At 37.4% G+C, this 144,179-nt stretch overlaps 2 protein-coding genes across 2 annotated transcripts; one reads left to right on the top strand and one right to left on the bottom strand.

Annotated features, from left to right (window-relative positions):
- The first annotated feature begins 39,664 nt into the window (after positions 1-39,664).
- LOC139733173 (uncharacterized) lies at positions 39,665-102,728 on the top strand. Its single transcript, XM_071644015.1, has 23 exons — positions 39,665-39,855; positions 39,886-40,052; positions 45,325-45,456; positions 58,633-58,773; positions 59,519-59,759; positions 68,625-68,754; positions 69,580-69,850; positions 70,714-70,917; positions 73,296-73,502; positions 74,855-74,937; positions 77,472-77,564; positions 79,085-79,201; positions 84,197-84,235; positions 87,255-87,341; positions 88,304-88,532; positions 89,000-89,179; positions 90,099-90,206; positions 90,904-91,034; positions 91,631-91,715; positions 92,872-93,018; positions 94,136-94,215; positions 94,623-95,013; positions 98,517-102,728. The coding sequence occupies exons 1-23, from the start codon at positions 39,665-39,667 to the stop codon at positions 102,707-102,709; spliced, it is 7,647 nt and encodes a 2,548-aa protein (XP_071500116.1). The 3' UTR covers positions 102,710-102,728.
- Positions 102,729-109,748: 7,020 nt separating this feature from the next.
- Positions 109,749-125,969, bottom strand: LOC139733142 (phospholipid scramblase 2-like). Its single transcript, XM_071643983.1, has 9 exons — positions 125,943-125,969; positions 118,746-118,887; positions 117,803-117,880; positions 114,787-114,863; positions 113,417-113,547; positions 112,731-112,851; positions 111,549-111,651; positions 110,829-110,887; positions 109,749-109,868 (listed from the first exon to the last, which is right to left on the bottom strand). The coding sequence occupies exons 1-9, from the start codon at positions 125,967-125,969 to the stop codon at positions 109,824-109,826; spliced, it is 783 nt and encodes a 260-aa protein (XP_071500084.1). The 3' UTR covers positions 109,749-109,823.
- Between the last annotated feature and the right edge of the window lie 18,210 nt (positions 125,970-144,179).

Below are 144,179 nucleotides of genomic sequence, written 5' to 3'. Positions count from 1 at the left end.
GTGTCGCGACGGGGACCCGTAGGAGAGATTTTCATGCACATGGCTGTTGTGCGGTTTTGTGCGTGCACCCATTCGGCCCCATTCGGTAGGTATTCGGGCGTCCATGTTGAAATTACAGTGGACGGCTCGCACGGCTCTCGTGCCCCATCTGGTTTTCGCTGGTGCGCTGCGTAGCGTCGTGTTCGGCATTCGGTACGTACGGGGGTACAATAACGGGAGGAGCAGCTTGTCGTGCTTTTCTACTGAGCTGCGAATCGCCTGCGACGACCGATTGCCTTTAACTCTTAACGTGCCATGGTCGCCGAACGGCGACCTTAGTCCTGACGTGCCATGGTCGCCGATCGGCGACTAAGAAGAGCGCAAAAAACATTGGTCATTTAAGTTCTTGTGGTACCAAAATGCGTTACAACAAGAAACTGCCACTTATATGTACTGGTAGCTGATTAGCATATCCATCGTTTCCACTGAAAATATGAGTATGCTTACATTGGAAAATGTTGAGTAAATGCGTGATTTTTCAGCTAGATGTATCTTTTTCGCGTCGGGAAAATCCGTAGAGAGCGCACCCTCTGCGAGATGTGTATAGATCAAATTTCTCATCGATAAACCACGCGTGTGTGTGCTACTTAATCTGCGTGTGTTGTCTATGCGTTTCCACTCGCATTGTTTTGCTTGGGCGCTCTCCCGCGGGAGCGGCTTTCATTTTGTCCCTCAAAGAGAGTCAAGCTTTTGTTCATCGGTCAAGTCTTTCATCCTCTTGTCTTGGACAGTCAACTTCACTAATCGTCCCCACGCTAGCATATACAAAAGAAGAGCACGTTTTTGTTCTTGTCTATGCACATGTACAGTTGACACAAACTCCTCGCGGACAAAGGCCTGCCGATTTCAATAGAGTACGCCCGGCCGTAGTAGAGACAAAAGAAGGATTAGTAGGTGCTTCCTTCTCAAGTGGACAAAAGACACTCTTCCAGGACTCGACCCGGGATTTACTTGAGTTTAAATACAGGATCTGGGACTAAAGGACACATATTTGGGAATGAATTACCGAGGTAGAAAATGAAATTGAAAAGACAATTTGAACTGCCAATATCTTTGGAATTATTCAACTCTTGAAGACAAATTTGTTATCATTTGAAAGAGGAAATGTAGCTCTAAAACTTTCTCACAGAGTCAAGGGAGCGTTCTATTGAAGAAAAAGCACGACTGACTCTTTCTTTCCATAATACACAAAAATTTATAATAATTTTTTAATGATATTGATTATTTCTGCAATATTTCAGGTTCAGATAGATATTACAGCAAAGTGACTACATGACACGAAAGAACAATAATTTCTTGATATTTGTTGTGAAGAACGCAATTCAAAACAGTCAATAGTTTCAAAGATATGGCAGTTTTAAATTACATTGTCAATCCAGTTCGCAAACTTTCTGGCGTTGGGTAAAAACGTCTGGCACGTTAGGGGTTTTGGGTCTGGCACATTAAGAGTTAACATTAAATATACTGATTCAAATTTTTACATTGGTTTTTTCTATCACTCACTCACCTTTTAGAACTATTTTGAAGCATTAAAGCTTGGTGTTTGTTTTATCTGCAAATGGTAAACTATGCCTTAAAAAATGTTAATGTTCTAGCATGGAGTCAATGTGAGATTGGCTCAATATGTTTCTTCTTCTTCTTCTCTCTCTCTCACAATATGAATCTTTTGTCTGTCCTCCCTCTCTCTCTCTCATTATGTTTCTGCTCAATCTTCGTACTCTTTCTCTCTCTTTTTCTTGATTTGTTTCTTCTGTCTCCTTCTCTCCCTCACTCTTGCTCAATATGTGTCTCTCAATATATTTCTTCTCTGTCTCTTCTCTCATTATGTTTCTCTCTTCTGTTTTCTCTGTCAATATGTTTCCTCTCTCTCTTCTTTCTCTCTCTGTATATATATGTATATATATATATATGTATATATATATGTATATATATATATATATATATGTACACACATATATGATTCTTCTGTCTCTTCCCTCATTATGTTTCTCTCTTCTACATTCTCTGTCAATAGATTTCTTCTCTCTCTCTTCTTTCTCTCTCTGTATTATATGTACACACATATATGATTCTTCTGTCTCTTCTCTCATTATGTTTCTCTCTTCTACATTCTCTGTCAATAGATTTCTTCTCTATCTCTTCTTTCTCTCTCTCTGTATTATATGTACACACATATATGATTCTTCTGTCTCTTCCCTCATTATGTTTCTCTCTTCTACATTCTCTGTCAATAGGTTTCTTCTCTCTCTTCTTTCTCTCTCTGCATATATGTACACACATATATGATTCTTCTGCTCTTCCCTCATTATGTTTCTCCTCTCTCTTATTATTCTCCCTCCTTCTCTCGCAATATGTTTCTTTTGTCTGTTTCTCTCTTTCTTTCTCCTTCTCTCTTGCTCAATATATTTCTGCTGTCTCTTTCTCTTCCCCTCTCTCTCGATATGTTTCTTCTCTCTTTCACTTGCTCATATTTATTCAGTTCCTCTGTATCTAATTATCTAATTATTCATCTATCCATCAATCTCTGTCTCTCTGTCTTTTGCTTTTTCTCTTCCCTTGACTCATTTGCTACAACAGTGATTGAATGAGAAATAATGACGGCACGTGCAAATCAATCATGATTTGACTGTAAGATAAATGCTTTCTATCTCACCAAGGAGTTGTTTTTTTGTGGGGGGGGGGGGGGAGGAGAGAGAATTAGGAAAGAGAGCCATGTTTGTTTCTCTACTCAGCTTTCTCCAAGAGGATGTGTGGACTAAAGCCATTTTTTCCTCCATAATTTGACGTCATTATGGATATAGATGTTATCTTGTGAATACATCCATACTGCCATACATTGTACTTGACACAGCACGCTTTACTCACTTTAGTCATTGTCGTGTATAGGAAACAACTGATAAAGCAAAGGATGGCATGGTGTTGATGTATGATACTCATTTATATACACCATCACAGTGTATTATCATGTACTGTAATCTTTGATCAAGTGCACATAGGAGTTTTCAGTATGCTTAGCGTTAAAATACAATTATGTGATGTAAGTCATTACATCACCTGGAAATGGCCTATCAAAATGAAAACTAAGAACAAGAACCTTTTGGTTAGTCAGGAAAGTTTGTCCTCTGATGCTAAATGAAGCTTTCATGCCTGCACACTCAGCTTGCTGTTGCAGCTGGCATTAATGAACTTTACTGATACAAGGCATATTTTGATCATTGTCTTCAATATACATAGTGAGAGAAAGTCAATGCCACGAAATAAGATGAGGGGTGAGTGATTTTGCCTGTCGGCGAATGACTCTGTGATTAGACACTGCATAGCTTATTTATCGACCATCCTTGCTATGTGGGGCATGCGTCAGCCGTGGGTGGGATGGACAGATACGTGGCATAGCTCTGGAGTGACCGTTCCTTGACTGACCATGCCAGGGATGAGATATGGTGCGGGTCTTGACAAATTTGTGTCAGCTCTGATTGATAACAAAATATTAGCCTTGTCCACCAGCTGTTCCTGGAATAACTCTGTGCCATGCAACTGCTGATCATGCACATTAATAAACACAAGTATGAATTAGATTGCTTTGTGTAGCATATAAAACTTTTGAACCAATCTTCCTGATAAGATAATTATGTTTTTAAGAGAATTATTAGTATTTTCCACTCCTTTGTAGGTATCACATTTTTAGATATCAGATGTTTCTTGAAAGCAGACTACAGTAGGTGAACTTTTTGCACAAGAGGAGTAATCACGCAGGAATGCAGTTCATGAGAACCCAGTAAAAGTAATCTTTGAGATGGCGGTAGATTTTATATCATTGATCACTCAATAGATAAACAGTTATTTGTAAGTGGACTAAAATTTCGAGTATACTAACAGAATAATGGGTATTAATAAAAATGTATTGGTACAATGTACTTATGCCCAAAGTGCTAAAATGGATATAAATCAATTTAATCTGTGGAAAGTTCAGTGTAATGAAACTATCATAGAGAATTTGTTTTTGTTGTTGCATTTATTTTCCAACTGTACAAGATAGATGGATAGCCCATACTCAGCTGCACTAACTGGTCTCCCATGGGGTCCACTTTTATGTACATGGGTTAGACCACTTCACCAGGTAATGCAGTCTGCCCTTTGGGATTCTTTTGTGTGTGTGTGTGTGTGTGTGTGTGTGTGTGTGTGTGTGTGTGTGTGTGTGTGTGTGTGTGTGTGTGTGTGTGTGTTTTGTGTGTGCATGGGTAGTGACCCTCTCATATGGGACCTCCATTTTGTGTCCTATCTGTAGAAGGGAGTGTTTTGATCTTGAAAGGGACTTCATGATAACATACAAACATAAGACATTGCTCAGCTAGATTCACTGGATTTTGAGCCCACATCAGAACTCAAGCCAAATATTCTGCAAAGCAGTCTATATGCTGCTGACTGAGCCACCCTGCCGCCCATGTGTTTCAAATGATTCCATTTACTCAATACTGAATTATCAGACACATAGATCTTACAGTCATTCTTCACCCATACACATATGAGGCTCCAGATTTTACCTTGAGGTGGATGGCATATGTCGGATACACTGTACATGAGTGATATTGCCTGTGTCAACAAATAATATTCATCCCAATTGTGCAAGGATGTCTATAGCATTCAGATTGAAATATCCAGGAGATATGATGAGTACTAATTGCACGGAAATAAACAGATTCATAGCAGATAATGCAGAGAGCCTTGAGGAATAGTTTGCATGAAGCTATGATCCATGATATTCTCACAGGAAATGGAAGAACCAATCATCAAGGTTTCCCATCCGTTGATGGAATGAAATGCTTTCGAGCGTTTCAGGGCAACAATGATCTGCCGTCTCACTAGCAACTGCAACTGTGTGGCCTTCCGCAAAGTGGCAAGCTATTAGTGAGAGCTCCGGGCGTAAAGTTGTTGATAACACCCCCTGAAGGTTGCTCCAGTGGTGTGATGTTTGTGTGTTTGTTTGTGTGTGTGTTTGCCTGTGCATTCTATGTGTGTTGTGTGTGTGTTGTGCATGTGTTCTATGTGTGTTGTGTGTGTGTTGTGTGTATGCATATGTGTGGAGGGGGGGGTTGAGAGAGAGAGAGAGAGAGAGAGCAAGAGGAATCACTGCTTCTTTTGGAGGTTGTAAAAGATTTTCCATCTATCAAGATGATCTCGTGTCATGCTCATTTATTTATCAGTCTGCCAAATGACCCTTGTTTGAAACGGCCATATTTCCATTGTTGAATAGTGATACATATTTTGACTGCAGAATATCAAAACAAATTATGTAAGACTTGTTTTCTTTGACAAAACATTCACCAGGGAAAATTCAGCCAAGTGTGAAATGATAAAAAGTACTGTCAGAGGCCAAATGAGCAAGATTTTGGGGAAAAATGTATCAATAATACATTCTATACACCATATATTTCTTTCTAAGTAGAATATCTTGTATTAAAAACAATCTCCAAGATATGAATGGCAATTTTATTAGATCAACAGACACTACAAAATAGCATGAAAATCAGTATTCTTTTTAAAGTGAAAAGTCAGCAATTTCCTACCTTCATATACTGTAAAAGTGGATATTTTCGCGCGACTAATTTTTCGCGCTTGGCCGTGTAAGAAGAGTTTCTTGTATTTTTAATTCCGCAGAATCAAGACATCAAGTATTGGATCACATGGCACGCAAAAATATTTGTGTGCTTTTATTTTTGCGCTAGCTTCTGGTTGCGCAAAATGTGCGAAAATTTCAGCACCGCGAAAATTTCCACTTTTACAGTAGTGTTCATTGCATGCAGCAAACGGCGAACAATAGGAGACAGTTATAAAATGATGTTTCTGCCATAAAGCAGAAAGAAGGATATCCATTACATTTAAGCTTAATGAAGAAAATCATTCCACGTTGCTGTTGATTAATAGTCTGAGATATTCTTTCAATCTCAGAAACAATCGACTATTTGTATGACAACCGGGATGAACACAGTGAGTAGGCTTGATAAGTCTATCAATGAAAGGAAAGAAGGTGAAATAAAGGAAGACCAGGCATTTTTGAAAAAGTGATGCCTTGATAAAGTGGAGATAGCAGATTTTATGAAAATGGCACAATTTTATGCCACAGTCATATCCTTAGAATAATGCTTTAACCAATATATCTGACCTCTCCTAGTAAATAGAAGGAATACATTGTATCACAAATGATTCTTGAGATCTTTGTTAGATATGAAGTTGGACATAATTAGAACATGACCTTGGGTGTCACGCATTTGTATGACAGTACAGGTCCAGGCAGCTGTAGAGGTCCCACGCGTCTGGTATGATCGTGTGGTTTGTCTTCCGATGTGGCCGTGCTGCCCCTGCGTGGGATCGTAGGCTTGATTGAAGAGCTCGGTCCCTCTGGCCGGGGTGTCTGTGCACTATTTGGGTCATGATGGATCACGGACAGGAATTATCTGTGCTAGGGAGGGTTTATTTTGGTTTGGAAGTTCACGCCGTGTCCCTAGACTTGTTTCTACCTCCAATTACTGCCATGTCCTATCCATCATAGCTGGCTGCAAGCCTTGTGGTCGCACCATCAGTTGACCCCCCCCCCCCCCCCCCCAATCTCTCTTTCCATTTTTTCTATTCTCTGTTTCTGGTACGGTAAAACCATCTCATCCTTGTAATGCTGTGATGCTGTATGTACAAATTAATTATGCAGAGTTCTTTCTTAATCTACCCTTGCATGGTTTGGCATGCAGAGTTTATTTATGCTTGCATTTATTACATGAGTCTTTCACGTCAATTGTATTGTGCAATTTATATTGTTTATGCATGAGTAAGCTTAATGTTTAATCTGCACAGTTGTCTCACTTTGTTGATACTGAAAATAAGAGAAATAAGTATAGCTGTGTTGAAAAAGATATCTATCACGATTCTAAAATGGAACAAAATACTTCCCAGTGTATTATTATTATTTTTTTCTTAATAACTATGTTAACTTATGCTGAAAGTTCTCATATTTGATTTTACCTGTAGGTGCAGTCCTGTTGTAGTATTTCCTGCTGTTTAATTCATACTCTTGTGTAGTTAACTTAATTAATCAGACAACATGCTATCATTTAAATAGGTCCATCACCCAGATTTTTTTTCTGGTGTATTTCAAGTTTCTTCTAGACAGTAGTCATTTTAAAAATGTTATCTTGTGCATGGCTTGGATATGAAAGGCTTGAATGTCTACTATCATTTGAAAAAAGCGTCACTTCAAAATTTTTCTTCAGGGCAGAAATGTGGGCTTTAGCTGTTAATGAAAATTGTAATGTATTAAATATTTCTGTATATGTGTGTAGAAGCCTGTGTATGCCTGTGAGAGTTGGTAAGTCTGTGTGTGTGTGTGTATGTGTGTGCGTGTGTGTATGTCATAAAGATGCACCAGAGAGCGGGCGCAAGGGTGTGTGAAGAATTCCTTCGGTGACGGTGTCCGTGGTAGGAGAGAAAGCGACATGGGGATAATGATGCTTGTCAAAGGACGTAGCGACCGAAACATGATCGCGTAAAATGAAGCCACCACGCTAAATTAGTGAGCTGTGCCCTCGTATTGATCACTGTACCTTCTTGTGGTCAAGCTCCTCTCATATCATCTTATTTAGATGATTATTTATAAAAATGATAGGGGAGGCCCTATCATCTTATCTAACCCCTCCCTATCTTCTCATTTTGATTAGCACCTCCCAATCACCTTAAGCCTCTTCCCTATCATCTTAGTTAGCCCCACCCCCATCACCTAATGTCCCTATATCTTGTTTGTCTCTTTCCTATTTCTGGCTATATTTCTGTCTCCTCAAATCAGCCTTTCTCTTTCTACCGTCTTTTCTGTTATTCACGTAGTGATCATTGTCAATTGCTTCACCCATCGTTTGGTATCTATATCCTCCTCTAATCAGGTGCTTTTGTTACCCCTTTCTCTTCTCCTTGCCTTGTTTGAATGCATCCCAGTAATGTCCTTTGTGTTGTTGTCTATCCCTCCTATTTTTTGTGAATTTATTTTCATCTGCCTCCAATCTTTCCATCTACCTCTCTACTTTTCTTCCATCTCTATCTCTCTCTCTCTATCACCATGTCACCATCTTCCTTCACAACCCTCCCCACCTTACCCCCCCCCCCCCCCCCCCCCTTCTCCTCCTCCCTTCCCCTACACGTATTGCCACAGATGTTTGTATTTGTTTGGGGCTTGGCAGTGCCGGAGGCTGGACAGGATATCCCCACGGTCTTATTAGAAATCTGAACTTGCCAACTCACCCATCAATTTTGACATCTCTCTTCTGCATGCCTCCAAGGAGGAAAGGATACACTGTGTAATCAATTGCACAAATTGATGTAATCTCAGGCTAATCAATTCTGTCCAGTTTGCTGGACAGAGAGAAATAGACTTTATTATTTGTACATCATTGTTTAAAAAATGGGTAGCTATTGCCTAATGCCATATCAAATTTTATCAACCATATCTGTGTGTGCACACCCAATCATCTTTGCACTTGAGCAGAGTTTTTTATTTTTTTATTTTGCATTAATGTTATTTTCAGGTTGAGTTTAGTTGAACAAATACCAATAAATACGAGTAGTGCCAAGCTATGAATTTCCTTCAGAAACTGAATGTGCCAGGTACATGCATGTATATTAAGCCTATGGGGAGTAGTAGCATCTTAGAAACCTCAGTTATATCTAGAAAGAATGATAGGAATTGACTGTGCTTATTTCATATTCTCTCTAAACTGATAGGAATTGACTGTGCTTATTTCATATTCTCTCTAAACAGACAGAAATGACTATTGGAAGATGATAGATATTTCCCACTTTGGCCCCCACATGCACCACACACAAATCATTGCACTGCATAGCACATATCGCGGCACCTGTCTGGAGGATGGTGATTAACTTAGCAGCTGAATGATCTGTCACCTCCAGGAGAATGGATTCTGGTTGGTTCAGACTTGCAAAGAGAACCTGTTTGCAATCACATTTCTGAAACATACTTGTGCAAAGAGAACCTGTTTGCTGTCACATTTCTGAAACACATTTGTACATGCCTTAAGAGTTACTGTATACACTTTATGTTGTATCTATTGAGCCTAATTTTCTTTTCTCTCCCTCTTTTTTTTTTCTCCCAAATCAGAACTTCCTGACAATTTTGCGAGTGTTAAATTCCCAATCATGGAGCACAGTAAATTTGCGAATAGCACCTGACTTTCAAAATTCACAAAAATAAAATCTTGCTAAATTTGTGAAAATAAAAAATATATGACAGTGCATACAGTGTAAGTAGTGTTCAGACTCCGATAAGTCTCTATCCTCAGAAACAGCAGAGGGCAAATGACATTTCATTGCTAACTATGTCACACATCACTCCATGCATTGTTAATTGCAGATATATAACTGTTGATACACATGAAGACACGCAAGGAGTAGATACAAGCTCAAGCTGTACGTGCTCTGCCATCTCAATCATGTTTGAGAGATATCAGGCTGTACAGACTGCCATATGAGCTAGGTTCCAGATTTTGGGCAAAACTCCACTGAGAAATGCTTTTAGACTCCAGTTTTGCGACGCGTGATATGCGGAAATGTATTTTGTAAAATGATCATTGCCTCTGCCAAGGAGGATATGTTTTTGCTGGTATTGGTATGTCTGTCTGTTTCTTTGTTTGTTTGTCTGTCTGTCTTTTTGTCTTTTTGCAAAATAACTCAAGAAGTTGCAAACAGATTTGAGTGAAATTTACCAAAAAAGTTGATAATGACATAAGGAACAGATTGTCAAATTTTGTTGCTGATCTGGATTTACTATCTTGATCCAGGGAATTTTTGTTAATTCTTTTTTTGAAGGATTCTTTTAGTATCATGTATGTGAGGTATATGCACTGAGCACACACAGAAGGAAACTAAAGTAGAGATGCTAGGAAGGATTTTTCATCATTGGGAAATGGGGTCATTTTCAGCATTATATATGTGTATGTTGATGGAAATATGAGCTGCTTTGCAGAGGTCTGGGCTCTCTGAGTGCTTTTCTTGTTCATTTTTGCTCTCAGACTTGCAACATAATCTCAATTATCAGAAAACATTTCTGACAGAGCTCACAAAATAACATTTTTAGCATGTGTGAACTCCCCCCTATCCCTCTCTCTCTTTCCAACCATCCAACCCCCCCCCCCCTCCTCCCTCCCCCGTTGAATTTAACCAGTTGTCCAGCCATGTGTTTGCTTGGTATGCCACAAACACCCCTCTGTCATATCCCAGAGTCCATTAAATGCAGTGACCCCCTTCTGCTTGTTTCCCTTACCCTAGATTTAAATGATAGTACGTGGTGAGAAAGGAACCGGAACTTTTCCTGAAGATGTTAAAAGCAATCAAGCACAACAGCAGGAAAGGTAAATCCAATTGAATATCAGGATATTGACTAATATAGAGTCCTTTAAGCTTATTCATTTAGCTGACACCATCGAGTAATCTTGTTGTCGGTTGCACTTCAAATCAAATGCCTCTTAAGGTAAATATTTTTCTTAGCACTATGGACCTGCGACATATAGCCAATTCTGTAGCTCTGCAGACCATGGTTATTACATGTCAACTCATTCCTTCTCTACACATTTAGATAATCCTAGTTAAGACATGCCCTACATATTAGACACATCAAGAAGAACTCATATTGCATCTGGGCAGGAGTAGTGAGAATGGGGCAATGTCCTACCAGTAGAAAAAATTAAAAATGGGCCAGTCTGGTGCATAGAATTGGAATTCTTACAAAATCCTGATTTTTCATCAGTGTGGCTCCTGTGCAATTTCCTCTGCGGTTTTTGACATCATGAACATTTTCATTTTTTCCCTGAGCTTGTTAGATGTTTCACAAAGAGTGAGCTTCGATGTAATTTTAGAACGCTTTGCTTATTCTCAGTAAGGAGGCGGGTGCGACAGCACATTACTACCAGCAGCCGCCGAGGCACACTTCATTACTCCAACAATTGGCAACACTTGCAGTGAAAATGGAATTAAATTGACTTGAACAATGCCTGCAATATTGGCACAGACATGAGCACATCTAGTTTCATGTTTCTATCTGTTCTCTGTCTAGCTCATTCCACATTGTGTAGCCATGCTGTGCGTCTGGCAAAAGTGGTTTTATGTCAGATTCGATGTTCAGAAATCTGGTGAATAATGCATGATCCCTAATGTTCAATTTGGAAGTGTAGATAGCTCACTCTCTGACTTTTGTTTCTTTTCAGTCCACCCCCCTCTTTTTTTTGTAGAGGATGACTCTGAAGTGTTGGATCACGATCTATTATGCATTGGATATTTTGATCTATTACAGAATTTGATGGATTGGTGTTGATTGCAATGCGAAGGTGTTTTTATCTACAATTCTTTTTGCATATCCCTCCCCACTTCCCCCCCCCCCATCACTCTTTCTGCAGTATCTCCTTTTTCTTCTATAGCATTTTTATCAGTAATCATTGCTAGCTTGTCGTCTTATCACAGGAATATTATACAATTACAGCCACTGCTTCCCTTCTAATTGCCAATCTGTTTTGTCATTTCTGTGTGTTGCCATGGTAGTTACTAATCATCAGTACAGTAAAGTCATTTATATGTAATAGCTTGGCCATGGACAAGAGATTGCTGCCAATGTAGGTTAACACCTTGCCTACATTAAAGGTATTCATACATATTTCTTTCTTTTTTTGGGGGGGGGGGGAGGTGAAAAGGATAATAAATCAATAATATCACCTTTGAAAGCTCCCTGTAATATTTGATATGACAATACTGGAAGGTTATTTTTGCAGTTTGTTTTCAAAAGGTGTCACTGTTCCTCTAGACTGGACATTGATAGATATGATATTTGGAATCATATCACATGATGCCTACAAAATATATATTTTAGGGCAAAAGAACACTGATATTATGGTGTGCAGTACTGATTATGGAAATATACTCGAGTATTTGTTGTTCTTGTTTTTATGTCCTGATCTCAGCTGCCGTTCATTTGTGAAAATTGCTTCAATTTTGTGTGACAAGTTTCATAGTTTGGCATTAATAAGGGATAAGACATCCGTGCATAATGATAGTCTCCATGTCCGTAGTAGCCATAGAATCTGCAATGAGCTCTAAAATATGCATATTTTGGCTCACATTCATATTAGCTATTTGTGGCAAATGAGTGAATGCATGATTCTTCATCTATAGATCAATTACATACAGCAGACTGATTTTTAAACTGGAAGATAATACAGGAAAGAGAGAAGAAGAAATTAAAAGAAGATTAAGGAGAGGGATGAGGGAGGGATTTGCATGAAACTTCTAGCAATCTCAATGTGAGGACAAGAAGGACTTAAGTTGCACTCCAGTTCTTCTTTGTCGGGTATTTTGCAAAGATTAGGAAGGACCTTTCCACTGATTAATCTAATCAATATGATTCTGTGGGGAAGTCAGTTTTATTGCTCACAAAATTACCTCAGACACCCGAAATCTTGAGTAATGCAGACTGCATGATAGTCATATTTCCATCACATTTTCTCATCCTCATTTGAGTATATGTCTACCACAATGTACCAATGATGTTATTCTTTATTGGATTTTTGTTTTCAAGTGATATAAAATCCAATAAGTGCTTTGCTCTTTTCTTTTCTGTGATGAACTTTTGCTCAAAAGTTTAAGAATAGATTAAAATTATCATTATCACAGAGTGACTTTGTTTTTAAAGATATACAGGTTTGATATAAAGATGGCAGGTGAATGATACTGCACTGGCATAGCACAAACCTACAACTGGAGTCTTAATGTTTTTGTCCTTTTACTGCTTGGTGTTCATCTGTGGTTATCTCTCATAAGAAAAAAAAAAACATTTTAACAAGAGATCTTGTCTTCCATCTTTTTTCAATCAGTCTCCACAGCTATTGCCAAGTTTAGCCAAGCTCACAGAGTCTTTAAAAGCGAGTTAGCTGGAGTGTGAGTAAAAAGATGAATTCCTTTAGCATACACTTTTTACAATTTGTTATTCATGATAGATGTATAAGGAGGTATGATACTGTCATCATAGAAGTATGTAAAGAAGATAACTACGATATGAAGATATTTCTGTTCTTGTGATCATATTGCCATACCAATAATCTAATACACTATTGAAGGCATTAATACCTTAAAGGGATATTCTAGACAATTTATGTAATTCAACATCATGTAGTACATGCTAGTATACTGATAGTACCATGTACAGGTTTATAGAATTTATTATGGTCCCTGAGCAGATAAACCAATACTCTAAAAACCTGAAGCATAATACACTGAACAAGGATGATGACATAGAAGGCTCACATATTCCAGTAATGTAGCAATGTAGTTTCATTAGAATACCACTTGCTCAACAAGCCACCTTTGTAATATCTATGCATGTCTTCTTTTGTTCTGCTTCTTTGAGCACCCAATCATGCATTCTTATGTGAAGCTGAGATGTCAATTATTCTGGTTTAGCGGGATTTGTTATCAATTTTGAAACCATTCTTTTTCCTCATCCCAAACACCATGAATTCTGAAACTCTTTTTGTTTTCATTTTTTGAGGTAGATGTTCTGAATAATGACTGAGATAGTGTGCATATTTCAATGCATATTTTCGTTTTGTATGCAAATTGTATGTTTGCATTATCAAAACATCCAACCAAACCACCCCAAAAAATGACTGTAGAATTTGTGGCATGATGGAAAGTTGATTAGCATTGGAACTTCATGCCTCTTTGGCTTAGAACAAAAAAAAAATCCAGATCAGCAAATAACATCAATTTTGGTGTTTACCAAGTTTTACTTTCACTAATGGTAATGGAGCTGTCGTTCATAGTGGCAAAGGTTTTCATTGTCCTTGGTTGGCTGATACATGCTACTTTTCTGCTCGTTCTGCACTAGCTGTCTCCACATGACCAGCCGTGCATGTAACGATCATATTAATGGAAACGTCCTCACCTACTGTAGACGAAAATGGGACAGCATTCACGTAACTAATTTGTGAATAGGTGGGACACTTAATTAGGAGCCACAAATTGATGGCAAGATGCGTTTCTGCCACTACTGCTGTTGATGTAGCCAACCAGACAATAAGTGTGGAATTTGATTGAAAATATGCATTACTGTTCATCTGTTTGGTCTATTTTAGTTCTACTTTAGAAGAAAGTGCATTATCCTCTTTATGTATATCAATAGTATTTCTAGTGCCTTCTCTGTGCTATGCAAGCCAATTGGCATTCTCAGAGTTTTGCTACAGATTGCGAGCAGTCAATTTGTTAAATCCTCCCAGAATTTGAGAGATCGCTGCCGCCATCTAAACAATTTTGTCTTCTTATCCGAATTTACCAAAGAGAAAAGATATTTGTCTGAAATGCTTTTCTTTTCAGGATACAGAAAGAACCAAACATTTCTTGAAGATCTAAGGTTTAAAGAAAGCAAGTTTTAAGCTGCATCTTTAGTTAGATCAACATTATTCTGTCATTTCCTGTGTAGAGAAACAAAAGAAATATTGAGGGTAAAAGTTGATTGAAAAAAAAATCCTGAAAATTACTACATCAGACAAGTACATGGTTTGGAATAAATGCAAGCTTTGGTTTTTTTATACCTTCAAGGAATAAAAATATTAAAGATATCTTCTCATTTCTTAATTGTGTCAAAGAAGATAGATAGAAAGAGACTGTGCTACCACTCACTTGTAGTTTGGAGGAGTTAGCCTAGGGATGAGTTACCAGTGAGCTCCAGGGCCATGAACCCATGCATACGAGGTCTGTACATAGTTTTGGTTTGATGTGCCATAATCTTGATCTTAATCAATTTATTTGAATTACCATTTTTTTTCTGCTGTATGAATGCACAAGGCCAAACATTACAAATTCTAGTTTTAGTTCCAACTTAAACAAGAATTTGCAATGTTGTTTCTCTTTCCACATACACTATACAAAAGATTTATGATAGCAAATTGCTAAGAAGACCAAGATTTGAACACACAAATATATTTTTAGATTATTTGTATCCACATAAAACTGACTTCAGTATAAAAAATGATAGAACTTTACACCCAGAACTGTGTATTTTCTCAAAGTTTTAGCCAATTTAGAATTTCCTTGTTCTACCTGTTATACCACTGTTGAATGTAGCCTCTTTGCCCCCTGCCAATTATTATTCATGTTTTCTTTTTTCTACACTTCACAGAGATGCACCATCTTGTTTCTGTAATGCATGTTACCAATATCAGCGCTGTATGGCTTGTTGTGTTGTGCTAATATCATGTCAGTATCATGCAAAAACAAAATCAAAAACCACAAAAAAAAACCCACCCAGAGTGCAAAGCAATAGGTGGCAGCACACTCTGAAAATGATCTGAGTGAACTGAAACATTAAATAGTAGCAACTTATGATATTTTGCCGACAATTAGCCTTACAAACAAGAAATCTGATTGTACTGGAGTTTGTTCACCCCTTTCATACAATGCATATTCATTCAATCCCCGCCCTTCTCTCTTTGTAAAGCCTGAGTATAAGGTCTAATTTTCACATTGTTGCCCAGTTGGGAAATGTCCTGTCTGCTTTAAATAGAGCGCAATCCATCACGTGATCTTGATTGCGGCACATGATCCGCAAAACATCAGCTTCTGCCAGGCGAGTCGGTTTATAAGACCGAAGATGACCACCGCAGGTCCCCGGGGACCGGTGTGCATGGGTCTAGTCAAGAGAAGAATAAATAGTCTGGCAGCACTCTTCTTCACTGGAGCTGTGACAGGTACAGTCCGACCTCTCCTCTGCAGCCTCCCTTTATCCGGACCTCTCTATTATCTGGACACGATCTCACTGTGTGTTTTTCCTTTTCAATCTAAAATTTACAGGGAAAAAGGAAGATTCAAACTCAAGCAAATTCCTACAGAAACTCACATGAATTACATATTATTCCCAACATACATTCACATCTTATTTTCATCTAAATAACATGTACAAATACATGTACACGTAGTCAGTCAAACAATGGTCGACTTCGCCAAGCAGTGATGATCAAATTTTGACATTTAGTTTTGTCAACTCATCATGATTCTTTTCAAGACCTGCGTGATACATTCCTTAGTATTTGAGCAGGGAAATTTGACAACAAATTGATTTCATTTTGGTAAAAATAAAAAAACTGCTTATAATTTTGTGCCAATGACAAAGAAAGAGTTTCAGTGTATGCTATAATGATTGTAGGCAGCTGCATGATGAAACATTGAGTCTCCCATATCCAACCAAAGCCCTTATCCGGATGAGCGCTGGCCGGTCCTGACATATCCGGATGGGAGAGGTCGGACTGTACTCAGTACTTCAGGGCCCATTTTGATCTCTAGAGCCTGGCAAAGTGTGTACTTCCCTCCATCAGACTCATGTGTCATTGATTTTTTTTTTCTAATTATTTGAAGAAGAAGAAGAATCGAACATTCTACGTCGATATGGAGACCACTGTTGATGCGCATTGCCATGGCAACTGCATACATAAAGGGGCTTTGAGTATATTTGGTGTCTGTGTCTTGTTTAATCTGTGTAAGGTTGGAATATTAGGCTTGTAATTTTCTACAGCAGGTGAGAGAACTGAGTAGTGATACTTGATCAGTGTAGGACTAATACTGTTCTTTAGCTTCTCAACAGACAGTCAATCCTTTTAAAGGACAAGTTCACCTTCTTATGTTATGATTGTGGATGAAGCAATATCAGTATTACACAGACAAATTTTGAGGAAAATTGGACAATCCATTTAAAAGTTTTGTATATTTTCAGTTTCTGCCCAGTCACTGCTGGATGAGAAGACTACTACAGTTTGTGATGTCACATGCCCAGAACAATATGATAAAAACATTTATAAAAGAAATTCCACAAAATTTCATTTTTTGAAAAAAAAAGTATACATTCCCTGAACTTGTTACTGATGTATATCAAAGGTAATATTCTTCCCCCTGCACTTTGAGACTTTTCAAAGACTTAAGAAATACCATATTGATATCAGACAAATGCTAAGAAAAAAAACATTTCCTGAATATGGGATCGTGGTAAAAATATCCGGAGGGAATAAGTTTTCAGCATTTTCAGCGACACAGAAAGTAAACTGTAACGGACGTATGCAATAAGAGTTTTGTTCTTGTGCTTGTGTATCATGCAAGTTAGGAGCATGAGCAGGCCAGGACATTCTGTAGTCAAAGGTCACATGGCCAACATAAGCATTTTGAGCTTTAGTTATTTTGAAATGGTCATGTTTTTGCATGTGTGTGTGTATGTGTACGTAGCAAAAGAGAGAGAATGAGTATGAGACAGAGATACAGAGTGAAATAGACAAGAGAGAGAGAGGAAGGGTATGTTACATTCACAAGAGACATTTTTACCATAGAGTGACTTATTTTGAAACGAACTTGATATCATAAATTCTTTGATACACTAGCAGAGCTTCCAAGTCTTCCTGATTCTGCAGGAGTCTCCCTGAAAATATCAAAATCTGTTCATATCTGAATAAGAGAATATTAAAGTCTCCCCTGATTTGGGAATTATTTTTGCCCATTGAAATGCATGTAACACACAGATATCTCCCCGATTGCTGTGTGGAATCTCCCTGATTTGGATGTGGGAATGTTGGCAGACCTGCATTAGGGAAAGGAATGACATAAATATAACCCTACATGATTGTAAGAGAGACTGTCAAACACATAATTTCATATTACTAGATAAAATTGAGGATTGAGATACAAAATTTGTAATTTACAAAAGAAAGATTGCCAAAGACCTTCATCTTAAACGATTGCTTTGATTGGATCTCGATGGAGGCAGGTTTACAGGGTGTTGCTGCTTTGAATTTCTCTCCAACCAAGATGTGTGTATTAAGAGAGAAGAAGAGTGAAGCAGATCAAAAATATAAGAGGTATACAAGATATATAAAACATATATTACATCCTTTAGTGATATGCTAACCATTAAGTGACAGGGTGTTGCCAATTTGTATCTACTTATATGTTGTCGCAATGTAAATTGAGTGTGCAAGACAGTCGGTGAAAGACCAGCCACTTCTATCAGGCGTAAAGTGTTTCTCGGGGTCTTTATCTGCTTAGCAGTGTAGCTGCAGGGGCAACTACATGCTTAATTTCTTCAGTGGCTGCACTTTGCTTTAAGAGTCTAGCTTTACATTGCGTCTGACAGACTGTCGCTTGACTGTGTGAGGCGATGATTCTCGGCTTTTTCGCCAGACTTTGGTTGACCTAGGGTTGTGTTTCTCCTCCGGCTAGAGATTGTCCAGTGAGGCGTTTCTCTGGATGCCACGTCCTTGGTTCAACCTTCACACGTTAAGAACGGAAACGATGAGTCTGAAAATGTGACGCGCATTTGAAAAGCCCACACAAACTCAATTAGACTAATTAAGTATATATATAGTCAGTCTAATGGAGTAACTTTGACAGAGTGGAGTTTGAAGTGTTGTAACAGCTCTGGAATGTTCTGTTGTATTTCTTTCCTAGGTCATGAGTTTAGAGAACACTATGTGAGGAGGATTTTTATCAGAATGGCATAGTTGGATGGATAAATGTTTCCTGAATTTTGGTGTACATTACTAAACATGGACATCAAGTGATTCTTGTTTCTTGATGAATATGGATTGAAAAAGTTTTGGCTATTGATAAGCAAATTTGCTTCTTTGGCTTTGTCTCTGACCAGATTTTCTGTCTTTTTTTTTGGCATGGATTAACAAATTCTGTGTGCCTATATTTGTCCAATTAGATGCAAAAAAACTCAAGACAATTTTCTCTAAACTGAATTTATCTAGACACATGCATTCTTACAATCTTTGTGATGGTTGTATTGGACTAAGGTTGGATGAATCACAGTTAGATGGATAGCTTGTATTTTGCCAAAATGTTAGGGAAAGTCCAAACTTGGATATGTATAGGCCCTATATCAAAAGGTAAATTGTGAATTAGAATTGCATGCTATTTTATATCGCATACGAGGTTTCTCATTATCTCACAAAAGTTGGAAACCTGAAGCCTCATCTCAATAAAAACTATACCATCCCTTTAACCTGTTGAGGATGGGGTGATTTTGCTGCAACACACATTTCCCATTAGACACATGCCTGAGTATACTCGGGACTCGTCCTCATCAGATTAATCTTAAAAGAAATAATGCTAATATTGATGACATGGAGCTTGTTTTACAATGTCTAAAACATAAACATTCTGTAGGTCTGTAACGAGCTATACAAATATCTGATGCTTATGTGCTACCATGAAACAATGTAAGGGGTTGTGACTGTTTAACCCGTTTGAGGACAGGTCCCGAATATACTCGGGCAAGTCTCTACGGAAAATGCGTGTGGTAGCAAAATCAGCCTGTCCCCAATTGGGTAAGGGGCTTTTTTGACCTGTCCACATTTTACCTATTCATTTGTTTATCTGTACTTTCTTTGCAAACATCATTCTCTACTTGTAGAACAAAGGATCATCTATAGATAGTGTCTTTTAATGTGTGATTTTATATTGTATTTATATTCATATCGATAGCCAATTTCAACAAATATATATATTTACTTTTTACAATGTTGCATTTCTGTTTTAATTGTAAAATGAACAACTTCAGCTATTGAGCTGCATGTTCTTTTTTATTGTCAATAAACCTACATTGAATTGAATTGAATTGAATTGAAAAAAATTGCTCATCTGTTGTGCACCGTGCAAGAATTTCAATTGTACAGCCCAATGGAGTGTTTTAGCTAGGTGTTGTTGTTTGGTCACAAACTAAGTAAGTGTGTCCTTATGGATGTAATTAATTAATGGACAGAGAGGACGACCTTGATGCATCCTTTAGAATCAGTCTTCGCCATGGTAACAGGGAGATTGCATTGAAACTCTGCAATACCTAGACCCAAGACTGATGAAAAAAATCGTAAACAGGTGAATGAGATTGCTTTCTCCTTTAGTAACAGTTTTGTTGTTAACATGTTCCCTTGATGTTTTTCTTCTTTCTTTTTTTCAGTTTAAGAATTTGGAAATGCAGAATTGATTGTAAATCATCCATTCCATATTTAACCCGTTGAGGATGGACTGATTTTGCTACATCACACATTTCCCATGGATACCTGCCCGAGTATACTAGGGACTCATCCTTAATGGGTTAAAATATGTGTGTGTGTAGATAATTGTATTTATCAATTATGAAAATGCACAGATTCTGACTCACACAATCGTGGCCGATTTGAAAACCAATTCTCTTTCCATCTGTAAATATTCATGTGCTCCCTGAGGTATGAAATGCCGTATTCAGGACAAATTGGTATGCATATGTAGGCATACATGTACATTTCTCACTTTCACTCTTTTTATTTTCATATTTGTATAATATTTATGTTTTGGTCATGTTTCCAACATTAGTTTGGCACATTATCTGATCTTCTTTTCAATCCCATTTCTCAAAGTCATATTCTAATCATACAAGCTTGTATGTGACAAGTTATGAATTATCATTTGAAATTTGATTGGTCAGGTTTTGAAATTAAAAAAAAAGACTCACACACACAGAAATATGCCTTAGAAAAATCAAAGAACTGTTATTCTATAATTCCCAGTTTTTATTGCAGATAGGCCAAAAAAAAAGTCTTTTTGTTTTTGTTTTCTCTCTACTTTAGATCTTTCTCTCTTTTACTTCTTTTTTCCTGTGGTCAACAAGTGGTACAAGTATGCCAGCACGCACTTTGTCTGAACATAGAGTCTACAAAACTAATACTACTCTTACAGAAAATTGAGATATGTTCCTAATGTAATATCATATGTTTGGCTCCTTCCTGACATGTTATCCAGGTATTACTGCTCTGTCAGAGGGTCTGCGTGTGTTGTGTGTGTGTATATATGTATCTGTGTGTGTTGGGGGGGGGGAGACGGGGATGGGGGATGGAGAGGTTAGGGGGTAGGGGATAGGGGGAGGGGATTGACAAAGGACACCAAATAGAGCCTGATAGCCTGTGCAGATCCCTCACCTCATACAATGTGTATGTCACATCGAGTGAACCTAGTCATTTTCTGGCCTGATTCATTCAAATCGAGCCTGATGACACATGGAAAAAATGATTGCAAGCCAATGCGAGGCAGCACTTAATCATGAATTACTTACTTCTCCATCTGTGCATAATACATTTGTTCGTAAATGTCTACAAATATGAGACAGCATCCACTTTCAGGAAGAATATAACTCATGTCCCTATTATGTTTTTAACTAGTGTAATGATTAGAATTAACAAGCATTAGAGAAATCTCTCCGTGTAGAATTTGAGTTCTATATTCATTCTTCATAATTTTAACAACAACCAAGAAGATTAGGCATGATTAATACACTGTATATCCAGGACATTATGTCCCAGTTGTAATGATTAGGAGAAGTTATATGCACAATGCATGTTATAATTCACATCCAATGTGTCAATACTTGAGTGTAATTGCTGGACAAATATGCTTAACAAGCTTGACATTTAGTTGGTTCCATCGTATCTCTCTAGCATTTTTACTTTGATTCAGTATTGTTCTATATATTTTTGATGAATATATCATGCATCCAAATGTGATACCATGCATCATTATTTTGTGATATCTGACATATTTTCTATTGAGAAATATGCAAATAAATTGAAATAAAATAAAATGAAATATCCAAATTTGATAATTTTCTTTGCCTGACAGTGTTTGTTGCAAGTGATCAATCCTTGGAAAACAATATGCCAGTTAGCCCACTGAAGACAGGCTGATTTTATTACAACACGCATATCCCATAGACACTTGTTTTAGTATACTAGAGACTCGCCCAAAAAACAGGTTAAGGCAGATGTTTTCATTGGGCTGGAGCACAAAAAGTGTCCCTAACTTTAAAAAGTCCAACAAACTTAATGTGTATGGGAGTTTTAAGTGGTCTTGTTTAACAAGTCATTTGGATGACACTCTTTAACTTGCAACCTGATAGATAAGGAATGCAGAAAGTCCTACAGTGTAGCAAAGGCTGCCTCTCAGTTCAGAGCCTACAGTACTGTGCACGCGTGGCTCCAAATGGGAGACACGCATCACTATTCACGTACAAGAAACAATTTATTCTCCCACGCTGTCGCTAAATTGGACCCTGATTTCTCGGCTATTGGGTAAGAATTTCGCTCTCTTTTATTTTCCTTCCCTCCTTAATTCAAATTGTCTCATGCCTCACTTCACTCGTTTGTGCTGCTTACATTGATTGATGGACCAAGTAACATGAGCCCCACTTTTGTGATCATTGGACCAAATGATGGCACATTTACAGAGCAAGATTAACAACCTGTCTGCGAGTTCTTACTTGGTGGTGTTCCGGCCTTTATTTGCTCACTTTGCCAACCTTTCTCCAAGAAGTATTATGCTTACAATGCTCCTGGAGAAGAAAGCACGTTCTAAAGTGTCTTAACCCGTTGAGGACAAGTCCTGAGTATACTCAGGCAAATGTCCATGGGAAATACATGTTAAAGCAAAATTAAACCATCCTCAACGGGTTAACATCAAATCATAGGATGGTTTCATTCAGAAAACAAGTTTTCCAGGGGGGGGGGTCATAAAGCTGTTCTTAAAGTGACTTAAGAATGACTGGAACATGTTCTGATGTGCTATATTTATCAGAATATCAGTAATTCAGCACAAGAATTGATCACCAGTCGTTCTTATTAGTCGCTGCGTTCTTATTTCATCCAAGGTCTGAGGGTTACAGGGTTAGGGTTGTGATAGGGTTTTAGATTTAGTTTGATATGAGGATTAGGATTAGGGTTAGGGTTATGTGTGTGAGTAGAATTTATGTTTGGCTCAATAGTGTGCAGATATTTCATTGGAGCAATCGTCACAGGAGCAAACGTTGTGGAACCCCCTTCACACGTATTATTACTTGGCAGAACTATTTGACAATTCAGTTGATTTTCAGAACAGAAAATTTTCATGATGCCTTTTCTGCAGTATAGACTATCAAATCCATCCCTAGGTAATAATGCTTTAGAAATGATTGGGTTATGTTGCACTTTGATGAACAATATTAAATTATCACTTGATGTGTGATGAGTCTAAATGGTAACAAGAGAAGCACATATCAAAATTGGGGGAAATTTTGCAGTTATTGCACATTTACCTCAATGTGTTATTTTTGTCTCTAAAACTGGACGGCATTTAGTGCACAATATCTGCATTCCCATTGCCAGTCAAACCCCTGTGACTTCAAACATGCCGGCAGTCACATCAATTGCCCGCAAATTGAGCAGAGTAGTGGAAGTTGAATGCTTTGATGCGCAAGTCAAAATTCCAGTGCCGAAAAGTACATCATAATGACAATTACATCTCAACTGATGCCCCCTAAGTGGCTGTGCTGTCATTTCCAGAGGCAAGCGAACATCCCAACCGAAAACACGGAAAGACACCACCCACAAACACACACCTACACTTACCCCCTCCCTCCCCCACACACATACACACGCACAACCATGTATCCTATTCTAAGCCCCCAGGCAGAATTTAGACATGCATGACAGAGTGATATTGAGTGTGTAATAGAGACGAGCTTAGAGAGAGGTGATGGAATCTATACGTTCAAAATTGACTGAAATTGGATCAGAGCATGTTACCAATATGTGACTCCAGCCGCTCTCTCTCTCCATCTCTTTCTCCCCCTCTCTCTCTCCTTCTCTCTCTCCCCCTCTCTCCCCAATCTTCTCTCTCCTTCATTCTTTCCTTCTATCTCTCCCTCTCTTACTCTCTTTTCTTGAGTCATTTAAAAAAAAATCTGTCCATCTCTCGTCAGCATCCCTCCCCCGTCTCACTTTCCCTCTCAATCTCTGCCCCTTGACTTCCATTCTATATTTTCATGTCTTGATTTTTCTCACTGTACCTGACTCATCACTACCTCATGCCTTACTGTAAAACCAGAAATGTTTGCATGCGCTTTAGTTTTGCGAATTTCACGAGAGCCAAGATTTGCAAAAATGAAATATACACGAAAGTTCTCATCTATAATATATATGCATTGAATGCCAGTGGCAATTTGAGAAAATTTCATGCCATGAAAAAGGCATCGGCTCCTATTTTGGAAAAATTTCATGCTGCGAACATTTCTTGCATTTAAAGTGCTTTCTTCTCTTTATCTCATGCCATGGTTTTGTTCATCATTCTCACATCCTCATCTCTTCCCTGCTTGCTATCAATGTGTCTTCTTCACCTATGCTCTGAGGCATAATTTGACTGCACGTTTTTCTCTGTAGGGTTAGTCTTTGATTACTATCTGCATTCTCCTATATTCCCTTTACTTTCATTTCTATAACACTAAACTTTACTGGGTAGAGAAATTGTACTGAATGCTATAAGTCTTGTTACCTCTTGCAAGGAGGTTATTTTTTGTTGGCATTGGTTTGTTTGTTTATTTGTTTGTCTGTTTGCAAAATAACTCAAAACGTTGTGAATGGATTTGAATGAAACCTAAATGAAAAGTTAATAATGACACAAGGAACAGAGAATTACATTTTGGTAGTGATCCAGGAATTTTCATGAAGTTTGAAGAATTTTTGTAATCTTTTGGCAAATAGGGTCAACAAACTTGGGAGTTCAAGCTGCGCATAGTTGAGGTTTGCATACGTGCACTAAAGCGCATGCACTGCTCAAGGTGCTGCGCAGCATGCAGGAAGCTGATGAAGTAAACACAAGGCTTTTTTATCATTGGGAAATTGGGCAATGTTCAGCATGTGTGTATGGGTGAAAATGAACTGCTTGGCGGAGGTCTGCACACTCCGCATGCTTTTCTAGTGTAGATATATATATTAGTTCCCGGCTGTCTGTCTATCTCTCTCTCCCTCTCTCTCTCTCTCTCTCTCTCTCTCTCTCTCTCTTTCTCTCTCGTACACACACCACATCGACTGAGAGAGAGAAAGGGAGGAGAAAGAGTAAGAGAGAGAAAGAGAGAATAGAAAGACAACACAAACACAAAGAGTACCGATAATCATCACATTAACCCATTGAAGATGGACTGATTTTGCTACAACACGCATTTCCCATAGACACCTTCCCGAGTATACTCGGGACCCGTCCTCAATGGGTTAAGCATGTATTTCTTTTTGACAGATTCAACTAAAACTAGAGATATGTTTCCTGTCTTTGATATGTTCTCCAGACTACATAGTAGCATCATGTGATCTGATGCTATTGCAGGAAATATAATTACCGGTATGTTTGTAGAAGTGAACATATCAATATGTTTGTAGATGTGAATATATAGGTAATATTCATATGTATATGCCATATAATACTGGTATGATATTCTAGTATACCTTGTCCGTTGTTTAACCTTTCTCCATGCATTTCTCATCTGATTATCATGCCAGTTCATTTTAAGACCATTTGGTTGTCATGGAAATGATGATGACATTGCATAAAAAGCAACCAACATTCATTCCCAGGGATATGATAGTGTGGCATCCTATAACAAGTCAATGTAAAGAAAAAAAGCTGCATGACAACTTTCCCTTTGAAAGAAAGATATTATTCAGAGGGGTGAGGTTCAGGTGCGAGGTTCTTCACTTTGTCTCCCTCTACAAATTAAATTTGTTAAGATCGCAACTGCTGATCTGTAAATTAGCAAACATGTCGGGAAAAAAAGGAACCATTGGGACTCAAACATGTCATCTACTGCTTTCCGGGCAGCGACACCACCACCAGGCTGTCCCTGGTTGCCGGCAGTGACACAATGAACATGGAACAAATACTCAAGCTCCGAAATTCTGACATTGTTATGTTAAGTAGTCCAAGGCGGACAAGGCATATTAAATGAAAGAAAGATATTTCTTTTCCTTTACTTCACTTTCTGCTTTATTTTTCTTTCATTTCACCTTCCCGGATTTCCTTCCTTTTTTCTAGTAACCATGCAATTTGTTCTTTTGGTGTTTGTTGCTCCCCTTCTCTCTTTCTGACTTTCTTTCCTGCCTCCTCCCAATGGAGGCTCATCAGATTGGCTCTGTGTGGCCTCTTCCCTCTCAATACAGACTCTTTCTCACCAACTAATTTTCTTCCTTCGCTCTCCCTTCTCATCCAGATCTCGTTTTCTCTTCCCATTTTTCCCCTCTCCTTGAGGCATCTCATATGACCTCAGAATATATTCCTTACACCTCCTTTATCATTCTTATCCTGAGTCTTATAATATCCTTTCTCGGGGGCTTTTGAATGAACTAAACAGCAAGTTACTGCATCATCACATTAATTATTTACAACTGAAGTATAATATCTAGATTGTCTCAGTGTTCAGTATCTTATATACCCTGTGGGGAAAAAAAGCAATCAGTGTTAGGCAATGTCCAGTTTTTGTCAAGAAGATTACCCAGGCTCTGTGTCTTAAGGCCATTCCAATGCCAGAGACACCATTCGGGCCCTTTTGACCTTTATGGTACATGTTCATCCATTACCACATGAGCTTTCTTCCAAAGCTGTACTGGAGCACTCTGTCTATGAATAGGGATTACCTAATCCCACTAATTCTATTAAGGTTACATTGGCATTAGCACAGCACTTGCATTCTTGTTTTGGAATGGATGTTTAAGTTATGTAACAGCCAAATGTTGGAGTTTTATTCATTGTTATTTTCTTTGTTTTGGTGGATGGATTACCTGAACTTGACTTAAAAAGCAGAGTGTGATAAGACTAAATGTGTAACGATGAAAAAATGTGTTTTTTAATCATTTTCATATTTCAATCACTTTTTTTGTATTACAAGGTCTTCCTCTCTTCAACATGTATTGTGGTTATTGAGAACACTTCACATTATAAATGGCATATATTGACATTTTCCGTCCTTATATTCTTCCTTGTTTTTGGATTTGTCTTTTCACTGCCATATACCGATCATTTGCAAAACATGCCATGATATTCTGTAATATCCTTCATATTTTTTTTATTTGTACGTGTGCATCATAGGCCTTATGTTTGGGATAACACACAAGTTTGGTACAACATGCGTAACTTGTAAAAGTTAGTGCAATGAAAATGACATTGCCACTAATTATATGTCGATAATTTTGGTAATATATTAACCAATTTAATGCCTAATGTAGTGTGATTAGTCTCCAGATTCTGATCCAGTGATTAAAGATTTTCCGGGTTAAATGGGGTCATCTCATGAGACAGACACCCACAATTCATGTGGCCCACAAGTTTAACATTGAAGAAAAGGTCCATGAGTCATACAGCCCATGACTTCAACACTAGGCAAATAAGACCCATGAGTCTGATGCTAGGCAAACAAGGCCCACGAGTTTGACACAAGGCAAACAAGGCCCAAGACTTTGACACAAAGCAAAAAAGGCCCACGAGTTTGACACTAGGTAAAAAAGGCAGACGAGACCAATATTACATAGTCTGATGGGCCTTGTCTGCCTAGTGTCAGACTCATGGGCCTTATTTGCTTAGTGTCAGACTCATGGGCTGTATGACTCGTGGGCTGAATAGCTTGTGGGCTGTATGGTTCATGGATGTCAAACTTGTGATGTGCATCTGATTAAACTGGGTATGCAGATTTTAGCTGTCTTCCTGAGATATGAAACTACCATTTGGTCGTACGGTCTTTTAAATTTCATCAAATTTCTTTTTAATGTCCATGAGGCATTAACCTTGAAATCTGCACTTTGCATTCAACTTGATATGTTTTTTGTATAGCTAAGGGATTTCCCATTTGAATTACTAGCACAGATATTTCTTTTGATGTTAAGAAGTCATTCTATCATAGAAAAATTTTGATTATGCCACTTTTAAGACAAGGGAAGTGCCTAACCAACTGAGGAGGAAAAAGAAAGTTCATTTGTAACATTGTGCTCAAGAGCTATTGTAGACTGCTTATGTGCAGTTATTATGATATGCCTTGAAATTCAGGAGTGCCAAACTAACATGACAAGATAATGATCTCTGCAGCAAGATTTTCGTCAGGATTCAATGGGTTAACCTAGCAAAGATATTGGCCCATGCAGAAGATTTCCTTGATGTAGAAACATCCTTGACTGGTGGCCCCTGTCTCCCAACAAGGCCTCTGGTACAGTAATTTTATAGGCAGGAGAGGATTGAGTCGAGAAGTGATACCAGGCTGCACGTGCCACTAATGTTCAATGCAGTTTATTTGATGAAATGATCGCCAGCTCCACAGGAAATGGGTAGTATCCTTTTCTTCTTCAATGTGCTTCTTCTTTTCCTTTTCTATATTTTTTTACTCCCCCTGTTCAGCGTAGGATTAATGGAAGCATTACCACTTTGTTCTCAAGGCATGGTGTAGAGTGAGATGTGTCCGGGCAACAGTTAACCCATTCTACAGTGAATTCTTAAATGTCTATAGACTTGATACACAGCCCACCATGTTCCCGTAAGGAACGGGTTAATCAGAATAGGCTCCTTTTAGTTTCGAATTATTCACCTGCCTGGTAAATTACATAGCAGGTGTTAGTGCCAAGTTCTGTGATGGGATAAAACATGTGCTGAGTGCATCAAACCACTTGATTTCTACATGACTTCCAGCTGTCTTGTGCATAACAAGACTGGCTGTTGTTAAGTGTTGTTGTTGCTCTTTTTGTTGTTGTTGTTGTTGTTGTTGTTGCTGCGGCAGCTGTTTCGGATAGACATGTCATGGAATAGAGGCAGACAGACCAATGGTTCTTTATTGCACAATGAACCTGACTATTGTCAAATTCATTCTGTCACATACATACATACACACACACACACACACACACACACACACCCATACACAATGCTCTACATGATCTCCAGCTTAACCTGTTGAGGACGGGCTAATATTGCTACAACACGCATTTCCCATAGACGCTTGCCCAAGTATACTCGGGACTCGTCCTCAATGGTTTAAATTAGATAACATATTCTAAACAAGTTGCCCCTTTGTATTGTTCCTCCCTTCACCCTACTAGACAACAACATGCAAAAGTTTTGTATTGTTATATTGTGTTGAAATATTTTGTTTAGTGAGACAGTAAAGCATTTAGTATACTGATATATTACAAGGTCTCAAAGAGCACCATTAGACTTTGTGCCAACAATAGCAGCCACCCAAAATAGAAACCAAAGTTTTATTCTGTTGCCAGATACTAAATATTTTATCTGGTAGTAGATGGGTAAAGCTCTTAGTATACTGATGTACTACCAGGTCTCATGAAATAAGCACCATTTGACTTTGTATCAACATGCCCGTAATGTTAGTGGATACATGCTATGGAATATTTCTCTTGTAGAGTTCTTTTGACCCCCTCCCACCCCCCCCCCCCCCCCCCCCCTAGAAAAGACAGTCAATGCACTTTTTTATATGATATGCTCCAATCTTTCCATGATTAAAATCCTCTTTCACTTTAAATGTTTCAAGTATGCATCCTCCGATTTCAAAGGATGCATTTCCCAATCTAATCATGTGATAGGCGCAATCTATCGAGATTTTATTGTTTAGCCTTTTAGAGTAAAACCAGTTCAGTTTGGTTTTATAAGACATCTTACTTACTTACTTATCTTACTGTACTTCAGGTCCGAGTCCATGGCATGCTGTGGGAAGTACCGTGAATTCACAAAAGGGCACAGTTATAAGTGTTTGTAATGTTGCCATGCTTGAAATCTACTCACATTCAACTATCTTGACCAAGATTAAGCCAGCTTGCTCTGAAGTGGGTGATTAGGCCTGCTGTATCTGAACTACAGTTTGGCAGTATACTGATAAAAACTGACAGTTTTTGAAAAACAAACTGCCAGGCAAACAATGGACATGGCTGTGTAGGGCATGAATTTAATTGAGGCTTTATGCAGTGGTTCAAAGAGCGGAAAATATCAGAAAATACATGGTAAGTAAAATTACAATATTTACGAACAGATTTATTTCTGGGTTTTTGCTCACCGAGGATCAAGTCCCAGAAATCACATTGCTGTGGTTGATGCTTAATGGATTTATTACAACTTTACTCTTTAATGTTGCTATTTTATACTATAGAGTAAATGATAATAATAATGATAATAAGAGGAAGTCTTAGAATAATGATAATAATTTCAACCCTATTGTAATGATATAGTAATTGTTTCACTTGCATAATTATTCAAAAACCTCTTACTTTTGTGATTGAGTCATGAGTATTTTAGTTGCAACTTTTAATAGAAGATTACAATTGTTCTTTGATCAATTCAGTGCTGATTTAATGAATTAAACCAGTTTCATTTAGTCTTTTTTCAATATAAGATATGCAGTAAAATTTAGAAGTACCAGTAATATATGTTGGAAAGATGGCAAACTTTCTTTAGGACTTAGTGGTTACCTCATCTGTTTAACCTGTTGAAGAGTATTGTAAAAGTGGAAATTTTCACACATTCGGCACAACCCAAAGCTAGCTGAAAACAAAAGCACACAAAAAATTGTTGCATGTCATATGTTCCAGTGGTCAATGTCCTGATTCCACAGAATTAAAAACACTCAAAATTCATCTTACCTGGCCGAGCGCGAAAAATTACTCGTGCAAAAATATCCACTTTTACAGTAGTCCCAATTGTACTCAGGTAGGTGTCTATGGGAAATGTATTTTGTAGTAAAATCAGCTTGTCCTCCATAGGTTAAAGCTCTCAGCCTTCTCCTCCAGTTTCTGACAATCAATTTGAAGCGCTCTGAAACAGGTAAAAAAAAGACAGAGAAAACAGGATTCTTAATAAAAAGAAGAAGATGAGAGCCACCTCCCTAATAAAAAATGCAGTACCTGAAAGAAATGTGATAAGCCATCTTGAATGGAATTTCCCTTACCGAGCTACATTTAGAGATCTTGGGTTCTTATGTCATGAGTGCATGATACTAAAAATGTTTATATTCATATGAGTACCTTGCCAAGCGCAATATATATCATGCTCAGAAGTATCATGGGGTTTTTTTATCTAACACAGGTGTGTAGCCATTTCACTGGCTGTGGTAATGTGTCATCAGATAGCTCCCAGTAACCATGACAACAAACTTTATTGGGTGTCTTTCTGAGGTGTCACATAAAGGGGTTTTAAAGTATACGTTTGACAGCATGACTAAAGTGTGCATGCGCTGCTTCTTTTGCTTACATCTGGCTTTCCCCCTATCTCCCAGGGCATGTGAGATAAGCGGGTTGGCTTCAGGAAGGAAACAGATTCGGGCACAGTAGCTCCAAGGTTGTTAGGCGTAATTCGCCGAGCATGATCGTCGTTAGGTGAGATGCACGTCGGTGCTAAAGAGCTTTACGAGCCATTATGCCCCGGTGATTCAATCCCACCCTGTCCCCACAGAATGCAAAAAGCCTTTTCTCAAAAGACGCCGCAAGGAGAGAGAGCAGTCTAGGCGTGAAGGAGGTTTGGTGATCTGCAAAGAAAAAAATCTTGAAAAGGATGAAGCAACACGAAAAGCAGCTTTTCAGGCCCAGTAGATTCATGCCTTTGGTTCTGTTACTTTCAGAGGGGTTTATTATATATACAATTTTTTGTGTTTGTTCTCTTTTTCTGAGAAATGTGATACATCAAAGGGGTTTGTTTTCAGTAAGGAATACAATGCAAAATTTCTTTTTTTTCCAAAGCTGTGTGCTTTTCACAGACTTTAGATGTACTTATCATCAGAACTGGAAAGCAAGTAGTCACACATTTGTACTGATTGTTGTTGCTTTAAATACCTAATTATTATTCTGTGAAAAAGTTTATGAAGTCCAATATACTCGACTTGAATTTGTTCGCTTCAAGAGTGATATGTCTCTATTCATTTCATATCTTCTTTAGATATACATTTTGAGCTCATAATGCAGAGTTCATCTCAGTTATGTGATCCATTTGATTTGAAGTTGAATTTTATATTTGATAACAGATCCAGTCCTGTAAAAGAATGCAACACATGTATTTTGAATGAATACACACAAATTTATAATCAGGGCTCTATCACATGAGCAGTGGCCTGATGGCCCAGTTCCACTTTTAAAAATCGATGTCAGGCTACCAAATTTCAAAAAAAAAAAAGAAGAAGTTATTTTTGGGATGGCCTGATTGGGCAACTAAAACTGAAATGGACATTCATGTTTCCCCTTAATTTAGGCAAATCAATTTCTTTTTAGGGTCACCAATGTTTTAAATGTAAACATATTTGTGGCCCAAATAGGCTACCAGAGAGAAATGTTATTGTGGAATTTTGTATGTAACTATACAACTTCTATAAAAGATCTTTGACAACTATGCAATGATCCCTGAATTCATTTTGAAAAACAACAGTAAGAACTAGAGATAGGTACAGTGGGAATTTATAGCAAGCACTCAATCTGCCGGTATTCTTTCCTTATTCTTTTCTCAATGGAATTATTGAAACACAATCTTTCCAAAAAAAAAATATGTGTTTCTTTCTGAGAGAGTTAAAAAAAAAATCAAATACAAGCAAAATAGTTGAAGCAATGCATTTGAAGTGATCATATAGTGGAAGGAGAGGTTGAGAAAGATAAAACTAACACAATAAATGTAGATTAGACAATAATAAGGGAAGACAGATAAATATATAGGTAGATTGATGTGTGCTTAGAAATGGGGCTCTTCATTTGTAAAGTTATAGTTAAAGTAAAGTGATGGGTTGATGTATAGATTCTGAAGAATATTTGGGGATGACCCATGTGGAGTGGTATTAGGTGAGACAGCCTATACCACAGACAGAAATAGATGCAGATCTATCATTGCAGAAGGAAAAAAACTACAACAAGAATAGAGAAGGCTTCCCAATTTGAGGGAAAGTGAGAGAGAAATAGGAAAGTGAGAGATGGGCAGAAATATACGCTTCAAAATGTATATATTGACAGTTGTATTATGTTTGTGTGTATATGAGAGATAGACAGACAGGAAGACATGGATATTCTGACAAAGAGAGGTATAGGAATGTTTGTATCTGTCTCTTTTATCGTTCGGCTTCTTGGATACATTTTTCTGCTCCATTATCATCTTCTTCTTTTTTTTTCCTCTTTACTTTATATAATTTTCCTCCCTCTGTCAATTGTATTCTAATTTCATTTTCATTTTCATGTCAAAACACATGCATCGAGACATGATTTGATTGCAGTTTCAATTGTCTACAGCAGAGAGATAGATGTTTTAACATAGCTTGTAATCTTTGCAACGCCAAATCACAGATGGCTTTTAAGCTTGAAGTCCTCTCATCTTTCCTCTCTTTCTCTCTCTCTCTCTCTTTCTCTTTCTCTCCCTCTTTCTATCTCTTCTCTCTCTCTCTGTCTATCTCTCTCATTCTGTCTCTCTCTCTTATTTCCATGTCTCTGTCTTTCTCTGCATGTATGGAATCCTCTTTCAGCTACTGTGAAGATGGAAATTTTTTGTAAGAGTAAGTCTTCGTGCTCGGCTGGATAAGATGAATTTTGCATGTTTTTAATTCTGCGCCATCAAAACATTGGAGAGTGTTACAAATGGCAAGCGAATAAGATTTGAGAGCATTAATTTTCATTTTTTCTATTCTTATTTTTGTATGGTTGTACAAACTGTTGCAAAATTTCTGTACCACAAAAATTTCCACACCGAAAAAAAAAAAATTCTACTGTTACGGTACTCTCTAACTTCTCTTTCTCAATCACTTATGAAATATTTCATTTAATTCCTTTACTCGTTGAACCACTATTCTGCTTGTCCTGTTCTTTTTAACCCATTGAGGATGGTTTGATTTTGCTACAACATGCATTTCCCATAGACACCTGCCCAAGTATTCTCGGGTCTCGTCCTCAACGGTTTGAGACCATGTGTGTCTACTCCCTCCCCTTTACAGGCATCATATTCCAAAAAAGTGGGGATTACCTTCATCAGCCACCCATGATATTATCAGATGAGAACCAGAAGGGCACTATTGTATTCTAAATTTTCAGCATAAATAAAAACAGAACAATCAATTTTTCTTCAAATAAAAAAGTTTATTTGATCAAAATGGGTAGATTAATAAGCATTGTTCCAGATATGGGGTAAAATAGTGCCCTGGTGGTTTTTATTTTCAACATTTTACTTGAAATAAAAAATAATTCAAAACTGACACGATAATGTAGAGGAACTATACCAATATCTCCATACCCACAAAACTGTGATAAAGCCCTTTTGGGTTACAGCTGATGATAATTATATAAAGATGTTAACTTCTCTTCTGTCTCCTATAGTGTCACTAGCTGGAAAAAAAAGGAAGAAGATTGGAAAAAAAAAAACTTTCATCAGCTCTCATGCCCATGTGATGTGGCCCATACTTAATCTACTTATCTCTCTGGAAATATATTTCCTTGACAAAAGAAAAAATAACCACACAACTTTGCAAATCTCTTGAGGCTACATTTTCCAGTTACTGCATCAGCTTCAAGCACATTCATTTTTTTTGCCTGATCATCAGTGATGTAAAAACAGACATGCCAGTATATTTTGAAGATTGGACATGGTTCAAGGTGTGCCTGTGCTGAGAATAATTGAAACATTAACTCTGGCAATAACCATGCAGTGAGCCATGACTGAGTAGCTACAGAAAGATTTTGGGGATGAAAAAAAAGTAACCAGCAAGCTGGAGGACAAAGATGCATTTTTGAAGTAGTTATAGAAGAAGGTGACTCATTAAGATCAATTCTCCTAGAAATATTCTCTCAATTTCCATGTGTCATACATATAGGGTGAATAAACCGTAATCCACCTGTGTAAGAGTTTTGGTGTATGGCACTGATTGCCCAATTAACCTATTGAGGATGGACTGATTTTGCTATAACACACATTTCCCATAGACACCTGCCCGAGTATACTCGGGACCGCCCGTCCTCAACGGGTTAAGTTATGATACCAAACAGATCCCTAATTCCAGATTCCAATGATTAAACCATTCCATGCCAATGGGTCAAATGTGTACAAATTTCACACACATACCTATGACAAGAAATAAATATGACATCAGTGGGTTCATGAAGGAGTATGCCACACATGATCTTTCACACCCAGAGAACAGAGGGTTAATAGAATTTTGCTGGTGGAGGCAATACCAGCACTGATGGTATAATTTGTGTCACACCCATCTGATCAGCCACACCCATTTGGCATAGAGGATTGAGAAATGGCTCTGTGTTTATATGTATGTAGTATGTTACACGTATGTGTTGGCAACTTTTCTTGTTCCTAGTGTCCTCATGAATTGAGCTCAAAATTGACAGTTATCTGTAATGAGGATACTCATGCTACTTTCGTAGGAAATTTAGCATGTATTGCAAAGGATTGGCCACCAACTTGGGTCAGTTACATACGTTGTTCATACAGTTGTAACCATCATGGAACTTGGTTGAACCGTATAAATTCTATATGTTCATTTCAGGATCCCATTGGTGATAGGTAAATATATTTTGCTCTATATATGAACATTTTGACTGTAAAAGAAATCTATGTGTTCATTGTTTTATTTTCAATTTCAATTTTATTTCATATTTCTTGATGGGAAAGACATAAAATGTAACAAAATATAATAATACAGAATGTCCAGCTTGGATATATGAAAAAAAAAAATGAACATAGTACATAGCGGTCGATGTGTCATTTTCAATCAAAGTAAAAAGAATATGAGTCACTGGTTATGAATCTTTTTTTAATGGAATAAATAGACCATTGAAATTGAAATTGAAAAACTGTTAGAGATATTTGAATTTTGTATATGTTTTTTTTCCAATATGAGTGTATCAAATGGAGAAAGTGATACAATTGAGTCTTGCAGCATGGGTGCATGAACTCTCACACATAGCGACAGAGGGGAAACTCTGTATAGACTGGTAAGAGGTGCAAGCACACAGTGATGGATGCTATTAGCTGGAAAAACCTGAATATTGATGCATATCTGTCAATCCAGACCAGTAGATAGTGATCACTCAATCCGCTCCAGGGCAAGAGCTCTGAATTGTATACATACAGGATATCAGTCCTATCCAGTACATTCCAACATTCTTTTTTGCTTACCCTGGTAAAAGCAGATCTGCTGTATATTTTTTTCAACTCTATTCTGTTTATATAATGACTTGAAATCAGTCTGCAAACTGCCTATTTTCTTTATTCATAGAAATCAAAGTTATCATATTGAACTTACTCATCTCTTATTTACTTCAATTCAAGGATGAAACAGGCATATGAGAATGATTGCGGTGCTTTTGCTGCACCGAATTGCAATTGACCAAAAAAAATGAAAGACAGCCTTTAAACAAGAATAATGTGCTCGCAGACTAAACATCCGCTATCATGAACTTAAGTGGCCATCATTTTCTTCCTTTCTGGCACTGCGAGCAAACTCTTCTTGATTGATTGCATTGACAGGTGTATGAGTGACTGGATGGGACATCATACTTCAAAGTCTGTTGCCTTGTGTTCAGAGGCAGGTGCAACTCTTAAAGGGGGGTGGATGCCATTGCCGTCCATCTTGACTTTCACCGGAAATTTGCCATTAGATGATGCCCAGGCATTCAATCAGTTATGCAATGTTGTATTTTTTTCACTGGTTTATTCACTTTCACTTTCTTGCACTTGAATGAATGTTCGCATGGCAGAAATTTCCTCTGTTAGCCACAACTCTGTGCACATATGTGCTCATGAGGTAAGAACATATTTAACTTTGGAATTTGCTTTTTTATGTATATGGATCTGATTCCTTCTTGTATGTAATCCATAAGGGTCCTAGTTATATTTGTTTGCCTTTTGATAAGTATTTTTTCTGAGTCAGCTGTTGATTTAGATTAATCTGTAGTCTCCAAATGAATTTGACTCTGGAGAACTTAACCCGTTGAGAACGGTTTGATTTTGCTACAACATGCATTTTCCATAGAGGCTTGCCGGAGTATGCTCTGGACTCGTCCTCAACGGGTTAAACCTAGCACTAGCTGAAAGCTCATGGTTAGACCAGCCCATGAGATTTTTTGCTTTTAAGAGTAGGACTTTCAGAAGGATGCACTTGATTTCTCAAAACTCTCTGGAGTTGGATTTCACAAGGGCAGCTGATAGCATCTGGTGTTTCTCATCACAGTCTCCAAAGCACATGTGTTTTTCAGTTGCCTGTCAGATTTTCTGTCATCTGGTGGCATGTCATGGCACTGACATGAGTATGTGGTTTGACGCTCATATCTCATTTTGGCCTATGTTTACAGAATTACAGTAATACTGTTTAGTTACATTACTATTGGTGGTAGTAGTAGTAGTGGTAGTAGTAGTAGTAGTAGCAGTAGTAGTAGTAGTAGTAGTAGTAGTAGTAGTAGTAGTAGTAGCAGTAGTAGTAGTAGTAGTAGTGGAAATAGTAGTAGTAGTAGTAGTAGTAGTAGCAGTAGTAGTAGTAGTAGTAGTAGTTGTTGTAGTTGTAGGAGGAGGAGGAGTTATACTTGTATTACTATTATAATCATTACTCTTACCATTTTTGGTTAATACTATCATAGGTTCAATGTTTATGATTGCTTCCTTTTTGACGTCAGGTTGACTCAACATTCGGTCCATTGAGATCTTGTTCATTGATTGTGATAATCTCATTTACCCTGACAATATCTGTAAAGACAAGTTGGTTTCAGTCATGGAAGATATGATGACAGTCACATGCTTGCAGAAAGTATTCAAATAATAAGAATGATAATATCAATGATTTCATCAAAATAAAAATGAAGGTGTGTGTGTGTGTGTGTGTGTGTGTGTGTGTGTGTGTGTGTGTGTGTGGTGTGTGTATGTGTGAATTCATGAATTTTCTGTGATCAAGCAATATCAGTGAGTGGATCGTAATGATTATTACTATTTGCGTGTTTGCCATTATTTCTCTGTGGATATGATTTCCGTTTCATTCAACAAACTTCAAATATATAGTTCTATAAAATAAAAGTATGTGTTTTAATGTTCATGGTGTGAATGTGCATATGTGTCTGAGGAAGGGAGGGAACATGGGGTGATAGAGAGAATGTGGGATGGGTAAGAAACAGTGCAGAGACTCCAACTCTCCCGTTTTCGACGGGAGATCTCCCACCGAAAACCCATTTTTGCAAAATCTCCTGTTCTCCCGTTTGAGATTTAATTTCTCCCGCCCTGGCTCAATGTTTCCCGTTGGAAAGGATTTCTTACTTAATTGCTATTGTATGTTGCAAAAATAAGCCTTAGATAGCACCAGAGAGCATCTATAACCCTAGGAACTTCGCGCTTCGCACACATAAACTTGGAGTCTCCCGTTTGCTAGGGGTTTCAGGCGGGAGAATCTCCAGATCAGAAGGTGCTTGGGGTTGGAGTCTCTGACAATGAGGGGAATGAAGGAATGAGAGAGAAGGATGGGGATGTAAGTCATGTAATTTTACTTAACTAGCACCTGCCTTGCATGAGTCTGCATTGTGCCTGAGTCAGAAATGTTCGCCCTTGCGATGAGAATCATCAACATTTTACGGCAATGTGAGTCGCGTTATTCTGACCAAAATGACACGGAGGCTGGTTCGTGACCATCATCTATTGGTGTAATTTGTCCAATATGCAAAGGCCAGCGGACCGTGGAAGCGATGCAGTCATCCAGAATAGTAAATTACCCACCAACACACCTCACTCATACTTTGAGGGAGGGGTGTGCCATATTATCAATAGTGACTGACATGGTGGGGGGAGGGACATACAGAATGTTCAGTCAAAAGGGTTTGAATGTTTTATCCATTGACTGCTCTATTGAATATAATTTTTTCTATGATTTTGCATGATTTCTGCATTCTGACCTCCTTTTTTTTTCTTATACTACAATTTTCCTTACTGTAGAACATAACAAAATGTATGCATAGAAGAATACCATGGTTTGGCAGTATAGTAGGCTATGGTTTCAAATCCCATAGTAGTCCCTTCATTATACATCTGTGCTTCTCAACCAGTGGGCCAGGAAGCTCTAGCGATGTCAGCCAAAAATAAAATGAAATGGCATTACTATCTGATCTAACTGGGCTTCAAAAAGTTTGTAGGAGACAAAGTTGGTCTCAGGTTTAAAAAAGGTTGAGAAGCATTGATAGAGATGTCCTGTTCTCTTGCATACTGTTAAGTTTCATGCCATATCTCTACCCCTTACCCCCTCCTTATGGCTGGCGCTCTGTGATTCAGTGGTTCCTGTATTATATGTTTGTCCGCAATCAATATGCAACGCAAATACTTTTTTTTAAATATGTGTTTTGATATCTCTCTCTCTCTCTCTCTCTCTCTCTCTCTCTCTCTATATATATATATATATATATACACACATATACACATATATTCACTTCTATATTTTTTCTATTTATTTCAAACCAAACCAACTTTCATATCCAAAATTACATTCTTATACAATTACAAAAACAAGCAAGCCTTCAACAACTTTTGAAAATGTTGGTGCATTTAATGTGATATATATATATTTGTCATCTCTTACACCACTGTGAAGAAAAAGCAAAAATACTCTAACAAGTTTCAAGATATGACTTCTGAACACATTTGCTTTTTTTTTACTTCTTTTACAATGCAGAGACTTATGATGCAACGGAGATTGTAAGGAAGCATCGGTTTTTGCTCCAGTAATCCAAGTCACCCAAATATGGAAAAGGAGAGTGAGACCCACCTCTCCGTCAGCAGGGCGTCGACCGTTGACTCCACTACCTCCACCAACACCAGCTCCACCCTCAACTCCTCCTTCGAGGATGCCGTCTTTGACACGACCGACGATGGGTACGCAGAGGTCAGGGGTCACAGGTCACCCCAGGTGCAGGGTTCGCCGGCGAGGTTCAGGTCGTCGTCGTACCAGGGGGTCGTGTCGAGGGCGACCGCGGTGGAGCTGAAGGAGACGCGGATTGTGATCAGTCGTGATGAGGGTTGCGAGGTCGAAGGTGAGGGAGAGGGGGAGAATGACGAGGAGTCAAAGAAGAGGTCGGAGTCACTGCACAAACTACATCAGCAGCATGCTCTGGACTCATGGGACCAAGAAGGTACCACTCACTTTCTATTTAAGTCATTTGTCCATATCAAGAATTGAGTGGGTTAGTTTCCCTCGTAAATGTTGTTCTCAGACACTCGTACGTGGCATAGTTTGTACCAGCTGTCTGTTATTATGTGTGGACAGAGAATTGTGTCAACACAAATTTGAATCCTAAAGTTCATTTTATGAGAGTTTTGATCAAAGGTGGAATCATCTGAGGAAGTACTAGGAGATTGATGCAATCTGCCAATCACAGGAAAGCATATAAATTTTGTATTCCAGTCAGGTAAAAGTCTTTGAGAATTAGACCTTAAAGCATATATCAAAGTGGTATTTTACCTATATATGACATTTACAAGGAGCATAAAATCACAAAGTGGCTAAAAACAGTATATGGGGGGGGGGGGGAAAGACAGAGATATAGAGAGATATTGGTAGATAGGTAGATAGATGTTAGATAGATGGATAGATAGAGGAATATAGACTAATATGTTTACCTTTATCAGGGCCACCTTCTCAAACTCTCATTGCTATAGCATAAAAGTGCCATTGATTCTGATGTGGTTGGAATGAGAAAGACTTCAAGTATACTTTGAGAACCAGAGACCCATTTCTGACTTCGTCTTTTTTCCACCAGTGGGGTGTAGAGACAAGTAACAAATCTGACACACCCTAATTTTATCTGCCGTATATGCATGTGATCCGTTTTATGTATATTTCATTGGATTGTTTGTGGCAAGCTGTCACAAGTCCCCTCCGTGGGTAACTTATACCCCAGGAATGAAAGTGATTTAAGGGTTTTCCTGTGTACTTGTCCTTAATAAGCACAAGGGTATCAAGCTAAGTTGCCAGATAGGGATATATTTCATGGGAGGTAGGTCATAAGTTCAACTATCACATGTTTTGTATGAATCCACTTTGTGTATTTTTTTCATTATGAGAAATATACATGATGGTGAACGGTCGGCGAATGACAATTGATTTGTCTTGGTGGAATGGGATGTTGATCTTGCTGGAAATTACTTCCACTTTTCTTCCACTCGTTTGAGCAATTCAGTTTTGCATGAGGCCGTTAACGGTGAAGGTAAATAAAGGAGGATCCTCAAGCATGATAGATTGTCGAAAGAATTGCTTGCGAAGTGGTGACTAAGCTTTGAGAAGAAATCTGTATCATGACAACCACATGCAAAGATCAAGGCAGCAGAAAACGTGATTCCGCCGCATTTGAAAATTGAATTACTGTGTTTCTGTATGTGCAGCTCCCCTAAATTGAATTCACTGAGCTGTAATGATTTAAAGCCACCATACGAATGTGAGCAGCTGAATCCTGTCCCATGTCAGTGTACAGCCTCATTTCCTGCGCACATTTTAGGGATGAAGTATAGACGGCAGGGAGATATCTTTCCTGTTATCACGCATGTCACTGCAAGATTGGCTTTGACTGAAAATTTCCGAGTGAGTTTGACTGAGTCGGTGCCTGTGTGTCTGTCTTATGTAGTTCCAGGGGGGCACTTGCTCTTCTGATTTGACTCATTTATTCAAATACATGTTGCAGTGCTTTCCTTGAAACTTACACCCAAGTGAATTCAGTATGGAATGAGTTTCATAGCAGATGCAACCAAAGTAACTAAGCATCAGAGTTTTAGTTTCTAAGAGAAACTGCTAATGGCATGAATAACAGATTAATTTTTGCCATTCAGTAGTTAAAGAGCTGAGTACTATATTCCAGTGGAGTCAGTCTCAGACTTGTAATCAATATAGGTTGTCTCTTCAGACAATTACCACAACATATGCACAGCCATTCACATATTTACAGTTTCTCATTTTTTAATTCTGTGCTTCATACAGTCACATTTTATGGACACAAGCATATGACATACTTGTAAGAATCAGGCAGTAACAATGTTGTTTTGTTGATTTTGATAATCTGACTGAATCTCTCTGCCAAAATTGTACTGCTATCCCTGATTGGGGAAACACAAAGAATTTGATTGCTAAATGGGCTGTCTCTAGTCTTGTTTATTTAAATATTTGGAGTCAAAACTGCTAAGAAACTAAGAAGATAACAAGAAGATAGGGGATATTAGTAATCATAACTTCAAGCACATTCCTTGTTATGTTACAAGTGAGGTTATTGGTATTATTAGAAAGGCTTTATTTTGCTCTATCTGATGATGGACTTAAAATGTTGATGATGGACATAAGATATTTAAGATGACAGATGGTGCTTTGTCCATTTTCTGATCAAACTCTTCATTGTTACACAGGGCTTTTACACAACTGCTAAACTGTCATCTTGTCACCAAATTAAAATAAAGAGAGATAAGTCCTCGATACCGGTCCAGTAAATTTTCAATGACAGCATCAAGTTTGCATAATCCTGTTTATGTACTCGAAAGATGATTAAGCCATTCAGGTGCCATGCCTCGGCAGTATGCACACACGGGGCTCCGTCATGCTCATCGCGAGCTGCAATTGATGTAATTAGCTTGAATGGCTGTGGTGCTTTATCTGAGCAACACTAGCAACCGCCGACGGTTGAAACCGTTGATTGGTGTCGGAAGTCATCCATCGAGGGGGAGCTGACGGAAATGACCTCGAATGGCTGTCATCAACGATGAACATTCCATTAATTGGGCAATCTGAAAGCAGACACCGTTAACTTAATTACTTGGCTTTGTACATTGGTGCACATTGTTTTCATCAGGCCATCCAGCCCTTTCTCACCATATCCATTGTTTAAAGGGATTTGTTTGTTGAATGAATTCGATAATGTCGCCTACCTCTTAATGCGTGTACTGTGTCCTTGTCAGGTAATAAGCATGCATACAAAATAGAGATAGCTAGCCATAGGTGGATAATGTATTGATTAGCAGCTTAAAGATCTAACAGCTCATGACCTCACAAACTGCAAGCTGTTGTGACAGCACATTGTAGTCCACTTAAAGCACAAATAATTTCCATTTTCAGCTATTCCCCTAACTTTTTTGACCATTTAGCCTATAGAAGAAGTAGAGATATGGTATTTTCCTCATGAACAAATATCCAAAATGCACACTGATATCTCACTCAAGGTTGCCGTCTATTACATTTAAGCCATGTTACTATTAGCATGTGTAGGTTTCGTCAGGAGCGTTGAGGCATGCAAACAGCATATTGGGGCCTGGCATGAAGTTTGCAAAACGTTTATTACAATAAAGGCTCTGACCTTGTAATGTTGCTAATCCAATTTTAGCTAGAGTGGTATAATATTATAGATAGTTACATTGGATGAGGGCACCAAATGTTACCATGGCACCAGAATGCATCATTTATCAGCTATTCCATAATGGGGAACTGAGAGGTGCCAATATAGGAATAGCTTCATCCATAGGCCTACATCTGTGTACCAACTTTGAGGCTCTTGACTCCAAGATACATGGCACAAAACATTCAGTTAGGTGAGGGTACCCTTTCCTCATCCAATGAAGTTGATGATGATGATGATGATGATGATGATGATGATGACAATGTTGATAATAGTAAAGAGACAAACACTGCTTCTATTAATTATGATAATTATATCAGCAATGAAAATGATAATCTTATAACAACGATGATGATAATAAAAACAAACACATATCAAGATACAACTCTATTAAAGTCATTTATGTCCTGTAAGATATTATGGGAAGTGTACTTACATTTTTGTACTGATGGCAGTTCTTTTAATTTGAAAGTTTCAAATTTTGAAAGTTTAACTCAAGCCTGAACAAATATATATAGCTTTGAAAAGAAATTTATATACAAAAATACATGCCATGTTATTGTGGATCTCTAAATTCTTCCACATGAAAAGAAAGTCTTTCATATGGAGCTGCAAAGGAATTTATTGCCAGAAACTCATGGATGAATATGTCTGTGCAAGGGCGGTGAGTTGGCTCAGTCGGTAGCGTGTCTGCCTCACGATCACGCGGCCCGGGTTCGAACCCGAGTTTGGACTGAGCAATGTTGTGTGTAAGCATACCGTCTCCTCTAGCAAGAGGCAAAACACTCTGTCCCTCGGATAGGACATAAAATGGAGGTCCCGTGTATGAGAGAGTAACAACTCATGCACATAAAAGATCCGGCTTCATTCATTCATCGCAAAGAGCAAGGTGTTTAACCCGGTGAAGTGGTCCCACCTCACATCCAACTGAACCCCATGGAAGACCAGCTTAACATAGCAGAATATGGGCTATCCAGCCATCTTCTCAGATGGAAATGAACAAACAAACAAACAAACAAACATGATGATAATAATAAAATGTTAATAGTGAACTCATATGAAGTGCTCATTCTACCTAGTAAAGATACTTGTGCTGTGGAAAACAGAAAATAAACAGAATATAATACATTTCAACATGGTATCATAGAACATATAATGAACATACAGAAAACAAAGCTAATATAAAATCAATGTAGATGCTATCATTATAAATCAATGATAAAACAGGCATGGTAATATCCTGATTCAAGGCCAAAAATGATACACCACGTAACGCTTCCAATAATCCTTGGGATACAGTGTCATTTTGACACTCACATTGGTCGGAATTCACTACAGGTAATCTAATTCTCATCAGTGGATTTTGCAAATTCTGACTGCATAAATGCATGTGACACATTGCATAATGGTACATCAAAATAAACCAATAACAAAAGCACGCTGATAAAACCATATTTGCAAGTTATCTCTATTTCACGCTACCCTTAGCTCCAGACTATTAAACCTTAAACCATGGGTTAGCGGAAAGTTCTAACTACCTTTGTAAATTTAGACTAATCAGTCTGTGATGCTACCACAGTCCAACAAACACACTTGATAGCATCCATATTGCATTGACAAAAGAGAAATAGAAACAGTTGCCTACATATGAAGCTAGATATATATGGAATTATAGCATTTCTGAAAGAATGTTTATGTAAATCAATAGTATTGTACAGAGTTGACTGTGTACTCAGTACTTGGTAGTTTCTCCCTCTGAAATACTTTTTCCTGCATGGATGGATCTGCAAGAAGGGCATTTGTGAATGTTTTGATTGATATTTTTTGTATAGTGGAAGGCAAGAGTACATTCTATTCAACAGTTGAATGGTTAAAAAATGAAGTTCCTTCTAATCTTTGGTAACATGACTGTAATAGGTGTAGCCCGGATGTCTGTATATTTCAGTCGCATGTTAAGATTAAGACTTAATGAAATGAGTTTAATGATTGATGAGCATAGTAACTGAGTTGATGATTAATTTCTGTATCATTTCAGGTGATTCCGCTAGCTCCAGTAGTCGGTCTTCGTCCACCACACGGGTGTCCCCTCGACTCTCCCCATCACCTTCCCACCGGGTCCCCCAGCTGCCTAGCACCCACTCATCCTCACCAACTCACAACTTGAACAGTGAGCTTTGTTTATCTGCTTTCCTTTTCTTACATGATTTTAACCCGTTGAAGACTAGTCTTGAATAATATACTTAGGCAAGTGTCTATGGGGAATGCGTGGTATAGTAAAATTAGCTCGCCTTCAATTGGTTATAATGTAGTGAGGCAATAAAAGCTGCAAACTGCACCAAACTTTGTATCTAAATCAGAAGCAATTGGAGAATGCAAACCTCTACCAAGGCCATAGTTCCTCCAGTGCCATAGATCTGGGCACACATTGTTCTAGATTCAATCCTAGATCTGGATCGTGATCCAGAACAGTAACAAAAATCAATCACTATGACAATGCAGTACAAACATGTATCTTATTTTATTCTCTTTCCAGCTTTTGCACTTTGTGATCAAACGTATTTGCCATTAGACTAATGACTTGCTGTTCCATATTGTTGGATACTGTAAAAGTGGATATTTTCGCGCGACTAATTTTTTCGCACTTGGCTGGGTAAGAGGAGTTTTGCATATTTTTAATTCCGCGTTATCAAGATATTTACTACACACTAAGAAAAAATGATTCATTCTTGCACCTTTTAAGGGTGCAAAGTGATGTCACACTGGTGGCTCCCTATGGGTGTTATCTTGCACCCTCGAGAAATGGGTGCAAAAGTGGTACCTTGCGCAAGGGTATAACCTTGCAACCTGTGGGTGCACCTTTGCACCGCCAAAGAAGGTGCAACATTGCACCCTTTATTGAGGGTGCGAAGTGGTTCCCTTGGGTGCATATTTCCACCCACACTAAGTGGTGCTAAGTTGCACCCTTTTCTTGAGGGTGCATCTTTCCACCCACACTAATTGGTGCTGAGATGCACCTTTCTTGAGGGTGCGATCTTTCTCCCTTTAATTTTCGGCGCAACTTTGCACCCTCTCTTGCCTCTACTTTTGGTGCAACTTTACACCTTTCGTGAGGGTGCAAAGAAGCACCCTAAGTTCCAAGATTGTAGCCTCTTTTGAGGGTGCGATTTTGTGCCATATATATAGGTATAATGTTGCACCTATGTGGTGCTTATTTGATCCATGACTGCAGCAAAATTGCTTCCTTAAAGGAGCCAGTCAGTGTCACTGTCTACGCCTTTAGAGGCGCAATGTTGCCCAGTATAACCTCAAGTGAACCTTGAGATTACTGGGCAATATTGCGTCTCTAGAGGAACAGGCAGTGACACTGATTGGCTCCTTTAAAGAAGCAATTTTGCAGCAGTTATGGATGAAATAAGCACCACATATTTGCAACATTATACCTATAAGGTAAATATACTTAATATACATAACAAGGTACAATTTGGTTACTTAACTACTTTAAATCTTGAATAGTGCGAACTAATGCAAGCCTGTTTGCTCAGTATATCAAACTTATGCTGTTGTTGCACTCTGCAAAGTAAATAAGATTGGTGTAATTTGGATCCTGTGAATCATGAAATGTGTGCGTGGAATTTGTGAGTTTTGAAATGTTAATGTAGAAGTTAACTTATAGCTGTGTTTGAATGACATACTAAAACCAAATATTTACCCAATTATCTTTCCAATGAGGTGAGCACTATCACTATCTATCAAACAAACCCTCTAAGCAAGAGCATTAATCTGCATGAAGGAAGAGGTAAAAATATGATATACATTTGTCTGGATACGTTTTATTCAAAACGTACTTGAATACGTACTTATTCACATAATCTATAAGAATAAGATATGCTTTTTGCCAGTACACAAAGCCTCAAAAAACAAAAGCATGCTACGTACATTTCTAAAGTATGCACCATATCTAAAAAAAAAAAAAAAAAAAAAATGTAAGAGGATTTAACAAGTTGTTTGTATGCATTCAAACGAATAGGTCTACATATTTCCATGCGTACAATATTCATGTAACAGTGACGTCATCATGAATCATCAAAAAGATATGTTTCCAGCATAGACATGAATTTATCTAAAATTTAAAACATGTCTTACAATTAGGAGTTTGTTTTATAATGACGATGCCAATTGTCTTAAAGTCCTTATCACGACATGTCTTGGTGTTCACACTTATTCAAATTATGATATTCTTGGCACTTAGATTACGACTACAATTCATTATGGTTTAGATACTTAACTGACATACGCATACCATATTCAGGTATACGGACATTTCGATGAAAACATCTAAATACAAGGTATAATTATAATATGAAAATCAAACTTGATACCAGCCCTTATGGGCTACCAATGGAGACTAGGCAGAATCGCAGTTATCATGGTTATGTATTCAGATTTTGTTTTGGGTGATCAATTCGAGTCCCTCGAGCTGAGATTCCGGAACTGCAATGAGCAAATCATCATAATGACTAACAAAGTGACTGAGAATAATACATGCACCAGTTTCTGTTTCGTTGTTCTATACATAGAAAGTTGTTACGTTTTCCAATCCTCTGTAGGCACACAGGGATTTGCAGATCACCTTTGGCTATAACGCCATGGTCGCGTGCAAAATGATTGCAGCTTATCTAACTTGTAGTTTCCGAATAGGGGACTACCGTGCTTATACATATTAATCGGATGATAGACCCCGTCAAAGAGTAAATTGCGGATATCGTATACCATTGTCAAATCCACTTTTTGTTCTGTACACAGTTTCACTGGACTCTTATGAACCACTTAAGCATTACCAAATCATGGAGTATAAGAATAATCTTAAGTCATTTCCTTGAAACGGCTATGAGCGGGAACAGTTTGGCATCATACATGACTAAATGCATGTATTATACAAGGTTTCAGGACACTTTGAACCATGTCCCCCCCCCCCCTCCCCCCCCCAAAAAAAAAACACACAAAACAAAACAAAGCAAAACAACAACAACGAGTGAAATGTTGTATACCCTAGGCCCATTAGTGTATGATCTTTGTCCTTTGAATACATTGCCCATATTTTTCAACGAATAGGCATCTGGATGCAACGTAGGTATATATAAAATGATTTTTTTTTAAGGAAAATACATTTAACCACTTCAGAAATAACTATGGAACAAATAGCATAATATTGACACGTTCCCTTATTCCTAAATGACGTGACAGAAAACTTTCCTCACCGAAATCATTCTGTCGTTATTCAAGTACAAGACATTGGTGATTATATACCTAGTTCGATTAAAAGTATACATGGAGTCATTGCAAAAGTATCTAATGAATAGCATGCTTCAGAACTACATCATTGTCATTTATTCTATGACGCTAATAATAAAGTAATTGTTCCGCCATACTGCCTGGCAGGTTGTAGTCCTTCTACGACGTTTGTTCAGCAAATAAGGCACAAAATAAAATTTTGCGAATTTTACACGCTGTTGCCAAAGTATCTAATCTTCTTTACCACTATTCTCAGACATAAGGTATGCTGATGCTGTATGAATTAGAAACGGAAGCTTCACAAATATTCACCATCTAACAAGGTAAAAGCGAAGTGAGGTCTTGCCCACATATCGAATTTGTGATTACACTGATTTTCAAATGTAAGCTCATTGACCTTTTGACTGTTGACGGAGTCGGACTTCACCAATATCAACACTTGACAGCCATCTTTAGATGTTCTGGGGAGTGAATTTGGTGGTCATATAGCTCAAAAGTGTGGAAAGTTACTAAAAGAACACCACAATACTATGTCGACAGTGCTTACAAGGTGAGATACAAAGAAAGAGCACGAAATGACATTGTAGAATTTGACAATGACCTACAATATTTGACCTTGAACGCTGGCACCCACAAGGTGGTAGAAGTAACTTCATCCAATCGTACATACATATGCAAAGTTTCATTTGGATACCTCAAACAGTACTTAAAGGGGAATGAAACCCAAATGTACCCGTGGATTGGAGCAATATCATAAGAACACATAAGTGAACATGGAAAATCGTATGATCCAGTGGAAGTTATGCATTTTTTAAAGTTTCAGTGTCACTTTCATGTATGGAAACGTATAGGCCTATGAAGAAAATATCAAGGGAATTCCATAAAATCTGATTCTAAATGAAAAGTACAAAATTGCCTCCACTTATTTGTCGTTGCCATAATGTTAAGGGTAATATTACCCCCACCCCCTTCTGGAAGAAGTAAATCAAGTGCTCCTTTTGTAATGCTAGAAACGTGAAACTATGCCTATTTTCTTTACATTTCTTTATATAATTTTCCATGGTTGACGTCAAAGACGTAGCTTTCTCATCTCGTAATGGCGGCACTGAAACTCTAAATATATGTGTATATATAGCTCTTCAACGGATTTTCCGATATTCCTCAATTTGTGACGATGTGTTCAACTGCTAAAGTAATCTCCCTGCATTAACTTGTCCACTTGTACTTTTCGTTTCATTTCCCTTCGTGATACAACGTTGCCATAATCGATAACAGACTGATGTACGAACGGAGGGACAAGCTGAACAACATCATTTCTCTGGTGACAATTCCTTGTAAAAGTATACACCATGAAAACTTTAGGCTGGTAAACTATATCAAGACAATTATTGAACAATATTGTTAATGAAATGCCGTAGGTTTTTCTTCGTGATAGTTGCCTGTTCAGATCAAGGCTTGCAATGTACTGCTGAAGTATGCATCGGGTGTTTCTGCCTTGTCTGGGATACTGAAAGCCACAGAGCACAGAAGGCCGGAAACATTGTAGCGAAGGAAGACACGATTGTATACAGGAATTCGGGCAGATTTCACAACCATCCAGCCAAATAGTGCGCAGCATTCACAGTGAAGATTGTGGGATTTAGTCCTGCCAGGTTCTGAAAGAGATTTTGGCATGAATAAATAATGACTGAATAAAATTTCGAAGGAAATAGGTCGTTTACACTATAGGCGGTTTTGTTGCTTACATAAACTAACAGGTTGCAACTATGATCATTGACCAGAAAATGGAAAATTAAATTGATTGCATAGATCTACTTCAGATTTCTAACGTCTTTTGCTGAAATAATGAGAAATGGTTTTGAAATAGCTGCGATATCCAAAACAGAGCAATAATAATATAATATAGGACTCACTTTTTATCACGATCGCTGCGTTTTATTTTGTTTTTTGGATGGCTCATACATTTCAAAACCAATTTTCATCAAATAATCTTTAGAATTCCTCTTAGAATGGCATACTCTCTATTATTTCATAAGTAGGTTCTTGGTATATCACAAAAAGTTAAAAGCCCAAATCCTCACCTCTACCAATACTATACCATCCCTTTAAGCTTTGATATTGGTTTCTAAACAAATCCGGTCGGATAGATTTATTTCAGCTCTTTGTCATATAAGTAAAACATGATAATGTTGCAAAGAAATATTCCTCTTATATTTCTAGTCACAAAGCAGATGGAATTCCCGTCTCCCATAAAAAAATAAAAGTGCAGCACTTACTTTGTCACAGACATACAGCATGTCCTCTCCAGGCAGACGGGGAATTAGGAGACAGCATGCCGACATCACTAAGTTAGAGCTGAAAAAAAAAGAATAAATGTGGAATAGCCTGAGTAAAGTCATGTTGAAAAGAAAAATCTGGCGAATTTGGACTGAGATGAAAATACACACCTTTTATGTAGGCCTGCATACGTTTATGACATAGGGCATATTCAAATATTCCCACATTTTTCCTGACCAACTCAAAGTCTTCATAACATAAAATAACAAAGTAAGACAACATCAAATTACATGCCAATTTAACATCAGTTTGCTGTATATTTTACACAGTTAGGAAAGGAGTAAGACTTATAGACCTCAGCCATTCAGCCGTTGCTGAGCTTGCCACAGATGATGGTCCGGGTGCTGGCCATGGCAATGGGTGTAATGATGCCCATTATGGTTGACACCTCTAATCCTGCTACCACACACACAAAAAAGAGAAAATATAGCCCCCTCTACTTATTCATAACATTGATTTGATTTACTTTGATAATACTGGTTACAGAAAAGAAGATTACCCCCCCCCCCCAAAAAAAAAAAAAAAATAATAATAATAAATAAAATAAAATAAAATAAAATAAACAATACATAAATAAATAAATGTAAAAAAAAAGAAAAAAATGAAGATTCTTGCGGGGTAGAGATGCTGCCTGTATGAGTTATACAATCCATCATGGAGTTTTCAGGAAAAAGTCCAAAAAAACTGAGAAGACGTAGAACGGAAAAGGCAAGAATGAATGATCGCAATGGTCCACTTGAGTAACATATCTCTCGATTATAGATGGTATCAAAAATTGCACTATAGTCTTATCAAATTTTCCGCAACCCACTAAACGTTGGCTACGTTATAGTAACCGATAAAACTGCGTTCATGTGTAATAAAAAATGTAATACGCTTTAATATAATATACTTCACGGATATCACATGCTGAAAATCTAGATGAATCAATAACTTGAAAATATACATGTATTACGGATTAATCCATTAATGAAACTTACATATTCTGTTGAGGAATCACTCTGTCCTTCAGAATTGCATATAAGTTTACGTGATCAGGAGAATGCGCGCAACTTCATCATATTGTATCTTGCTTGAATACCTGAAAAGGAAAATCAAGTGTCATGAGTTCAAGGCCACTGTTCATGCGTGTGTAATAATTTTGCAGAAGAGCTAACTTATGTAAATGTGACTACATAACTCACTCCATGGCAGCTTAATGTATAGTTCAATTCTTATGCACTGCCTTGCTGCATACAGGGTGAACTTAAGTCTACCACTAACACTACCTGACTACAGAGAATTATCCCAGCATAAAGATAAGCGTGCAATGTTTGCCATTATAAGTTTAGTTAATACACTAGTCTATTTATCCATAAGTTTATCAACAATTATTCATCAACTTATGCAGTTCCCTTCCTTTTATTCGTTATTAATCAAAATAGTGGTATGGCACGACGCGATGTATTACCCTTGGGGATGTGTGTTTGTGTGTGTGGGGGGGGGGGGGAGGTGGCGTAAAGGTTATGTTAAGGATACACTTCCTATAGGAATATCCGATTCTACGTTTTCTTAACTATTTTGTTTTGTTGTTGATCGGTAAATATAAAGAATTGGGATTATGTATGTGTTCACTGTATTGTGAGTATAAATTATGCTTGTATAATTGTGTATGTAGTGAAAATTGTACCATTTATAATGTGTACATGTACATGAATATATGTGAGTTTATGCATGTATGTAGATATTCCTATGTGCACGCCCATGTACCAACAAAAAGAATTTCCTAAATGAACAATAAATGAATCTGAAATCTGAAATCGGAATGCCATGACGTCTTTAGCAAGACATTTTATCGCTAAAGCTGCTCTAATTCCACAGAATGGTTACGAAACAAAACAAAATAGAACAGAAAACAGCACGCATAAAACTAGCCAGTTTTAACAGAATTCTAAAATGAACATTTTAATATTACTGCCTGCAAGCCTACATTATAAGACATGGCTATACAACCAAAAACATAACAGATACAAGAAATTTGATGAAGGGTAATATCGAGAGTAAGGCCTTGGTCGAGAACATTGTGGATATTTCAAATCATGCTTTACGATGATGTTTTAACTCACCATTTTCCACGTGGTAGGAATCTGCGGGGTCTTGATATTATGGAGTGGACAAAAATAATTTTGAAGTCAGAGTTGCAGTAAGCCGCTACGAAAAGCCTCAGAAGAGCTGATCTGCTATGGAAATGGAATTTGCGCTAGATGCTCAGCTCAAACACGCATGAACGAGCTGTACAATGAGCCATCTGGGAGTCAACTTATGTGCACATAAGTTTGCACGACTCAACAATTCATTGAATTCATTAATCATGTTCAAGAAAAGAATGAACATGCCCACACCAGGTGACCAAACTACTGGGTCCGTGAATTGACACTCTAGGAAACATCCATGTCATTATTTTGCATCGAATGTATTCTATGGATTAATAGGCGTTAAAAAAAAAATCCACTTTTGATTCTTAATAATTCAGTAACTATAGGCCTATATCAGATAACGCTATCATTGATATGGGAGATAGTTGTATAGTGTACAATTTCGTTGGAGGTGGTTTAAAACACAAATCAGTTTCATGAAATCCATGATTAATTTCACAGTTAGGTTACAGATTTTGCTCTATTTCCAACCCTCTGTACAAAATTTTCACTTTGCACAGGGGTCAATGGGTGTGTATGGGAGTATGTGGTTAACACCCTGACAATGGTGTTGAACAATAGCCAGGGTTTTAATGCTTTATTATTTATTCATGAGAAATTCCACTATCACAGCTAGTCTTTATTCATTCGAAAATGTGGTGTTTGCAAGCATACGGAAACATGTGCTTACATTTTTCATGTGCATGCACTTTACCCTTAGGCTTTACCGTGCATGAATCCATGAAAAAAAAGGGGAAAAAATCAACCCTTACAAATAAATTGTGTAGTTTGCACCCTTATATATCCGCGAGTTTGCTCTCTAAATGATTTTAGTTTATCATTTCCTTTACGTTCACTTAATAAAATATGCATACATAAAATGTGACAATGGTATGAATAAAATGACAATGTGACAAACAAACAAACAAAGCAAACAAACAGCAAAAGATATCAAGTGAAGGGGTGAGTGAGAAGGCAATTGGCCTTATTCAAAACTAATCCCGGAAAAGTAAATACATTGTATATACAGAGAAAAACATTGGCACACACACACACACAAACACACACACACTCACACATACACACACATGCATACACAGACAAAAACATGGACCAGCGCATATTAGCAATACACAAGATGTCATTTTCACAAACACACCCTATCTTGCTAGTCTCTTATAAATTCGTAAAATGATATTGGTAACTTCCAGAAAACCTTTCAAGTAAAATACGTTTTAAAGCTTCCTTAAAACTTTGTACCGTTTTCTTACATTTCACATCAGAGTGGATGGAATTCCAGATTTGAGAGCCTTGAAAAAATATTGACTTTTTTTTTTCTATCCCGAGATCGAGTCGAAACGAAAATCTTTAGCGTGTAGTAGGGTTTGATTCCATCATCGCACAGTAAGCATGCAGGGAATGCTGTGACATATTCCATTTCGATTGGTCAATACCAGACGAGCAGTCAAGTATTCTTCGTTAGCTTGTTCGCAGACCCTTCCATCAAAGACTCAACTTCATTTAAAAATGCTCCGATGAATGATTATGAAATTATGGGAGAACATCAAGTTTTATGATGTCTTTAAAAAAACATGTACATAGTAGCACCACGACGGTATGCAATATTGTATTCAAGTGTCGATCAACACCATATGGGTCTTTCTTTGAGACTTGTTATGGGCTCAATATTGCACCTTAGCAAGAATGAACCACAAACAGGAAGATATGTCTTTGTAATGGTAATTACGTTTCGACATCCCAACCAATAAGAGATAGGTTAGGAGAATGTTAAAGACACGGGGATACACGAATAAAAATTGCTCAAAAAAAAAATGAAATAAAGCGAACATTATTCTAATAGGCATGCCTGGGCAGTAATCTGATGTTTCTATTGATAGAGAATTCTATTTGAAGATTCATATCAGTTTGCTTTGTCAGAATCATGAGGAAAAGTGATAAAATAAACCGGCTATCCAGGGTACAGTTTAAACACTTTCACATGAAACAGCTCTGATTAACACTTTTGCACAATAATATTTCTGTTCAGAATTGACTTTTGTTTTATATGTTTTTATCTTAAAGTATAGGATTTCATTTGAAGCAAAATATAGCCAAAATTACGTAAACGTCCACAATGAATCTTCAGATTGCTCAGTGAGACGGCGGCATCGAATCCCGATCAGCGAAGGCACAAATGCACCTGTGGAATTGTTTTGTACAGCAATAGAAATCTGACGACTATTTGAATAATTACATCCAGTTGGAACTTCATCTGTTAAACCTCCTAGGTTATGTGTACAATGTGATTGGTTAATACCAGACAAGCAATCAGGTATTCTACTTTTGTTTTTTTAGTAGACCCCTTTCATCATGGACTCAACTTAATTTGAAAATATACTCTCGATGAATGATTATAGAATATGAAAGAAATTTAAGTTTCCTGATATCAAAAAATATATGTTCATAATATCAGCACAAGGATATGTAATATTGCATTTTAGTGCCGAGCAACACCATAGGATGGCCTTTGTTTTGAGACTAGTTTGGGGCGTAATATTGCACCGTCAATGACCGTGGCAAGATCGAACCCAAAATGAACCATATAAGAAGCAAAGTTCCACCATTTTCTCAAATCGTGTAGTTTGCACCCATTTTCGCGACTTCGAACCCTTCTAGCTCCCTTATTGAACCTTTTTTTCTTAGTGTGTACAGGAACATATGACAAGCAAAAATATTTGCGTGCTTTTATTTTTGCGCTAGTTTCTAATTGCTTGAAATGCGTGAAAATTTCAACACCGCAAAAATTTCCACTTTTACAGTATGCTACCTTATTGTTAACCAGTTGAACACTTGTCCTGAGTATACTCGGGCAGGTGTCTATAGGATGTGTGTTCTAACAAAATACGCCCACCCTCAACAAGTTAAAGACAAATATCTTATGTAGGCCCAAATTGTAGGCACATTGCAAGTGAAATTCTGAATACATGTTGTTTAGTAACTGAGCCAATAGCGCAAATGGTAGATTGTTCATATGAAATAGGGATGGTCTTGATTTCTGATATTTGCAGAAAGTCGTTTTGTTACTTCATGATCAATTATTCTCTGTCATTATTTTCTCTTGCTGATTTCATTCTATTTTATATCATTTTTGTTTGGTTACATTCAGCAGAATTTTGTGTGTGATTTAAAAGATTCGATATCACGTTTTTATCCTCCTAGAATTGATACCATGTTTTTATCCTTCTAAGTTTGATACCACATATTCATCCTCCTAGATTTGGTACCACATTCTTATCCTCCTAGATTTGACCCAAGTTTTCATCCTCCTAGATTTGATACCACATTTTTATCCTCCTATGTCTGATGCCACATTTTTATCCTCCTGGATTTGATACCCCATTTTTATCCTCCTACAATTGATACAACATTTTTATCCTCCTAGATACCACATTTTTATCCTCCTAGATTTGATACCATATTTTTATCTTCTTAGATTTGATACCATGTTTTTATCATTCTAGACTTGGTACCACATTTTTATCATCCTAGACTTGGTACCACATTTTTATCCTCCTAGAATTGATACCACATTTTTATCCCATTAGATTTGATACCACATTTTTATCCTCTTAGATTTGATACCAAATTTTTTATCCTCCTAGAATTGATACCACATTTTTATCCTCCTAGATACCACATTTTTATCCTCCTAGATTTGATACCCCATTTTCTTCTTAGATTTGATACCATGTTTTTATCATCCTAGACTTGGTACCACATTTTTATCCTCCTAGAATTGATACCACATTTTTATCCTATTAGATTTGATACTATAGTTTTATCCTCCTAGATTTGATACTACATTTTTTATTCTCCTAGAATTGATACCACATTTTTATCCTCCTTGATTTGACACCCCATTTTAATCTTCTAGGATTTGATACCATGTTTTTATCATCCTAGACTTGGTACCACATTTTTATCCTATTAGATCTGATACCACATTTTTATCTTTTTAGATTTGATACCACACTTTTATCCTCCTAGATTTGATACCCCACTTTCATCTTCTTAGATGTGATACCATGTTTTTATCATCCTAGAATTGGTACCACGTTTTTATCCTCCTAGAATTGATACCACATTATTATCCCCCTATGTTTGATGCCACATTTTTATCCTCCTAGATTTGATGCCACATTTTTATCCTCCCAGATTTGATACCACATTTTTTATCCTCCTAGAATTGATACCACATTCTTATCCTCCTAGATACCACATTTTCATCCTCCTAGATTTGATACCCCATTTTCATCTTCTTAGATTTGATACCATGTTTTTATCATCCTAGACTTGGTACCACATTTTTATCCTCCTAGAATTGATACCACATTTTTATCCTATTAGATTTGATACCACATTTTTATCCACCTAGATTTGATACCACATTTTTTATAATCCTAGATATGATACCACATTTTTTATCCTCCTAGATACCACATTTTCATCCTCCTAGATTTGATACCACATTTTTATCCTATTAGATCTGATACCACATTTTTATCTTCCTAGATTTGATACCACATTTTTATCTTCCTAGATTTGATACCCCACTTTCATCTTCTTAGATTTGATACCATGTTTTTATCATCTAACAGTTGGTACCACATTTTATCCTCCTAGAATTGATACCACATTTTTATCCTATTAGATTTGATACCACATTTTTATCCTCCTAGATTTGATACATCTTTATCCTACTATGTTTGATGCCACATTTTTATCCTCCTGGATTTGATACCCCATTTTTATCCTCCTAGAATTGATACCACATTTTTATCCTCCTAGAATTGATACCACATTTTTATCCTATTAGATTTGATACCACATTTTTATCCTCCTAGATTTGATACCCCATTTTAATCTTCTTAGATTTGATACCATGTTTTTATCATCCTAGAATTGGTACCACGTTTTTATCCTCCTAGAATTGATACCACATTTTTATCCTATTAGATTTGATACCATATTTTTATCCTCCTAGATTTGATACCACATTTTTTTATCCTCCTAGATTTGATACCCCATCTTAATCTTCTTAGATTTGATACCATGTTTTTATCATCCTAGACTTGGTACCAAATTTTTATCCTCCTAGAATTGATACCACATTTTTATCCTATTAGATCTGATACCACATTTTCATCTTCCTAGATTTGATACTGCATTCTTATCCTCCTAGATTTGATACCCCACTTTCATCTTCTTAGATTTGATACCATGTTTTTATCATCCTAGAATTGGTACCACGTTTTTATCCTCCTAGAATTGATACCACATTTTTATCCTATGAGATTTGATACCACATTTTTATCCTCCTAGATTTGATACATCTTTATCCTCCTATGTTTGATGCCACATTTTTATCCTCCTTGATTTGATACCCCATTTTTATCCTCCTAGAATTGATACATTTTCATCCTAGATTTGATACCACATTTTATCCTCCTGGAATTGATACCATGTTTTTATCCTCTTAGATTTCCTGTCTCTGATGTGTCTTGGGAGCACTGTGCTAAAGATCAAGAGGCAGGGGAAGGCATCATCCAAGATGCTGTACCTTGACAACAGCAGGACCTACATCCGATGGAAACCTTCCAAGAAAGGTCACAAGGCCAGAGGTGAGGGGTCATAAAATCAATGCATATTTGTCTGCTTTTCCATTGATTTGTATCAAAATGCAAAATGTTGCTAAGTGCTTATTCAGCCTTTGTTTAACCCAACAAGACTTGCGTTAAATTTGATCATCTTAATTGTCCTCATCAAATTGTCTGTATTTAACTGCATATCCTATTTCATATTTGACATTGATAAAATGAAACTGTCAATTTCCTGAGTTGATCAGAAAAACAAAGTGTGTTGGCAATTCAAGAAGCAATTGTGGATTAGTGATTTAGAGGCTTTGATAATTCTTCAACTGAAAGAAATTGGTCCTGTATGACAAAAATAGAGCTCAAATAAGAGAGGAATGTCTATTCTACCTTTTGAAATACCTATGATGAATATTGATTAAGGAAAACGAAATTCAAAAAGCTGCACAGCACAAGCAATAGAAATATGGTTACTGGATTTCGATAGGTAAAAGGTGATTCTAATTTCAGATGGCCAGGAATCTCATACACTGGTGATGACACCAAGGTTACAACCTCCAATGAGTACAAGATTGTGCAAATGAAATCTTAAAGGGTTACATAATCCATGCTTAAGACATATTATAAGATATATGAAAAGCAATTCCATAGCTTCTAGAACATAGCTATGGAAGAATCACTATAGATGTTCACAAACAGTGATATGTGCATCTTGTAAACCTGTCATTCACATGCAGCAATATATACATGGATGTAAAATTTATCTTTTTGGCAGTGAACATAAATAGTATACGAGAGATCCGCGAGGGTGCCCACACCGACACTTTTAAGCGGCACCTTGCCAGCACCGGCCACCAGCCGGCGCACTGTTTCTCGGTGATCCATGGTACCAGCTGGGAGTCCCTGGACATTGTGGCCAGCTCTCTGGAGGAGGCCCAGTCCTGGATCCGGGGCCTCAGGCATCTCCTGGAGCGTGCCCAGGAGGAGACGGAAAAGAGCGACCAGCTGCGGGATTCATATCCTTTTAAAAAATTTCATCCTTTTTTGTGTTCTTTCTGTCTTTTCTTTTTGAGGGGAGGGGTACATGGCCCTCATCTAATAAAGCTTCAGGATCTATATACTTTTCAAAGAGTTCATCCTTTTGTATTTTTTTTTGTATTTTTTTTGGGGGGGGGGATTTGGGGTTGTCACTCATATAGTAAACTGCTACTTATGTCAATGAGTTGTAGTGCAGGTTCTTTGAAAGTTTTCATTAACAGGTAATTCATCGCTTCATGAGCAAATCTGTTATACCTCCTACATAGAGCAATTTGTTTAATGGCTATGTGATTTTATCAGTCTTTCACACCCCCATTCCACAGAGATTTTGTCTCATCGTTCACTCATCAGGGGCAAAGTTTGTTGCTTCCGGCCACACACTGAAGTGTATTGAATCACAGTCTGATGAGTCTGACTTGTGTAAGCCGACTATCAGGTCAGTGTGAGACATGTTGCTCATGATCCTTGTCAGACAATCTTGCCTCACTGGGCCTCCGACAAGTCTGACACTGACCTGATAGTTGGCCAACACAAGTCGGATTCATCAGAATGCGATCTGATACACTTCGGTTGGTGGCCGGAAGCAGAAATAAACTTCCGACGAGAGACTGATGAGAAAAATATCCCTGTCATATCTCACTGCATGTATCAACAGATACATCACAAAGTGTACACAGATGGGTTTGGTGACAGAGGATTATGTGTATTGTATAAGCTGTTATTTTCGTGAGGTTTTAATTCTCGCAAATTTCGCAAATCACAATTGGACCGCGAATTTGATAACACACGAAAATGTAACCATGCGCTAACATGATAGAGCGCTTATAAAGGCCTCTGTGTCAATTCGCGAAAACAACATCTTGCAAAAATGTCACTGACTTTCTCATTCGCGAAAATATCTGTACACGAAAATAACAGCGTATACAGTATGATGAGTGATCTGCTGCCCGACAGTATGTCAGTCAATAACCAGTATCTGTTCCATTTCCTGTATGTACTGTAAATTGTGGTGATAAAGCACATTTTTTTGCTCTTAATCATTATCATTAAGACATTGATTGTTTTGAAGTCAACAGTTTCTGCCTTTTTGTCAGTGATGATCTCATTGCTACTGGCACAGATGTTTTGACACTTACTTTTAATGATTGAAATTATCTAATCCTTGTAATCAACACTATTGTGTCATCATGGCCTTCCTGTAAGACTATAAAGCCCATTTGCTTCACCCGAGTGGACTTGCTTATTTCCGACTACATCAAGCTTTTAATGATTACACAATGCTGATGAAAAAGTTTGGCAAGTTATTAAAGTTAAATGTTTAAGGACACAAAAGATTAATTTGTACTAGAACTATGTTCTTGAGGTTTGTATTTTCTTCAGTTTTTCTCCCTCTTACAAATTTCATTTGTAAGATTGTAATTGCTGATCCGCCATCTAATGCTTTCCAGGCAGCGACACTACCACCAGGCTATCCCTGGCTGCCGGCAGTGACACAATGACACGTGGTTTCTTTTTTCCGACGTGTTTGCTAAATTACAGATCAGCTATAAGCGATTGGTGACCTCAGCCTTCACCCCTCTACTTAATATTCTCTTGTATTAACCATGTTCTTCTTTCTAATCCCAAATAGGGTATGTACACAACTATGCTAATTTTAGCTACCTGTCAAAACCTGTTCTGAGTTTCCTGGGCATGTCTCACAGAGGTACTGATCATTTACATTTCTGACCAATCTCTTGACTCGTCAAATATGTTTGACCATTTTAATGAAATTATCTTTCATCCTTTATGAAAATATGTGCTCTGTAGAATCAGTGCATAGATATCACCTGGTCTGAATGTCAGAGATGAAGTGAATTCTTCTATAAGGCATTTGAAAGTTTGTAACCGTATCTCCTGACCATTCTCAGTGTATAGTTGGTGGCCGTCCCCCATATAGCCTGGGTGTCCCATCATTGAGTGACCGTCATATGTATACAGAAAGTGAAATGCTGCCCTCAAAGGGCGATCTGATGACTGATTAATGGAGACGAGTTTGTAGATGGGAGATCCATCATCCCGAATACATCCAGCAAGGAGTGATTTACAACCTAGTAGTAAAGTTTGCCATCACCAACCAGTGACCGTGTTACATAAAATGTCAATACCAACTTAAGATGATGGTAGCAAAAGGGTTAAGTGAAGTTTGGCAAATTATATTCTTCGTGATTCATCACTACCATGCTGTGTCCTTATTACATAAAATGTCAATACCAAATTAAGATGCTGGTAGCAAAAGGATTGAATAAAGTTTGCCAAGGTATATTCTTGGGGGATGGTTCAATTGCATTGATCTAGGATGCACTCAGGGGTATATGTATTGTGTGTCAGCTTTGATTTCTTGAACATAATTGAAATTGGGGGAAAATTTAGCAGAAATGTAACGATGCTTGCACACAAAATGTCATTCCTCCCTCCGGTCTTTGAAATTAATCTGATACTCTTTGTCTTTTCTAGTCTCAGTCTTTAGTCTTCGTCATCTCTTTTTCTGTAACGTACCCATTCCTTCACCTGTCATTTTCAATAGGTAGGCCTACATTGAGATCAGTCAGAAGTGCATAGCCTATGAGGATCTGTCTTTTATTTGTGGTACTTATTATATTTCTGTCACTATCATTCTTAACTCCCCCCATATATCTTTCTATCGCTTCATTTTTTTTTTCTCTCTCTCTCTCTCTCATTCTGTCACATATATGTTCTCAATATCTCTCACCCACTCTCTTCCTCTCTCTTTCCATGGTCAAGTTACATCTATTCCTCATCTCCTTCCTCCTCCCTCTATCTCCCCTGATCTATCTCTCTCCTAGGCCTCATGTATCAAATGATCAAGCTATTCTCACGTACCGATCATTGATTTTTTTTAGCGATGTTTGTCGACTCAAGGCTACATATGAGCTGTAGAACATGTACAAAATTATCGCACTCATGCTGTTTGAGGTACAAACATGCACAGTGTGTGCTGTAAGCACTCTCGATTCTTATTGATTTGCTTCCACCAGGGAAATGGAAATCGTTGGAAAGGACAGAGAAAGGTGTTTGCGATAAACCTGCCCAGAAATTTAATGTTGTTATCCAGTCCAGCACCCTTTGGCCAAGAAAGCCTGAAGATGTGGTTAATGTACAATAGATATTTATCATATTATGCATAGCAGATTGATAGATAAGGACATAGATATATGTATATAGTTCATAATTCTACTTAAAATCAAATCACTTCTGCTTATAGAAAATTCAACTTATGCAAGATGATAAACAAAAGAAATATAGGAATATGAATTTGAAAAGATGCTGGACATCAACTTTGACTTATGCATGGTCTACTCTTGATATGAATATAGATAAAGATCTAGTTCTAGATATATTTATAAAGATATAAATGTATATGTACAAAGGATGTAATGAAGCCATTTGTGGGGTGATCCACGTGAGGCAGTGACAGGTTTATGAATTTATTTCAAAATGAGTGAGGTTCATTACCACTGCCAGGACTCTATTGTCTTGTGAGTGTTATCTGTTTTATCAAATTATTACATGAATCCCTGTCATTCTATGACATATTCACCTTATTGTGAAAAAGGGCTTGTCATAACCGATCAAAACACAATATAATAGCTAATATCTGTATGAGATATCTACTGGAAGGTCTAGTAAGCTTTGTAGTGGTTTGGCTGTAGAGATATTCCTGAACGTGCATTTCTCCATTAACTCTTTCTATACCAAAGAATATCCTTGCCTTCTATGCCAACAGTGTACATTTTGCGACTTTTCCAAACTTGAGACATCTGGAAAAATACTGCCCAACTCTGAAGCAGCACTTCCTGTTGCTCCGGCCAGGATAAATTTGTAAATCCTTTGAAGTGCCGCTAGAATTATTGCAAACATGCTTATCTAGCAGACCAAGATGTTTACGCTTTCTCCCGAGTTGAGAGGCTTTTTGCTCCCTTGTGATGGGAAAGCCACACATACCCTCATGTCAACCCTAATGAGAATTAATGCATCAATACTTAAGTGCAAGGATGAGTAAGACTTTACATAACCTTGATGAGATGCTCGACTTTTGCACAGAGGAGGCCCCTACCCCCAAGAGCTATGAGACTTGAGTGTATTAACCCGTTGAGGACAAGTTGATTGTGCCTCAACACGCATTTCCCATAGCTACCTACCCAAGTATACTCGGGACTAGTCTTCAACAGGTTAAAACACAATCTCTGTGGGAAGACAATGTTCTTTGTGGTAGCAATATCTTGCAATGCAGTATCTGCGCTATTCTAATCTAACTACCTCATGGAATCAACACACACACACACACACACACACACACACACACACACACTCATACTCATTCTCAGATAGATTTATAACATAGCTATCTGCTTGCATAGATATACCCACTTGTAACAAACACCCCAGCCTTAATTTGTAACGAGGAGTGATGAAGTTGTTGTTATAAGTAGTGTTGAGAACAACTTTTCAAACAGGTAAAATTACAAAGTGACATAGTGAAAGTAGTAGACCTAGACTGAGTATATTCTACTTGCAATGTGGCTTCAATAAAAAAAGCTTGTCAAATGCTTCTTTAAAGTTAAAGAAATCCTCACCACAAGATTGAGTAATCATTTATAAAATTATAAGGTATACTAGCAGCACCCGTGGAAATCCACGGGTCTGAGGGGTTTTATTTTTTTTTTTCTCATAATACGATTTTGCACATTTTTATTGAAGAAATAAAAAGAAAAGTCTTCTCATTCTTTCGTTAATTGTGCTGTCTTCTAAATGACCACCCTTCCCAGAAATTGTATAATACATTTTTGTAGTATATGCCAGGCGATCCGGTCCATTGGTAGGGATCATTCCCGCCACTACTTGCTTTTATTATAGAACTTGAGTTTCGAGGGGTTGTTTGCACCCGTTGAAGTCCAACAGTTGTCTTGTTGCCCCTCACCCCTCCCCCCCCCCCTCACGCACACACACATTTCCACCTCCGCAGGGCAAAAAACAAAAACATTCAGGGAAAAATTACCAAAAACGCAAAATGAGATTCCCCGCGAAAGTTCTGCCCACAGGTTGTTCCCGTCGAAACGGGAAGATATTAACACTATGACTTTGATTACCCCCTGCTCTTGCATCCACGCGGGCACCCGCGGGAATCCACGGCTGGTCTCAAGGCCTCGGTTTTGTTTTGTGTTTTTTTTTTCATGTTTCTTTTCCCCACGTTATGAGAGAAAAATAAGATATTTTCGTCTTCATAATTTTGCTCCCTCCTTGTTGTTTTTAATCACCAAAACTTGGCTTGATATATCATATTAATATAGAACTACATCTGCTTCAGATTGTACGTTATCATAATTAAGATAAGGCCTACAATTATTGCTCCTATTATTGTTATTATTATATCATTATTATCATTATCCTTATCATTATTATTATTATTATTATTATCATTATCATTGTTATTCTTTGGGGAGGGGGAGATCATAGTCATCAGGTTTAATGGGCACCCGTGGGAGTAGGTTCTCACGACCTCGTATTTTTTTTTCTTTAATATTTTTCCCATGTTATGGAAGAAAGAAGAATATATACATCACTGCATTCGTCTTCATTTGCTCCCCCTTTTTTTGTCACCAAAACTTGGTCTGATAGACCATAGAACCACACATTCTATTTCCACTTGCAATTTTAAAAATAGGCGGTCGGCAAAGCGAGGTTTTCCTCTACGTCCGCTCATCTTATGAATATGTATGATTACAGCAGCTCTGCAGTAAACGAATGGACACAGCTGCACGTGTAATCTGATATGTAAGGGTACGATCGGCAAATATATTTAGCCGCGTCCTTAACAGTCTGCGTACAATGACACCGGACTTGAGAGCAAACGGCGAGCAAACTCAATGACGTACCTGAGCTGCATATAGTATTCTGCAGTTGTGCAAAATACAATTACATAACCAACGTTCGTTGTTTTCATTTGGGGCGCCAATAATGGCGAACTGTACGTAAATGCCCTTGTAGTCCATATCACGCACACACAGATTCGTGTAACCATCGTCAATACATTCAGTACACGTAACAGGCGGAGGCAAAGGTACATCACAGAAATATATACACACAGTGTAGAGTGTGTATAGAGTTCTGCGAGGTATAGTAGTACATTGTGTGTGTGCGTGCGCGTCCGCCGGAAGATGTCAGAGATTTCGCTGTGCACCATCATCTTTAGTATCCCCCAGTGTCTCTGCAAGTTAAAAGATGGAAGATCGAGAAAGCAGGAGGCCAGCGCAGGTTCCGTGAATATTGAAACGCTCGGCTCTTTCGTCACGCACAAAAATGCATTATGCATATAGCTAATTAATTTTTCTTTTTCGTCCTCGACGGAGAGGGGACGAAACCCACGCCATTCGATGTAGGATACTCTCCTGCGGCCGACGGCACCGGTCGCAACTGCCCGGAGCCGACGGCTCGGGAGGAGATAGAGAAACCAGCAACGCCGAAATAAAACAGGAAATACATAAGGCCGCGACAACAACAACAACTTCGAGTATTATAGTATAGGAAGACTGTATTTTCCATCAGTAGGTAAATCAAACTTTTGATGAAATGCTATTCCCATCCTAAGCTGCAAAGTAGTGGCAGATATGAACATCCAAAAGACCATTAGTATCTCTTTTTCTGTTTAATGACATCAGTTTTCAATGATGATTTCTAAGCAGTGGCAGTGTCCTCTTATTTAGCTGGCATATCTGTAAAGTTATTGGCTCACTGTGATGATGTTAATGATTTTCTGCCCACATGTTTGTTGTATAAGGCACCTGTAGTAATTATTGTTTGAAACTCCGTCATTTCACGAAGATCTATCCACAGCGGAAGATGGAAGTTTACTTTGGCTTGGCGTAAGAGCAGTTGTAGAGCAACCTTTTCATCAGTGGTGTGTTGAGCAATGAGAGCATTTATTGAGGAAATTCTCCATCTTTCCCCTTTCCTGTCAATTTTTCCATCTCTCATTTTCTGTCAGGTTCTCAGATTCTCACCTGGGCATTCCCTTTGCGATGGTGGATTTCAGATAGTGATGCAAATGGCATTAAAAAAGCTTGAGTCATCATCGTTGTCTATGGTAGCCTCCCCCCTCCCCCTCCCCCTCCCCGTTCATCAGCCCTCCTCAGGTATTTTTGCTTAAGAGAGATGTGCTTGCAAACCAAATGAATCACTGAATCTGTTGCCATCGTGGCTCCATATTTTTTTAGCACTTATCTTCATAAGATCTTAAAGTTTCATGTGCCGTCCATCGTTCCATAAAACCTGCCGATGAAATGTTGTGGAAGTCAACGGGAAGAGACTCAAATGTGTGTGTTTGTGCCTTTTTTTCTTTTCCTTCTAAGATATAGCATTACATGTTCATAGTAAAGAAAAGAAAAGAGAAATAAAGAAGCAATGAAGTGTAAAGCTGTTCCACCTGTCAGGAGCGCATCTTGTCAGATCGCCATGGCAACCACACATCTTCCTGTGAAGGATTGTAATTTCATCCCATCCCTCGCCACTATTCTTGTGGACAATCAGTAATTGACAGGTACTTAAGTAAGAGGAGTCATTGAATTCATTGGTGTCAGTTTCGCAGCCATTGATAGAGATCCTTCTGGAAGGCTCGACAGGCTTTTGTGTGAGAATGGTGTGAAGGGATGTAATATTAGAGACATCCGCCGAGAATTCTGTGAATAGCATCGCTCATTGATCTTTGGAACAAATGAAATATGGAAAGAGATTGCGTGATGAGGCAGAGTGGCATTGTGATGATTTGTGTTAGATTGTGAAATCTAGTCTGTACTAGTCTCTCTCTCTTTCTCTCTCTCTCTCTCTATTTCACTCTTTATTTATCTTTCTCTCTTTCTTATTCTCTCTCTTTTTCTTATTCTCTTTCTATCTCCTTCTTTTTCTCTTTCTCTCTCCCTTTCTCTTTCCCAGCCAACCTTTTTTGAACGTCTATCAGTTTAAAAAGTATACAGTGTACTTCATTGTGCTCACTGGGCTATGCATCATGAGAATTTCTGTGTGTATGTGTGTTTGTCTGTGTGAAATGTGACAACTGACATAAAAGGAAAGCTGGCATTATGCTACTTTTCAAAGATTTACTGTCAATATTTCTGCCAGGTGATGTTTCACAGTTTTCAATTTTAATTCTAGTACAAATCACTTGTACAGTGTACATTATGGCTTTGTCGTATCTCATGGTCATGACTTTACCTGTTGAGGACGGGCTAATTTTGCTGCAACACACATTTCCCACAGACACTTGCCCGAGTATGCTCAGGACTTGTCCTCAACAGGTTAAACATGTTTTCTCCTTTTGATATTAATGCACAGGGGAATTGCTATCTCTCAACTTTTTCCCAAATCCTGTGTACTTCGTCCCTACAGTAGCAGGCAGCTCTTTTTTCCTTACTGAACTTATCCTGCTAGTACTTTTTTTTTTTAAACAGCTAGTAAGGAAGCACACATATGCTCATTAGCAAGTCTGTTTGGCAGAACTAAACAATTAGGATGAAGTGGCTTGTCTAAAGACACAACTGTTGTTGTCATGGTATGTTCTATGATCACTGTCTGAACATAGTCTCACTATCTGCTAACTGAAATCATCTTTCATTTCAATGTCTGTATGATTTTATAGAGTGGTGGCTGTGAGACTTAATTTTAAACTTATGAACACTGAATGCAAATGCTCAGGATCTAAAGAGTTAGCATAGAGATATTTAACTTATTTGTCTGTGTGAGGTGATGGTCTATGAGTATCAATTTTTCCTTGACTACTTTGTGTGTACATGGTTGAGATCAGTCTTTGAGTCAGCTGACAAGAGTGGGGACGGTCTACTGAGCATGGATGAGGTTCTTAAGCTTCTCCACAAACTCAACGTCAACCTCAGTAAGCGGAAGGTCAAGCTGCTCTTCAAGGTGAACTTTGACCTTCTGTAAACATGATCTTCCCTAACTGTGGGTTTCAGCTTTGGACAGTAAATTATGGATGGGACAGATGATTTAAAGCTGTGAACCAAAATCAACTTTCCTACATAGAAAGCTCATGACAATTAAACAATAAATGAAAAGAATGCGCTAACCCTTAGATGTGTTGTTTTTATCCAATGAGTACATCCACTGGTGTGTTTTCTTTGTTGCTATTAAGCATTAATGCCATAAAAGTGAACAGCCAGCAAACAGAGAATAAGCAATACTATACATCCATCTTGTATCACAATGGTGTTTAACAAAGCAAACTGTAAACTTGTTGTACATCAGAGTGGGTTTGTTAGACAGTGATGCCAAGCCTAAGTTGAAAGCAATAACATGCAGATGAAAAAGTCTAACCAATTTCGTGTATTCACAAAAAGAGAAAGAAAAGACTTACACATCAGCCATATTCCCTTAATGATTAAAACACGAAAAAATTTACAATGAAGGAGTGAAAATAAAGGTAAATGCTTTCTACTGTCATAGGGTGTCTAAAGAGAAAATAAATGGCTGTCAGTAAAGAATCTCTCACCTATGCAGTAACTTTCTTATCTTTGAATTTGGAATCATTTTGAAATGTCTCTTTTTTAACCCATTCCATACGGGAACATGGTGGCCTGCGTATTAAGTCAAGGGACATTTCAGATTTCAGTATGGAATGGGTTAACATAACATATTGTAAAATATTGGAATGCCACATCCATTTTGATTTGTTCAATAAAAGTTTCAAACTTTAACTCTCTGCCTTGACTCATCTATGCATTAACCTAGGAGGCAGATACTAATGTGGACGAGCATATGGGCAAACTGGACTTTGATGAGTTTGTCCACTTCTACAAGACGCTGAGCATGCGGCCGGAGCTGTGGGCACTCCTGCGGGAGTACAGCTGCGGCAAGGAGCACATGGACATGGATGACCTAGAATTGTTTCTAGGCAACGAGCAGGGCATCCCGAGACCAGACGAGCAGAAATGCCGCGACCTCATCGCCAAGTTCGAGCCCGTGCCGGAAAACATCGAGAACAACCGCCTTGGGATCGACGGTGAGTGTGCGAAGACATTACGCCTACATAATGCAAGAGTCTACTAATTATCACATATGGTAAAGTCATGTAATGTGAGGAGCATATTATATTTGAATTAAATGTTGACAAATTATTTGTACAAGAGGTAAGCAGGATGCTAGACGAGATGAGAGGGAAATGGAGCAGAAAGAATTAGTCACAGTTTTGTTAACTCAATAAGTTAGAGGATGCTAGTGCACTTTTTCTAGATATGGAACAGGCTCTGACAATTTTGCAAGAGAACAATTTGTTGTGAAAGTGCATGGCAAGGACACATTTGCCATTCCTAGGAGAAATATTGTAAATGCATTAAATGGGTGAACCAAGATAATTGTGAAAGTGCCTATATAAACATCCCTAAGTGTGTGATAAATTAAATTTCAAGTACAAGTTTAAACGATAACAGTAAGATTCATCTGTGCCATGCAGTATAAGCTTTGTCAGTTTATTTGCTACTACACGTATATCACCTATTAGTTAAGCTTTGTCAGTTTATTTACTACTACACGTATATCGCCCATTAGTTAAGCTTTGTCAGTTTATTTACTACTCCATATATATCTAAAACCAACTGTTTAATTGACTGTTTAATTGTGTGTCCCTGCCACATTTTTCCAAGAAAGAAGTTTGTCCAAGGCTGCATTTTTTTCTGTATCATTGAATCTCTCATGCAGGCGGTGTAGACACATTAAACCGCTTTACAATGATGTGAATCTGATGTTTTCTTTTGGAAGGACACAATCTCATTAAAGCACAAATACAGTTGCTGCTTCTGGAATCAAGGTAAACAGACATAAATGACCTTCTCTCTTCCATTAAATGCTTTTGTTCATACATTGCAGGTTTGATGCGATATGTCGTAAGCGAGGAGGGTGACCTCTTCGAGCATGGTCATCGGGAAGTCAACCAGGACATGACCAGGCCGCTGTCGGAGTACTACATAGCGTCCTCGCACAACACCTACCTCCTTGGTGATCAGCTCATGTCACAGTCGAGTGTGGATGTCTATGGTCTGGTTCTACAGGCTGGGTGCAGATGTGTGGAATGTAAGTCATTATTTTGACAGATTGAGGACGAGTCCCGAGTATACTTGGGCAGGTATCTGTGGGAAATGTGTGTTGTAGCAAAACCAGTCCGTCCTCAACGGGTTAAAATGTCTTTGCAATCCGAATGTGTGTTGACATCTGTTGATGCCTTCTGGTTGGTACATAACCAAATCACTAAATACTTCATGAAGATATACATCATATACAGATTTTTAATGATTTTTGTCAATCTTTTCTGCACCCTGTTAAGCCCCACCTCTAAAAAAAAGGAAAGAAATCCTCCACCTCATCTTTATTCATATTCCAGCTGTGACATTATCTTCCTATAACACTTGAGCTGAAAAATAGATACAGTTATGTGCCTTTAATACCAGTCATTGCAATAATTACTGTGTGCACTCAATAATCACAACAGCATCACACGTTCCTTTTTATGGAAAAGTTACTGGCAAATTTTTGATGTGGCAGTGCTTGATTCCACCTGTTTTTGTGTTTCAGAATATTTCTCTCATCTCTACTGTACATTCTCAAATCAGTAATTATTGCATTGAAGCTTCATTCGTACATGATACTTTGATAACTATTTGCTTATTCATCATCATATACTTTTAGCTATGAAGTCCGGTTATGTCTTCAATTGAAGTGAAAGTGGAGTCATACTTCTTTCAAGGTTGATATCATAGTCATGCTATACACAGCCAATTTATTCCAATAAGGAATATGAGTAAACTTAAAAGACTTGCAAACTTGATGACTACGATGATAAATTCTGTTGTAAATTACACCAGGACATGACTGGGTTAATCTATTGATGTAAAAAAAAAAAAAAATGATAACTATCACAAAAAAACACAAGGTCAATTTTATTTGGTAATCCTTCTATTGCAAATTCCCTCTTCAGGCATGATGATATGTTTTTGATGGAATTTACATCCTTTACTCTCTGATCATTACATAATAAATGACATTTTGTACTTCCACTTTTGCATAACCTTGAACTGAAATTACAAATCGCACACTTTTAGGGGAATATGACTATGACACATCAGTCAAATGCTTCAAATTTTCATAACAGCCTGCAATATGCAATGCTCGGCAAACCAGAAACCAATATTTCAAGGCCATATCTGAGTGTAATTGTCTTAGGTTTCCAGTATAAAGCAAAACATTGAAGTAGATATGACTCAATTCTAAAATGGGCCCCAGCGGCATGTTTTCAATATCTGCGCAAAAACCTTCATCGATGGAGTGGCCCAGGGAGGAAGAAAATATTGATGAGGGACGAAGTGATCATGTGATTACCCATCATCCTCTGTCCAATTGTTCTCACCTTGACTTCCCCTCTTTTCCGCCGCTGCGCAATAAACGTTCAGTCTGCCCTGAAAATGATGAGGTTTTATGAATTTACTTCCCTCGCTGTTTCCTCATGCAGGCGCCTGATAGAACGGTGGCATTGTATCAAAATCTGTGAATTTTTGTTAACCTACACTCTGCCATCTGACTTATCACTTTTCCATGGCAGCCAACGTTTTGCAGCCTCCCATGTGACCAAACATGTTGAGGGTCAAAAAGTCTCATGTGTCAGACTGATCAAAAGTAGATGTGAAATTAGTATGACACTTTGTAATCCAACATAGCATCATCTTTTTTTTCTTTCTTTCTTTCTCTTTGGCCACTACATTTTGAATTATTCTGTGCATGCCTCCTGAACATTTATTTTTGTTTCTATTAGATAATGTTATGCATATATGATTGATTTGGGGATGCGCTTTGTAATGAATGGTGAAGAATGCTATAAAGATGTCAGCATAATGGTAGATATGTTATACTGAGTTTTAAGTTTGGAAAGTCTCTGCCATTTCTCAGACCAGGTACAACAGACATTGCACTCATCTTTTAGTGGATCGCAGGGAGCATTATTGTCTGGAAATTACAGAAGTGGTTTCTTTTTTGTTATATATTGGGCATAAGCAAACAATAGCTAATTAAGATGGCCATACCTAAGAGAATTAAAAATTGGGCTAATCAAATGGTTTGCTGCTGCTCAGAAAAAAAAAATCTTGATTGCAAGGCAAATCAAAACAAAAACAAGAAGATAGATGTTTGTATGAAGTGTTTGTATTATATGTAATGTTTCATGAACCCATTAGGACAGAAAGTGCACTCTTCATTGGCAAGCAGTCTTTGTATACACTTTCATTTACCCACAAACTTTACCTAAGATGTTGGCAAATTCAGAGGTCTTTCATTGAACAGGTGGTCTTTGAGTACAGATGCTTGCTTTCAAAAACAGGTGTATATGTGTTATGTAATCACTCCCTCTTTAACTCACTTTCTTCCCCCTCCTCCCCCCCCCCCCACACTTTAAAAAAAAATAGTGGACTGTTGGGATGGTAAGGATGGGGAGCCGGTCATCTACCACGGCTACACACTGACCTCCAAGGTCAAGTTTAGGGACGTCATCACCGTGGTGGACAAGTACGCCTTCGTGTCCAGCCCCTATCCGGTCATCTTGTCCATTGAGAACCACTGTACCTTAGAGCAGCAGAAGAAGATGGCAAAGTACCTCTTGGAAATCCTTGGTGGTATCCTTTTCTGTTTGTCTGCATATTGAGAAAAAAAATGTGTACTCAATTTTGCGAAGTCAAAATTTTGTTTATATTTTGATTCTGCAGAGCATAAAAAAATTAGTCGTGCAAAAATTTCTGTTTTGATAGGGTATCCACATAATAAATATGTGGAAAATATAGATAATAATATAATGATCATATCAATGCAGAAGAAAGAGGAAAAAAGAAGACAAAGTAGGATACAAAAAAAAAGAAGAAAAAGAAGATGCTGCTTATGCTGGTGCAGATGATGATGATGATGATGACGGAAGAGAAGAAGAAGAAATAGATTATAAAATGGAACAGGAAGAGGTCGGAGAAAAAAGAAAAGATGGTAGAGAGGAGATACTGTAAAAGTGGATATTTTCGCGTGACTCATTTTTCGCGCTTGGCCGGGTCGGAAGAGTTTCGCGTGTTTTTAATTCCGCGGAATCAAGACATCACGCACAGGCACATATGGCAAGCAAAAATATTCGTGTGCTTTCATTTTCGTGCTAGTTTCTGGTTGCGCGAAATGCGCAAAAATTTGAACACCGCGAAAATTTCCACTTTTACAGTAGAAGAAAAGAAAAACAGGAAAAAGATGAGAAGATGGAAAAAGGAGGTGGAGGATAGGAATCATGAGGAGGGAAGAAGGAAAAGAAAGAAAAATTAAAGAATAGAAAGGGATTAGATGAAGAAGAGTTAATGGAAGAAGAAGCAAATAAAATGGCAATGGTGAATTAACTTACGAGAAAGCAAGAAAATACTAATCTGAGGGGTGAATTTTCTTCACTTTGTTTTGCTCGATCCCAGCAGTAGGTGACAGGTTCGAGTCCCTCTGTCCCCTTTTTTTCAACATGTTTGTTAAATTACAGATCAGCAGTTGCGATCTTACAAAATTCATTTGTCGTGGGAGACAAATTGAACTCAACTTACAAGAACATTGTAAACCTGTTACAGGATAACTGTAATTGTACTAGATATATAATTACATTGTGGATGTATGTAGGCATACTGTGTACAGGAAATGACTATGATTGTGCAAAGATGATGAAGACACTCTGAATTTCATAGAAGTTATGTGTGGTACGTAGCAATATACGCTATTTCTTACTTGACATGTTTTCAAGTCATATAAAACCTGTTAATGATAACAGTGAATTCAATCATGTAAGAAAAAAAGAAACGTATGCACTTTACAATTTTTGTATATATCTTTAGACTTATATGCATAATGATGGATTGCTGTAGAAGAGGCTGAAAATATGATAGAGGTGTTTTAGCATGTTTATCTGTCGCCATGGCGGTCACAGCAAGCATCCTTGACTGCTCTGGTTGACAAACAGACCAACTGATCCTCGACTCGCCCGTCTTCGAGTCGGAAGGTCTTCCATCCCCGGAATCCCTCAAGAGGAAAATACTCATAAAGGTTAGCAGGCAGACCATGTGATGCATTCCCATCGATGCTGACCAATAGTGTCTCGGCACTCAATAACTGCCATTCCTTTGTCTGTACGTTTGTCGTGCGGTCAAGGGCAGCGGTGAACGGACGTGCAGACACACAGTAGCTTGTTGGCTTTGCGTTTTCCATTTCCCATCGTAAATTGTAGTTATTAATTTCCATTTCAAAATCAAAAATGGTAATGGTACAACCTACAGACTTTTCAGTATCATCACAATTCCAGCTGCTCCTGTAGGCCTATTTGCCACTGACTGAAGCTACTATACCCGTGATTCAACAGTATCCAAAGTTTGCTTTCCATAGACAGTGTGCCAACTGTATAAAACATAAATAACTCAACATGTCAAGTAATAATTTTGCACTTCCTTTTTTTTTGACACCCGAGATGTTTCAGTGTGTCTTGATAAATGCATAGAGTTAATAAAGTTGTCTTAAACTGATCATACCACTTGCATCCAAGGTGTAATGATTTCCCACTGGGTTTGTGCATGGTATTCCTGATCTCTTTTAACCTTTTCTGTGCCAGAAACTCTTGACTGTGTGTGCAGTGGTATGGGGTTTTCTTTGCCAATCAGCACTCTCAGTGGGTTAACAATGGGTTAACATTGATTAGCTTCCATGCTGTATTGAGTTGTCGCTTATGATGAATGGGTTAATATCAATCAAAAGTCAAACCTACACATGAATTAATGGATTCTGTGTTAAAGGCATTGTTTACCATTAGCAGATGAAACAAAAACCCAGCTTTTGTACTTCAAAATAGTTCTAAGATGTGAGTTAGGGATAGAAATAACTATTGTAGAAGATTTGATCAGTATAAAATATACAAAATGTGAACAGTAGTTATAATTGTTTCCAGACTAAACCGTCTACAGTTATGGTTTAGTGAGGAAAGCATAGTGATATCTCCTCATATTTTAGGCTTTATTGCAAAATGTTTATATGGTGGGATGTTTTGTGACACAACTAACCTACGCATATGCATCAAATGTGATAACTCGAACTTTTTTTAAATCACTGCTCCCAACGGTAAACAGTACCTTTAAGTAGGTCTGCAATGATTTATGCTTATAGAACAGGGCCCTTGTCTGTGTAAAGCAAAATTTCATGTAGTCTTTGGTGTCATGTGTTTCAAAATATTCTCATTATCTGGCAGTTAGGCCTAAGCATAGTTTTAGGAAAACTCAGTAAATGTGCACTTCTATTAGATAACGATCTGAGAAAGCAAGCTTCAAAAGGTATAGAAGAAAGATGTCCCTATATGTTTCGGTAGCAGTTTGACAAAGCCTTGGAGCAGTGACTATATGGCACACGTACTCTTGAAGTGACCTGAGAGTGCTATTGTGATAAATCTCCTTTTTTTTCCCACCTGACCTTGATCCAACCAGTGGTTGTATGATTATTTAATGAAGGTCAGTTTGGAAGCTAATGAAATTCATACACCATATGCTTTTTGAACACTGAACTGAAACAAAGTGATCATATTAAGCAGATCTTTTAGAGATTATAGAGTAAGACAAAATTAAGTCATCACATAAAGTTAGGTGATATCACTTGCACAGACTGACAATACATTACTGTATAGTAAAATACAGTAGGTAGCACACAATTGGCTGTACATAGGAAGTAATGAATTAGTGATGAAACAGAAATAAGCATAGTGCAACAACAGCAATACCTGTGATGAGGGGTCCTCTTAGCCAAATTGTATTCATGTCTGCCATAGCTGGATTTACAGAAAATTGTCCACACTAGTGTCAAGAAGAATGGCTGGGTTGTGGGACCACTAATAATTTCATTAGTTGTGATTTGACATCTAGCTATAATGTGCAACATCACATAATATCTGACCAGTCACGATGTTGCCCTGAAAAAGAGAAATGCAGACATATACTTAGCACTAAAAAAACGTTCAAACGAATATGTACGATATTCTAAAGTTTAACAAAGTTAGATTTTGTTCAGAGTTAGATGAATAACGAACTTATTTTTTCTATGTAAACTTTTTAATTATTTTCTTTTCCACACTTGCTGACTTAAAATCTACACAGCAAATTTTCCTTAATCTGTTTGTGTGGCTATCTCTCTCACTTCTTCTGTGATGGGTCTTGGGGATAAAAGTAGGACAAATTGCACATCATAGGAAAATTTGAATCTTGAGTCAGGAGAATCTGAAAGTCCTACAACAGGAAATTCTGTGATTGGCAACTCTGTCAAGCTTAATGATGTGTTACACTGTACATTTGTGTTTGTGTAAGCTTTTGGATAAAAACCCAGAAGAAAATCAGTTAGGGCCTATATTTCAGGTTGGACTGTTAAGTTGCAAGAAAGTCACACATGGTTTGTTTGTTTCAATGCTTTATTTAAACCCATTTATTTAAACTGGAGGCAGAGTTTTTAGCTTTTTGCCTGTGAAACTCATGATACAGGCCAAGATACTTTAAACCCATTGTCCATGGTAGTGGAGTATCTAATATTTGCTGATTAAACTCTCGATGCAGGCCAAGAAACTGCCACTCGACCATGATGCGGAACTGGAGGCTGGGGAGGTCAGCGAGGAAGACAGTGCAGACGAGCTCGATGAAGACTTCAAGGTTCGTCTCCTCAATCCTCAGTCACACTCTCTTGTTTGTTTTCGTTAAGCTTGATTTAATGTGATATTTTTTGTCCTACCAAGGATATTTTTCCTTTAATGTTGATTAGTATGATGATTCCTTTTATATGTGAAGCAAGTAAAGCACCATTTCTAAACATTTCAAAGTAAGTCCATCCTCAGATAGAACAAAATAAAACCTTTCCAAGGATACCTCATTTGTTACATAACAAGGAGTGTTATTGAATTTATGATTGAAAATATCCAATGTAAGTCCATCATCAGATAGAGCAAAATAAAACTTTTCTAGTGATATCTCATTTGTTACATAACAAGAAGTATTCTTGAATTTATACTTGAAAATATCCCATATTTTATTAGTATTTACATCATTCTTATCAGTTTTACTTGCAAATATCTCATAATTAACAAGAATGGAGTAAAATACATGTTTGCGATGTAACTCTTTACATATCAAGAAGACAGACACCAATTTAAACACCAACATGATTCCAGTCTTAAAGGGGAATAAAATCCAACTATGTGTGTGGATTCAGTGAATGCATAGATACTAGTGTCACAGTAGGACAATGATGTAAAGAAAATATAAAGGGAATTTTACAGTTGTTTTCTAATAAAAAGATCACACTCCTTTCACTTTACTTTGACACTCTTATTTTTTTTCATATTGTTGTCCTGCTGTGTCTGTGACATCACAAATTATTGTAGTCTTTTTATCCAACCATGATGGAAATGAAACTTTAAAAATTCATAGATTTTGAATTGATTGTCTGACATGTTCTAATTTTACATGTTCTAATTTTTGTGCATTCACTCAATTTACATGTGTATTTGGATGTCATTCTCCTTTAACTATGTGAAGAGCATTCAGCAGCATGCCAGGCTGTCTTTTGCTGTGGTGCCATGATATTTCATGAAAGAATGCCTGCTATTGATGGATGTTTTAAGACACCTGACTGCATTTGGACTTGATTGAACAACTTGATGTTCAGATAGTTTGTAAAAACAATTGATATTCAGATAGTATATAAAAACAGCATATTCACATCTCTCAATCCACATGCATGGATAGACCCATGTACTCCCGGAAAGAAGAGAAAAATCAGAAATGACTCACTCGCGGGATGCACTTAAAAAATCACTCAACATTCCAGCAAAACTTGAGGTGGATCCACTTTCATTTTGAAAGGAGACATTCTCTCTCATCATCCTAAGTGTGATCTTAACCCTTTGAAGACTAGCCCTGAATGTACTTGGGCAGGTGTCAATTGGAAATGTGTGTTATAGCAAAATCAGCTCGCCCTCATAAGGTTAACCCGTTGAGGACGAGTCCCAAGTATACTCGGGCAGGTGTCTATGGGAAATGCATGTTGTAGCAAAATCAGTCCTTCTTCAATGGGTTAAAGTGAACCAGTTATGAAAATAGGCATATTTATGCCTCCATCAGAAACACATGCATTTTAAGTCCTATCTTTTTCAATCCCTGTGCTTTGTCTACAGCTGGAGAAGTCGGAGACGAGGAGTAAATTTGAATCCATCGCCATGGCGCAGCTGGCTCTGATGAAGAAGAAACCCATCTCTCCTTCCCAGCAAGCTTGGCAGAGAATCGCTCACAAGGTATGTCGTCATGATGTACTAGTTAGTTTGTTGCTAGGCAACACAGTGTACTGACAACATCTTTTTTCCTCAGAGGGTTCCCTTCCTTCATCTGCCACTTTGATTGATGAATATCACCTGATATTGATGCAAAACTTTAAAGTTTTGTTCTTTTTGTTAAATGATTGAAATTTCTGTATAAAACTATCTTATCAATTGCCAGACAATTCTTCTCAAAAGGTCAAAGGTTACAGGATACAACATAAAGAAGAATTATACATGATACCATATGTGCCATATTCTCATTGCCAGCAGACAACAAGAAAATAAATATTAATAGTGCCAGTAATGACACAAGGAGAGGAACTGGTGTGTATATAAAAGAAACAAACATGAAAACATCCGAGTGATAAAGAGGTGAATGTTTGCATTATGTACTGCATGTTGTGCTTTCTTTTTTTATTATTTTTTTGGAGGGGAGGGGGTAAAATGTGATCATTTCAATCAAAGCAACTTTCTATGCTTCTTTACCCTGTTGCATAAGATTATTTGGCCTGAGATCACCCCCAAATAAAACAAAGTTTTGTAGAAGATTGCCAATAAACAGCTTTACAATCCCTGAATTGTTTTCAAGTCATACTTAACACCAAATACAAAATAGAGAACTTCATGGAAATGCTAATATGTATAGTATACTTCCTGTATCTGTGACTTGTATCTTCATGTATATCAGAGCTGAAACTAGTCAATTATGTTGTAAGTTTTTAATCAATTAAAATAGTTTTGCCGTATAGTAAAAATTATCATCTCTTCCTTCATATGACAGACTCCCATTCAGCAAAATTCATACAAATTTTAACAACAAAAATGTTATTATACAATGATGAAAGTATATCATGAAAGAAATAATCACGCATTAAAGTTGTTAGCTACACATTTGCTCCACTCTATATTTGTTTAATATAAGATCATAACTGTAGCATGATAAGTGTCAACTGCTCAATATAGATACCACTGAAGACATCTAGGATTGTCTACAACAGTTTTGTCCTTTAACTTCACATCGAAATAATCACGTTAATAAAATTTAGTCACACTGCAATACTTATCTTGTTGAAGACAGGACTCAGTAAAATTTTAACATTTAGATATTATCATGGGTGTCGTAATGCCCTGGAGCTTTAATTTCAGCAAGTTCTCTGTTTATTCAAATCTATCACAATGGAAGATGGAGTGATAGTCTCAAGTTATGTGAGATAACCATCCAGTTTGCTAAAGATATTGCACAGACCAACCCCGGGCCGGGTTTTTGCTATGGTGCGCCAAAAGGAACCATGTCTCGTTCTGTTACAAAAGAATCAGTAATTTGGTACAACATCACCCAAAATGTTATTCTTATTTCAACATCAAGAGCAACAAAATCAACAGTAGATTTATATTTTAACAAAATTATTAGTGGGGAAGTGATATTGTAATAGAACCAGACATGGCCCCTTTGGCACACCATAGCTAAAGCCCCATTCTGTGACCCATGCCAGATTTGGTGTAAATGCAGCTAAGTCTTCATGCAAGCTAAATTCCATCACAAACTCCTCATGAATGAGCACATTATGTGGTTCTTGACTGTTTGTGACATTTCACCTGACAAGATGATAAACTACTTGAGTGAAATGAAGAAATGGAAGTGAAAGTATTCTCATTTTTACTGCTTTCAGATAGACTGTGGATAGCATTATACATCAGCATTTGTTTGACTTACACTTTCGAAAGTTGTTACAAAATAAAAATAAAAACTTGTATTTTTAATGCTTTTAGTCTTACTGACAGTCAACCTATCTTGATTGTTCATGAATTTGTTGTTCTATTCGTAAGACTTAACAATAATCTGCTGTTCTCTTTATGTGTTTTACTGTAAGCCATTTCATGTCCTCTACCAGGGTTTTTGCTCTGTATTTTTTTTTTTCATTTCATTTCTCATGGTTTCTCGCATAATTTGTCCAATTCTGGTCACCTTGGTTTCATTTCTCTCCAAGCTCCACAAATCCACCCCTTCTGATAGCCAGATTATGGCTACTCTGACAGCAAAGCAAGTGAGAATCTGTATTGAAAAAGAAAATGAAATGGCAACAGACTGTATAGGCTGGTTGTGTAGAACAGAAATTGCAAAGAATCAACAGAATCACCGAATTCTTTGTCTCTTGTTCCATCTTTCTTGTTAGATTCATTTACTTCATAGATGTCTAGAGAGCCATTTAGTGCTTCCAGCTGAGAGTAGATTTAGTTTCATTTTTATCATCAGAAACACTTATGTTTCATTTGCATCTAAATGACAACATTATCTGTTAGTTGAGTTGTAGAATGCCAAGAATTTCAAACAAAGCCGCATTTACCGAAGACAAGAGTACAACTGATGCATGTGAAGGATTATCCTTAATGCCAGATAAAGTCAACGAACATCGATATTCTGAATTTGGTATCATTGTGTTCTCCAGACACTAAGTGCTCCGAAGATATCAAATTGATTCCACATTCATTCCTTAAAACCTACCCCAGAAATGATAGAGTTTAGAGAAACTCAGCTTTGAAGTCAAATGCAGTTTGAATGAGCAGATATAAGGTATTTTAACACAACCTTATTCAAACCACAAAGTGATACGCTTCATGAAAACAAGATACTTTTCAAATAAAAATGTCCGTTGGCTTGCAATATTCTCAGAAGGTATTCAAGACAGCAATCTCTCGATTGTCAAACAAATTTCATACTAACGTTGTATAATTTTTAAGATAATTTTCTCACTGTTGCAAGGATTTTTTTTACGCTTCAGTGTTTGTCACTGTAACATGGTGATGAGTCATATACTATCTTTAACAAATCAAAAGAATTAGGAAAATCGTGAATATTTGTTTTTCAGCAAAAGATTAATTCTTTCATGTTGTACATCATTCATCTCGCTTGTAGTTGTAAGAAGGAAGCTGTAATGACAACAGAGTTAAGAGTTGTAAATGCAATTTGGTTCAGCCGTGCTCATGCAAATAAAGATGGGTTTATATAATACCAAATTTCTTATCAATCTGAGGAGAGTTTGATTTGATTTGAAAAACTATTCCACAGCCTGTGTACTTTCTTTGATATGGAATTAAAACGTTGCAATCAAACATACAGCTGTTACTTGTGGAATGTTTTAGTGATCTTTTTTTAATGCAAGCTTACGCTTTATGGTTTTAGATTGCAATGTACATTTCTCTTTAACAAGGAGCAAAAAGCTGAGGAGTCGTCATAATGTGAAAATCTCCCAAGGACTTTAATAGAAATCAAGAGATATTTAGCAAGGAGATCATTATGTGTATCTTTTTGGGGGACGGTTAAACTTACATGTATAAATTTGTCTCAATGCAGTCACAACTAAAGTCATAGGCAAATTCATGATCATATCTGCATGCATTAAGAAGTGAAATATCAGAAGAGAAGGAGTAGCTTTCCATTTTGACTGTCAAGCATATTCACCAACTCTCCAACAAAAGAGATTCCCCAAGTGCCATCTTGCGGTAAAAAACTACACGTCTACCAGCAATCGGCTAAATGACAGTGACTTGCATCATATTACACATGTGTGTGACTGGTTCTTGTAGATAGGTTGCTTTTGTGCCAAGCTTACTTGTTATCAAAGATTCCAATTATGCACAGCCGTGTGAAAAGTTTCTTGAAACAAGCATGCTTTGAGCAATCTTCCTATCTTGCACATCTTTTGCATTTAGAGTTGTGTACATATTTTCCATTTATGAGTTCCTTCCTTTTCCTATCAATTTCTGTTTATTGTAGACTATGTACTCACTCACAAATGTGCCAGTATTCATCATTCATTGCCTATTCTCAATTCATCTATTGACTTGGATTCTCTTTTTATAGATATGATATTCTATCTAATGAAGCTGTACTGTATTTCTCAAAGTTCTGAATGCAATAATGCCCTTGTGAAAGATGAAATGAAGTAGTCTTCACATTACAATATACTGATGTGTTCTGTGCTGTTGAAACATAAGATTGGCAATGTAAGAGTAAAAATCAAGAAGTAATACCATGGAATTGTATTCTCCTGCACACGGTAATCAAATTTTCCAAAAGAAATTTAGTCAATTTAGGCACAAACCAATCTCTGTAACTAGACAGATTGGTAGGGCCTACTCTTTTCTCTGATGATGAGATGAAGTGTTAGAAACTTGCACATTTGTGAGCGGATCCTGGTTGCACAAAAGATTGAGTTTGAAATCAAACAAAATATATAGCACAAATTCTCATTTCCTGATTTGATGCTTTGTTGCTTGAGTTTGATTTCAAACGCAGTATGTTATACGCCAGGGATCCAGGTATTTTGCATGCTTTTCAATTTAAGTGTTTCTATAGAGACACCATTGGCATTCCATTTTGTGCCTTAATACTACCATATTTATTAAATGATTATTCCAGGGAAAAGATTGATTTTGATGCCTGCAGACTAATTTTACTCTTTGATGAGATATAAGGGGATAGTAGTTGCAGTAGAATGCATTCTTGCCTAAGAGTGGAGAAATGCTAAAACAAACTTGGTCAGCTTATGTTTCATGGATCTGTGAAAAAAAACCTAGAAAATATGTAAAGTTGTAGTATAACACTAATGGTATCAAGTTTTGGCTGCTACCCATTTTATTTTTTACTTTCCATGACTACAGAATGAATAGTTTTCAAAAGCAAAAAGAAAACCAAAGCAATTTTTCTTCCAGCAAAAAGAAGTCTCGTTTGAATCGGATAATGATTAATTCTTTGAATGGTTTGCAGAATAATCACATACCATGAGTTTTGGCATCCAATGCAGCAGTATGCAAAAGGAATTAAGTCTCATTTTGTCAAAAAAGCAACAAGTTTATAGTATTATGCATGGAGTGAGCCACCTTTATGCACCAATGTCTGATGCTGTATCTCAGTGCACCATCTATCTCTCTCTGACTCACGCTCATTTTTCTCCGTCTGACCTGCCGCAGCGATTAGACAGGTTGAAATCCATGCTTGAAGAAGTGGAGGTACGTATCTTGAAGCTCGTCATTCCTCTTTCTTCCTCCTCTTCCTTTCTCACGCTTCCAGCAGTGTGGCCTGCACACTGTCTTTGTATATATATATATACCCTCCTCAAAAGTGTGGTACATCCCTAATCCACCCCCTAACATTCCTGTGGTTTTGTATCTAACACTAGCACAGTTTTTTGAGTGTGAATGGACCCTGTATTTAACAAGCTGTGGATTCAACTACACACTTACTACCATGTATGCCAATCATACTATCATAATCATCTACAGTAATCTTTTGTATCATCTTATTGGTAATTATGGCATATAAAGATTGTCATACTTTTGACAAGTGTATGGAAAGTACTTCAAAATGCACAGAAACTTGATATGGAGGATCTTTGTAACAAGTTTGTATTTTCATTGGTTCCATTTGCAGTGGCGGATCCAGACAGGGGTGCACCGAGTGCGTGCGCCGTCTTTATTACTAATTTTTGTTACAAACGAAAGAAATAAAAAGAAAACAAATGAGATAACACCTGGAAGTAGCACCATAAATATTCTTTTTCACCCCCCTTCACGAAATTCCTTGATCCGCCCCTGCATTTGTGTGTATGTGTCATCCTTTTTTCAAGGAGGAGTCTATTGCACTTATCAAAAAAATCTACCAGTTACAACAACATTTCCTTTGAAGCTGTTTTTTTTTTTCTACAGCAAGTTTCATTATCTTCTAACAAAATGCACATTTTTTTAAATAAAGTTCCATGTTGTATGACAAAGTTGTGCCAAAAATAGAGCAGTAACATAGGATTTATCCTGACACTATGGACAAATGCTGTTAATCCAGTCGTGGGTGAGATGGATGTGTGTATGAGTCTGCTTTCATAGGTGTGTTTGTGTTTTTCTGTATTTGTGTCGGTGTCTCTGTATGTGTGTTCATGTGCCTCTTCGCATATGTATGCTTGAAGTTGTGTTTGTGTGTATGTGTGCATGTGTGTGATAGAGTGTATGTATCTCTGTCTCAGATGTGTCTATGTCTGTTTGTGCCATTATGTGTGTGTGTGTGTGTGTGTGTGTGTGTTTGTGTTGTGATTGTTTGTGTGTCTATGTGTTCTTCTGCAGTATACCCTTTTCTAACCAGAATTCCTAATACAGCTTCCTTCTGAACCATAGTAGTGTATTAGATAGACAGATATCCTTTGAGCATAGAGAAACAATTTGGCACAGGAAATAGAGGTGCGACTTCCCTTTCATTGGTGATTTTTCCCTTTAACTCTAATCATTGTTGTCTTTCCTCTGAGAAATTTGTGCTCAGTGCTACAGTTTGGTTTGATGCACTAACATCTGAACTGCTGTATGTGTGATGATATTCGGGCCCCTAATTGTGAACTCTCCTATTCTTGAAATTACGTTTGCAGGAGAGATGATTTTTTTTTTTGGAGTGCATGGACAGATAACATTTGAGGAATATGAAAAGTTTATCATGTCCATGTACTACTGCATCAGGTTTTATGAATAAAAAAAACATACTGATAGTTAATGAGATATATACATTTATTTGGGTGAGTTAGATCTAGATTAATTCCTCATGAGTATAGTTTTATTTCATTCATTGATGAATATCACACCGTTTGATGCATGAAATATAAAAGTATTGAAAGAAATTGTCATCATGAGTGTTTAATATTTCAGCTGTAGTCTATTGCAATTTGCTTGATATGCAAGTTCTGATGTCATCAGTTCACAATACAATTGCTATGAAAATTTTACCCTCCTGATGAAAGTCTCAAATATACTTGCTATTGCTTCTCACAATCAGTATTGTCAGAAGCACTGGGACTTGTGTACATGGGAGCATGTAATCTGTCATCTTTATCCAGAATTATGCTATAAATTTTCAGTAAGCTGCCAAAAAAAAATTCACCCATTGCCTATTGAATATGAAGAGTTCTGTGCAGAGTAAATACAGATTTTATAATCTCTGAAGCAGCAGTGTATATTGTGAGTGGAGTTAGACAGGTATTGACTTCAGGACTAAATGTTACATTATCTGATTTTGGCTTTGAATTGTGAATGAAGTTTAACTTCAATTTTAACAATATTTAATTCACCTGTTTCACCATAGGCATTTCATTATACTGTACTGTCTAACTGACAATTGAATATTTTGTCCTCATGGAATACAAGGTTTGAATTCATATCCTATCATCTTTTTTCTTGGTTCAGTTTTATATGTGGCATACATCATTTGTATGTTTTACGTTTAAGCTGTAATCAATACAAGTTTCTTTCCTTGTTCATGTCATTAACACATATTAATTACTGGTAGTTTGATACCTACTTTCGTGAGAGAGGTATATATGTACTGTGGATGATTAAAAGCAAGCATGCTTTAATCAAGTTTCATTCTTGTTTTCATTACCAATAATTTGATTTATCATCACAATTATATACATTACAATTCCTCCCATCCTTGTCATGCATAGTATTTGTTGTAAGGAAATCATCTACTCAGAATTATTCAAGCAGTATCATATTTCCATCGGTTGTAAAATAATCAAATTATTATTACTGCAAAATTAAATTTCAAGTGGTTTGGAAGGATTCAGATATCTCGGTCTGTGCCTCCCAACTATGAGTCTTATATCACTTTTTGAAAATGTTTACAAATGTGAATGCAACCTTGGCATTATCAGCCTGCAAGAAAGATAGAATAAAAATTATAGAAGAATTTCTGCACCAGTAATGAAACCTTAAGATATGCTTTTGTCACTATACATCTCTCTCTTATTTGATTGCAAACAGCAGATAGTATTTACCAATTTTCTTTTGAAGAGTTATTAAGTCCTATATTGTCACTTGCAGTATATATTCTAATCGCCCCTCTTAGTAGTATATGGTTAGTAAAAAAAAAATGGAAAAAATATATATATGTATATGTTTCGGGGCTGAAGTCATTATATTCCTTACCCATGTAATCATCATTGATTCACAATTTTTGCCCGCATTCTGTGTACATTGATTGTCCTTTGTTAAGGTGAAGGAGAGGAACACAGCAAACAAGTCTTCAAAGAATGGAAGATCGGGCCTGTCTGGAACATTTAGGAAGTTGAAACCAACCAGGGTGAGTCTTTATAGGGATGGTATAGTATTGGTTGAGGTGAGAATTTAGCTTTCAACTTTTTCTGAGAGATACTTGGAAACCACTTCCTAAAATGTTACAAAGCGTATAATTCTGAGAGGAATTCAAAGTTTATTTGATGAAAATCGGTTTTATAATGGCTGAGATATCCAAAAACAAAGTAAAACAAAGCAATCCTAATCCCACCTTTTATTAGGATCACTTTGTTTTGGTTATCTTGGCCATTTCAAAGGCAATTTTCATCAAATACATTTTGAATTCCTCTTAGAATTATATGCTCTTTCATATTTCATAAAAGGTTTTTCATTATCTCAAAATATCATCATCAAAAAAGTGTAGGAAACGTCAAGCCCCATCTCACCCAAAACTGTACTATCCCTTTAACCCTTTTGCCAGTTTATATGTTGATAGTATGATGGTACATGGGCTTAGATGATTTTACTGTTGCTATTCACATATCAATATTTCTGTGATTATGATTCAGTCATATACTTGCTTATTTCCTTACAGTTGTACATCACTCATTCATTCCTCTGACCGAGCCTTCTCATTCATAGCCCACACCCTTTGGAATAAACTCCCTCTTCATATTCAGAATGCCTCATCTATTAAATCGTTTAAAATTCTTCTCAAAACTGATCTGTTTAATCAGTCACATTTTTTTTTCTGGAGGTGCTCACAGTCAGTTATCAGTTATTGTATTACATAAAAATATATTGTTTTTTTTTTCTTCTTCTTCTTTTGTGACTGTAAATGTGGTTTTGCATTGTCCTAATATTATTGTGTTTTCTAGTCTTTTTGTATGAATAGCACCAGCGCGCTTAGAAACACCAGTATAAATCATCATATAAATGCAATTATTATTATTATTATTATTATCATTATTATCATTATTGTTATTATTATTATTATTATTATACTTCCACCAATCTGTGGAATCCCAGAGAAGAGCCAGGATGCAACATTCCTCGGAGTCCGAGAACAGCAGCATGGAGTACGACCGGTCCTCCTCACGGGACGATGACCTCGAGGGGACAAACGACAACCAGCAGGAGGGTAAGAAGCAGCGCCCCGGGTCCACCAACCGCAAGAAGTCCTTCGTCCTCTCTAGACAACTGTCAGACCTCGTCAAGTACACACGCTCAGTGGCATTCAAGGGCTTCCCAGAAAACAGTATGTACTAGTGTAATAGTGTGTACTCATGTGTGTAGTAACAGTGTGTATTCTTGTGTGTGGTATGATGGTGTGTCTTTTAATGTCTGGTAGCATTGTGTAATCATATGGTAATAGTGTGTATTTGTGTGTGATAACTTTTTTTAATGGTAACTGTGTTCATGTGATAACTGTGTTCATGTGATAACTGTATTCTTATGTGTGGTGACAGTGTGTATTCTTGTGTGTGGTAACAGTGTGTTTTTGTATGTGGTAACAGTGTGTACTCTTGTATGTGGTAATAGTGTGTACTCTTAATTGTGAGTACGAGTAACAGCGTCTACTCTAACAGCAATTCTACATCATTATTGCTGTGCAATGCAAACATTCATTTTCCTCACTCCGTTTTTCATACACTCTGTGACAATGAAATATAACAAGAGAATTATCATATATATTTTACCATTTGATTTTTCTTTTTTTCAAAGTGCCATGGTGGGAGCTGCCCTCGCTTGGTGAGATGCGAGCCAGCAATCTTGCGGCAACCAGGGCTAAGGAGTTTGCTGCCTTCACCACCCACAACCTGTGCAGGGTTTACCCCTCTGCCTACCGGATTGACTCCAGCAACTTCAACCCCCAGCCAATGTGGAACTGTGGATGCCAGCTTGGTGAGTGAACATTCCTGTGCACCTGGTTCTCAGCCAGGGGGTTTAACCATCTGCATGCTGCATTAATTTCCTGCCTATAGCTATGTGTGTAAACTTTGTGCACATGTGACTAATTGGCACCGAAAGGATTAAACCTGACTGTGTTTAATTTACCATTAAGCACATATGCTTGAATCAATTCATACAGATTGGAACCAGCTGTCAGTAAATCAATTCATTTGCTGTCTCTAATTACCTCCGCCAAGGGAGGAGGTTATGTTTTCGTTACCATTGGTTTACGTTTCTTAGTTAGTCAGTTAGTTTGTCCGTGTGCAAAATAACTCAAAAAGTAGTCAACGGATTTGGATGAAACTTACAGGAAAGGTTGAAAATGACACAAGTAACAAACGATTAAATTTTGGTAGTGATCCAAGAATTTTTTTTTTGAATTTATGAAGGATTTTTGATATTTTGACAGGTAGGGTCAATGAACTTGGGAGTTCAAGCTGCACATTTTTGAGGTTTTCAAACGCGCACTAAAGTGCGTGCTCCAGTTTCTGCAGCTGGGCAAGGCGCGCCGCGCAGCTGAGGGTTTGTGACGTAACAAAGGCTTCTACTGTATATTGGGAAATCGGGCGATTTTTCAACATGTATACCTATGGGTGTGGAAATCACTGATCTCTATGGAAGAGCCCGAAGAGCTTTTCCCCAGTGGTGGAGAGGAGAAAAATCTCTTTGGGGAGAGCAAGATCATCGGTGGAAAGTAGCTGCTTGGCGGAGGTCTGCGCTCTCAGAGTGCTTGTCTAGTTCTTATTGTGTCACTATTGGTTATTGTGGAATTATACTCTTATTCTCGTTTTTAGATATGCCTATTTCACACATCACTTTTATAGCAATATGTTTGATTTTCTTGTTCATTTTCCCTCTTTCAAATCCTTAGTTGCTCTAAACTACCAGACAGAGGGCCGTTCTATGCAGCTGCTGAGGGCAAAATTCAGAGCGAATGGCAACACTGGTTATGTCCTAAAGCCAAAGATTCTTCGACAAGGTAAGTTTTATTAATGCAACAATTTTCCTTCATTCTGTTAAGTCCATTTCTACTCATAATTGTCTTGACAAAACAAAAGATGAAAATAAGATTATGTGCTAATGATTAATTTGTGTTCTGCTTTTCATGCTTTGTGCAGTGGATATATAACTTATTTTCATCATGGTTTACTTGTCACCTCTTACCTCAAAGAAATAAAATCCTAATTACCTTTGTCTTTATTTCAATATACCTTATCAAGGTTGGTGCAAAGAAATTTTATTATTAACTCTTTTAAATGTCCCTGCATCAGAAAACCCACAAAAAAAGAAGAAAATTGTCAGATAATTTCTTTTTTATTAATAGTCTAATTCTGAGAGGACAGGTTAAATCTAGTTAGGTTATATAACTCATCAGGCTTGGTTGTTCCTAACTATAAAAAAAAGAAAGAAAAATTGTACTATGTTTGATATTATAGATATGCTCCTTTTGAGAAAAGGGGGATTTGAAGTGAAGGGTTAGGTAAAATGCAGTCTGACCATTTGTGTATGAAACAGCTTAGTTGACAAAATTCTGATATTTTCAGGACTATCTGAATATCAACCGTGGCAAACGTTTGTGGGTTTCATTATGCAGGGTCCCCTATGATAATGCAGAATTCAGGTGTTTTCAGCTAACCCTGAAAGCCGTTATTTCAATTTATTGTTTACTTCTTCAGATGGCACACCCTTTGACCCCTCCAACCCAAGTTCAGCTCTTGATGTCCAGCGAAAGCAGCTGACCATCCATGTCATCAGTGGTCAGCAGCTCCCCAAGCCTCCCCAAAGTCTGCTCGGGGAGCGGGGTGAGGTCAGTATTATGTCACCATGGCCACTACAAACTACAGCCACTTGGACATATGAGAATATACATTGTTTAATCATCTTTTATATACAGTACATGCAGCACTGTGGCAGGAGTTCAGAAACATAGTTCAAGTCTTCAGGTAGATTCTACTTACTAGTTTATTCTGTGTTCACTGGAAAGTCGTATATTACATGTACTTTGTTTCCATACATAAATTGCAGTCCTTTCAAACACCAGGTAATATCCATGTTTGCAGCAGGAAATATTCTCATATTCATGCTAGTGGTTGACATTGATTATACAGTACTTTATGAAGAGGTGATACAGACATAAACTGTGGCATCTGTTACTGTCCTGCTACACTCAGCTCCAATTAGTTTTTATACAGTGCGCCCTCTGTGTAAATAGGCAGTACAACCACCAATCTTGAATGAACCATGTTTTGAGACATATCATATATAGATGACCAATACATGTATTACACCTTTTTTTCAGACAAGTTTCTATATTTTGATTAAATTTAATCGTCAGGGATGATCATTTTGTGGACACTGGATTTTTGTTGGATGATTTATTCTAAATTTGGTTTGTTTTCCAAGATTATTGATCCGTACGTTGAGGTGGAGGTGGTGGGGCTCCCTCGTGACTGCACCAAGGCACAGACTAAGACCGTCCAAGACAATGGTGGGTCAATCTATATGCCTTGACCTAAAGCTGACATTATTTCCTTTCCACATTTTTTCCCTCCTCAATAGTGGATGGGTTGATGGCACTCACTGCAGGCCATTCCAGGAACTTACTGTCTTTAAAACTTTCAAGCCTAATTTCACAAAAGAAGTTTACATTAAGTTCATGGATTAAGCAAATTTTGCCTGTATAAATGTGCATCAAAGATTATATACAATTAAGACTTCCAGTATCTAAGGTACAATGATATGCACATGTGAAGGGCATGCCTATATCCCATTTGTTTTATTTCATGCCACGTGGATTAGATGTAAACCATGAATTTGATGTAACTGACCTCTGAATTAAGGTCTAAATAATAATAATAATAATAATAAATCATTTATTAAGCGCAGAAACTATGTCTATATATTCTACTGCGCTTCAAGAGCTCTTAAGTTCCTATGTTGCACAATGCTGCATGGGAAGTACAAAAAGAAATATTATAAAGCCCATGCTAAAACAAAAAAGTTTTCACTTTTGATTTAAAACTATTTAAAGTCTGACATTTCCGAATGTCTAATGGTAATCTATTCCACAAATGTTGAGCATCTACAAATTCTATGTCTTATTTCAAACATTATATCACCATATTATATTGACTAAGCAACATTTTTGACATTTTCATCATGCAAAGGTACTCCAACAAAACAACCTGAGGTAGATTACTGTAGTGAGTGTTTGGTAGAGTGAAGTAGGTTAGCTTCATTTCAGTATCCATCAAATCATTTGAATAATAATTGTTTTCAGGTTGATCTTTACTGAATATTTTTGCATACAAATGATTTACAGTGTAATTCAGTGTTGGGGTAGGAATGTGTGATGCATTAGCTCACAAGGCATGCAATATATCGGGGGGAATGAATTGTAGGTTTTTAGCAGATCTGAAATCGTTAGATGCATAACTTTAGATTGATATATTATTTGCTTTTCTTCATTACACTGGAAATGATTTTTTTTAAAAAGATTTAATTGTAATGTTCTTCTTCTTCTCCTTCTTCTCTTTCTTCTTCTTCTTCTTCTTCGTCGTCGTCGACGTCATCGACGTCATTGTCGTCTTCTTCTTCTCCTCCTCCTCCTCCTTGATCCTTCTTCTTCCATTTTGCTTCGCCAGGATTCAACCCAGTATGGGACTGCATCATGACATTCCCCATCAGCCTCCCTGAGCTGACCCTGGTCAGGTTTGTGGTTTGGGATGAGGACCCCATCGGCAGGGACTTCATAGGACAGGCCACATTCCCTTTCAGCAGCGTGGCCCAAGGTACTCCACCACACCCCTCTTTTCCAATCCACCTGTTTGGCCCATTGTCCTGTTGTATTGCCCTCCACTTAACCCGTTCCATATAGAACCTGGTGGCCTGTGTACTAAGTCTATGGGGATTTCAGAATTCAGTATGGAATGGGTTAGTGAATACTTGTCATACAGACTTTAGAATGAATCCTCTGTCTTATTCTTAAAGGAAACCAAAACCCAACTGAGAGAAGTGTTAATGATTGCAATTTTGATTACAGTATTAAAGGACCAAACCTAAATAAATGAAAGCAGCAATATTGGCCGGGTATAACACATCAGTGAAAGTTTGAGGAAAATTAGGCATTTGAGTCAAAAGTTATGAAGTTGTAAAGTTATGGTGCTGTCATCATTGAATAAGGAGACTACTACATTTCATGGCATCATGTGTGGACAACATTATTATCAAGTAAACAAAATTCAGCATATTTTCACTTTTCCATCAGAATGAATAAGCACTTGACTAATTACCTCTTTCAGAAAGCTAGGGGAACAATATTATTTCACCATACCAATATGTCACTAACAAATTGTACCTTTAATTAAAGATGAAATTTCATGGAATTCTCCTTATATTTCAGAATATTGTTGTCTTCACATGACATCAAGAACTGCAGTAGTCTTCTTATCTAGCAATTTTGGCAATGAAACTTTGAAAATTCATAACTTTTTAAGTTAATTGTCCAATTTTCCTCAAACTTTCACTGATGTGTTGTGCTAACACTGCCGCTTTCATGCAATTCACATTTTAACATTTGGTTTTGGTTGCCATAACACTGAAACCCTTTATCTTCCCTGAGAGTATGCTATTGCAAAGATACATGTATCTCTTTCAGTGCCAGATCAATCAAATTTCCTTTAGAAAGGTCATCATGATTATATGCAATTATGGAAAAATACTAATTTCTAAATCATGACGTGAAATGTATTTCCTCTTGAGCTGTGTTGCCCTAACTAACAAGGAGATAGTCAAGAACATGTCGGATAAAACCTGAAATTGATCATCATTGGCAGGTACAAAGAAATGTGTAGACTTTGATATTGGTTGTAATTTTTTGTTTTCTGTGACCTTTGTTTTCCTTGATAGGATACAGACACATCCACTTGGAGGGCCTGGATCATGCCACCATATTTGTGCACATAACAATTGAAGATCTCACTGACAAGGTAATGTGACACTTACAACACGGATGGATCGACAATACTTGTTAGTCTATCTCTAAGCCATGCAGAAATTATAACAAGAATGCACAGAACACGTGTAGTGAAGTATATTGTACTTCAATACATCATTATTTTAATGTCACAATTATATATTTCCAGATAAACTTAGTTGCAATGTTCTCTGATTTTGTCCTTCAACATGATGGTCATCTGTATGTGTGAATATACAAAATTGTTAGTGATGTGTGTAGAAGAATTTATAAAGTTGTGTACTTTACCCAAGCATTGTCTCAAAATAATTTTATATTCTTAAACTTTCACTGTACACTATCAACACTAAATGTTGCTCTAAAAATGTGAACAGCATGTATAATTCATTTCATTTGTTTTGTTTCTTTGCAAAATTTCAGAAGTATGTCAAAAACAGTCGAAGCCTGCGCTCCACTTCCATCACGCGCGTCTCGACCGCATCCCCCAGCCGGCACCGCACCAAGTCCATTGACAATGAGGTGAACCTCCTCTCTGGCAGCCCAGTCCACCACCAGTCCTCTCCAAGGCGTCGTCCCTCCCTGGCTGAGCGGCTGGGCATCCGTCGCCGACATAGCACCACCACCCTCCTTGTGGAGAACATCATGACGGTGGCTGGAAGAGTCGGCACCAGCGGCGGGACGCACTCCCCGACCTCGCCCACTGCCGCGACTCCGCCCACTTTTGGAATGCTGAGGCAGAAGAGGCGGAGCTATGAGGGCGAGATGCGGAAAACGCGTTCACAGAACGATGAGCCGGACAGTGCAGATGATGGTAAGAGATGTGAAGACCAGTTTGCAAACTCCTAACATTTGCAATCTGTCAGTGCCTTATGGACAAAATGTCAGTTTATAACTCATGCATCTCATCTGAAGTGTCTCACTATTACACATATGAATTAAATGAAAACTTGTGCTTTCTTGCATTCATAGTAACTATTCATTCTAATACTTGCAAAAGAATACTGCCTGACCATTCAGTTCAGATGCGGCTATATGTTGTTTCAATTAACAGTTTTAGATGTTATATAGGAGGTGACTGGTCACTGGAATGATTTATCTAACAAGTTATTGCATACGTGGAGAGAATGCATGATGACAAAAACTTAACATGTGTTTCTTAAAGTACGTGCATTATGTCTTTATTCAAGGTCTGATGAAACATGATTGCCTTTGATTTATAATTTGTCGGGTGAGAATGATAAGGGCGTTAAGTTGCCACTAAACCTATAGTGTTTGAGACAACTTAACGCCCTTCTCATTCTCAAGCGACAAATCAGAAGTAACTTAATTTGCATGCACTGATCACACAATGTGCTGGTGTTACCCCAAGGAGGGGATGGTGATGTCAAGAATAGGCTTTCAATTTTTGTGTACATCTACCATATCTTTAAGTTGATTTTGTTCACTTGTAATGAAAGTGGTAAAAGTTTTGAAGATAGTCCACCAAAATAAAATATATTCTCCATGTCACTCTACACTAATGATTTGCTTTGAATCAATAGGTTTTCCAACTGCGTAGATCATATCTATGGCATTCTGTTTTTTGTTTGTTACATGTGTTTTTACTTATTTTTATTCATGCATGTATATGACACAGAGCAAGCCTTAGTCAACACTCTTTTTTTTAATATTTTCTTACTAAAAGTTTTTGAGATATTTCTGTGGTACCTGGCATGCACCTATACAAAAATTAAAAAGTGGAAAATCTCATTAATAAAAAATATTGCAATTTATGATCAATTGATTTCTTGAGCCAACCTCAAATTCATAGGGTATGATCTTGTAGTTTGTTTTATATTTTCAAAACTTATGAACTGTTCATCTCTTGCTTCTGTTCAAGGGAGTGCCACAATAAGTACATTGAATATCTGTGATAGCAATATATATATATATATATATATATATATATATATATATATATTTGTATATATCTAATTCTCACATGTTTGATTGTTCATGATCTTAACTCACATTTTGTTGGATACAAAACTAATTTTACAAAACCAATTTTTTGGTCCGATTAGAAAATTTGGAATGCTGAAATTTGCCTCTTCATTGTACGTATCACTTTCTACCAGAAGGTACATTTGGTGCTTTTCTCTCTGCTTTCTTACATTTAACAGATTTTCTTCTGAGGCATTTTTTGAGTCATTATCTTAAGCATTTCCATACATTCATTCATATTAACATTTGAACCATTGCCATTCTCATTCTGCTTAACCACCGATTTATGCCAAGGACCAAAGTAACAGGTAATAATGTCATAGATGTGCCTGTATTTAGTGTATACATCAACTAAGAGACTTGCTGTTATCTTACCTTTTTAGCCTTTATATAGGACCCACCAGGCTTCCATGTGATGCAGTGTTCACTCTTGTTGTTGCTGTTCACAGGTGTTTGCGTGACACTGTGCCGTGTGATTTGCTCTTCTTGCATGCCCATTTTGTTTACCTTTAAAGCATTTTGTTTCATTCTCTGTTAGTATTAAGCCGTCCTTCCCAGTCATTTGCAGCTGACTGATTTTTTTGAAGTGATTTAAAAAAATCAATCTTTATCCCATGAACCAATCACAAATGAATAATCTCCAAAATATTTTCCACAAGAGTTTGCTTTATCCCAAATTTGCCCTGATTTGTTTTGTTTTGTGTGGTTTCTTTTTCAAACACCACACACAAGTCAGGAAACATTGAAGTTCAGTGGATAAAACTTTAAAAGCAAAGCATGAAATATTCACTGCCTACCCCTTTGGAGGGGACTTGATGTAGTTTTTGTTGAGATGGAGCTTTAGGTTTCCAAATTCTTTGTGAGATAATGATAAACCTCTTATGAAATGTGAATGAGCATACAATTCTATTAAAGAGAAATTCAAAGTTAATTTGATGAAAATTGGTTTTGAAATGGCCAAGATATCGTGAATATAAGGCAACCCTAATGAAGGGTGGGACCCACATTTTATTATGATTGCCTTGTTTTAATTTGTTTTTATATATCTCAGCCAATTCAAAACCAATTTTTATCAAATAAACCTTGAAATTCTCTTAGAATTCTATACTCTTTAATATTTCATGAGTGGTTTCTTATCATCTTGAAAAAAAAATGTTGAATCTCCATCTCAACTAAAACCATACCATCCCTTTAAAACCATTAGTCCTGTGGTAGTTTGGTCATTAGCATTTACTTACTTCCTCAGTGGCCATATGAAATAAACCCAAACACACACACAAACTAGGTGATTTCTTGCTAGAGAGAGGGGATGTATTTGCACTACTGTTACAACCACGGTATGGTTTGAAAATGCTCCTTAACATATTGCAGGTGTCCTTCCTTTCATGTGTACCTTCACAAAGGCATCACGTTTTATTGATTTGTGCCATACACTTGATAAAAAGTTCTTTTTTTTGTGTGTGTAATAGTATATCACCTAATGGTTCAATGAGATATGCAAAATGAAATGTATGGAAAGATATTTGCTGCTTACATAAAATAGATTAGAATGAACTTCAGGTGTGTTTTTTTAGATATTACAGAGCCAAATCAAAATCTAGTATCAAAAGGCATCTATCCATTTCATTTGTGATGTTTAAATGCATTCTTTGATTTTAAATAATGTTTAGATTATTGTAGTGTATACTGCTTTTTTACTATTATTCACTGGTTTCACATAGAGTAAATGTTAATTGCTTTCATTTAATTTCTGTTCAAGACAGAAGCCATAGCAGTTATTGTTTTGTTTCAATACAGCTCAAAGTAGAGAAAGTTTATGTGTGTACTCACTTGCTTTGATTGAACTGTAAATATATTGTTTTTCATTCTTCAGTTGCACAAATCAGCCTTCTTTGTTCCTTGTTCCTAATATTGATGTTTGGCTTCTTTGAAAAATGTTCATTTGTCTTTACTGTGAAAGTAATCTAATCTTATATTACATCTTCCAAGAAAATATCTGTTGATATCGATTACCACTTTCTATATATCTAGTTCTCTTTTATTATTTTTTTTCTCTTTGATTTTAAGTATGATGAGCAGGAACATGTTTGCCATGCCTAGAACTTTATTTCTTCAGAAAATTCATCCTTTTATAGGAGGAAAATCATTCTGCAATGCCCAAAATTTGCACAAAATAATTTCATTATATCTTACAAGAAGTTGACTGCAATGTAGAATCAGATCTTTGAATCTAAAGCTGCATAAATGGAGAGAGGGATTTTGTATTAAATGCTTTCATTTTCATGTCATAAAACTGTCACTCTATTTTGTTTCCTTCTTTCTGTGTTTCAGTATTCGCTGAAGACAAGGACGACTTGTATCCTGTTGATTCTGAGTCTGTGATTGAGCTGATCTCATCCTGTGGAGACACAGCAGAGTTAGAGGCAGATGGTTCAGTCAGCATTCCTCTGGATAGTATCCCTCAGATCCTTAGGCTTGGACTGTCTCCGTCTATGCTCCTCCACGTCATCCAGGAGAGAAGGCTCAGCCTCAGGGCCTCACCCTCTTCTGATTCCCTCTCATCGGCAGACTTTTGGGACTCCCGGGAAGGGAGGGCCATGTCTGGTTGCGAGAGCGATTACGATGATGACTTCACCTATCCTGTATTTGTGCCTACAGAGCCTCCAGCTTTGAGCGAGGGAAGCGCAATACTTAGCAATAATGACATGTCTGTGGAGATAGAGGCCATCATGTCAGCTCGTTTCCCTCCAGACAAACTCCTCCAAGATGATGGGGAATCTCTCGATGACTGCCAGTCGACAGAGATGTCCTTCTCAAGTCTTGGGTCAACTGATGACATTTCGATAACTGAGTTGAAAGAAGAGCTTTCCAGAGGGCGGGGAGTGGATCCAAACTCTCCCAGCCGTTCACTTACACAGGTAATCTTACCCCCACAAGTACACAATGAACTGCCTGTAGAGGGTCAAGCTCCTACCAGCGCATCATTGCAAGTGCAGCAGGATATGACAAGAGATGACAGAAAAGATGGCAAGGCCACCAGCAGCAGAGGTAGTCACAGTTCCCTGAATGAAAAGCAGGTTGATGCGGTGGATATTCCAAAGGAAGCAGACACCAAGAGCACTGATCACACAGAGGAAGAGACCAGAAGACAAGATGTGGCAGAGGCATCATCTAGTCATTGGTCAGAGCCAGATGAGAATGACATGGGCTCACTCAACTATGTAGTTGACTCACTGCTCGACCTTGCGGCTAGTTTGGCAAAAGAAGAAGAGGAAATCAGAGCATCCATGAAGATTGAACAAGCAAGCTCTTCAAAGAGTGAGGGAGAAGAAGAAGTTGGCAGGAAAATGCCAAATCATGGAGTTTTGCATCATCAAGTGGAAATTTGCCAGAGTAAAGACACTTTCCCTGCAGCAGTATCTAAACCTGAAGACGAGACTGCAAAAAACTCATGCCACACTCCAGTCTCCAGTGACACCAGTAGCAGTATTCCCACAGGAGCTTTGCCAACTGCAGTCAATGGCTGTCAGAATTCTATCCAGCAGGCCAAGAATGAAACTCAGAAGGCCTCTCCAAGGACTCAATCAAAGCCCAAAACTTTTGCAAGGAGCTTCAGTGGTCTGTTTCAGAAACACGATCTCCTTGTTTCAAAGCAGTCAGAGGCCAATTCAAAAGGAGGGCTGAGATCATCACTGAAGAAGCGATTCACAACTAGGAGTGTTCCTGATATCACCAAGGTAGATGTGCTTACCAAAGGGCAGCAAGAAGAGGGACAACGAGAAAGGGATTCAACAACTGAGCTATCTAGGAGCATCGAATCCCTAGAAACAGCAATATCACAGCCAACTACAAAAAACTCAAGTCAGAAAACAGTCAAGAGAACATTCAAGGTGCAAATAAATATGGAATGCTCAAAGAACAGTGTGTTATCTGAAAGCGACTCCACAGATGTTCCTATAACCTGTACTGGGAAATCTCAAGAAGAGAGTTCTCCTGTTGCAGTCATCAGTAGCGATGTTGATGTTCGTGAAGAACTCCCACAAGAATCGATAATAACCATACTTCAAGATACAGACCAGGAAACTGAATGTATAGACACCATCGAAAAGTCCACTCAAACTGAGGAAAGAACCGACATGAGGCAAGTGGTAGAATGTTCTGAAGACACCAGCAACAGCCACAGTCACAGTACTTGGCATCGTGAAGGCAATCTTACGAGACCATTAAGTTGTCCAGTCCTGCCCCAAGAGACAACCAAGAATCAGGGGAAGTGCAGAATAGTGTACATCCATGATCAGCCCTTGGACAAGGTTGAAGAACCACTGTCATCCAATGAGTACATTAACTCCGCAATAGATGATGGAGTAGAGATCTTAGCAAATGCCCAAGTTGATTCAAATAATGAGGCTTCTAGTGGAATTGAGCCAGTTCTTCAGCAGGCACCTCCTGAGGGGAACAACCTCGAGGGAGCTGGGAGCAGGGGTAGTGGAGATGGATTTGGAACCCACATCTGCATAGTTAAGGGGTGCGATTGTGGGTTCCAAAGCCTGTCACAACTCTTAGATTCAAGTCTGCTGACAGAGACTTGCTTCATGGGAGATGATCAAGAAGAGACTGGAGAAGATGCAGAGATAGCAAATGGAATGGAAAACATTCCTGATATTACAGATAGAAACGAGCAAACTGTGGAGAAAGAAGCTGATGTGCAGTCACCCACCACTTTGGAGTCTTCCAGGGAACATGTTGCCAGCAGTAAAATCATGCTGTCAAACCCAAGGGAGAATGAGGCTGTGTCCACTCTGAACTCTGATCTTAAGACTACAAGGAGGAGCATAAGTAAGTTCAGGAGTGAGTACAACCGGAGTTTTGATGAAGAAGACAGTGATGGTGAAGGGAAGAGTGCCTTGCATGTGAATGGAAGTGTACAGTGTGACCTTGGAGTACAAAATATCCAGACAGTAGAGATATCACCCGAGACCCTCTACAGAGGGGCAGCGGAGTCTGTTGGCTCTACTGAGTCATCAAATCCTGGTTCCGGCAGCATCAAAACATCTCAACATCAGACCATCCATGGGAAGAGAGCCAATGTAGATGTCGTAGCAGGTCTTGAGAGCAGTGCATCAATTGCCATGCTTGAGCAAGCTGAGAACAGTGACCGATCATCAGATAGTGATAAAGTTTTCCTACAAGAATGTACTACCAGTGAAGAAGATGCTGTGGACTCTGACTCACAGCTGCCTCGTGGTAGGGTGACAGAGGTAACCGATGAAGGCATTACAAATGAAAGTAGGTCTGTTGAAGAGGGACTAACAGAGAGTGGTGCCACTGCAGAAAAACCTTTTGATATGCTTAAATCTCTTGAAGAAGTGACATCTCTTTTAGACAATGAACTGTCTCAGCGAAGGAATCTGAGAAGGAACTCTTCCCCTGGATCATTACTGCAGATTCCCCATAGCTTCTCTAATCGCCAGGTGGATGCATCTATGACCCAGAAAATGGCCATCACTAAAAGTAAGCCAGAGATTGGGGGAGCAATTTCAGTCAGGTTCCTCAGCCGAATCCCTCGAAGCCACATGTCGGCATACGCTTATAGTGACTCTGACTCTGATTATGACTCCACCACCAGTGGTTCATCGCAGGATACTGTGGTTGATGCTATCGCTAGACATCCAAGAGGACTTAAATGCAAACCTCCTGTTCCACCCAAGACTAGCACACTCGCACTGTCCGCATCTGGGCCAGAATGCTCCAGCCAGCCAGCAAAGAAGAAGCCACCTGTTCCTCCAAAACCAAGACATCTCAGGAATCTTTTGACGCAGAATAAACCTAGAGATGGCATCACACTTAGCCATCTTACTCTCTCTGAAGGTGGAAAAAGTAGTCCGCTTGCTGGGACCTGTAACACCAACAACAACAGAAGTGCACTTCAAGAGGGTTGTGCCATACCTTTGGAGATAACTTTGCCTGAGCCATCGTTTCTGAGAATTTCCAATTTGAAAGCTCAGGATGCTGGGAAGATGAAAGAGCAGAAAACTATTTCACCATCGACATCATCTTTAGCACCACCAGCATCAGAAGATGTCTTGGATTCTTCTTCACGTGAGGGTCATGTGACACAAGCCATTTCATCCACAGGAAGATCCGACCCAGCAGAGGCCACAGAGCAAACAAATAAAGGGAGGCCATCTAATGAGTCAAATGCTCGGTGCCAGAATTCAGAAACTGGTGTCGTGGGGGAAGGCGATGTCTCCAAGGAAATGGCAGGAACTACCTTTCACGTGACCATGAGGGTAAAGACTGGCAGAAGACCACCTAAGCTCCAACACAGACACAGTACAGGGTCACTCTTTGCTATGAATGGTGAAGCAGCTTCAGAAGATTTCTCCAATCAGATAATCTCTGTAAATCGAGAGTCCTATCTTGATAGAGTCAGCCATGATGGGTGGGACTGCTCCATGAAAAGTTTGACTCTAGGAAGAAAGAGGCATCAAAGTCAAAGGGTGTATTTCATGCTGAATGTATAAGAGTTATGCAAGATTGTCTCCGAGTGTTTTCTAACAACAAAGTATATATCATCTCCTTCAAACTACATCGTTCAACATTAGGTTCCTTATCATTACCTCAGTTTGTTACTCGATTTTAATTTGCTCATCATCTGTATGCATAGGTATTCCTCCTTAATTTTACAATGTGTACCACGCTATGTTTCAGTGTAACAAGAAAATATTCTGCCAAGGATTAATTCTTCCTGAACACAATTTTGGTTTGTTGGTTGTCAATAGATGTGGGGTGTGGGTTGTTATATTTTTTACTGTGTTATTCCTGATTTACATTTGAGTATTGTATTCCCATCGTCTGCTATATCATTTGAAGGAGATGTCACACCAACATTTTACCGAATGCTTACATGCTAGTCCAGAGTGATACAGGTTTTTTGATACCATCCTCATATTTTGAGTAATGACTACTCTAGGGTACACTTGTCCCTTTTCAGTTTTATATGGTCAAATGTGTACAAACTTGACAGTATACGAGAAGTTTGGCAGGTGATGACGATAGGACCAGATAGCAAAGAAATCAGAAACCTCTATATCTTAAGGTGTGCATTTGACAAAACAAATTGAAGGCTCCGTCCACATTGCCGATTCACACGACTGTTTTGAAGCGATGCACCCAAATTTGAGAGAAATGTCCTTAAAATGTATTGAAATGACAACACCTATGATTCAACCATAAAAGCCTGCGGTTTGACACTGGTGTATGAAAAATGAGTAAATGAATAATGCTCTCCCATTACACTTCATTTCTGCGAAATATGCACTTCACTTTTAGACTATCGATAATTTGTGGCTGAGTTACAACTTAAACTATTTTTCTGCGATAAAGGGATGTGAGCAAATTGCAGAGCGTAGTAGATTCATGGGAACTGAATTCCTCATTGTGTATCTTCAGAAAACACATACGCAATTTTTTCATATCGGTATTTACATTTAAAGTTCAAATTGAATGTCATACTTACCAATCAGGCCTATCCCTCGTGCATTGCATCCATTTGAAACACGTGCTTACCATTTCAATAAATATGGCGTCAGGCTGCGGTCTCCGCTAATGCAAATTAAGTGGTCTATGTTTTGAACGTATACAGGGCAATTAGAATAAGTTGGGGTAACTAAAATCACTCATTTTGTGCCAGTCAAAGTTTCACAAGTGTAAGCACAATGAAAATGAGAACTACAGTCATGTATTTAGTGTCTAAAGCCACATCGGCAAGGGCTGTACATCAAAAACAGCAGAGAAACTGAGACTTAGCTCCATGCAAAAGTATAATCAATCCTATATTGAGGCTGCAGTGGCGCTTCATTATTTTTCCTGTGAAAGTACCGGCTAGGATATGATGGATATTTCATGATGATAAACGAAAGTAACATTGGACTTTGCGTATGGTGGTACTTGTGCCTCCTAGGAAGTGAAATGAGTGCACAGTTACATAACTGAGGTTGTGATTCTCAGGGCAAACTATGTACAGGTGATCACAAGTTGTTAAGTGCATTGACCATTACAACGTGGTAGAAACCGTAAACCAAGGATAACAACTATAGATAATACCAGACCCAGTTTCATTTATTTATACAATTGTCACTGGTATTATAGACAAAGCACTTACAGCAGGAGTTGCTACGGGAGTGGTCACAATCATGTAAGCATTACAGTTGTTTCAACGGTAACACAAATAGACTGGTTTTTATGGTTAAAAAAAAGAGTGAAGGTAGAATAAGCACAACATTCACATGAAGAAATACCATATCTGGTGAAGGCATGTGGAACTGTTATAAATCTTCATGTCGTGTGTGTGTGTGTGTGTGTGTGTGTGTGTGAGTGAGCGTTTGTGTGTTGTTTTAGGGGGAGGGGGTTAGAAATTGATATGCTGCCGAAGGTTTAGACAGCCAGTAACTTCCTTGTATAAAAGTAACATTTTCATGAATAAAAGCAGTCTTTTTTTTCCTGTCTTATATAGAAAATCGTAAAGATTATACACTTTTTTATGAGAATCTGTATTATTTGGTTGAGGATTCTTACTAAATTGTGTTTATAACTGATCTTTATATAATGAATTATACTTTTGATATATGATGATTGTTGTTACATTGTACTTCATCATTCATGTATTTAGGGAGATGATTTTCAGGTGTGGAACTATTTTTGTTTTTTCTCTGCGTCTGCGTTTAATAAGATTGTGTTTATAGTCTTCCTTTCTTTATTTATTTTTTCTCTCATCCAAGTCGCACTATTTCTCTCTCGCGCACGCATGAACCTTTCTACTGTATATCTTGCTGGGTTTTTCTTATTTCCTCGTCTTCTTTTTCAAGAACTATAGTATAGTTCTGGGGATAAGACCTCAATCACAAAGTCTTGGCTTCAAATTCCCCGACAGCAGAAGTTGTGACCCACGGCAAAGGCACTTTATCCTCAGTGCCTATAAGAGCCTTTCGGCAGGGGACTTTGAGCCATCGTTCCTGGGGTTGCTTGCTCATACAAGTATCATAGCTTCATTAGCGGCTACGTAAAACTTTTTTTTTCAATGATTCAACTGAATTCTTAAATTCCAGCTTAGCGATGTAATTCTGTTTGGTGTTGTGGTTGTTGTTTGCTTGTTGTTGGCTTTTTTTTTGTGTCAAATCCAATTTCTGGATATCTATTGTCTATTTTGTTTCAGGGGTTTACATTCTTTGCCTTGTTCCGTATTAGTTATCTCTTACTCTGTCTACGAATCTCTTTCATTTTCTCGTCCATATCCATCCTTGTTACTTGATTGATTGATACTGAGTCAACTATTTTTAAACGAAAATGTATTCGTGCAGTGATTGCATTACTTTTGTTGATTTTTCGACGGGAGAACTATTTCTGCCCTTCTGAAGTTAGTTGTGTATCGTGACATTTTTAAAGGGAAACGGTCATGTGTTTGAAAATATTTCTCAAAGTAATCGATTATGATATTTATTATTTGTTGAAGCGAGACAATCTTGTCTGCTTTTAAAAGGAAACTCAATAATTGTTGTGAGAACCATTGGCCAAGGTAGAGTTTGCGACCTAGTCGTCTTTTTTCTTCAACCAGTCTGCTTTGTTTACATATCTTTGATTATAAAGTAGAAAGTTTTGGCGATTTTTACTGTCAAATCATATTGTCCTCATATCAGTGCATATCAAGGATGGTTTGAATGAACCGGCTTCACTGTAGAATTTGTTTTACCTAAAAGTTGGAACTTTACAATTGTAATACTATGATTGTTTTTATTGTCATATTTCTATATTGAAAAGTTTTCCTACGTCGTCTAAAGCCAAATTTCCTGTGAGAACGTTCTCTACTTCAGTAATTCATTGACTAATTCTTACGTCGTAAATACTACTTACAGCAGCTGTCATACATTTCTAAGAGGTCGTTTTGTACATTTTTTTTCTTTGTAGATAAGATATCTTTAAAGTTCCAACTCTGATCAGAACGTGAACATCCTTGTCTGCTTTATACGCACTGGATGAATGTATTTGTTGAGTTTACTTAAGCAATGTGAAAGAAATCATTAATGATGAACATTGAATGCAATTTCATGGGAACAATTTTATTGATTAGTAACGGAAGTCTTGTATAAAATTTCAAAGTATGTTATATACGATACATGTTACGTCTTGTTCATTTTGTTGAGCCATTTTCATCATAGTTTACGAAATAAAACTTCCTTTAATGATGATTGTTGAATTGTATTTTACGATACCAATGTACAAAAGATCTGTATCATAGCAGCATTTGCAGAAAAGAAATAAAAACTTTGTAGAATTTAATGATTAAGAAAGCGAACTACCCTTGACTTCTTAACGTACTTGTGTGACAATGTGCTACTGAAACTAGTGTGTTTATTTATATAGTTCATATTTTACTGTCTTATCTGGATTGCCTCTGTCGTAGCTTGACTAGAATAGCTAAACGCAGGTTTTTGCGCTGCGTCTAGTCGGACTCTATCTCTTGACAAGTTAATAGTCTATCATTTGATAAAGAATTCAAAGGGGAAGTTTCTCAAATATACATGTGGATTGAGTAAATGCATAGAACACATCAGTGAAGTTTGAGGAAACTCTGAAAATCCGTTTAAAAGTTAAGAACTTTTAACATTTTGGTGCCGCCGTCGCTGGATGAGAAGACTACAGCAGTTCCTGACGTCACTGCAAACCAGCGATAATAATAGAAAATATACAGAGAATTCGACAAAATTTCATTTTTTAAAATGATAAGTACAGATTTCTTTGACATGTAACTGACATATCTTTAGGGTAACACTACTCGCTCTGCTTTCTAAAAGAAGCAAGTCAAAATTGCTCTTTCGTTATGCTTGAAAAATGAAAAGTTTGCGGTATTCTCTTTATATTCACTTTATCATTCATAGTCCTTCAGTGACGTCACGAGCTGTTGCGCTTTTCTCAGCCAGCGATTGCGGCACCGAACCTTTAAACACTCATAACTTTGAACGAATTGTCCGATTTTCCTCAAATTTTGCTGATATTTTCCACTAATATTCCTGCATTCACTCGATCCACATGTATATTTCGGGAATATACCCTGCTTTCCTTCAACTGAAAATATTTTAGTTTGCAAACCGTTTCTTCATTCAATTCTCGGTCTCGAAAGTCGTATGAAAGTGCATTGCCACCTCATATCAGAAAACACGCACGCACGCACACGAACGCACACGCACACATGCAGACAGTGCAATGTAACTAACTGTCAAGAAAGAACAGAACGGGGTCCATTTTTTTTTTTTGAAAAAGAAGGAAATCTTGTATTACATTATGGAGTTTGGAGTAAATGTAAGTTCAGCAATGTTTTCCATAACAACTTTTTCCACTGCATTTTCACGGGGAACGAAATTTGGGTTTCGAGTATTTGTAAACAGACATAAAAAGTTACATTCAATCATGTTTTCACACACGGTATACAGCAGCCGATTCTATAAAATAATTGTATATATACAATTGTGGATTAGGGCTAATGAAAGGATTACAAAACATGAGTAAAAGAGAATTACGCTAGAAATGTCACACACACACTGTAACGAAAACATATCAGATAAGAAAGATGCATACAAACCAATGTATAAATATCTCTTTCTACATTATATTGCAAACACACGCTGTTTGATGGACTAAATTAATCATTATTTTTTATAATAACTCATTATTTTATATTGCAAATTGAAAACGAACAAATGTACGATATATACCAACAGAATGATGATGGAACAAAATATGTTTACAGGTTGGGAGCATGCACGTTTAAAATGTAATTAGTATGTGTGTATTGGTCAGGATTACTACAAAATATAAGCATTTTTACTTTTCTTGCGTTGGTTTCTTTTTTTTTTATTTCTTGCGTAAGTTTCTCTTCTTTTTTCTTTTTTTTGGTTAAAAGTGTGTGCTCCACTTTCTGAAGCAATGTATCTCAGGTGTGATTGTTGAGATTATTAGGGAATTGTGCTCATTAAATGGCTGTGGTAGAATATGGCACACTGCATAGTTTAAAAGACATAGCCGTCAGTATGGCGCACTGTTCCACATGCCATGAACTGGAGTGAAAAAGGAAGTCAATATTTTTGAACTTTACCCTAATAGTTTTGTTTTATTGTAGTGGGTTTTTTTTCTGTTTGGTTACTAGACTTTTGATGATTACACAATGATCATGGATTGATAAATCATCGTTTTCTACACTATGTACAAGTGATAATTTCAGCCTATGTACACTTAAGGATTTATATACATTCAGCTCTTAAGTTCTGCAAAGACGTCTTGTTGTCAAAACTGGTGACCTTTATAAAAAAAGAAAATCTTTTATAATCACATTAATGGATCAATAGTGATTATTCAACTTCTTTGTATTTTAACCCCACAACAACGAAAAATGGTATTGAATAACGACTCTGCTTTGCTGGAAAAGATTACTCCTCCCTAGCTGTGCCAGCCCCCGTCCAATTAATTGTTGAATAATTAAAACATTGAAATAAAAGCTGATAAAAACCAAGACAACAACAACGCCTGTTACTCCCCGCTTGTACAGGGTCTATCAAAGGACAAGTCCTTCATGTGTTGCCGTTATATTGACATTTCTTCTTATCATAATTTTTACCAGAAAATACGAACACACCTTTCCCACCTTCGTGGTTTTACCGTTCTGGTTTGAGGTGCAGGTGTAGATGTCCTTATAAAAGAAAAAAGAAAAGAAAAAAGAATAATATCCTTGTATACCTTTGCACCTTTACTTTGCTTTTGTTGGTTAATATTTATTTCCCCGGCAATAATAACAATAATAATAATACATATTCCACTCTGATCGAATATGTTGAATTGTGAATATCAAGACATACATACTCACAATATGGAAATGCATGTTTCTTACCATATTTCCGCCTATAAATTTAGTGTGTAAGCGCACATAGGAATCACTGTGTTGGTCGCTCGGTCAGTCACTCCGTTGCAAAATTTTGTCTCTCGAACACGTTGACTTAAAATCTAGCAAACATATCCGAAACAGTATGTAGATGTGCAAGTCTGATTTGTCATCAATGTTGGGGCAATATGTTGCCATGGAGACAAACTCTATTTGAGGGTGGTAAACCATATAAATATTTTGCGTTTGACCTGAAATTTGGCACATGCGACGACTGAAGAATTCAAAATCGAATGTGCAAGATAAAAATTTCGTCAGTGTCGAATAACGTGCTCCAGTGGTAAAGTTATCTTGAGAAAAAAAAAACACATAAAATGTTGTGGGCGAAGTAGCTTCCTTAAGTTTGTGACTTAAAATTCAGCAAAAGTGACTCCTACAAGACGGCTGTGTGCAGAACATTTTTTTTTCATTCAAGCTTGGATTTTGCGTTCTAATTCAAATCTTTTTTCTTCGGATACCAACCAAATATTAAACTAGAAAATAGAAAGGCTTGATTTACTTTTCTTTTCAAATTTCGTGGAAAACTGAGAAAACCCGTCATGTGTCAGTAGTATACCAATTGTATAGATTTTTGTTTTTTAATTTCTTGGAAGGAGGTGACGATTGGAGACCGTGAAAGACAACGGCTGAGGCGGAAATGAGTTGACGGTTTAGCTGTTATGATTGTTGTCATCTTCCTCGAAGTACATGAAGTCCTACAAAAGAAAAATGAAACCATAGACACCAAGTAACATACACAAAGGTACTTGTAGATACTTGTAGTAACACCAGCATTAAGACTTACAATATTATGACAACGCGTGATAGCACTTCGCATCACCTATTGCGTAACATCACTTTATGATACATGCATACGGCAACTACATGATAAGAATTATGAAACTAAAAGCTGCATTAAACCTGAAATTGCTTTATTCCCTCATTTGGAAACTAAATGGTAGCAGGGCAGACCTGAATTCGTGTTCTTTGACGAATCTCACGATTTCAGTCGTACTTCTGTTAACATATCATAACTAACGGAAGGATATTAGGTGGCGTAGTGAAATGGGTGGGCTGCACGATAATTCCAACAAAGTCAACTATCCATCAAACGTGTGTTTGTTGTTGTTTTAAGGTTAAAAAAATAAAAAAGAAAGAAAGGAGTACTATATACGTAACAACCAATGGCAAATCATCACGAATTCTTTCCCAACTTATGGTTTCGTATTTCAAGAAATGGCTTCAACAAGGATCTTTTTCACAAAACAGTTTCCTGTTCGTGCTGAAACCATAACTTCGCTAAAGTTTACTAAACCGGATGTCAAATTTACCGACTACCTAATGTGCCCCTCTGAAGAGCGTAAACTTTCGCTCTCTTCAGAGGAAACGAGTGTGAGTGGATCAAGACTCCGGACACTTCCAAATTACACTCTTGGTTCGAATCCAGCCAGGCATACGTGCATGATAGATAGTTTACCCGTTTCGGCAGTTTTAAGCAAGTTATGCAAATAGATCCCTGACAGTGCTGGGTAATAGGTTCGGAAAGGCCTTATATCGAGAAAAGTACTTGAACTGAAGACACTAAAAGAAAAGACCTATATTGTTATCATCTCTATGATAAGATATATATTCAACAATCCGGAGAAGGGAAAAATAACTTTATGAATTATACTTACGATGAGAAAGACTGCTCCCAGCATCACAGCCTTCATCCTTACGTCAAGGTCCATGGGAACTAATTGGGAAAGAGATGCATAAGACTTAGAACCAGTCCTTTATCACTAACTTATACGCTACGGAGGAAAGCCAATTCATGTAATAAAGCATGCAATCTGCGTTAGTTCGTTCAAGAACACGAAGTGCATAATGCTTGGCTTTTATGTCATAAATTTTACGTCATCATGATATGTGAAACTCATGCTGTGGACTTACGTTTATATCATGGTCACTATTAGATATATATTGCTCGGGTACTTTGCAGCACGCGAAAATCTGGTATATGATGGAAATTGACAAATCTGAGGTAAGATGTGAGTTACATGGGATACAAGAAAACCTATAGTGAGCTCCACTTTATTTCGTGTTTGTTTGGTTGTTGTTGTTGTTGGTGGTGGTGGTGGTGTTGTTGTTGTTTTGGGGGGTGGGGTTGCATGTGCGTCCGTGCTCATGGCACAGCTCTCTGATGATGGCTAGTCAATCGCCAAGCGGCTTTAAAACCACATAACTTGTGCTCTGAATTACAGGAGACATCATTTTGTGGTAAAAGAGAGGGCAGGCATCCAAATAGTATACAGCAACATCAATATCATCATTATGATTCTCATTGCCTCTGCCTACGAGCCAAAAAAACTCCAAAAAACTATTGCCCCTATTATTTTACTACTTGTAGAACTTACAGGAAACTCCGAAGTTGTCAGCTTTCGTGTACATCTCCTTGACAAATCCACTCCATTGCTTGCTAATCCTGCCCACTTCGTTGATCGAATCCTTGTCCATGACCTGTGTGTGGCAGGAGAAATGCTTAAATGAAGTATATTTCTGCAACTGAATCTTACGCACAGTGAGTGATATGATATTATCACGTTGGTATACATGTATTGTTTTAAAGAGGCATTTAAAGAGCATAATAGCAACAGGAGCAGTAACTTAACAGCGTTTGCGTTAACCTCTAACTTTGGGTTTATTGTTATTGTTATTACTATTATTATTATCATTATTATTATTACTGTTATCACAATTGCTATTATTATCATTATCATTGTTATTGTTATTATTATTGTTATTATTATTATTATTATTATTATTATTATTATTATTATTATTATTATTATTATTATTATTGTTGTTATTATATTCATTTTCATTTCTAAGGGACTGGGTACAGAAGGTTGTACATGAAAGGCCAAATGGATGACAGTCGCTGCATGACTCTGAATACAAAGGCACGTCACTGACGGAATTCAGGTGTTAAACAGAATGTTCACAGCAGGCAGACTTCGTCAAGAGACAAGTTAAAGGAGGAGGAGGAGGAGAATGGAGAGGAGGAGGAGGAGAAATACAGGAAGATGAAGAGAAACGAACAGAGAATTGACATGATGAGATAGGGAATAAAGAAAAAGATGACGACCACACGAGAGATAGAAGAGCAGATATCAATTACAAAAATAGGGCCGATTTGCAAAGCAGAGTAACTATTAAAGAGGCAAGATTATTCATTTGAAAAAGAAGAAGAAAGAGAAGAGGAGGAGGAGGAGGAGAAATACAGGAAGATGAAGAGAAGCAAACGGAAAATTGACATGATGAGATAGGGAACAGAGAAAAAGATGACGAACACACGACAGATAGAAGGGCAGATATCAATTACAAAAATAGGGCCAACTTGAAAGCAGAGTAACTACTAAAGAGGCAAGATTATTCGTTTGAAAAAGAAGAAGAAAGAGAAGGAGGAGGAGGAGGAGAAGGAGGAGAAGAAGAAGAATTAGGGCCCGAAAAAGAGAACACGATGACAGAAACTAAGGGACAGAAAAGGACAGTCAAATGTCAATCTCTGGGAATCATAAGAGGAAGACATGGTTCACCTTGAACTCCTGGTCGCAGGTGCAGCACGCCCCCTGGCAGATACAGCACGGACCCTTGACCCTCAACACGCAGTTACGAGACGCGTCCAGGATCAGGTAGTTCGGGTACCAACCCGTTTGACTGGAAGTAAATATATATTTAGTAAGTCAAATACCAGTACATGGAAAGACTTAAATTAATAGATAGATAGATAGATACATACATACATACATACATACATACATACATACATACATATATACATACATTACATACATACATACATACATACACACACACACATACACACATTATACACATACAGTAAAAATCTGTCGTAGCAACCACCTGTCTACAGCAGCCATATGCCGTATACGACCACTAAAAACAATTCCTCCCGGGAGAAAAAAGAAAGCATGTTTAAGGACCTCTCTATAGCGGGCACCTGTCTATAACGGCCACTTTTTTCGTCTCCCTTAGATGGCCGCTATAGACAGGTGTGGCTGTACATGATTATTATATACATTCATTGAAAGATAGAAAAGTTGCATTTTTTCGCATCATATACCCTTCCTCTTAATTATATGTGCTTGCTCCCGATTTCAAATTTTTGATTGAGGGCATTAATGTCATTGTGTCATAATGTCATTATTGTTGGCCAAAAAGTGAACCCCCCACCCCGGGCGCCCGTAGAGGGGCAACTTACGCCTGTCGTACATAGCCGACGACCTGCCCAACAGGGGCCTCTACGGTGATCTCCATAGCACAGCAGTCAACGTTGGCACACCAACAGCATCCTGCGCAAAACTTGAACTCTCGGGTCACACGCATCACTTCCTGTGGTTCGATGGAAAAAATTCCAGAAGGTAAAAAAGATGTTTACAATTGTAGATAAAAAATGATATATATGTAAAAATAATATATCGATAATCATATTATAAAGGTTAAAAAAAAAGTCAGAAGTTAAAATGTCACCGACAGTAGCTATAGTCTGAGGTAAAAATGGCACAGGTAAAAATACTATATGAGTTAAGACTTTGGCGGTAAAAACTGGCGGAGGTCAAAGGAACATTGCGAGCAATGTCAAAGGTTGAACTATCATGGACAGTATTGTCTAAGGGATAAGTGCCATTGGTAAAAAAAATGTTTTAAAAAAAGAAACGACGTTAGCGGCAAAATTGTCAGAGGTAAAAATAAAAAAGGTAAAAATAAAATAGGTAAAATAGGCAGAGGTTTGTTTTGTTTTGTTTTTTTAATGCACGATATATGATCAATGAACCGTTATCGGACAATTGATCGAAAGCGATTTTTTTTTCTTTAACTGATTGAGCTATACAAACAGTACAGTTTAGGTTTCAAGTTACTTTACAAGCTGTTACATTTTCATATCCCGTCTACTCACGTATGAAAGTCATGGAAAGGATATTGAATAAGATTTATTTTCCATCTATTTTGTATTATCGGTAAACAAAGGAATACGGATCAGCGTCATTACAACTGAAATATTCATTTTACTGTACCAACATTTACAGTTCCAGAAACATAATACATATAATACAGATGTAGATATGTATTATGCAGATATAGGTATGATAATAATGATTACAAGAAAGACGTACTAACTTATGTGGATGCATATTGCTTTATGATTTATACACAATACGCTCACCACAAATATCAAACAACCAAATTAACATTAATCTCTCTGTTGCTATAGGTTCATATATTCAATCTCCCATCCTTTCCCTCGTTCTCTCTTTCTCTCTTTCTCTCTCTCTCTCTCTCTCTCTCTCTCTCTCTCCCTCCCTCCCTCTCTCTCTCTCTCTCTACCTCTCGCTTCGTCTTTCACACACTCTCTTTCCCTCCACCATTATCTCCTCTCCCCCTTTTCTCCCTCTTTCCCGCTTATCATTTCCCCTCTTTTTCCCAAAGAGTCCTCGATATTTATAACCTCTACTAATGGACCGGTCAATATAACCCGTCCATCGTGGCATATCAAACTATACTTAAACGTGTCTCCTTGCGTTTTCTCCCACAATAAAAGTGTCATTATCGAGGCATACATAAAACACCTACCTGTCCGTTATTGTCTGTAAGATGCATGGTGAACCCGCGCGTGTTACCACAACACTGCCTCTGACACGTCTCGGACTCTGTGTGATGAAGAAAGACAAAAATTATGATATTTCTGTAATCTACTCAGAATGCACTCTACGATACATTTACTTCGATATTCATCCACTTTAACAGGACCTATTGCCCCCCCCCCCCACCCCCTTCCCCTGGATTTACGGGACAAACACTGTGCACTGTTAGAAGCTGAGTAAAAAAGAAAACATAGAGGTAAATTAAAACACATCACAGGGATATATCTAACAGTGATAACACGGAGATTTGATTTTAAATGGCAAAATGGGACAAACACTCTACACTTTTAGAAACAAAAAGAACACAGAATTAGAAATAAAACACATCACATGGTTTTCTCTAACATCGATTATATTGAAATTTTAACTGGCAAGTATGATATATCGCGACAATCAAATTTTTATAGCGGACGCATTGCACATAAACATTAAAACTCCCCTGTGTTTTATTTTGGGCATACATAGACTTTTCCATGGCTAATTCCCCATTAAATGTTTCAGATGATTTCTTCGAATTATATTAGTAAATTTTCTATTGTATACAAAATACGGAAATCAAACACACAATTTACACAACTGTTCATTTCGATATAAATTTTATCATGTTACATTGTATGTTAATAACAAGTCTGAGAGTTGAACCACTTGACCTTACGTTATGATATTCATATTTTCAATACAACAAAAAGAATACATCATTACAGAGTTAATGGAAGAGAGTGTATATGATCGTTTTCACGCGATTATATACTTATTAGATTCTGACATGACCTGGGCATTTCCGTTCATTAAAACGAGAGAACAAAAAGACTGCGTAAAATGATATATTTACGTCTACATAGTTTCGATACGAGATCTTTCTTGCAGTTGCGTATGATTACACCCTTTGAGATCCATTAAACAATCACAATTAAATGCGGTTAAATTAGAAATATATATGAATATTGGATACGGAATTGAAAAGACAATGATAATCGCGCCTCTCCATTATCGTAAGGTCAGTAAACTATAAGACAATAACTGTCAACATAAGCATGTTCAGTTTAATGATAATAGTCCCCTATGCCATCTTTAATCACCGATTAAGGTTAAACGAGATTGCTGCCATTATGTCGATCAGGACAATAATAATGACTGGCCTAATTGACCCTCCTTCCGCGTAGCTAGGCCCAAGTGAGCTGGTCGCAATAATCATTTGGTGCTTTGATACCCGTAAAGACATTGAACTGACCAGCGAGCGATTAACATTGATTGTGAAATAACTTAAAAGTCCCCCACCTACATTACATTGGTATATATTCCTCTGAAATCACTGATGATTTGGTGTCACAAATTTAAAGCGACCTTTGTGTGGCATTTGCTTCCTGGGCAGTCTTCTACATGTATTACTGACAGGGAGATTGGAGGGATGGGGACACATTCTCTTCCCATTAAGTCAACAGAAAGGCAATATATCTGAGTAGTCCTTTTTCGAGATGTGCAAATATCTGTACATAGGCAGATGCATTTGGTTGCCATGGGTACGGAAAGCCACCCCATGATGCGGAATGGGTCCCGCTCGGCCATTTACGCACAGAGTTCACACAGATACACACGCAGTGTTTAATCTGTGTCATTGAGTAAGGTATATGGGGAAAATGTAATGCTGTGAATTAAGCGGCAGTGTAAATCATCCTTGATTAAAGAAACCCATTTTCATCGACTTTCTAAAATTCTCATTACAGCTCAAAGGTTAAAGCGAATTTTGATTAGTGTATTTTGATTGAGAGAGGATATGACATAATTTTTTATATTATCAATCATTGCTATCTAGTATAGTCCTATTTCTGAAATTATTTAAGACATAGAGTCGATAATCTATCTCTAATTCAAGAAGAGGATGACTGGATATCACATCCAGATTCAACAAAATAAATTTGACTTGCTAATTGAGTTGTGCAAATATCTAACAGGATCGCCTAGACTCTTTCATGATGGTCTGAAATATAAAACATAAGTAGGCCATTGGTAACACATAGAGTGTACAGAATAGTGCGTTTTCAATCCATGCAGATGAAATATTACGGAACACCCGTTTGGAAGACTAATTGGCTGGGATAGGAGTGTACCATGATAATGGAGGTCAAATATTTTACGAACGCGATATTAGACGCATCATTTCTCGCTTTGCGCTGATGGACAGTCTCTATAATAGACGAGAATCCACTCTAATGCAGTGTTAACATTGACTCAAGAAGTGACCAACCCCTCTGCGGTACCTCATCTAGGCTTATCAAACAGATCACAGCGTACAGACTGCATCGTATACCATGGACTCGATTCTTATCCGCCATGCGAATGCTCAAAGGGATATCTCCCAAACATATTTTTGCGTGGATGCCCATAATACAAAAATATTACGTTAACATTTGTGGAAGTTCATGGGAAATCCAAAGGTTGTGATTTATTTCATGTGTCGTCCTATTTAGGAACGCTATCTACATTTTTGCAGAATAGTAGGGCCTAAATTAAGATCTAGAAAAAGTTACACACACACACACACACACACACACACACACACACACACACATATATATATATATATATATATATATATAATACTCAAGAAATAAAATAACTCATAATTCATCCAGGATGACGAAATTCGTTATTGACCTAGCTCCTCCAGAAAGGAGTGGGGACGGACAAGGGTCTTAGAGAATAATTATCAGCCTAAGATATGGAGGTAATGTGTACTCTTCATGGACTTTTATGCTTTTCAGTGGTACCTTCTGGTCGGGGTTGGTCGCGGCGCCAGATCGCAGTCAGCGGTCAACAGCTTTCATCAGGGAATTAATGGTTAGCCAAAATACGGTCATTGCGTTTGATTTTGAGTCACGTGAATTTGCGATGAGGGTCGAATTTGTTGCATTATGAAAGAGTGGACTAAGATTTTTCTGACTTACCTTCAGCGGCGTGAAATATTTGCTGTCCCAGACTGTTCTTGACTTGGTATTTATTACACGTCTCCCAGCTGGTAAACACTGGAGAAAAAAATAAGAAAGAATGTTAAGAGAGCATAATGACTGTTATGACTGTATAAACTTTTCAAGTATATTCAATATTTCATAAGAATATATTGTCATACCAAGAGCATACAGCTTACTCCCTTTTCACAATGTACAATGACATTTAATCGATGTTACTCTGCATCGCTCCATCCGTCCACACGAAAGACTTACATTATCCAACATTAGATCAGGAGATAAAGATTGTCAATATACCTTACATACTGTAGCTTCTCAGAACTCGGTATGCTCTACGTATCGAGGCTATGAGGAAGATAGTACCTTGGAGGCAACGGCTTAAAGCATGTTTTCCGACGAAAAGTCTACCAGACTCGTCGTTACAGAAGAACCATTCTTTCATGATCATGGCACTTTTGGAATTTACCAGCGTGTGTTGGTACCAATTATTTTAAGATGAATCAAAGCTGATTGTGTACTCGGATAGACATTATAACCTGAGGATTTTTACTCAATGAATTGATAATTGCAAGCACATTTTGTCTCCCGCATTTTTGGAGAATGAGACTCGTAAACATTCACAAACCAAAATGGACATACCGACATATATAGAAGGGTGAATAGTGTAAGTATGCAGCTACCATGGTGTACAGTTCATTTGATCTTTGTGCGCACAATGACAGTATCAGAAACATCATTTAAAACGTGGATAATCATAATGAATGAGGAAAATTACCTGACACATACAGACATGCAAATTTACGCGCGCGCGCACGCACACACACACACACACACACACACACACACACACACACACACAGAAACGCACATACATTTACACGTTTGCATACACACACACGCACAAGATGAAACACACAGTTACCTTCGAAAAGCTCCACCTGCTGATGTACAAGAATCTGGTCGATGAGGGTAAGGTATTCCAGACCAGGGGGGCACTCGGCCACTACGTCCTGCGGGGCGGGCATCCACTGCACCTGCTGCGCACTGCCGGGTTGCGTCGTCATCTGTGTTTATGAATGGATATTCATGCAGTAAAGTGTTCATGTTATCGAGATAGATAGATAGATAGATAGATAGATAGATAGATAGATAGATAGATAGATAGATAGATAGATAGATAGAGATAGATAGATAGATAGATAGATAGGTAGATAAATAGATAGATAGTTATACTAATAGAGTACATTTATAATGCGCCGTATCTATCATTACTGATACTCTCGGCGCATGAGAGCCTGTATAATTCAACGCATGTTGTGTACACCATAAGTCATGAACAGCTAACAGTACAACCCTTCAAACCCATTCCGTATCCAATAATACATAAAATTAACCAAAACTACATTTTAACAAACATGATTTAACTAGAGTCTTGAAATGAGAGTATGATAGATAGATAGACAGATAGATAGATAGATAGATAAATAAATATGATAGATAAATAAATAGATGATAGATAGATAGAATGATAGACAGATAGACATATATATAGATATGTGAATGAATAGATAGATAGATACATACATACATACATACATACATACATACATGTGGATAGAGGCACACACAGACAGGGAAGGGAGGAAAAGAGATCGAATGATATTCAACAACTTTTTATCACAGTTTACTCTAGTAATTTCAAATCGATAATGCTGATTATTTATAAGAAAACAAACAGGTATATATTGACATTGCCCTTATTGAGAAAAAAAATATAGCAACAGCTCCCCGAACAATGAATATAATAGATTTGCAGTGCTTTCGTATTTGTACATACATTCTGCTTACTCCTTTGTCACCAGGGCTTGGATTTATCTCACAACATCCTCTTTTAGATGAGCATGGAAAACATAATATGCGTCAAACCTTCTTGCAACCCATATATCACTTTATCACAGGCAAAGTTTCCTAGGTCGCATCCAAGAGGACGGGAGAAAATTTTTTAAACTTGCATTAATTTCGATTTGCTCAATGCAATCAATACATGTTTTTTTTTTTCAAATGATAGAATTTATTGATTTCTCGAAGCAACATAATTTTACAGAGGATAAATGAATTACAAAGTTATTATTTCAACACAAAAACATTTCTTTGATACAAGCAATTTAAACACATATCTGTGATTTTATACTTTTTTTTTCAAATATTTAAATATCTTCTTACTAAAAAACATACTATAAAGGGTCGTACATGCGAGAATGCGAAAATAGGATAAAACAACTTTTGGCAGTCCGAAAGCCCGCCCAGGCCCGCCCGACATGGCGACGACGAGTGCACATTGAATAACTTCCACAGGACCATTGCAATTGACTACACACAGCCCCGCCGCCGTACACAAGTGTAACACTTGAGCTCAGCGACAGGGCCGGGCACAGCCACATTGCGATGTACAGCTAATAAAAGGAAATTCGTAAATACTAATAGGCCCCATGGACAGAAAATCTAGAAATTAGCAAACAACATTCACCCGCCGTCCCCACGCTCAGGCAGGCCCCCAGCGGACTTCCGGCAAGCCATTGGAACGCCAAGGATGCACCCTGCCCGAAAGTATGTACAGTGTATACATTTACATTACACACGCCACACCCAGGTAGGCTCCTAGAAAGCCACCGGGTTGCCACGAACATACCCTGCCCGAAAGCATGCATAAATAAACTTACATCATAACAACGTTAAAAGAAACTCGCGGGTACATAGACCTTTAAACTATTTTCATGCATACCTCCCCGGCAAAGGTTGCTCCAGGCAACCCGTAAACACGTCAATATCCACCTGACGTTGCAACAACTAAATGTATGCAAGGTGGATTCCAAGTATGGAATTATTTTCTACAAACAAAATCGAATGTTACCAGTTTCCGAGAGAAAATACCTCCATATATTTGACTACGAACCAAATGAAAGTGTTGCATCAGCCCCATCCTTGAATCATCAAAAAACATGAAATACACTATATTAACGAAACAACATCAGACAGTTCAAATAAGTTGAACATGTCTCCATTTATCTAAAAACACAGTGATTTTACCTTGTTTTAGATATATGATTTCTTCAATTTCATAATGATGTTTCAAAGCTTTTTGAAATAACGCCAAAGATAATGTACCGTTCTTACATCTTGTGGCGAATATGTAATATTTGGCATATAAAAAAACAGAATTCAATGTAGTGAAAGGACCATTTAAGATTCCAAATATGAAATCGTTAAATGTGAGAATAACTTCGTCTTTCAAAACTTGTCTTTGGAACTCTCTCAAAAAACGTTGAGTATAAGGGCACTCCCAGAACAAATGTGTAATTGTCTCGGTTGTATCTAAACAAAAGGTACATAAATCAGAATCTGACAAACCAATTTGTTTTAGCAGTTTATTCACCCCGAGGATGTTCTGTAGAATCTTGAACTGAAAATAACGCAATTTTGTCGACAATGAACTTTTAAAAGGAATGTCAGTGACTGGTTCTATCAAAATTGAATTCCATTTTTCTTGTGATTTTGGAACTTCACGAAAATTATCTACGCATTTTCTATGAATAAATCTACATACTTTAGGAGCTTTCTTAATTTCAAGAATCAGTTCTTCTTGATAATTTTTATCTTGAGTTTGAGGTTTTTTAACAAGATTTTTCCAGTTAAGAGGAATTGCAGATATGATGGAAAAAAAATCCAAAAAATTGCATTGAATTTCATATTTATTTCTAAATTGTGAAAATGAAAGAAAATTACCCTGTTCATTCAAAATATGATAAATTCTCGTAATACCTTTATTTATCCAATTATGCTTAATAACAACTTTTCCATTAATTCTAATGCAAGAATTATTCCATATAACCTGATTATGAATATATCTGTCAGGAGGGTTCTGAGAAAAAACTAAATTACTCCAGCAGACAAGAATTTCTCGTATGAATATATTTCCGACCTGATTAATCATACCCTTGCAATCAAGATTACAAATCCAAAATAAGTCTCCACCGAGATCTTTCATTGACAAGTCAAAAAAGCATTTCCAGCTACCCCTACTATCAGGGTTTAAAAAGCGTTTTACCCATGCGGTTTTAAGACCAACAATCATTGACTGAATGTGTATCATTCGTAGTCCTCCCTCACTATAATCTCCAATAATAATTTTCCGTTTGATCTTATCTGGCTTCTTGCTCCATATAAATGAATATATAACAGACTCAATTTCTTTAATGAAATCATCTGGAGGCTTTGGAAGAACAGAGAATAAAAATACTAATTGAGATATACCGAGAGATTTAACAAGAGTAATCTTACCTATTGGGGTTAAATTTCTAGGAGCCCAAACTCTAAAAATTCTTTTCAGTAATTCCATTTTAGGCTTAAAATTGAGTTCAAATAAGTCATTTGGGTTTGTAGTAAAACGTATACCCAAAAGGCGATAAGGCCCTGGTGAATATGTGAAACCCAAAAAGGATACATCTGGAGGATGGGCTTTGTAATATCCTAAAGCAATAACATCTGATTTGTTGCGGTTAATACACAAGCCAGAATATATTTTCAGTTGATTTATAATATACATAATTCTGGCAAGAGAGTTTGTGTCTTGAACATAAAATGTTGTATCATCAGCATACATACTTATCTTTATTTCAACATCATTGATTATGATCCCTTTAACGTTATCATCTCTTTTAATCCATATACTCATTATTTCATTGCAGATTATAAACAGTAACGGGCTAAGGGGGCATCCTTGGCGCACACCTCGCGTAAGATTAAAGAACTCAGAGGCATGACCATTATTTACAACACAAGAATGAATATCAGTATACAAAATTTGCACCCAGGAGATCAAATCATCTCCAAAGTTAAAGTATCTTAAGGCTTGAAACATATATGACCATTCCAGTTTATCGAATGCCTTTTCTATATCTGCTAACAGCATAAAACCAGTAGCTTCACAGTCAATCATGTCTAATGCCAGTCTAATATTTTCACCAATGAATCGCCCCTTCATAAAACCGGTTTGATCACAACTTATTATATCAGACAACACTTTCTTTAACCTTTGGGCAAGACATTTTGCCAAAAGCTTGTAATCAGTATTCAGAATAGATATGGGCCGCCAATTCTTCAAAAAAAGTAAATCCTGATTTTTTTTTGGAATAAGGTTAATGATTGCTCTCCTTTGGTCCAGGGATAATTTGCCTGAAGTAAAAGAGAAATTGAAACTATTAAGTAACATTTCTCCAAGATCTGTAAAAAAGAATTTGTAAAATTCACACGGGAAGCCGTCAGTTCCTGGAGTTTTATTATTCTTCATAGTTTTAAGACTGTGTAGACATTCATTGAGTGTGATCAAACCTTCACATTTTTCTTTTAAATTTTCAGACAATTTAATTTCCTGAGTGTCTCTAGGTAACAAATGTTCAAACTCTACAGTAGGAGGATTACACGACGTGTAAATCACCTTATAATAATCTTTGACAGTGTTTAAAATATCTTTTGTCGATGAAACAAGTTCACCATTATCATGGCAAAGTTTGGTAATAAGTTTTTGTCTCTGATTCCTTTTCTCCAAATTCAAAAAATATCGAGTGTTCTTTTCACCATTCTCGACCCAGTTTGCTCTCGATCTAATAATGACACCCTGAGTTTTCTTTTCATACAAAACATTTAAATCATCTCTGTAACATTTTATCTGTGGGCCAGAGAATCACAAGGATTAAGAACATAATCAGATTCTAAATTACCTATTTTCTCAAGCAAATCATTTTCATATTTCTTATTCTCTTTTGCTTTCTTAATAGAGTATCTAAGAGTCAAAGATCTCATTTGACATTTCAAAAAATCCCAAAAAGTATTTGGGTCTAAAATTTCAAAATATGAAGTTTTAGTTTCTTTAATACAATTACGAATCTGTTCAACATATGTTTCATCTTGTAAAAGAGATGTATTAAATTTCCAAAAACCACGTCCTCTGATTTCATTTACTACAGAAAAATTAAGGGATATTGCTGAATGATCTGTTTTAAAACCAGGAGAGATCTCACATTTGTCAACTTGAACAACTAAATTACATGATATAAGAAAAAAATCTAAACGACAAAAGATATTTCTCGAATGCCAAGTATATGTACGAGTTTTAGGATTTCTAAATCTCCATACATCAATAAGATTATATTCTTCCATTATTTCATTTATACAAGCAACACTATTATAATGAGTAATTGCTCTGCCTCCTTTCTTATCTAGGTTAACATCTAAAACACAATTGAAATCACCTCCCCAAACAATTGACTCACAGTCAAATTCAGACAGTTTCTCCAAAACATCAAAAAAGAACAAAGAGTCATCAATATTTGGACCGTAAACGTTGACAAGCGTAATTTTTTGATTATCAAGCAAAGCGTCCAAAATAAGAAGTCTTCCATTATTATCACAATAATGTTTATTAATTGTAACCAGCGAGGCGTCTTTAAACAATATACAAACACCTCTACTGTTTGAGGCACCATGAGAAAAATAAATTACACCATGTCCCCAATCTTTCGCCCATATACTTTCATCTTGAGGGGAGGAATGAGATTCTTGAATGAAAAAAATATTTGCGTTTTTACTACGTAACCAGTTAAACATTTCTAAGCGTTTAACTCTGTCACGAAGACCTCTGACGTTCAATGAATATATACCAAATTCATTCATAGATAACAGTAGGTTCTTTTACTCAGAAAACACGACCTCATTAAAAACAGACTTTGTAAGTTAACTGATCCCGAAACACTTCTAATACAATAGTATGAGAGCTTGGTACCACACACATCAACTTGCATTGAAAATGTAGAGCTAATACGACATATGTATTTGTTCTTTCCTCTATCCCTTTTAACATGAAAATACAAAATCAGGCTTGCTTCGCGAAAAAACAAAAAACATTTCCAAAACATGGCTGCTATGACAAACACGAATCAGACTCCGATTCCGAGAGCCGCACTGCTAAGCACGACTCCTACAAGAAAACATATAAAAAGCCGTTTAGAGCAAAAACAATTTCGGCATAAGAACTGAAACAGTATCACATATTGACTCGCGTGAATATGGAGCTGCTGTTTAGGTGCTTAAAATATGGCAGAACATAAGGATGTAAATGCACGACTACAAACTCACAGTGCGGTAAGCCGATCTTGGCCGTAGCTGCCGTGTCTAGGACTGAAATAGTAACGAACGAAACCCCGAGCGACCGGCGTGAGGATTCACAGACAAAATACCCAGCTAGCGGCTGCAAATGAAATGAATGATAGTCACAGTGCGATGTGCCGGTCCTTTGGCCGTAGTTGAGTGTCCAAAGACTGATATAGCGACGTTTTTTACACCGAGCGACCGGGCAAAAGGATCCAAAAACGAATGATACCCAGCTACAGTGGCTGCGGATGAAATAAACAGTGGTCACGATACGATTTACCGCTCCTTTCGCCGTAGCTGCGTCTTCGAAACTGATGTAACGACGTTCTTACCACCGAGCGACCGGGCACAACGATGCATAGACGAATGATACCCAGCTAGCGGCTGCAAATGAAATTAACACAGGCGATATACCGGTCCTTTGGCTTTAAGTGCATATCCGAAGGCTGATATGGCGCCCATCCCGCCACCTCCTAAAGATTAAGAGTTAAGTAATAGCGACTTACTAGTAATTTCAACCTGTGGACACAACTACTCAGGGTGGGTATGAACCATGGCAGTGACAATACGGGTGAGGGGCTATGGATATTAACAATACATGTTAATATCCATCTCGGGATAGAATTATCTTCGACTTTGCCATTTTTTTTTTCACCAGTTGTGTGAGGTTTGCTGTAGGCGACATTGACTGTTCTTTCTCCATGCATTTTGCGCTACGTACGCACAACCACCCTAGTGCAGAATGTTTGTGAATCCTACGAACAGATTGAACCTGCTCGTACAATGAAACACACAATTAAATTGTCTGCCGTTCAAACGTGTAAGACAGTGAGCCCAGGATAGAGAGGAGTCTTTGCACCTGTCATGCCTGTTGCGTCATTGATGCAAGGTGTAATGATGGAGATCAACTTACCGGCATCGCTCCTGGTTGAACCGCCATGATTAAAGTCTTGGACACGCACTGATAGAGTCGGTAAACCAATCACCTGTAAAGTAAAGAGAAAATAAATCGTGACCAGCCAGCCGGTACAATATGCGTGGCATTGAACGAGCCATCAATATGATTTATTACACTCATTTTGATGATAGGAAACGTTCATGCCCAATCTATTTATATTTTCTACTCATCATTATGCGGAGTTAGAATGATACGGCACTAAAGCGAATGGTCACATAATGATATATATACAAAGTGAATCCACCCATACAGTTTCAAGGTATGTCTATAAATGGCCATGATCTTATGATATTACACAATTATTGACATAGCCTCGAGTCAGATAACTTTACGGTGGCATAACGAGCCTGTCTGGGCATCAAACCAGGGGGGTGCAGGGATGGAGAGGGTTGGATGTTAACTATACTCTATCCTGTGAAAATGGCAATAGTAAATCATATTACTGGTCTATAGACCAAACGCTCATTATTTGATCGCTAAGTTCCTGCAAGGAGAAATGTGGCAAACAAAGAAGATATACCCCTACAGAAGCTTCATCCATCGCAATTTCCATATACTAGCGTAAATAATATATTCCTGTATACACTAGTATATAAAAAAGATCAATCCAATCAGCATCATATTTTCATAAGTGCTTCATGTACACATTTGCATCCGATGCTCTTTCTAAATTGCACTCCCTTTTTTAACTAAGAAAAAAAAAGAAAATTGTGTCACACCCATCAAAACAGATAAAAAAAAGAAAGTCGATGTCAGGGAGAGTGAACGAAAGAGAATACGGATAAATAAACAAAAGATAATCATGCATACAACATGAGTAGAACACACGCACGCACACACACATACACACACATTGGTCTTCTGAACAGGCGTGCGTGTCGCTACAGTGAAAGTAATCAGAGTGCGAATTTCTGTGCTAATTACAATCACGCCACAGGATGCATTATATCCCCGCTAAACCAAGGACCGTTATGGCTTTCATCTCGTCATTGACACGCGAGCTTCAATTAGCTTTCGTGTTTGCCACTCCACAAACTGACGCCGGTCGGGTAAAAGATGACGGTATAAAAAGCGAGGGATGTTGAAAGCAGTGGACGGGCCCGGTGCTGAGTAAACGAGCTCATTTGTATTACTGCTCGACCGAGTTACATTACGACATGTCTTTTAAAAAAAAATCTTCTCATAAAGCCGTATATAGCCATGCAATTCAACACTGAAAATCAAGGTGAAGATTGTCACTATGGAAAATCTACTGCAGTCGAAGAAGAATGACAGTGGGAGTATGGAGAATCTTCATCTAAAAAAGATGAAAAATATGAAGAAAATAGAACGAATGTGTGTATGGGCGTGGTGAAAGACGTAAAGGGAAGGTGAGAAAAATTTAGGTAATCAAAAGGATATTTGAGATGTTTGGAAAACTGTACAAGCTACAACGAAACCGGACTAAAAGGAATGATGTTGTGATAAGGCTTCAACATAACCTTGATGCCGTCACGCAATGCATAGTCCCATTTGTGTGTGTGCGGGAGAACATAATTAATTAATGGCAAAAGAAAAAAACTTCGATATAATCATTAAGGAACAAACCCACAAAGTTTCTGAGGATGGTACGTATATAACACACACACACACACACACACACACATATATATATATATATATATATATATATATATATATATATAAACATATAATATGTAATGCAATTTCATATATTGCCAATCTTCTGGCCCCAGGGAACTATCTTTCGCATTATATATATATATATATATATATATATATATGGGTGAAAACGTTGAACGATGTACAATTGGGCAAATCAGGGGTCAAAATTAAAACATGTGACTCATTGATATAGATACATCTCAGTGAAATGTCATTATTGTCAGCTTTCTTGTAAACCCAATTATACTGGGATATCTCCAAGGGTGTTGTTTTTATTCAAGGTTAAATAGAACTGTGACATAATGGCGAACGTCTCTGACTAAAATAAACATCGTTTTAGTGAAAATTCAAATGAAGGGTGAAAAAACATTCAAATGAAGATAGTTTAATCTTGTTCATACTTTCGAAGACTGTGTTAATTTGTTCCTAAAATATTGTTTGCCTCCTGTGAAGTTTACAAAAGCTAATACACATGGAAGTTAAAGACAAAGTGGAGTTTTTGTCATTTAAGCAGAGATTTTCATATTCTTATCTTCACTTTCATCTCATTTGAACAAAACATGTAGCAGGGGTCTCATTTGTTTAAATGTTAATGTTCAGTAGATACTAATAATGAATTAGTGCATTTCGTTTGATCAAATCACCATAAAAGCCCTATACAGACGCTGGAAGTAAGCCATGTTTTGATCAGAGACGTTCTGGTTTCACTCATAGACGTTCCTCAGACATAGGCAATACAAATGATGTCCTTTGATCCATATTTAAGAGTTTTGTGAGCAAACAACATTTTCCTTTGTTAAACACATGTCTTTTCATCTTTTGTCAACAATTCAGAATGGTAATTTCACCTTGAATTATTTTTCATACTAATTGATTATAACTACGAATCTCCAAATTGTAAGAGGAATTTCGATTTCTGCACCAAAAATCAACAACAAGCCTGTTCTTGATATATCATTCAGATCTTACAACACCTTTTAATGACAGACAACAAAATTACCTGAAAAATTTGCAATTTCAACTACTTTACCTAATTACTCATTTATATCAGAGACATTTGCTTTTCCATCAGGGACGTTTCGGCTGTAAGTTATCACTAAAATTAAACATCAAACTCCCTATTTTAAAAGATGCTCGCAACTGGACATTCCACATTCATTGAGAAATCATTTACCTAGGCCTAAATGTCGAGAATTGTTTTTGTTTATGATGACCACTACTTTGCATTTTACCTTCAGGTGTATATGCAGGTGTGCCCACACGCTATTAATTTTGTATATGTTTGCTTTCAATTGTAGTCCAAATCTATTAAAAAGGTAAACACAAATTTATTGATACTAATTTAATTTGACCCCTTAGTCTAAAATATAATTGTATGAGTATAAGCCAGTTTGTATTTTCATTAGGGACCTTACCTGGGCCACTGTTATGATGTCGTCTCAGAAAGCTGTAATTAACCTTTGCTTATCCTAGAAGCATCAAATTTCGCTACGCTTTTTTTCATACTATGGCAGATATAAATTGTAAACAATGTAATGCACTTGCCACAACACCAAACTCAAAAGAATATCGACAGTATGGTATAGCAACTGTTTGTTGACGAAAAGTGAACTGAAAACCTCTTTCAAGAGGTTGACAATGATAACATAACGATATCACATTTTATCTGTCACATCGTTAGGGGATTATTAATCCTTCTTCCTTCAACTCAAAGGCGATGCATTATAGTGTTCATAGTGGAGACTAGGTAAGGGACATTCTTAATAGACGTTTTCTTGTTTCATCACAGACGTTAGTATTTTTCCTTTTCTCCTGTATTTGGCTTACAAACCTCAAAAATATCACTAGAATATTTCACCTTACTTCCAAAGGAAAAAGCTTCATTCAAGGGGAAATTCAGCCCAAATGTATAAATTTATTCGCTGATAAGAAAGAAAATCATACGGGCTCCACAAAAATGAGAAGGTTGTGACATTTTGAAGTTTCGCTAGTTCTTCAGTAAACAGTTTTTGAATGGTCATTATGAATCTGCAAATGGCAAAATGAGCATGTCATCCCCTCACAACTTGCCATAACATTTGAACATAATATTTTGAAATTTCCAGTTTTTCATTCAAACATAATTATGCCCCAGGCTTAAATCCGGGTATATATGTAACTGAACACTATTCCGAAGGTATATAATCGACCACGAATAGCATTATGTTTCAGATTTCAATGCCAGAAACATTAAATTTTCGTTATTTTTTGTACACGATCAATGGAAAATGGAGAGGTTATGACATGGTTAGCTCACTCATTTGCATATTCTTATCCACTGTACAAAAACCTTATTGCAGAAATTGGCAAAAATTCAAAAAGGCAGTTAAGTAAGGGTGCAATTAAACATAATTAAGGGTTCAGGTGTGTCCTGCCATTGTTTCAAATTGGGTGCAAATTATTTGAACCTTTACTTCTTAGCGTATAAGCCTCAAATTTCACAGGCTCAAAAGCAAACGTAGTGACGTGCATTAAAAACGGAGTCGGCATTATAACATTGAACTGAATTTCTCCTTCATTTGGTATTCAATGTCCTCAATCAGTGCATAGTATCGACTGTGTCGCTTGCGACACCTGAAACCGGGGTTGGGAAAGTCATTATTGTGTAAACAGATGGCACCTCCAATCAGATATCCGTCCGGTCTTGCCAGTACCACGGCCGTGGTCTGGAACTTGTAGGCTCCATGAACATGACTGAGACTAAAGATCCTAAACAGGATATTCGGAGTGTTTACAATCCATCCGGTCTTCCCATCTTGCTGTAAGAAAAAAAAAATAGAGTAAAAATGATATTAAAGTTAACTTACCATGCACTGGAGCAATGTACGCACAAAATGAACGTCTCTGATCAAAATTATAAAATCAACATTGTTTCTAGATTGCGCAAATTACCTAGAACAATGTATGTATACGAGGGCCATCTACTGTGGAATAATGAAAGATCGACTCCCAATTGTAGTAGTTGAAAATATGTAAAACGTCCCGTATAACGTCTCTGACGTAAACATCATTGCTTATCAGTATTTAATGGGTTTGATTTTTACAAGACATTGGCATTATATTTGGATTGAGGAACCTATGTGCTATGTCATCCCCTCACTACTTGCCATAACATTTGAACATGATATTTTGAAATTTCCAGTTTTTCATTCAAACATAATTATGCCCCAGGCTTAAATCCGGGCATATATGTAACTGAACACTATTCCGAAGGTATATAATCGACCACGAATAGCATTATGTTTCAGATTTCAATGCCAGAAACATTAAATTTTCGTTATTTTTTGTACACGATCAATGGAAAATGGAGAGGTTATGACATGGTTAGCTCACTCATTTGCATATTCTTATCCACTGTACAAAAACCTTATTGCAGAAATTGGCAAAAATTCAAAAAGGCAGTTAAGTAAGGGTGCAATTAAACATAATTAAGGGTTCAAGTGTGTCCTGCCATTGTTTCAAATTGGGTGCAAATTATTTGAACCTTTACTTCTTAGCGTATAAGCCTCAAATTTCACAGGCTCAAAAGCAAACGTAGTGACGTGCATTAAAAACGGAGTCGGCATTATAACATTGAACTGAATTTCACCTTCATTTGGTATTCAATGTCCTCAATCAGTGCATAGTATCGACTGTGTCGCTTGCGACACCAGCTGAAACCGGGGTTGGGAAAGTCATTATTGTGTAAACAGATGGCACCTCCAATCAGATATCCGTCCGGTCTTGCCAGTACCACGGCCGTGGTCTGGAACTTGTAGGCTCCATGAACATGACTGAGACTAAAGATCCTAAACAGGATATTCGGAGTGTTTACAATCCATCCGGTCTTCCCATCTTGCTGTAAGAAAAAAAAAATAGAGTAAAAATGATATTAAAGTTAACTTACCATGCACTGGAGCAATGTACGCACAAAATGAACGTCTCTGATCAAAATTATAAAATCAACATTGTTTCTAGATTGCGCAAATTACCTAGAACAATGTATGTATACGAGGGCCATCTACTGTGGAATAATGAAAGATCGATTCCCAATTGCAGTAGTTGAAAATATGTAAAACGTCCCGTATAACGTCTCTGACGTAAACATCTTTGCTTATCAGTATTTAATGTGTTTGATTTTTACAAGACATTAGCATTATATTTGGATTGAGGAACCTATGTGCTATGTCATCCCCTCACTACTTGCCATAACATTTGAACATAATATTTTGAAATTTCCAGTTTTTCATTCAAACATAATTATGCCCCAGGCTTAAATCCGGGTATATATGTAACTGAACACTATTCCGAAGGTATATAATCGACCACGAATAGCATTATGTTTCAGATTTCAATGCCAGAAACATTAAATTTTCGTTATTTTTTGTACACGATCAATGGAAAATGGAGAGGTTATGACATGGTTAGCTCACTCATTTGCATATTCTTATCCACTGTACAAAAACCTTATTTGCAGAAATTGGCAAAAATTCAAAAAGGCAGTTAAGTAAGGGTGCAATTAAACATAATTAAGGGTTCAAGTGTATCCTGCCATTGTTTCAAATTGGGTGCAAATCATTTGAACCTTTACTTCTTAGCGTATAAGCCTCAAATTTCACAGGCTCAAAAGTAAACGTAGTGACGTGCATTAAAAACGGAGTCGGCATTATAACATTGAACTGAATTTCTCCTTCATTTGGTATTCAATGTCCTCAATCAGTGCATAGTATCGACTGTGTCGCTTGCGACACCTGAAACCGGGGTTGGGAAAGTCATTATTGTGTAAACAGATGGCACCTCCAATCAGATATCCGTCCGGTCTTGCCAGTACCACGGCCGTGGTCTGGAACTTGTAGGCTCCATGAACATGACTGAGACTAAAGATCCTAAACAGGATATTCGGAGTGTTTACAATCCATCCGGTCTTCCCATCTTGCTGTAAGAAAAAAAAATAGAGTAAAAATGATATTAAAGTTAACTTACCATGCACTGGAGCAATGTACGCACAAAATGAACGTCTCTGATCAAAATTATAAAATCAACATTGTTTCTAGATTGCGCAAATTACCTAGAACAATGTATGTATACGAGGGCCATCTACTGTGGAATAATGAAAGATCGACTCCCAATTGTAGTTGTTGAAAATATGTAAAACGTCCCGTATAACGTCTCTGACGTAAACATCTTTGCTTATCAGTACTTAATGGGTTTGATTTTTACAAGATATTAGCATTATATTTGGATTGAGGAACCTATGTGCTTCAAACGTAGGCACCAATTCGCCATGATGGGTCATTAATATTGGTTTGAGAACAGATCTTATTTGTTCAGAGAACGTCCCTGACCTAATCCTGTTTTTCTTACATTTCTGCTTCTCTCACAAAAAAATACGTAATTCAAAGTGACTATTACATTATAATTATAGACTACTGACCTATTACTAGTCATAAAACACAGTTTCTGTCTAGGCAATGTGTTTAAACTTGCTCAATCAACAGAAAACCTTAAATTTGAAACTCTTCTACATATTTTCATCATCTTTCAGGAAGCTTCATTTTTCTTAATATTATAACACGCCCGTGTAAACTTTGTTCTTCTTGTTCCTATAATACTAACCGCACCCATCCAGACCTAATTTTACTTTAATGTTCTCATAATTTGTAGAATGGATGTCTTTATTTCATGAAACAGTAATTATCAGAGACGTTTTTCATTTTGCTCAGAGACGTGCGGTCTTTGATCTTCATGTAGAATCTTACATATTTACTGTCCATCCTTCTTTAATTTATTTATAATCCAAAGGTTAAAATACATAATTTCACAGATGATACTAATTGGCAAATCTACGGAATGATAACTGTTATAAATCGACACAAACACCAGGAAAGTTTTTGTTATTACTCACATTTTCAGGATTTGTGGGCATTTCCGTTGTTGAATTATGCCGACTCGATTCCAAGATGGCGCGTCAGTGCGTACTATAAGCGCGCAAATAAAGTATCATGCAGTGTGTACGTGTCAGATGAGGGAATATCCCTTTAGAGATTTTCAATCAGAGACATTCGCTTTGATCAGAGACGTTTGCCAATTTGGATTTTCAACCAGAACTCATTTTTATGGACAGTATGTTGCTCTTGTTGCCAATCATCATAATCGCCTGGCTCACACTGACGTACTGATCACCAGTTTTTATCTCAAGCATAATCAACTTTCATTAATGACACCATTAACCAATGGAACATCTCTGATGGTTATTCAGTATAATTTGCTTTAATGAGCCACCACGCGATTACTTTGTACAGCTCACTCACAAATTTTGATGGAATGGTAGTATGGATAATACGCTAAATAAATATGGCCTTACATGTTTTCATATTCATCCTGGAGTTTTTGCGTCAAGGAAAAGATAATTCATTCAGAGACGTTCTTTTTCAGACATGAGTGAATTCAAAAGTTCCTGATAAGATGAATAATAAACACGTTCATGGCAGAAGTACTTGATTAAATAGTTGGAGCATGTGGGCTTACTCACAAGAAAAAACAAAGCTGTAGAATTGGATAAGAACAAAAATTGCGACGTCTGATTCTGGGATTTTTTCATAAAATATGTATTTTTGTCAATTTGTTCAGCTTTAAGGCATTATTTTTTAAGGAAATGCGGTAACAACAATACAAAGTGTATATTTTCTGAAAGGCACAACCCTCCCCTACCAAATGATACATAAAACTATGAAAAACACCCACAGGTGACAATTTTACAAGGGTTTGAATATCGCAAAGCCCGAAAATGGCCAATTGTACATCGTTCAACGTTTTCATCCATATATATATATATATATGTATACATGTATATATAAATATACTAGTATTTGCCTGTCTTTTCTTACAACTACATATTGAAACACAACAAACTATTGATCTTCTTAGGCCTATTTTGTCCTTCCTCCCCTAACCCTTTTCTTCTCGTTCTTCTATCCTCTTCCCGTCTTTTCTCTCTTCCTTCTCTTGTCTCTCTTTCCTTTCTGTTTTCTTCTCTCATTTCCAGTTTTCTTCAGTTTCCCTCTCTTGCTTTAAAGGTTGGGGATACCTTTTACAGACCTCCCAAAATGCAGCAAAACATTAAATATGAACCTCAGGGGACTTGCTTAGGCCACTGCTTAGAAACTTGGAAGTCAACAGTTATCTAAAATTTGAATAATGCACAAAACTCAACTACTCAGTAGTTCTGTGTGTCAGCCACACTTAAGCCTTTTTGTTGCATTCTTCTGTATTTGTGATCTATAAACACAAATCTAAAACTACAAGAGCTGATGTAATAACATATAGAGTGTGTGGCAAGAATGTATATAGAAATGTTTGTAAGTGTTGATGAACTTTCTTCACAAAATATACATGATGGACACACATGCAGTACATGGGTCTGCAAAGGTAGCCTAGTAATGTACTGGAATCTACGGTGAGCCCCGAAAACAATTCAATTCAAAATCTAACGGTCAAAAAAATGTACTAAATGTTACCTTCCACTTTCAATACTTTATGGGAGTTTCTAAAATGATGCTTTCTTCAACATACCTCTGTATTTATACATATACAGCTCTTCATTTAAGGCGTGCAAATGGGATTCCCTGCCTTTAAAGGGATCGTATAGTTTTGATTGAGACCTAATTTCAAGTTTCTAACATTTTTGGTAAGATAATGAGAAACCTCTTTTGAAATACGAAAGAGCATGTAATTCCATGAGGAATTCAATGTTTATTTGATGAAAATTGGTTTTGAAATGGCTGAGATATCCAAAACAGAGCAATTCTAGTAAAGTGTGGGACCCACATTTTATTACGATTTCTTTGTTTTACTTTGTTTTTGGATGTTTCAGTCATTCCAAACCCGATTTTCATCAAATAAACTTTGAATTCCTCTTAAAATGGTATGTTCTGTACTATTTCATAAGTGTTTTCTTGGTGTGTCACAAAAAGTTAAAAGCCCAATTCTCATCTCCACCAATACTGTACCATTCCTTTAAATATCTTTCAACCCCTCCTCTCCTACCGCCTTTGTGCTAATATCTCTTGCATCCAGACAACTTGATGTTTTCTTTGAGTATCCGACACTCCTATAACAAATCGCGTCGTCTTTGTGTGCGCACAAATTTGTTTAGTCAATGTTCGCTTACTGCTAATGTACGGAATCATAGAGTAATCCTCTTAAGTCAAATTAACTGTTTACTTTTAATGGCATAATCAAATACTATACTCTTATATGCTGAGTGATTAAACTCCCCATTGCAGTACAATCGTCTTCGTCTCTGAAATTCAAAACAAATTGTTAAAGACCTATCCGCATGTTTTAATATTTTCTCCCATGAATTCAACGATATCACTTTTTCTTTTCCATTGTTACAACCACTCTCCCCTTTTCCAAATTGCTAAGGTCCTACCTTTGATGTATGAAGTACACAGTATGTAACAGAAATGTAGTTAAGTTTATTTCTTTTGTTTATGTAACTGTTCTGTAATAATTGTGTCAATCATGTTACTACACATTTTGTCTTTTTATTTTGTGTATGTAGATAGGGCGCCATTGTAAAGCAGTTAGCAAACTGAATGTGCCAACTCCCCTTTTTTTAAAAGAAAACATGAATAAGTAAATAAATAAAACTGTTCCTATCATCTCTAAGGCCATCGTAATAAGGGGAATCTGTGCATTAGTCCAACAAAGTGTCAGGACTAACATGATCATATGACTGATGAACACAAAGTTATTAGGTGTGACGTAACTGATTCGTTATGTATAATCTACTTAGTGTGTGCGCATATGTGTGTATGTGTGTGTGTGTTCTTTCTTTCTAATTCTTTCAAAGAGCGTCAATAATTCACCCAGTGCAGGGTTTATTGCTATCCATTATTGCAGGCTCCGTCGTCCGACACGTAATGTGCATAAAAAGCAGCTACTGAGTTACCGTTGACAGGAGGTGACGATGACTCCAAACATATAGTAATAGATGTATATATGTGTACACCAAAGATTTGTAGCGGAGAACATTTTTTTTTTTTTTTTTTTGGTGGGGGGGGGGTGAATTCTGTGTAAAATCATGTATGGTGGTGTATTTATGCGTGCGTGTGTGCGCGTCTGCGTGAGTGAATGCTGTGAAAGAGAGATTATGTAATAAGTTTGCAGAGTGGATCCCTTGCAAATAGAATGGCATTGGGCACGCCTGCAGTGCATGCATAGACTATGGGGACAATGCTTCCTTTTATTTTTCAAATTTTGGCCTTGTGACGAGAAACTCTGTTGACATCCTTCAATATGGCGGTTTCTACGTGCCGATATCATCATGCATATTTTAGCAGTCTCTTACGAAATCTCTCCAGTCTTTCTAAAAAATGGCGGCTCTAGGACTTACACGCGATTCTACAATTAAAGTAAAAGGTTCAAATATGCATCAAGACTGATTTTTTTTTTTAATGTAGCACTTAATATAGATACAGTATTATGTTAAACAACATTCAAAGAGACGTTTTCACATAGCAAAAATAGTACTTAATGAAGAACCTTTGGGCAAGCAACTTGTTTATCCCACCTCCTTGGGGCAATATACCGAAGGTCTAACATGCACCAGGGCTGCACTGAAGTGTTGTAAGTATACACTCTAAAAACGCAAATGTCGAATCAACATTTAAAAGGGCCGAGGAGTGACAGCATTTATGAAGTGTTGCATCCAACTTTTAAAATAACATTTTGAATGTTGAATCTAGCAGGAAAACCAACACTTTGAAAATGTTGTCACTCCTCGGCCCTTTTAAATGCTAATTCAACATTTGTGTTTTTAGAGTGTACTGTCTAAACTATATGGATATAACGGAACTCAACGATAGAGATCCATATTATAAGTAGGCCTAGTCTTATAAAGAGTAACAGTAGAAGCGTCCCATAAAATGATCACTTTCAATTGATACTCATACTAAGCGTGAATCAAACTTGTTTTTGGGTTCGTTGTTTTAAGGGCCATGATCCAATATCACAGTAGATTCCTTTAAAACAGATATGCAGATCTGTCGGTGTAATTAAATGCCAGTATCATCAAGAAACAATTACGCTGTAATCTGTAAGTATGCACTGTCTATCTGCACCGATGATGTTTTCGCCGAATTATTCAACTCGTGACGTGAAGTCCAGAAATAGCGTGAATGCCTCCCCGCACCACCCATTATGGTCATGAATACCCCCAGCGTGGCAACGGCTGGTACAAATAATGTATCTGTAAATCATCGCAGGTAAACACCACTCGAAACACTGAGCCCAGATTTTTCATTGTCAGGATCATCGGACCCATTGATACGGCAGAAATTGAATATTAGTCTTGTTTAGTAAACTAAATCTTTCTCCGAAATTCAAGCGGTCTTCTACCGTCAGGAAGGGGAAATTACTACTCATGCGATGTAAGTGTCTCTCGCAGAAATGAAATAATGAGAACCCAAGGTGAGAAATATGATGTCACATACACATTGTGTGTAGTATGAGAGGATAGAGGTGAATAGGGGGCAGAGAGAGAGGGGGGAGAAAGAGAAAGAGAGATGAGACGAGAGATAGAGGCACACAAACAGACAGATAGATGATGAGTTGGACTGCAGGAGAGAAAAAAAAACTCAGATGGATGATACAGAAATGGAGACAAATTTCTGTCCAATATAAACTGAAGCGTGATTACCGTACAAATAATTGATGGACGGTATTTAAAGACAGAAGTATAACACATGCTTAAATATGCCTATAGGTATTTTCTGACTAATGACAACTGTAACTGTAACTGTGGTAGTGATTTACTCCACCACTCATTAAGGTTCTTTTTGCTGCATCATCCCATGTAGGCCTATGTGTGGGCGTGTGCATGCATACATCCTAATGAGTGTGTGTGTGTCTCACAGGTTTTGTGGAGATAACCTGTTCAGAACTTATATCTCTATTTAAAAAAGTCATGAGTGTGGAGTATAGGAGCACAAAGACATCCAGATTTATGAGAAAGAAAACACAGGGCATGACAAGTGTCGATAGTGTTTATATTATCTCATCAGATAGCATATATTGGTTATTTGGTTCATTTTCAATCTGAAAAACTGTACTAGCTGTTGGAAATGCTGCTACACCAGCTTTTTTTTTTCGATGAATGAATGGGGCCGGATCTTTACCTGCATGAGTTGTGACTCTCTCACAAACGGGACCCACTACTGTTTTATGTCCTATCAGAGGGACAGAGTGTTTTGCATCTTACTAGAGGAAACGGTATATCTTTATGCACAACATTGCTTAGCAAGACTCGGAAATCGAATTCTGCTCGTATAGGCCTAGCTGTCAGGCAGACGCTGTAAAGTATACCGACTGAGCCAAATCACCGCCGTAATGCTTCTAATGATTAAAAAATAGTGTTTCATATTTCGCATTTCCGATATAATGCTTATCAGTGCGTTTTGCAAACTGTCACGACAAAGTGAGCAAATAAAAAACGTATGAACTTCTTAAGGTTTTTGATTTTTTTTCTAAATTTAGTGCATCATGCATTGAAGTTCCATCGGTCTTTGGAAGTTACTCAGACAATTATGAAGAAAATATCAAGACACGATTCACTACTAAACCATAACAGACACTACTGGAAGTTCGTCCATTTCGTGTCCAGGACATTTTAGATGCATTGTAGCAAAGAGGAGAAGCAATAAACACGACTGAGCGGACCAAAGGTGTAAACTTTATATATAATTCGAATAACTGGTCAAAGGAATTGAATGCACCAAGGATTTTGAGGCACCATCAACCCCCTCCCCCCTCCTCCCTCCCCCCGCGCGACCCTTCTTCATGTTGTTTTAAAAATAGAGAAGCCTTTGAAATTAGCGTAACGACTGACAAATGCTTTCGATACCAACTAATCTTGCGATCCCTTGAATACTGTAAACAGCTTACTGCGGTAACCAATACGGAAGCCATAAAGTGCTATTTGGTAAGAGAAAAAGAATAAGAAAAACATTTAAAGGTTAAGAAAGAGTGAGAGTGAGAGAGACAGAAGATTTGGAAGAAGAAGTTAAAGAAATGGAAGAAGGCCTGGGCAGACGAAGTCCTGGAAAACATGAACGAATGTAAAAAAAAAAGAAGTCGTATTTGAAATCCACATGTTCGCAGACAACTAAATTTGAATCCCGTGAACGAGTTTCTGGACTTTGACGATCTTGAAAGAAAATTACCTTGTTATCACTTGTGAGGAGTCAGATAGTCTTGGGGAAAAATTCTCCCCTCGACCTTTTCGAAACCTATACATGTAAAGCATATAGACATATATAAGCAATTCGACTGAATTTGTGATGCTTTCATTGATTGTTTATCGTTTCCATTTGAATAAAGAAAATTGTCATTAAAAGTCGCTAGCATTGTAGTTGGGATGAAAGATCGCCTTTAAATAGTGGACACTTTTGAATGGAAGATATGGCGTGTTTGCGTGGAGTAGACCATCAGATAGTGAATGACGAACGTAATGACTTTATGGTTTTCGAATTCATTCCCATTCACAGGCGTAATATGAGTGTAATATCTTTTTCCATAAGAGGCAACAGGCAAATCTTTATCAGATACAACAGAATTCTTTAAAGCTACCCCTGTACCTGTACATTTTTTTTTTTAAATGCACGCTTTGATAGTCAGTATTCATCTCAAAAATGTGTGCCACGTTGACAAGGGATGGGCGGGACGCGACTCTTGGCAAACTGGGGGACATTTCATGAGGCGTTTTGACCGACAAATTTGTCGGACGAATTTTCATTAAGCCAATCAGATGCAAGGATTTCAGAAGCTTATAACAGTTTGTCAGAAAAGTATCCGACCAAAACGCTTCTTGAAACACCCCCAGGTATGAATAATGTAATTAGAAATCAGTGTTCTCTTTCAGCATCTCTCTTTCTCTCTTGCTGACGTCGCTATTTTAAAAGTCGTTGGATGCTAATAATCCATTAAATCTCTTCTTTTAATCATAGTTTTATATATATATATATATATATATATATATATATATATGTGTGTGTGTGTGTGTGTGTGTGTGTGTGTGTGTGTGTGTATTCTTAAATGTCATCCTTTTGTATAAGATTACAGGCATATTACAGTTCACAAACAGATGAGAAAATAGTTACAGAAATAAGATCTGAAATGAAGGCCTTTGTTGGAAAAACAATAATGAGCGTACCCAGACAAGTTCCGGAGCTAACATAGATTGGGGAAAAAATGATGAGGCTGAAAACGATATGATTATGTCCTGTGGTTGTATATATGTATATATTCGAAACTTGATAGATAAGGTTGAGCATCTTTGCCACATCAACGATAATGCTGAACGTAATCATGAAAACTTAAAATAAAGATTTATATGCAAAATGTAAGCAGTCTACCCATTTTCTTTTTTTTGGGGGGGGGGCAGGAGAAAAAAAAAGAAATGATATGTATAAATAAAATGATTAAATTGAGGTGGATTTAGAGTTATAGAGTCAGAATTTAGGGTTAGGATTAGGTTTAGGGCAACGTTGATCTCAATGGGTATCCTCCTTTGAGGTAAAGCAGACGCCGGATTCCTAGGTTAGTAGGGAGGCCTGGGGGTCCATAATAATTTTTATGGAACTTTTTTTCCTTCTTTTTTTTCCCCTGTAATCGGTTCACATGAAACTCTGAAAAATCTCGTCATGAGATTCTAATTTGAACCTAGATATTCTACATCTGAACTTTTCTTTTCTTTTCAGCTACGCACACACACACCCACACACACAAACATATAATAATGCATAGATACACATAATATATCACATACAGATACTTATAAACAGGTGGAAATATAGATGAGAAAATCAAGAGATAAATACATATCATAATAAAATGAGCAAAACATTAATCTCTTAAGAATTCATGAAGTTTGCTAACATTTCTATTCTACACACTTTTTGTGCATTCTTCCCCATATCCCCTTATCTTGAGTTGATTTTGTGCCCTTATGCCCTGAACATGAATCCTAAATCACATAAGAATTCAACCAACAGTAATATTCGCTTGTAAGTAACACGGTGTGTTCTGTGGAGAAGACCATGACATGAATTTTCTTCAGTCCTGTCAAATAAGAACATTCTTCGTCCTACCGTGGCAAGAAACTCACCTGTGTGAAAAAGTCAAATCACCGCTAAGCCTCGCCTCGGCACCGTTTGAACGTCGAGAGATCGTACTCGGCGAGAGGATTGTCTTACCCCCAAGAGAACAGAAATCGAGATGTCGTTACGGCTGACAAGCAATATCTAGTTATGTTAGTCGCGGGACTACGATATACCATATACCAGGCACGTGAACTAGCAGCAATACCATCGATCAGGAGTAAGCCTTTCAAACCGGCATGCGAGACAATAATGAGCGAACCTTGTACTTTTCTTTTGTTGCAAGGAGGGGGAAGAATAGGTGAAACTGATTGTTGTTCGCAGACATGCAGGTTACCCGTGCTACGGGGAAACTGTATGCTAATGCATGTTTTTCGCGTCGCCGTTTCTATGGGCAGTGGTGCGTCAGACCCGGGGCTTCATTGCATGCTTGTATTTGCGAACACTTCGCATCATTCTAGAGAGCGTTCATTTCATTGGCGGGCCGGTCATAATGGCATCAGGATTACGCCATTCTCCCTCACAAAAAAGGCTAAAACAAACAAAAAGAAAGTCTCTCGCAGTTTGCTGAACGAGAGTGGGTTTGCTAAGAATACCCCATCAATGGAATGAAAAGGAAAGTGTGTGTAATGGATGATCATCGCATGAGTGCGTGTATGTGTTTGGTGTACGTGTATACGTGCATAAGCTAGCCGTGTGTCAATGTACAAGACTAGTGAAAAGTTAGATTTTCCCCTGTTTTTTAAAATAATAACACATTTCTCATGGCGTATTTCAAAAAGGATTGCCGTTGAGTCCACAATTTGAGGGTCCAGCTGATAGCTTTGATGCCATCGACCTACATCTTACATAATCATATTGGGCTAAACATTTTCCGTAAATTCAACCGCGGGCACAACTAGGTACATCATGATTATAATGTCATTTGTAAATGATATTCATCTATGACTAGGTTTGTGTCACCGGGCTCGCAGGAAAACAGTAATTTGAAAAGAGCTTATGTAGCGCTGAATTTTTACATTTTCACTCTTTCTTGCCGTTGCTATTATATTTTAGTTTGTGTCTATGTCCTTATTAGGAATAGTAAATCAAGACAACATAACACGGGTGACTTCTTGGTTCGTCCCCATCAACTCTAAGGTAACATTTTAAATTCACATCTCCCTGGTGTTTTTTTTTTCTTTCTCGTCACTTCGTGATCTCTTGTCATTTTTACTCATGCTCTTGTGTTGCTAATTTTCTTCATCTTCAAGTAGGTCTCCTCCAGTCACGACTGGTGATTTTTTCTTGTTTTTTCTGCATTTGATATAATTATAATACAAATGAAAAAAAACGGTCATTTCGTTTTGTTTTCAAGACAATAAAACATACAGTTTGTACATCCGAACATATTACTGAGACATACGTGTACAGATTAAAGAAAAGAATAAGAGAACACGCCGATTAGGAACCACTCGGGATAAAGTGGATCAAATGATCTGACTGCATTATGGCGCATGTATTGGGAGTGTGAATGCAGTCTGTCGTCAGATAAGCATAAGGAATATAGCTTGAAGATACGACAGCCTTGTTTCATGCGTTATTGTTCTCCTCTCAGTCTTCAACTTTGATTTAAAGCAACATTTTTTCTTTGTAGAGATTTTAAAGTGCCATACCGTATGTCCCAAAAGAACAACGGGACCATCTGCAATGATAACTTTAAAAACAGTGAATCAATTCAAATACAATTTCAGGGTAAGAAGCTATAACTCATTGCCCATATCTTACAGAAACCCCCATTCGATTTTCTTTAGTGGTCAAAGAGAAATGAGGAATTTTGTAGAGCATGTCAGGAATCTCTTCCCTCCAAGTTCTGTCTATTGTGTTATACATTGATATGCAGTTCCAAGAGCATCAAAGTGCTAAACTTGGAAGAATCAGACTCATGACATGCTTTACAACAATCCACATTTCTCTGTAACCGCTTAACCAAATTGAATGGGGTTTTCTGCAAAATAGAGCTAAGATGTTATGTTTTAAGACCCTGAAGTAGCATTTGGACACTTTAATCATATTGGGTGTTATCAATGCGAAAATCTGATTGCGTCTTTTCTTTCTTTCTTTCTTTCTTTCTTTCTTTCTTTCTTTCTTTTTTTTTTTTTTTTGGTGGGGGGAACATACTGTACAGTGTAAATTCTGTCTTTCGTTCCTGATTTATGTCACCTGCACATTTCGGTTGTCTGCCTGTCCGTTTGTCCGCCTGTATGTCAGTTCATGTATTCGCTTTTCGTTTAAGTTCTCCTGTAAATTCAATTAGAACCACATTGAGACGTAAAATGCAACGGTCTGAGGGAGTAAAGTGAGTAAA

This window comes from Diadema antillarum, unplaced genomic scaffold, assembly GCF_040938485.1.
Source record: "Diadema antillarum isolate AM-2024a unplaced genomic scaffold, OU_Dant_1.0 seq00000462_RagTag, whole genome shotgun sequence".
Taxonomy (NCBI): Eukaryota; Metazoa; Echinodermata; class Echinoidea; order Diadematoida; family Diadematidae; genus Diadema; species Diadema antillarum.
This window is presented reverse-complemented; position numbering and strand designations above follow the sequence as displayed.

Bases quoted from the DNA above. Each gene is read 5' to 3' on its own strand.
- LOC139733173 (XM_071644015.1), top strand. From the start codon at position 39,665: ATGGAAAAGGAGAGTGAGACCCACCTCTCCGTCAGCAGGGCGTCGACC. The intron at 68,755-69,579 runs GTGAACTTTGAC...GCATTAACCTAG, and splicing joins AGGTCAAGCTGCTCTTCAAG to GAGGCAGATACTAATGTGGA. The intron at 77,565-79,084 runs GTTCGTCTCCTC...CTTTGTCTACAG, and splicing joins AGCTCGATGAAGACTTCAAG to CTGGAGAAGTCGGAGACGAG.
- LOC139733142 (XM_071643983.1), bottom strand. From the start codon at position 125,969: ATGGCGGTTCAACCAGGAGCGATGCCG. The intron at 118,888-125,942 runs GTAAGTTGATCT...TCATAAACACAG, and splicing joins TTCAACCAGGAGCGATGCCG to ATGACGACGCAACCCGGCAG. The intron at 111,652-112,730 runs GTGAACCATGTC...TGCCACACACAG, and splicing joins CCTGCGACCAGGAGTTCAAG to GTCATGGACAAGGATTCGAT.